At 50.3% G+C, this 136,851-nt stretch overlaps 37 protein-coding genes across 37 annotated transcripts; 22 read left to right on the top strand and 15 right to left on the bottom strand.

Moving 5' to 3' along the window:
- Positions 1-57,506: 57,506 nt before the first annotated feature.
- CLAFUR5_04864 (uncharacterized protein) lies at positions 57,507-58,520 on the bottom strand (the record flags this gene model as incomplete). Its single annotated transcript, XM_047904012.1, has 2 exons — positions 57,507-57,652; positions 57,704-58,520. 2 exons carry the CDS (start codon positions 58,518-58,520, stop codon positions 57,507-57,509), a joined length of 963 nt encoding a protein of 320 aa, XP_047761416.1.
- Positions 58,521-60,489: 1,969 nt separating this feature from the next.
- On the bottom strand, positions 60,490-62,928 carry CLAFUR5_04863 (E3 ubiquitin-protein ligase hel2; the record flags this gene model as incomplete). The annotated part of the gene is made up of 1 exon (XM_047904011.1): positions 60,490-62,928. One exon carries the CDS (start codon positions 62,926-62,928, stop codon positions 60,490-60,492), a length of 2,439 nt encoding a protein of 812 aa, XP_047761415.1.
- Positions 62,929-65,072: 2,144 nt separating this feature from the next.
- CLAFUR5_04862 (O-methyltransferase asqD) lies at positions 65,073-66,330 on the top strand (the record flags this gene model as incomplete). Its single annotated transcript, XM_047904010.1, has 2 exons — positions 65,073-65,210; positions 65,263-66,330. 2 exons carry the CDS (start codon positions 65,073-65,075, stop codon positions 66,328-66,330), a joined length of 1,206 nt encoding a protein of 401 aa, XP_047761414.1.
- A 211-nt stretch (positions 66,331-66,541) lies between these two features.
- Positions 66,542-67,408, top strand: CLAFUR5_04861 (Short-chain dehydrogenase/reductase eupG; the record flags this gene model as incomplete). Its single annotated transcript, XM_047904009.1, has 2 exons — positions 66,542-67,178; positions 67,239-67,408. The coding sequence occupies 2 exons, from the start codon at positions 66,542-66,544 to the stop codon at positions 67,406-67,408; spliced, it is 807 nt and encodes a 268-aa protein (XP_047761413.1).
- A 2,545-nt stretch (positions 67,409-69,953) lies between these two features.
- On the top strand, positions 69,954-71,981 carry CLAFUR5_04860 (C2H2 finger domain transcription factor crzA; the record flags this gene model as incomplete). Its single annotated transcript, XM_047904008.1, has 1 exon — positions 69,954-71,981. The coding sequence occupies one exon, from the start codon at positions 69,954-69,956 to the stop codon at positions 71,979-71,981; it is 2,028 nt and encodes a 675-aa protein (XP_047761412.1).
- A 596-nt stretch (positions 71,982-72,577) lies between these two features.
- On the top strand, positions 72,578-73,700 carry CLAFUR5_04859 (uncharacterized protein; the record flags this gene model as incomplete). Its single annotated transcript, XM_047904007.1, has 2 exons — positions 72,578-73,439; positions 73,495-73,700. 2 exons carry the CDS (start codon positions 72,578-72,580, stop codon positions 73,698-73,700), a joined length of 1,068 nt encoding a protein of 355 aa, XP_047760600.1.
- Positions 73,701-74,875: 1,175 nt separating this feature from the next.
- Positions 74,876-76,411, bottom strand: CLAFUR5_04858 (uncharacterized protein; the record flags this gene model as incomplete). Its single annotated transcript, XM_047904006.1, has 1 exon — positions 74,876-76,411. The coding sequence occupies one exon, from the start codon at positions 76,409-76,411 to the stop codon at positions 74,876-74,878; it is 1,536 nt and encodes a 511-aa protein (XP_047760601.1).
- A 475-nt stretch (positions 76,412-76,886) lies between these two features.
- On the top strand, positions 76,887-78,484 carry CLAFUR5_04857 (uncharacterized protein; the record flags this gene model as incomplete). The annotated part of the gene is made up of 3 exons (XM_047904005.1): positions 76,887-77,165; positions 77,216-77,562; positions 77,848-78,484. 3 exons carry the CDS (start codon positions 76,887-76,889, stop codon positions 78,482-78,484), a joined length of 1,263 nt encoding a protein of 420 aa, XP_047760598.1.
- A 122-nt stretch (positions 78,485-78,606) lies between these two features.
- On the bottom strand, positions 78,607-80,139 carry CLAFUR5_04856 (uncharacterized protein; the record flags this gene model as incomplete). Its single annotated transcript, XM_047904004.1, has 1 exon — positions 78,607-80,139. The coding sequence occupies one exon, from the start codon at positions 80,137-80,139 to the stop codon at positions 78,607-78,609; it is 1,533 nt and encodes a 510-aa protein (XP_047760599.1).
- Positions 80,140-81,119: 980 nt separating this feature from the next.
- CLAFUR5_04855 (uncharacterized protein) lies at positions 81,120-81,416 on the top strand (the record flags this gene model as incomplete). Its single annotated transcript, XM_047904003.1, has 1 exon — positions 81,120-81,416. One exon carries the CDS (start codon positions 81,120-81,122, stop codon positions 81,414-81,416), a length of 297 nt encoding a protein of 98 aa, XP_047760596.1.
- Positions 81,417-82,137: 721 nt separating this feature from the next.
- CLAFUR5_04854 (uncharacterized protein) lies at positions 82,138-82,563 on the top strand (the record flags this gene model as incomplete). Its single annotated transcript, XM_047904002.1, has 1 exon — positions 82,138-82,563. One exon carries the CDS (start codon positions 82,138-82,140, stop codon positions 82,561-82,563), a length of 426 nt encoding a protein of 141 aa, XP_047760515.1.
- Positions 82,564-83,008: 445 nt separating this feature from the next.
- On the bottom strand, positions 83,009-83,742 carry CLAFUR5_04853 (Peptidyl-prolyl cis-trans isomerase B; the record flags this gene model as incomplete). Its single annotated transcript, XM_047904001.1, has 3 exons — positions 83,009-83,098; positions 83,150-83,290; positions 83,347-83,742. 3 exons carry the CDS (start codon positions 83,740-83,742, stop codon positions 83,009-83,011), a joined length of 627 nt encoding a protein of 208 aa, XP_047760512.1.
- Positions 83,743-83,985: 243 nt separating this feature from the next.
- On the top strand, positions 83,986-84,400 carry CLAFUR5_04852 (37S ribosomal protein SWS2, mitochondrial; the record flags this gene model as incomplete). Its single annotated transcript, XM_047904000.1, has 2 exons — positions 83,986-84,300; positions 84,356-84,400. 2 exons carry the CDS (start codon positions 83,986-83,988, stop codon positions 84,398-84,400), a joined length of 360 nt encoding a protein of 119 aa, XP_047760595.1.
- Positions 84,401-85,299: 899 nt separating this feature from the next.
- Positions 85,300-87,138, top strand: CLAFUR5_04851 (uncharacterized protein; the record flags this gene model as incomplete). The annotated part of the gene is made up of 2 exons (XM_047903999.1): positions 85,300-85,863; positions 86,008-87,138. The coding sequence occupies 2 exons, from the start codon at positions 85,300-85,302 to the stop codon at positions 87,136-87,138; spliced, it is 1,695 nt and encodes a 564-aa protein (XP_047760592.1).
- An 812-nt stretch (positions 87,139-87,950) lies between these two features.
- On the top strand, positions 87,951-89,918 carry CLAFUR5_04850 (Alpha-amylase A type-3; the record flags this gene model as incomplete). Its single annotated transcript, XM_047903998.1, has 1 exon — positions 87,951-89,918. One exon carries the CDS (start codon positions 87,951-87,953, stop codon positions 89,916-89,918), a length of 1,968 nt encoding a protein of 655 aa, XP_047760593.1.
- Positions 89,919-90,503: 585 nt separating this feature from the next.
- On the top strand, positions 90,504-91,705 carry CLAFUR5_04849 (uncharacterized protein; the record flags this gene model as incomplete). Its single annotated transcript, XM_047903997.1, has 2 exons — positions 90,504-90,961; positions 91,015-91,705. 2 exons carry the CDS (start codon positions 90,504-90,506, stop codon positions 91,703-91,705), a joined length of 1,149 nt encoding a protein of 382 aa, XP_047761368.1.
- Positions 91,706-91,879: 174 nt separating this feature from the next.
- On the top strand, positions 91,880-92,380 carry CLAFUR5_04848 (uncharacterized protein; the record flags this gene model as incomplete). The annotated part of the gene is made up of 2 exons (XM_047903996.1): positions 91,880-92,066; positions 92,136-92,380. The coding sequence occupies 2 exons, from the start codon at positions 91,880-91,882 to the stop codon at positions 92,378-92,380; spliced, it is 432 nt and encodes a 143-aa protein (XP_047761367.1).
- Positions 92,381-92,640: 260 nt separating this feature from the next.
- CLAFUR5_04847 (uncharacterized protein) lies at positions 92,641-93,917 on the top strand (the record flags this gene model as incomplete). Its single annotated transcript, XM_047903995.1, has 3 exons — positions 92,641-93,141; positions 93,178-93,398; positions 93,461-93,917. The coding sequence occupies 3 exons, from the start codon at positions 92,641-92,643 to the stop codon at positions 93,915-93,917; spliced, it is 1,179 nt and encodes a 392-aa protein (XP_047761364.1).
- Positions 93,918-96,323: 2,406 nt separating this feature from the next.
- On the top strand, positions 96,324-97,646 carry CLAFUR5_04846 (3-keto-steroid reductase; the record flags this gene model as incomplete). The annotated part of the gene is made up of 3 exons (XM_047903994.1): positions 96,324-96,361; positions 96,417-96,751; positions 96,784-97,646. 3 exons carry the CDS (start codon positions 96,324-96,326, stop codon positions 97,644-97,646), a joined length of 1,236 nt encoding a protein of 411 aa, XP_047761363.1.
- A 670-nt stretch (positions 97,647-98,316) lies between these two features.
- CLAFUR5_04845 (uncharacterized protein) lies at positions 98,317-100,294 on the bottom strand (the record flags this gene model as incomplete). Its single annotated transcript, XM_047903993.1, has 5 exons — positions 98,317-98,518; positions 98,569-99,183; positions 99,239-99,815; positions 99,865-100,120; positions 100,175-100,294. The coding sequence occupies 5 exons, from the start codon at positions 100,292-100,294 to the stop codon at positions 98,317-98,319; spliced, it is 1,770 nt and encodes a 589-aa protein (XP_047761366.1).
- Positions 100,295-101,526: 1,232 nt separating this feature from the next.
- Positions 101,527-107,240, top strand: CLAFUR5_04844 (uncharacterized protein; the record flags this gene model as incomplete). Its single annotated transcript, XM_047903992.1, has 5 exons — positions 101,527-104,848; positions 105,042-105,291; positions 105,834-106,309; positions 106,375-106,472; positions 106,521-107,240. The coding sequence occupies 5 exons, from the start codon at positions 101,527-101,529 to the stop codon at positions 107,238-107,240; spliced, it is 4,866 nt and encodes a 1,621-aa protein (XP_047761365.1).
- Positions 107,241-108,039: 799 nt separating this feature from the next.
- Positions 108,040-108,240, top strand: CLAFUR5_20091 (uncharacterized protein; the record flags this gene model as incomplete). Its single annotated transcript, XM_059462933.1, has 1 exon — positions 108,040-108,240. The coding sequence occupies one exon, from the start codon at positions 108,040-108,042 to the stop codon at positions 108,238-108,240; it is 201 nt and encodes a 66-aa protein (XP_059318978.1).
- A 9-nt stretch (positions 108,241-108,249) lies between these two features.
- CLAFUR5_04843 (uncharacterized protein) lies at positions 108,250-108,762 on the bottom strand (the record flags this gene model as incomplete). Its single annotated transcript, XM_047903991.1, has 1 exon — positions 108,250-108,762. The coding sequence occupies one exon, from the start codon at positions 108,760-108,762 to the stop codon at positions 108,250-108,252; it is 513 nt and encodes a 170-aa protein (XP_047761360.1).
- A 22-nt stretch (positions 108,763-108,784) lies between these two features.
- CLAFUR5_04842 (Norsolorinic acid reductase B) lies at positions 108,785-109,945 on the bottom strand (the record flags this gene model as incomplete). The annotated part of the gene is made up of 2 exons (XM_047903990.1): positions 108,785-108,949; positions 108,995-109,945. The coding sequence occupies 2 exons, from the start codon at positions 109,943-109,945 to the stop codon at positions 108,785-108,787; spliced, it is 1,116 nt and encodes a 371-aa protein (XP_047761359.1).
- Positions 109,946-111,392: 1,447 nt separating this feature from the next.
- Positions 111,393-113,495, top strand: CLAFUR5_04841 (ATP-dependent RNA helicase DED1; the record flags this gene model as incomplete). Its single annotated transcript, XM_047903989.1, has 2 exons — positions 111,393-111,610; positions 111,665-113,495. The coding sequence occupies 2 exons, from the start codon at positions 111,393-111,395 to the stop codon at positions 113,493-113,495; spliced, it is 2,049 nt and encodes a 682-aa protein (XP_047761362.1).
- A 921-nt stretch (positions 113,496-114,416) lies between these two features.
- Positions 114,417-115,032, bottom strand: CLAFUR5_04840 (uncharacterized protein; the record flags this gene model as incomplete). Its single annotated transcript, XM_047903988.1, has 2 exons — positions 114,417-114,646; positions 114,759-115,032. The coding sequence occupies 2 exons, from the start codon at positions 115,030-115,032 to the stop codon at positions 114,417-114,419; spliced, it is 504 nt and encodes a 167-aa protein (XP_047761361.1).
- Positions 115,033-115,910: 878 nt separating this feature from the next.
- CLAFUR5_04839 (Centromere/kinetochore protein zw10) lies at positions 115,911-118,391 on the top strand (the record flags this gene model as incomplete). The annotated part of the gene is made up of 1 exon (XM_047903987.1): positions 115,911-118,391. The coding sequence occupies one exon, from the start codon at positions 115,911-115,913 to the stop codon at positions 118,389-118,391; it is 2,481 nt and encodes an 826-aa protein (XP_047760546.1).
- A 488-nt stretch (positions 118,392-118,879) lies between these two features.
- On the top strand, positions 118,880-120,082 carry CLAFUR5_04838 (uncharacterized protein; the record flags this gene model as incomplete). The annotated part of the gene is made up of 1 exon (XM_047903986.1): positions 118,880-120,082. One exon carries the CDS (start codon positions 118,880-118,882, stop codon positions 120,080-120,082), a length of 1,203 nt encoding a protein of 400 aa, XP_047760547.1.
- Positions 120,083-120,928: 846 nt separating this feature from the next.
- On the top strand, positions 120,929-121,816 carry CLAFUR5_04837 (uncharacterized protein; the record flags this gene model as incomplete). Its single annotated transcript, XM_047903985.1, has 1 exon — positions 120,929-121,816. One exon carries the CDS (start codon positions 120,929-120,931, stop codon positions 121,814-121,816), a length of 888 nt encoding a protein of 295 aa, XP_047760181.1.
- A 707-nt stretch (positions 121,817-122,523) lies between these two features.
- Positions 122,524-123,744, bottom strand: CLAFUR5_04836 (Serine/threonine-protein kinase crk1; the record flags this gene model as incomplete). Its single annotated transcript, XM_047903984.1, has 1 exon — positions 122,524-123,744. One exon carries the CDS (start codon positions 123,742-123,744, stop codon positions 122,524-122,526), a length of 1,221 nt encoding a protein of 406 aa, XP_047760552.1.
- Positions 123,745-124,050: 306 nt separating this feature from the next.
- CLAFUR5_04835 (uncharacterized protein) lies at positions 124,051-124,891 on the top strand (the record flags this gene model as incomplete). Its single annotated transcript, XM_047903983.1, has 2 exons — positions 124,051-124,171; positions 124,224-124,891. 2 exons carry the CDS (start codon positions 124,051-124,053, stop codon positions 124,889-124,891), a joined length of 789 nt encoding a protein of 262 aa, XP_047760553.1.
- Positions 124,892-125,448: 557 nt separating this feature from the next.
- On the top strand, positions 125,449-125,892 carry CLAFUR5_04834 (uncharacterized protein; the record flags this gene model as incomplete). Its single annotated transcript, XM_047903982.1, has 1 exon — positions 125,449-125,892. The coding sequence occupies one exon, from the start codon at positions 125,449-125,451 to the stop codon at positions 125,890-125,892; it is 444 nt and encodes a 147-aa protein (XP_047760554.1).
- A 2,653-nt stretch (positions 125,893-128,545) lies between these two features.
- CLAFUR5_04833 (uncharacterized protein) lies at positions 128,546-128,800 on the bottom strand (the record flags this gene model as incomplete). Its single annotated transcript, XM_047903981.1, has 1 exon — positions 128,546-128,800. The coding sequence occupies one exon, from the start codon at positions 128,798-128,800 to the stop codon at positions 128,546-128,548; it is 255 nt and encodes an 84-aa protein (XP_047760548.1).
- Positions 128,801-129,200: 400 nt separating this feature from the next.
- CLAFUR5_04832 (uncharacterized protein) lies at positions 129,201-130,093 on the bottom strand (the record flags this gene model as incomplete). The annotated part of the gene is given in 2 exon segments (XM_047903980.1): positions 129,201-129,970; positions 129,985-130,093. The coding sequence occupies 2 exon segments, from the start codon at positions 130,091-130,093 to the stop codon at positions 129,201-129,203; spliced, it is 879 nt and encodes a 292-aa protein (XP_047760549.1).
- A 62-nt stretch (positions 130,094-130,155) lies between these two features.
- CLAFUR5_04831 (uncharacterized protein) lies at positions 130,156-130,709 on the bottom strand (the record flags this gene model as incomplete). Its single annotated transcript, XM_047903979.1, has 2 exons — positions 130,156-130,625; positions 130,682-130,709. The coding sequence occupies 2 exons, from the start codon at positions 130,707-130,709 to the stop codon at positions 130,156-130,158; spliced, it is 498 nt and encodes a 165-aa protein (XP_047760550.1).
- A 456-nt stretch (positions 130,710-131,165) lies between these two features.
- On the bottom strand, positions 131,166-131,962 carry CLAFUR5_04830 (uncharacterized protein; the record flags this gene model as incomplete). Its single annotated transcript, XM_047903978.1, has 2 exons — positions 131,166-131,824; positions 131,884-131,962. 2 exons carry the CDS (start codon positions 131,960-131,962, stop codon positions 131,166-131,168), a joined length of 738 nt encoding a protein of 245 aa, XP_047760551.1.
- A 2,825-nt stretch (positions 131,963-134,787) lies between these two features.
- Positions 134,788-136,615, bottom strand: CLAFUR5_04829 (uncharacterized protein; the record flags this gene model as incomplete). Its single annotated transcript, XM_047903977.1, has 7 exons — positions 134,788-135,212; positions 135,263-135,581; positions 135,639-135,830; positions 135,882-135,949; positions 136,002-136,241; positions 136,297-136,438; positions 136,496-136,615. The coding sequence occupies 7 exons, from the start codon at positions 136,613-136,615 to the stop codon at positions 134,788-134,790; spliced, it is 1,506 nt and encodes a 501-aa protein (XP_047761295.1).
- Positions 136,616-136,851: the final 236 nt, after the last annotated feature.

Genomic DNA, 136,851 nt, shown 5'->3' with positions numbered 1-136,851 from the left:
GCTCCTAGATTATAAGGACGTAGTGGACGCGCGGGTCCGCCTCGTATAGGAAATGGTTCTAGACTATATCCTTGCTATAGTTAACGTTATACTAGAGGATGCTAAGCGTGTCGAGGCTAGTTATCGGCATCGACAATCATTTCCTCTATATCGTCCTATATCCTACTACCCTATACGTCCTAGTCTACGCCTATCGGCTATATACTAAAGGGGAGCCGGGCCTAGTTAGATTCCCTCGCCGTAGCTAGTAGAGCACGTGGCCTCCCGTACGCCCTAGGTTACGTATCCTTTATATCGTTCTCGGCCCTAGGGCGCTTATACCCGACCGCCGCTAGTTAGTTCCGGTATAGGCTAGCCTTACGGTCGCCGTAGAATCTTAGGGCGACGGTTCTGTTTGTGATTGCCTTGTTTTTCGCTAGTTTCCGCTATAGGCATTCCGCGCTATACGATAGGTAGTACCCCGGATAGTTTGCGTACCGTCTCGTAGCCAATATATAGTCCCTAGACATATAGTCTCCTATATAGTTCGAGTAGGCCTACTTGTTTATACACGTATAGGTTTAGTGTCTATACTATTAGCATTTGAAGCATTGGAGGACACGAAAGGATAAGGAGTGCTTTTCTACTGTCTTGAGGCTATATTGCTAGACTAGGCCTTATTCTATCGCTAGATCCGCCGCTTTCGCGTCTTATAGCTATACTATTAGCGCCGAGGCCTTCTTACCTTCTAGCCATTTCCTATAGAGCCAAGTCGCCTTCTAGATTAGAGAGTTAAGAGTGACCGGGTTGTCCTCTTAGAGAGCGCGTAGGTGACCCTAGTTAGTTAGGTTAAACTCCTTAGGCATATCGTAGACTAGGATCGTGAATTGTTTCGTTAAGACCTTCGCTAATGCCGTAACCTTAGATGCCTACTATAGCTATACCTCTAGGTGCCTCCTAGTAGTAGCAGAGCTAGTATAGATCTATAGAGTGCCGTTAGACTATTAGTTCACTACGACCACCCCTAGTTAGTTAATTTGTTAGGTGAGCTCCTTGTTCGATAGCTTCGTAACTTCGGCCTAGTCTTCCTTTACTATAATACGGATCGTAACTATATCGTACGTTAGGCGGGGGCCTAGTATCGATGCCGCGACCGATACCTAGCTATAGGGGTTATTAAATAGGTACGGGTGGATAGTAGCGGAGTAGAGTAAGAGATTAATCTTCAACTAACTAATAGTACGAGCATATAGCAATATATTAGGAACTAATATGTTGATTGTGTTAGATGTCTATCTAAGCTAAAGGGGAGAGAAGGTATCTCCCTACAAGCTAAGTCATCGTGGATGCCTTAGGCTACTAGATCACTTCCTGATTGTTGACTCCCTTTAAGATACTACATCTTAACACTCCCACTTATCTCGTATAGGAGGTTATAGTCTACTCACTTCCTATTAATAGTACTTAGACCTTTTTATAACAGGTTCAGCTAGCTTACAAACCTCTAGAAGTGTAGACTAGTCTTTAGTTTTGTAAACCCGTCTACAACTATCTCAGAGGTTAGGGTGTACTTAATAGCAATAAGCCTCCTCCACTAAAGTTTCCTAACAGCGTTATAGGCAATGTCAATGTGCTTCGACTTGTCATAAACATGTACATCTTTTACTAGGGTAAGGGCAGCTTGATTGTCACCTCTTAATTAGACTAGTCTTAAATTTGATACAGTCTCCTAGTTTCTAGTGATTCTTAGTTGATAGGAACAGTCTCCTACTAACTCTAGACAATCCATTTCCCTTAGTAGTGAAGCTAGGAATTGGGACTGCTTCGTATATATATTTATAGCTATATATTCAGCCTCTATTGTGGATGTTGCTACAGACTTTTGCTTCTTGCTCATCTAAGAAACTGGTGCCCTATAGAGGAAGAAGACATACCTAAGGATTGAGACTCTGTCTGCTTTGTCTATTATACAATCAGAATCACAGTATCTAATAAGGTGTCCTTTTCTAGACTTTGAGAACTGAAGTCCTAGATCAGGGTATGATCTTAGGTACCTAGTGATCTTCTTCAAAGCCTTTATATAGTAGGTGGATAGGTCACTCACAAATGAGCTCATCCTTCCTAGGGCAAAAGCAATGTCTGGCCTTGTGATTGTTACTAGCTACATCTAAGTACTATTGATACTCTAGTACTCTGCCTTGTCACACCTCTCATCTATATGGCTTGAAGGTTTGAGGGCCTCATAGCTGTCTATAGGTGAGTGTGTAGGTGCTGCCTTCTTATAGTTCATTCCTATCTTAGCTAGGCTGTCCCTAACAAAGTGTCCTTAGTCAAGTTTCAGGATTCCTCTCTTCCTATCCCTTGTGACTCTCATACTAAGGATCTTTTTAGGTTCACCTAGATCTTTGATCTTGAAGATCTTGCTAAGCTCTCTTTTGAACTAGAGAACATCTGTCAACTTTGGTGTAGCAATTAGAATGTCATCCACATATATAAGGATTATGATCTCCCTCTTCTTATAGATAAGTAGGCATAGATCCACTTCTGACTGTATGAATCCAATCTCTCTGAGCTTTGACACATAGAGTTGATTCTAATCTCTAGCTACTTACTTAAGTCTATATAAGCTTTTAAGGATTTTAAACACTATGTTTAGTAGAAGCTCAACTCCTAGTAGTAGTAACATAAAGATGTCTTCATAGAGGGTGCTTTCTATGAATGCATTGTTCACATCTACTTAGTGAAGATGAAGATCCTTCTTATATACAATAGCTATAAGCACCCTAAGGGTGTCCTGTCTTACTGTAGGTGTAAATGTCTCTATAAAGTCAACACCAAACTTCTATAAGAAGCCCCTTGTAACTAGTCTAGCCTTGAACTTTTCGATAGCTCCACTAATGCTTCTCTTAATATCAAAGACCTATCTTGATATAACTAGATTTGCTCCTTTTGGTAGAACAGAATTTTCCTAGGTGTTGTTACTCTGTAGAGCATCTAGTTCCTTTTGGATTGCTTCTTTCTAAAGATGTCCCCATTTCTTATTATTCACAGCATCCTTATAGGATTTTGGAATTAGGACCTCTTGCTTGTATATAATAGCTTCTACAGTTGCTATAAAGGCCATTTCCTCAACTTCTTCTAGGAATTCGCTATCCTATAGTATTGAACTGTCTACTGATTACATAGCTATAAAGAAAGCTTAGTGAAAAGCAGCAAGGTTCTCTAAGAGGTCCATTACTTCTCCTACTTTAGTAGTTAGTTCGGGCTTAGGGACTATAGATTTTAGGGCTTTCTATTTCATGTCATAGCCCTCAACATCATAGTCAGCCTTTCTCTTTCTAAGGGATGATTTAGGGACCGTCACTTATGACCTAGTAACGTCTATTTCCTAGGGATCTAGGGAGCTTCTCTTAATTAGCTGATCGATTTTCTGAAATTCCCCTACGTTCTCCGGAGGTTAGAGAAGTTATATAAACAGCTTTCTCGGCTGAGCGACTTTAGGGCTCTTAATTAGCTGATCTATTTCGGGGGGGCTCTAATAGACGCCTGAATAGTAGGTAGATTGTCCTAAGGATACGTTCTTCCTCGGCCTTCCTAAGGTCTTCCTAGCTAGTACACTACTTAGTAGATTCAATATTAGAACATTGAGACCTATATCACCTCTAGGCTAGTCCTTAAAGAAGTCTATATGTGTGTGTTGTTTAACAGCTCTTATATCTAGTTCCTAAAAGAGCTAGGCTTTAGCTATATTTTCAACATACCTAATAAACACTGCTTCTTTACCCCTATTTATTAGCTTGTCACTTCTTGCCTATTAGGGTTGGGATCTTGTGTCTATATAGACAACAGCTTTGCATCCCTAAACTTTCAAATAGTTGATAGTCGGTTTGATACTATCAAAAGCCTCATCTAGTAAAACCTTGAACATATCGTAATCTAGGCCATTTGGCAGTTTGTTCCTTATATAAGTTTGGGCCTCTAGTGCTTTAGGCCAAAATTCAACCGGCATTTTAGCCTCTTTAAGCATTGCCCTTATAGAGTCCTCTAAGGTTTATATTGACCTCTTAACAGGTCCATTCTGTAGAGAGTTATATGCCTTAGTCGGCTCGAGCCCAATCCCTAAATCCTTCTCCCACTGCTTCACTAATGCAATAAGTTCTTTTGTATTGTTAAGTCTTACTGCTTTTAGCTACGCTAATGATTTCCTCTCTACTTTGATCTTCTAGTTCTAGAGAGCAACTGGAGCATCTTCTCTTTTCCTAAGAGGAAAGGTCCACTTCTTCCTAGAGAAGTTGTTAACAATCTTAAGCTAGTATTTGAATCCTAGTCTTAAGATTAGTAGTAGGCCACATATGTCAATAGATATAAGGGCAAGTCTTTCAGGTCTTCTCTCTATAACTTTGCCTTTGTACTTCTTCATCTTTGCTATTAAGCATACTCTGCACTAGTGAAAGCCATCCCTAGGGATAGGAATAGGTTCTTTCAAGTCTGTTACCTTATAAAGATTCTAGAGCAAATTCTTCCTAAAGTGTATAAATCTTCTATACTAAAGCTCCTACTGCTTCAGGTCGGTCTCTAATTGAGCAGTCACAAAAGTAGGCCACTGCCCCTAGGACTAAGGGAGTTCTACCTTATTTAATCTAGATAGCTTAAAGCTCTCTTCACCCTATTTCTTTAGCTCTAAACGCCGCGGAGGTGCCTAGCTACATTAGGCAACTCCTAGGCAATAGTAGCCTAGGCTACGGTACTAACGGCGCCTACGGCCCTATAGGCGAAGCCCCCCTAAGACAACTAGTAGCAACTTATAGAGGACGTAAAAAGTATAGAAACTAATAATTAGCTCCCTTACCGGTCTCTATAGGTAATGATCACTTAGCTACGTACGGCGCTTATACTATCGTATTACCGAGGGTAATAAGAAATAAGGACGACGTCCTAGGCGATTAGTAAGGCTACCCGGAATTAACACCCCTATAGCTAGGCATCGGTCGCGGCATCGATACTAGGCCCCCGCCTAACGTACGATATAGTTACGATCCGTATTATAGTAAAGGAAGACTAGGCCGAAGTTACGAAGCTATCGAACAAGGAGCTCGCCTAACGAATCAACTAACTAGGGGTGGTCGTAGTGAACTAATAGTCTAACGGCACTCTATAGATCTATAATAGCTCTGCTACTACTAGGAGGCACCTAGAGGTATAGCTATAGTAGGTATCTAAGGTTACGGCATTAGCGAAGGTCTTAACGAAACAATTCACGATCCTAGTCTACGATATGCCTAAGGAGTTTAACCTAACTAACTAGGGTCACCTACGCGCTCTCTAAGAGGACAACCCGGTCACTCTTAACTCTCTAATCTAGAAGGCGACTTGGCTCTATAGGAAATGGCTAGAAGGCAAGAAGGCCTCGGCGCTAATAGTATAGCTATAAGACGCGAAAGCGGCGGATCTAGCGATAGAATAAGGCCTAGTCTAGTAATATAGCCTCAAGACAGTAGAAAAGCACTCCTTATCCTTTCGTGTCCTCTAATGCTTCAAATGCTAACAGTATAGACACTAAACCTACACCTACATAAACAAGTAGGCCTGCTCGAACTATATAGGAGACTATATGTCTAGGGACTATACATCGACTACGAGACGGTACGCGAACTGTCCGGGGCACTACCTATCGTATAGTACGGAATGCCTATAGCGGAAACTAGCGAAAAACAAGGCAATTACAAATAGAACCGTCGCCCTAAGATTCTACGGCGACCGTAAGGCTAGCCTATACCGGAACTAACTAGCGGCGGTCGGGCATAAGCGCCCTAGGGCCGAGAACGATATAAAGGATACGTAACCTAGGGCGTACGGGAGGCCACGTGCTCTACTAGCTACGGCGAGGGAATCTAACTAGGCCCGGCTCCCCTTTAGTATATAGCCGATAGGCGTAGACTAGGACGTATAGGGTAGTAGGATATAGGACGATATAGAGGAAATGATTGTCGATGCCGATAACTAGCCTCGACACGCTTAGCATCCTCTAGTATAACGTTAACTATAGCAAGGATATAGTCTAGAACCATTTCCTATACGAGGCGGACCCGCGCGTCCACTACGTCCTTATAATCTAGGAGCTATAGATTAACCCGTACTATAAGAGACTAACGACCTATAAGTCACTAGGCTATACGACATACCTACGAGGCGACGGTAGACCCCGTACGTGCTTCTATGTTAGTAAGGACATACTAGAATCCGACTAGGAGGTAGTGTACTACGTAGACGAAGAAGGCGGGGGCGATATTACCTCCCTCTACGTAGGTAGCACCTAGATATACAACCTATATATATAACCGCTAGCCTCGAGGTCTAGCCGCGACCTAGGGGTCTATAGACACCTAGACAGTGCGCTTAAGAGACAAGGGTGCCACATCGTAGTAGGAGACTTTAATATATACTACCCTTCCTAGGAAAGCCTTATATAGCCGTACCCTATAGCCGACGAAGTACTCGACTTAATGGCGAGCAACGCAATTGCCCTTAATACCCCGAAGGACCTAGGCACCTAGAAGAGAGGGGGACTCTAAGGCACGATCGACCTCTCCTAGATCTTAGATAGCTACTACTATACGGTAACCTACTATAGGATCGAATATAAACTCGAGGCGTCGTTAGACTATATGCTAGTCAGGACCTCTATTACGATATAGATATAACGTATACTAGCGAGAACCCCTAAGCTAAACTAGGGAAAGGCCTACTAGGCTAACATCTAGGCGTACCTCGATAACTCTAAGAGGCTAGTCTAGATCGCGTAGTAGTAATACAATAGTAAAGACGAGATAGACGAAGTAGTCTAGGGGTTAATAGACGAAATAAGAAAAGCGACCTTACTTTACGTTCCGCTTACCTAACTAACGATATAGTCTAAACTATACTAGACGCCGGAGTACACTACGGTAGTAAGAGAAGCAAGGAGAGCCCGCCGGGTATAGACGAGCAGCTATAGCGAGGAGGCCTAGAACGTATATAGGGAGGTATACTAATAGAAGAAAGCTATAATACGAAGGGAGAAAGCAGTTGGCTAGAGGGCTATAGTAGAAGAAATCGCCGGCAAGCTAGAAAGGATGTAGAAGCTAGCGAAATGGGCCCGACAGGACCCTATACAGGGCCCCTCCTTCTCTATCCTAGCGCTACAATCGCCTAGTAGCCCGGTTAGCGACCCCGAGGCTAAGGCGCGTCTACTAGCTAGCAAGTTCTTCCCGCCCCTAGTCGAGGCTAATCTAAGCGATATAAATAGCTCTACTCCCCTAGCCCCTAGTATCGCGGTCTAATAGGAGGTGTCCGAGGGAGAAGTTGCCGCTATACTAAGGAAGTTACCGGCGAAGAAAGCCCCGGGGCCGGATAGGATCCTAAACGAGCTACTAAAGAAGTGTAGAGATCAACTAGCCCTAGTAGTTATAGCGATCTTTAACGCCTATCTATAGACCGGGTACTACCCGATAGCTTTTAAATAATCGACGATAGTGGTCCTACGTAAGCCGTAGAAGGAAGACTATACGTAGGTAAAGTCGTACCGCCTAATTGCGCTCCTTAACACTCTTAGGAAGGCGCTTAAGAAGCTAGTTATAACGAGACTCTCCGAGGCGGTAGAGGAACACTCCCTACTCCCGGACACCTAGATAGGTACGCGCCTATAGCGATCGACGCTATCCGCGATAGAACTTATTACCTCTTAGGTAAAGGCTATCTAGTATAAGAATAGGGACAAGGTGGCTTCCTTACTTAGCCTAGACATATCGGGAGCCTTCGACTACGTGTTATACCCGCGGCTAGTCTATATCCTAAGGTCGAAAGGACTCCCTAAGTAGCTTGTTAACTTCGTACGGTCCTACCTCTAAAACCGTAGTACGTCGATCCTAGTCGGCTAGTATAGAAGCCCATTTCAAGTAGTCTATACTAGAATCCCGTAAGGCTTAACGCTAGTACCTATTCTGTTCCTCTTCTTTATAGCGACGCTACTCCTAGCCCTAGAATCCCAGAACACCGCTACGAGCGGCTTCGTAGACGACATAAACATCCTAGCGTAGTCTTCCTCGACTAAGGAGAACTGTAGGCTACTAGAAGAGAAGCACAAGATCTACGAGGACTAGGCTAGGAGGCACGGGGCTCGGTTTGCCCTAGAAAAGGAAAATCTAATACACTTTACGCGCCGGCTACGGTTCCACAATATATAAGCTTCTATCTAGATATAGGGGTATACGACTAACCCGGCAAATCAGCTTAGGATCCTCGGACTATAGGTGGACCCGGCGCTACGGTAGAGGAAGCACGTATAGGCAATATTACGGAAAGCTAAACAGAATATAGCATTATACTAGAGGCTTACTACGTCTATATAGGGGGCGGACTTCCGGCAGTTACGACTTCTATATACGGCTATTATACGGCCAGTCCTTACCTATAGTAGCTAAGTATAGTCCTTAGGCGAGAGGGCCTGCCTATCGAAGGGACTCGTCGCGCCGCTAGCGAAGATCGAAAACTAATGCCTAAGGAAGGTCACCGGGGTATATAAGTCGATACTAACGAGGATACTTAAGTACGAGACCGCTATACCGCCGATCGACCTATATATCTAGGGACTACGGACCTCCTACTTAGGCAAGTCGGCACAGTACCTAGTATAGAAGGTCATCGCTAGTGTAGTCGTAAGGGCCCGCGAATCAGTACTAGCGTATAGGGGCATTCGACCCGGAAACGAGCCGAACTACTAGGTAAGGGACGAATAGCTAGCAATATAATAGGAAGGTAAGAAATCGTTTATAGAGCAACTATAGAAAGAGAGGTGGAATAACTAGGTTGTAGGGCATAGTAGACGCCCTTAGCTAGCGGGATAACCTAAGGAATAGTTAGCTACAAAATCCGCGGTTAAGCACCCCCCGAAGCTTATCTACTACCGCCTTACGAGGGTATAGAGTAGTATAGTAACCTAACTACAAAGCGAACATATCGGCCTCTAGGGGTACCTATTATAGAGGAAGGTTCTAGGATACACGAATACTAGCTACCCCTACGGCTATCGCTCCTAGAACGTACGGTACGTACTCCTCGTCTGTCCGAGGTGGTCGCTAGGAAGGGGGGAGTAGATAGTAAAGGCGAGGAACCGGACGATTAGGGCACTTCTTAATAACGCTAAGGACCTACGGCGTATTACGAACTAGATACTAGAGAAGGGCTAGCTAGAACAGTACCGCCTAGTAGGAGTAGTATAGGAAGAGAGGACACGACGTAGCGCGACGAGACCGGCTAGGAGCGGGGGCTAACGGGGTAGTGATATAGACTACGTATGTTCAGAGGGAAAGCTAAACTAGATAAGGAGTAGTCGGGGGCGGGAAGGGCTTTTACCTATTCGGGTTTCCCTTTGTATATAACAATAGATATATACCTATATAGGCCGGATAGAGTCCTAGAATAGGGGAATGACAAATCTATCTCTATATATTAACTTTCTATACCTTATACTCCTCCTAGATACCCTATCTAACAACTTCGTTATTTATCCTATATTAAGAACGGCTCCCTTATACTTTATTAGACCTCCTTTACTAACCGTAGAATACGTACTACGAAGGACCTATAAAGTAATAGGTTAAAGATATAGAAACTACGCTATTACGGGTGGCCCGCGACCCCCTACTATAGCTACGTCGGCCCGGGTAAACCGCGGACCTTCCGTATTAGGTCAGTACGGCTTAGCTTCACTTTATAACTTCGCCGCGCCTCGCGCTCCTCTTTCGTAGCTTCGTAGAATAACAACTCTCTTATTTAGACTCTATAGTACGCGCGCCCTTATAGTTTGTTCTACTACCCTACCTAGATCGCGGATCTAGGTAAGGGACGCGTAATAATAGGAATAGATAGAACTATAGAACTCGAAGAACGCGTAGAGTCGCATTAGAATATAGAATACGGTAAGGCCTATAGCGCGTAAATACCTAGAGAACGTAACGCGGCGACATTATTAGTAGGTAGTTACGCGCTCGTATATAGTTAGGAGATAGGTATCGTTACGCCTCCCCTAAACCTAGACAATATAACTTTATAGACAAACGGCGGTATACTACCGCTACTAAAGCCTAAGGGTAAAGGTAAGTAGCGTATATCTCTTTTCCCCGACCTCTCCTCTTTTCCTCGGAGTTAGATATAGGACGATAACCGGCGGGTTATAGTAGACACCGGTATTACGCTATAATAGGAAATTGATAAAGCTTACTAGAAAGCCTTCGAGTAAGAAGAAGGTAGTAAGATTGACTTTATAGAACTGTTTAAGTTTAAGCTCGAAGAGAACCTAGGCGGCGACCTAGACGAGGTGTACCTATTACTCGACGAGGTAGAGTATATTCTCGTATCCGAATACTAGAATGTTATACTAGACAAACGTACGACCCTCGTATCCTAGTACCCGAAGACTACCTACGACTTCGTACTATAGATAGTAAATATAGCGATTACTAAAGGTAGATAACTCGATATAATAGAGCGAGCTAATAACCTCTAGAACACCTAGTATACTACGCTATATACTAAGTATAATCGTATCTATAAGATACTATAAAGCGAGGAGGCTATAATATAGAAGATGGCCGTAGACCTAAAGAGTAAGAAGGATTATAACCTAGTAAAGTTATAAGAGGAGAAGAAGAAGGTATAGGATACCGAAGCTAAGAACTAGGCTCTATAGAAGGAGGTTAACGATCTAAAGACTCGACTCTAAGCTACTAAAGACACTATATAGAATAGAGGTAAGGGCCGCTCTAGTCGCCGACCCTCCTATTTACCTCCGCGCGAGACTTTACTCGAGTAGCTAATACGTAAGTATCGTAAAGCTACTAGTAGAGGCGGCGGCGGCGGAGGTAGTAGTAACGATAATAATGACGGTAATAGTAATAGCGACTAAGGACGTAATAGAAACCGTCTACGACCTAATAATAATAACGGTCGCGACTCTCGAGCGCGTAATACCCGTATATAGACTCCCCTAACCGAACTTTTAGAACGCCTATTTACTATTAACCGTACTCTAATACGCGGTATCGAGGATAGTAAGGGCGTGCCTAACCCGAAGTACTTTAAGAACGATAACGACCCTAACTTCGACAGTTAGTATAGTAGCGTACTTCTTAAGCTAACTATAACTACCTTCCGCTCCGAGGTAGACGGCCTACATTTTATATATAGATAGATATAGGGTGACCCTTAGAGAAGTATTAAGCCGAATATCCCCGTGCCTAGATAACAATTATTTAACGAGTTTAAGACTAGTAAAGAACTACTAGATTAGATAACGCGCTAGTACGGTACCCGTAACGAAGGAACTAAGGCTATAGTTAATATCGCTACTTATAAGTAGGAGTAGGGCGAGACCTTTATTACCTTCTACGCTCGCTACTCGAAGCTTCGTACTTAGATAGAGTAGACCGACGAGACTAAGCTAATACTATTTCGTAACCGCCTAAACCGTAAGTACTTTATTAAGACTTTCGGCGATAGGGAAGTAGATAGACGCTTTTACGATATATAGGATATTATTAAGGAATATACGGTATTAGATAAGAGCTTCTACGAGACCGACCGACTATATCTATAGAAGGAGCGCCTACGAAGTAAACCTAATTCGAACAATAACGGCGTATAGGGCGGTAGTAATACCGTAGGCGCCGTAGCTACTAGTACGACCGCTATAATTGTCTAGCGACTACTATAATACGTAGGTACGAAGAAGAAGGAGGACCTACCGGTTCACTTATAGAACCTACCTTTATTAAACCGTAAGTAGCGGGAGGACCTTAAGAAGTAGGGTAAGTACTACCGCTACTATATAGGCTCGTACGTGTTAACGAACCCCGAATACCCGATATCTAGTTACGACGGCGACTACCGCTCTCTACGCCTACGAAATAACGCGAACGCTAACCCGAACCTTAGCTCCCTTACTACCGACCTATAGTAGTAGAGAAATAGCACGACCGCTACCTAAGCGTAGTAGATAGCGGTTAGTAACCGAACTTTCTAAGATAGAAAGAGTATAAGATTAAGAGATATAGAATGTAAGAGACGGACTATAGTAAGGAGCTTAAGATATTGGTATATATACTAGATAAACAACAACTAGCTATATACCCTTATATAGTGTTACCCGTAATAATATAATATAAAAAGGCTCGCGGCCTTATAGATTCTACCTCTACCTCTCTCTTTCTTAATTAGAAATTTATACGTAAATATATAACCCCCTTAATCCCTTTAACGAAGAACAGACGATTAATACTAGGAGATAGATCGGCTATAGCGCGTTAGATTATATATTTAGGCCTTATAGACGTAGTTATCGGCGGTTATTACGAGTAAATACTATACTACGTTACCGACCTCGAATATAATATCGTCTTTAGACTACCGTAGCTCTCCGCGTATAACCCGAATATCTTCTAGGAAACTAGCGAGGTAGCGTTTAGATCTAACTACTACTTCGGTTACTATCTATATAACAAGACATCGACAATAGTATAATCTCTAAACTATATCGGTAGAACCTAGTAAACGAAATATAGACTAAAGCCCTTTACTAGCCAATTAGTAGGATTTATAGCCGGAGGGGCGGAGCTAAATATATCCGCTCTAGAGGTAGATAAAGAGGTAGATTACTAGGAAGTCTCGTAGCGCGTATAGGAGATATACGCGTACCGGCCTAGGGCCGAGTACTTCTATATTATACCTACGGGGCGCGAGGATGACGATAATAACAATAATAGCCTTAAACTAAGCGCGATAGTAGCTAATGACCTAGATTAGTTCTTAAATAAGCAGTTTAACTACAATCCTAAAGAGAAGCTCCCGCCTATATACTACGATATTATAGATACTTTCTTAGTAAAGGACTACGAGGGACTCCTACCTTACCGACTAGGTATCGACTACGAGATTTATATTAAACCCGGTAGACCTTTAGAACCGCTATATCGAAAGCTATACGGACTAGCCGAGAAGGAGAATAAAGCCGTTAAGAAATAGTTACTCGAATAGACTTTAGAAGGTAAGGTACGTAAGGCCGGTTAGAAAACAAGCTAGTTACCGGCACTAGTATTAGTAGTAAGAAAGCCTAGAGGAGGGCTACGAGTATATATTAACTACCGTAGACTAAACGCTATTACTATTCAGAACCGCTATCCTATTCTATTAATATAGGAAACGCTTCACCGTATATACGGAAAGAAGTACTTTACGAAATTAGATATTATAGTAGCCTTTAATAAGTTACGTATCGCGGAAGGGCACGAGTAGCTAATAGCTTTCTTAATACGCTACGGTATATACAAATGCCTCGTATTGCCGTTCGGCCTCTATAACGGACCCGTAACCTTTTAGTTGTACATTAATAAGGTTCTATAGGAACATCTAGATGACTTTATATTAGTATATCTAGATGACGTCCTTATCTTTAGCGATACTCTAGAGGAATACGTCGAATACGTACGAAAGGTATTAATTAAGCTACGAGATACCGTGCTTACTATTAAGATCGATAAGTCCGAGTTCTACTAGGGACGTATAAAATATCTAGTATAGACGGCTAACCACCCTAGTAAGTAAGGGCGCGCCTAGTGACCTTAGGATAGCTTACGCGTAGGTGTATAAACTTGCCGGTCCGCGGGCCGTAAAATATATATAGATAGATAGATATTTCATTAAGCTGTTGTAGTGCCCTTTGGCCTATGCAGCTATGCTATCTTGTTTTTTGTATATATAGAGGGGAAACCGTGTTAGTGAAAACCCCTCCTCCTTCCCGCCTGTCTTTTCCTCCTCGTTGTCGTCTTAAATTTCCCTTGTTAGGGGTACGCTAGTGTCATAGGCCTGCCCTGATGACTACCCTATCTACAACCCCCCTCGCTTCCGCCTCTTGTCTATCTACTCCTCCGTCTCGCTCGCGAGGCTAAACTGCTAGAGGTATCCCTACTATAGTATCCACCGAGAGATTCGGCGAATGTTGCCTTTGTCCCTAATAATTGACTTGTAGTCTCTCCTTCCCGCTTAGTGCCTCCAATTTCCCCTACCTCTCGCCCACTGCGGGCATCGTAGTAGCATATGTTCTAGGTTTTGCGATAGGTAGCCACACTAGCAGGCTGGGCTATAGATGTCTAGTGCGCGTCTCCTGAACAGGTAGGCCCTTAATCCAATATGTTCGGACCTGATTTGGATCGCTATGCTTGCTTCGGCCCTTGTCAGGTCCCTATATAGCTAGTAATTGTGTCTCTAGAAGGCTCGGAGCGCTATCGGGCCTGTTGTCTTAGGGGGCTTCCTTTTCCAGTCCTGCTCCTATAGGTAGCTCGCTATCTATTCCGCTAGGTTTTGGGTCTTAGCCTTGCTCCCGCCGGCCTGGCGAGTCCTACGCTCCTCCTCCTTTCGTGCTAGCCATTCGGTGCTTGTCTATACGGCCGTAAAGGTAGTAAGGTCATCCTCTTTTTGGCTTGTCCTATATCCTGCCCCTCTCCGGTAGCGGCTTTCTATCTTATTCTTTGCCTCCTAGATCGTGGTTTGTACTAGGTAACCTGTCGTCTTTACCGCGTATTGAATTCTTATTCCCCGGATATACTAGCCGATTAGTAGTATTCCTGTCTCCATTTCTACCGTGCTTGTTGACGTTGTCTTGTATACGCCTAGTACCCTACGTAGGTTCCCTGCCTGTGTCCTGTTTAGGGGTTGCTCTATCCGTTTCGGGATCGGCTTGCCTGCGCCTCCTGTTCCCCAAATCTGTGCCCCGTATAACATAGCTGGTCTGACGATCGCCTTATACATTACTCTTGCCTTGTCGAATGTTGCTCCCTATGTAGATGCCGTAAGCCTCTTTATCGAGGCTTCATTGACTTGCGCTCGACTCTGGGCTTTCTTAATCTATACATTCTAGCTTAGCTTCGGGTCGAGCCAGATCCCTAGTACTCGTAGCTCCGCTGATAGCTTGGTCTCGTAGCCTTAGATTCTTACCGCCGCCTTCATATTATAGTGTGTTCTCGCTTTACTAAAGTGTATAAGTTGGTACTTTTCAGGGGCGAACCGGGCACTATGCTTCTTTGCCCACTCCTCGCATTTCTTGTGCCTATCTTTAAGGAGGCGACAGTTCTCTTCTGTCGAGTCTAACTAGGCTAGGATGTTTGTATCGTCTACGAACCCCGATGCTGAGGTTTGCGGAGAGGTGAGTAGGGGGATTAGATCCGACATAAATATCAGAAACAGGATAGGGGAGAGAGTAGATCCCTAAGGTATTCCAGTCTCTGCCTTTACCGGGTCGGACGTATACCTTCCTAGGACTAGGTATGTCGTCCGTTCCTAGAGAAAGGAGAAGACGAACGACGTTACCTACTAGGGGATGCCTTTCTGCTATAGGATATATATTAGCCTTTGGTGTGAGACGTTGTCGAAGGCCCCTACGATGTCGAGGGATAGTAAGGACGCCGCTCGGTTCCTACCGTAGTGCTAGAGGGTCTGAATTTGCTCCGTAATTAGCTCCATTGCTATTAGTGTCGATCGCTAGCTTCTTCCCCCCATCTGTGTTGCTAGGAGTACGTGGTTGTCCTCGGTAAGCTACGTAAGTCTCTAGGCTACTATCTTTTCTAGGACCTTCCCTATCGTATTTAGAAGTGCTATTGGTCTATACGACTTGGGCTAAGTATAGTCTTCCTTCTATAGCTTGCGTAGCACTACTGTTATAGACTCTCTATACGGCTTCGGGTGATACCCTAGCCGTAGGCACGCGGTAAATAGGTTTGTAAGGCTCGGCGCGATCTCTTCTCTACACTCTTTTAGCAGTACGTTTAGTATCCTGTCTAGGCCTAGGGCTTTTCGTCCCTTTAGCTTACTTATGACTCCTGTTACTATGTTAGAGCTAACCGCCCAATCTATGTCCAGGGGTTCCGGGTATGTGCTCGGGTCGATGTCCGTAAGGTCTGCCTCTACTTACGTCGAAAAGAAATGGTCGGCTAACGCTTTTGCCTTGCCCCGGGGCGTAGCCTAGGCAATCCCTTCGCGGTCTACGATTAGGGGGAAGTGAGGGGCTTGTTGCTCTTTAGGTAGTCGTGCCCATTTAGCAAGTCTCTACATCTGTTCCGGGTTTTCTATAACGAGCCCGATCGTCGCTCTCCAGTCCTGCAGCTTATCGCGTCTTATCTGTGCCTTCTTCTCTTATGTCGCGTGGCAGTATTGCTCCCACGTCTCTTAGGTGTGCTCCTTCGTCCACTGTCGCCTTGCCCTTCTAGCCTCCCTTACCTTCGTAGAGCATTCAGGGGTCCAGAAGGCCTTCTACTACGTTAAGGGCCGGAGTAACGGCGTGTATTGTTCCGCTGCTTGCCATATGACCGAGGTAATCTGTTCCGCTGCTTGATCTAGCTGAGCTGTCGTCTCGAGTTCTCTATGCTATAGTAGGTTCGCTATCAGGAAGCCTCTTATGTCGTCCTAGCGTGCCTTCTTCTAGTTACGGCGTGGTTCGTTTGCTAGCTCCTCTATCGCCTTCACCCCTAGCGTCCTTTAGATAGGGATATGGTCTAAGGAGGCTTCTAGCGCGTAGTTCGGTCGGCATTGGACTAGTCTCTCTTCAAGTTCTCGTGATAGAAAGTATAGGTCGATCGTGCTTGCACTAGTACGGGCCTTCTACGTCTCTGTTCCCTTTGGTGTTACTAAGGCCATTCCGTAGCGTGCGGTTATGTCCAGTAGCTTCCCCCCTAGAAATGCGTACGGGGGAGTGAATTCGAGTCCCCACTGTGGGTGGTGGAGGTTGAAGTCGCCGAGGAGTACTTACTTCGTGTCTTGGCTTAGGGTCCGCTCTAGGTGGGCGAGGGTTCCTAGTTCCCTACTCGTCCGACCCCGCGGTGGCGGGTTATAAACGTTATGGATCTGGATAGGGCCTTGTGTCGTGTCGATCTGGATTGATGTTATGTCTCCTAGGTTGCCCTGCTACGGTAGTATAACCTTCCACGACTCAAGGTCTATAGTCTTGCTTACGTATATACATGTCCTCGGGATGACGCCTCGTTAGCCCGCGATTACGGTGTGGTATCTCCGGTCATTACAAGTGGCTAGGAGTCCTACGTAGGGGTTGATCTATAGTTCCTATACCGTAATAACGTAGTGCCGTAGCGGGTCTAGCTCTTGTAGAAAGTGGCGCTGGACCTTGTCCCTACTTTTGTTTACGTTGTACTATACGATAGTGATGTCGTCGTATAGTATCATTCGTTATCCGTGAGGTCCATTTCCGTGCTAACCTGCTATGTCTCCTGAGCCTATATCTCGCTGTCCGGCTGGCCCTAGGGCCGCTAGGGCGCCCCAAAGATTCGCATTTGGCCTAGTTCGTTAGTAGCCCGGTTAAGGTGTCGAGGCCTACCGGGAGGTAGATACGTTTGCGGTTGGGTTCCCTTGTTCGTCTCTTCTGCCCTCTTCCTTTTGCTCGGCTCGAAGCCCTTGTACACGGTAGGTCCCTCCTGCTGTCGTTAGGGGTACCTAGCTAGTGTAGAGATCCTTGCTTGTCTCGCTCGTTCTTATGCTGCTATTCTAGCCGGGCATTGGCTTAAATACGCTAGGTGCCTTCTGCCGTAGCATGCGCACCTGCTCTCCTTTTTTGGGCATTCCCTTCCCTAGTGTGGGCCTGCGCAGTGAGGACACCTTGGGGTCTTCTCCCCGTATTTTGAGGCTATGTGACCGTACTGTTGGCATTGGAAGCATTGTAGTACCCTATGGCTGCTCTGATGGATCTCCGTATCCATTCTCTCGTAGTTCCAGAATAGCCTATTGTCTAATATCTGGTTAGCTTGTTCCGCTGTCTCTACCCAAATAATAAGCGATGAATGCGTCTTTTCTCGGTCTACTGTCTTGTATAGCCATGCCGCCTTCGTTAGTCGTACTCCTAGGGAGGTGTTCTAGTTCTGTACTTGGAGGTGGGGAAGGTCTTCGACCTTGAATGTCCTAGGGACCCCGTGGGCGATGACGGTATACTGTTAGTAGGAGACTCGTGCCGACTTCGCGACTTTAGTAGTCCACTCCTTATAGGTCTCTAGCTTTCGTCTATTAGACTCTTGTGCGGTAAAGAGTCTTACTACGCCTGTTGCCTCTACCCTCGCCCTAACTACCTCCTTTTGGCCGATTCTGTCGACAATCTCCTTGCTTATTAGGGCTGCGATTTCTTGTTTCTCCGCCGGATCAGTAATGTATAGGCGTACCGCCTTACTTGCCTTCGGAGGGGGTTGATTCTTGCCTACTGCTACTGTTGCCTATGTAGTTGGTTTCTGGGCTGCCTTCTGTGTTACTTGTTGGATTGTCTTCGGGATTTGGTATGATAGCGCTTTTAGCGCTCCTAGTAGCTGTGCTATAGTGTTCTTATATGCCCGGGCTAGGTGTTCGTCATCCCCTAGTAAGTTCTCCGCCTCCGTATATAGGGTCGTCCACGCTGTGTTGTTTGTCGTTGGCCTCTGCTTTCTGTATAGTGGGCCTTGGCTTGTGTCCTAGGTTTTTTCTTGGTTTGTTCCCCGGTTTGACTCTTGGTGCAGAATGTTCGCAAGGCTGTGGCTCTCGTTGGTTGCCATCCTTCGCTAGTACTCGGGGTCGCGCTTCCTAATTAGGCAGTTGTCCTCCGTAACTCCGCAATTCTAGGGTCTGCCTTCAGGGGAAGGGGACCTCGGTTTTGGGGTTTTTTTGTATCACAATTGCGCCGCCGCCAGCGCAGGCGGGTCGCTACTGCTTGAGTAGATTGCTCGTCTTAATAAGGGCTATCGATTGAATGGTCCTCGTCCTAGTACCCGAGATGGGTCGTTTTTCGTCTTAGGTTATAAAATATATATAGTGATCCTAAAAGATAATAAATCTGAAATTTTTAGATTCCCGTATTTTTGCCTTATAGAGAGATTCTTCGTAAATCCTCCTTCCTACTAAGGTCGCCTCCTAACTATATATATCTTAGCAGTACCCCTATATACCCCTACTACGTAATTAACCGTTAAAGGTTAACGAGATTCGACGCGCAAATTTTAGGGTCTAAAGGGGCCCTTAGCTCGTTAATACTAGGCCTTATTATTATACCCTAGGGTATCGAGATAGACCCGGAGAAATTGGAATGTATATAGACCTAGGAAGCACTAACTAATCTTAAGGATATCTAAGCCTTCCTAGGATTCGCGAACTTCTACCGTAGGTTTATCGAGGCCTTCTCTCGTATTATATCCCTATTAACTAACCTAACGAAGTTAGATAGGCCTAGTAATTATAAGAACCGTAGAATCAACTAGACTAATAATTACTAGAGGGCATTTAAGGCGTTAAAAGTAGCATTTAGTAAGGCGGGTATACTAGTATACTATATACCGGGTAGGTAGACCGTCGTCGAGACTAACTCCTTAGACTTTATTAATATAGGTGTGCTCTTATAATACGACGAGTAGGGAGTATTACATCCTATAGCTTTCTCTTCGAAGAAGCTAAGTCCCTAGGAGTATAATTACGAAATCTATAATAAGGAACTCCTCGCGATTATTAAAGTATTCGAAGAGTAGCGCCCGGAGCTTACTTACGAAGTAGACGAGGACGACGATCTAGTCAAAGTGTTTATAGACTATAAGAACCTCGAATATTTTATGACTACAAAGTAGCTAAATCGCCGATAAGCGCGATAGGTAGAATTTCTATTATAATTTAACTTCTAGATTATATACCGCCTAGGTATATAAGGAACGAAGCTAGATAGCCTAACCAGACGTAGCTAGGACCTTCCGTAGGGGGTAGACGATCCGAGAAATTAGTACTAGTATTAGATATTGCTTCCGCTAGAGCGATTCCTTAAGATCGACTCTATACGAGCTACTATTAAAGATACGCCTAAAGAAGAAGAGACGACTCCTCTAAATCCTAAAGTAATCGAGTTTATTCTAGAACTAGAACAGGTACTATAAACATAGCTAGTACTAGTTTAGGAAGTATAGACTATAATTAAAGCCGAAGTCGAAGCTAAACTCGAGTACTATATAACGACTACTTACGCCCTAGACTAAGAACTTAAGGCGGTAATTAAGATACTACGGAAAGATAGTACTATCCCTCTACTCTTATAGAAGGCGAAGATACACCCTACGTACTATAAGGTAGATAGTAACATATTATATATACGAAACTACTACGATAGTTAGAGCCTATAGGTACCTAATAACTAGGCCCTACGGACTCGGCTTATTAGAATAAATCATAACGCTCTAGTAGTAGGATATCTAGGACGAGCTCGAACCTATAAACTCGTAGCACGAGAATTCTATTAGCCTAGTTTAGTAAGATTAGTACGTAGATATACCGCGAATTGCCGTATATACCGTACGATAAGATCTCTATACTCCTAGCCACCTAGATTATTATACCTACTTTTAGTACCGGACCGACCTTAGAGGTATATCGCGGTAGACTTTGTAGTTGGACTTCCTAATAGCACCCTCGATAGTATAACCTATAACAATATTATGACCGTAATAGATAGGCTAACGAAGGAAGTCGAGCTAATTCCGATCGGAGCGATAACTATATAGAATACGGCAAGACTTTTCCTTAAGTATATATTCTCCCGACGCGGATTTCCTAATACTATTACTTTAGACCGCGGCAAGTAATAGGTTACTACCTTCTAGAAGAAACTTTATAGATTACTTCGTATAAGTCGTAAGCTAAGTTCTTTATACTACCTAGAAACTAATAGACAGTCGGAAAGTACTAACTAAGCAATAGAATAGTATCTCCGTATATTTACTAACGAGGTACAAGATGACTAGGTAGAATAGCTTTGTCTAGCTTAGTTTGCGATCAATAACTACCTTTCTAAAACTACTAGTATATCGCTATTCTACGCTACTTTAGGCTATAACCCTAAGTTTATAGAGCGCGTAGACCTAAGCGCTAGAAAAGAGGGAGGACTAACTACTCTCTAGCGACTAGATACGCGATCGGCTAAAGCCTTCGTACGCCGGATTTACGACCTTTATAAGTACCTTTAAGAAAATATACGGATGTTATAAGCTCTCTAAGCTAAAGTAGTAAACCGCTACTAAAGTATCCCGCTAGACTATAAAGTAGGCGACTAGGTATACCTAAGTACTAAGAATATCCGTACGACTCGACTATCTAAGAAGCTCGACAGAAGATACGCTAGCCCGTACTAGATTATAGAAGTTATACTAGCTAAGCTCTTATATAAACTAAGATTGTCGGACGCTATAGTAGGACTCGATAACTACTTTTATACCTCGTTACTTTAGCGAGCCGATTATCCCGACTTTCTACTACTCGAAGGCTAGTATCTAGTACTACTACTACTAATAACTATCGAGCCCGATACTACCGAAGCCGATATAGTCGCTAATATAGTAGTAACACCTATATATATATATATATAAGGTAGAGAAGATCTTAGATATATATACCCGTAAGCGAGTAGGCAAAGTGAAGAAGGGGTAGAAGCGCAAAGTAGACACTTAGTATAAGGTGAAATAGCTTAGTTATTAGAATAAGGAGTATAGTAAGACCTAGTAACCGGCTAAGAATATGTTTAAACACGCGGCCGCCGCTATTATAGACTTTTACTATAACCGGCCGGAGTTATCTATACCTATAGGCTTCGTAGCTCTATCTAATTAGGTCCTCTTAAGTAATAAGGTGCTCGGGCTCAATACGATTAGGGTTAATAGTAACACCGTTACGAATAAGTTGTCTCGAGCTATACCTCTAATAGAATCTACTTAGTATATATTTACTACGTACCGCTATACTAGCTAGGTTACGGGAAAGCCTACTATCTTAACTAAGGACTCCGGTATTACCTACTACCCTTAGCTCTACGATAGTACCGGTAGTTATACCGATACTTAAGTAAAACCTATAGAGCCTATAATAATACCTAACCTTAGCTATAAGGATTATACGCGAGTACTAGCCGAAGATAGACTTAGATCTAGGGTAAGCTAGCTAACTAGGTAGTATATTTCTCGAAGGGAGCCGGTCGCGGATAGGCTAGTTATAGATAGACTAGATATAGATATATTACTAGACAATAATAAGGTATTAGAGGATAATTAGACTTTCGTACGGTTATAGAGTAGTACGGGTAAGTGGCCGTATAAGATAGATAACGCTTAGAGGACTAAGACACGTTTTGAGATAGAGGGTACTATTACGGGTAGCCCGCGACCCCTTACTATAGCTACGTTGGCCTAGGTAAACCGCGGACCTTCCGTATCGGGTTAGCGCGGCTTAGCTTTACTTTATAACTCCGCTACGCCTCGCGCTCCTCTTTCGTAGCTTCGTAGAATAACAACTCTCTTATTCGGACCCTATAGTACGCGCGCCCTTATAAGAGCGATATCCGCGCGGCGTACTAGGTAATTATAATACGCCTTCGACCGGTAGCGCGTAGAGGGAGGATACGACTATAGCTATAGCTATAGCGACGGCCCGAAGCGTAATAGACCCCTAGAATAAAGTTCTAGGTATAGGCTCTAGCTAGTAGTATACCCGTAATAGGAGCGGGATAGGGACGTAAGAATCGGAAAGCTACGGTAGACGTGGTCCGCGGATATATATAGAGAATCTAGAACGAGCGCTAGGAAGAAGGCGAAAGGTACCTAAACGGGTAACTACTACGGCGACGAACGTATCGAAGAGAGGACGAGGTAGTAGCGAAGATAGGACCTATTAGCTAAAATCGAGTAATACTCTTCCGAGCCCTTACCCGCCCGTAGGCTATAGTCGCGATACTACTCCGCTTAGAATATATTGGCTTTAAGGACGACCTATACCGCCGTAAGGTACTAGGTATTAATAGTAATCTATATAAGTACGGACGCGTCTAAACGCTAAAATATGTCGTACTATTCTACCCGCGCCTCGTAGAAGCCCGGTAGGTAATACGCCTCGAAACCGGGGTAACGAACTTCTAGTATATAATAAATATAGCGAACGGGATATAAGCGGTAGCGAGGATAGTAATACGGACTAGCCTACTCTAATAGTTCTTAATAGCGAATAAGATAGTAGTTAGGGCGGGAGAGGTAGCCTAGGAGGAAGAACTCTAGGAAGCCTACGAGGGCGTCCGGCCTACTAATTTAGTAGGGCGCCGACGATAGTACTAACGACCCCGCGAGAGAGTAGACTATAGCCCGCGGCGACCCCGACCGCGATAGTAGCTATAAAAGGAGGACTAACCTAGACCGACTAACGAGTTAGCGGTTTAGTAACTTAAGCTCCGCCTAATAGGCGACCGGCTAATAGTAGGTAAGTTAGTTAGCTACTAATACTTTCTCTTAGGTACTAGGTAGATTAGTACTCTAGGGCGGCTAACCTCTTAAGAGCTTACCGCTTCTAGTATAATAGATCGACCGATAAGCGATAGAGAGAACTTACTAACTCCCGAAGAGGGTTTTACTCCGTACGACGGTTTTCTCCTCTCCCTTCCTTAATAGCCCCTAGCCTCGTAGACTATTTAGGAGCTAGATAGGTATTATTATTATTATTATTATTATTATTATTATTATTATTATTATTATTATTATTATTATTATTATTATTATTATTATTATTATTATTATTATTATTATTATTATTATTATTATTATTATTATTATTATTATTATTATTATTATTATTATTATTATTATTATTATTATTATTATTATTATTATTATTATTATTATTATTATTATTATTATTATTATTATTATTATTATTATTATTATTATTATTATTATTATTATTATTATTATTATTATTATTATTATTATTATTATTATTATTATTATTATTATTATTATTATTATTATTATTATTATTATTATTATTATTATTATTATTATTATTATTATTATTATTATTATTATTATTATTATTATTATTATTATTATTATTATTATTATTATTATTATTATTATTATTATTATTATTATTATTATTATTATTATTATTATTATTATTATTATTATTATTATTATTATTATTATTATTATTATTATTATTATTATTATTATTATTATTATTATATATTCTACTTAGATTTCCTTAAATATTATATAAACGGGCTCTTTTAGCTCGACTATCTCTTAATAGGGATCTAGGTACTTCTAGATATTTAGAGACTCGGCGTAGAGCTCTAGCTAACGGTTAAACTTGTCCTATTAGTTATAGCTCTTTAGAACTATAGTACCCTAAGGTAGGGTACTAGTAGTTACCGCGGTCTCGGTAGTAGCTATAACTACGAATATATTAGAGGCTAGTAAAAGTTCTACGCGGGTTTACTAGGCCTAGGGGGTACTACTATACTAGCTATAGCGGTAGTATTATAACGATATAAACTCTACTTTAGGGCTTCCTTATTATAGTAAATATTAGTAAGCGCTAATCGGGCTTAGTTATAACTATTACGTTATTTATATAGATAGATAGATTATTCATTTGCCTGTTTTGTTGCCTCTTAGCCTATGCAGGTCTCTCGCTATAGAGTATATTTATGTAGGTAGGAAACCCGAGTAACGGGTGAAAACCTCCTCTCCCTCTCCTTGGATTTGTCCTTCTCTTGTTCTTCCCGTTTTCCCCCCTTTAGGGTGCGCTAGTGTTATGGTTGTTACCCTGTGACTACCTTGCCTGCGGCCCTAGTTCTGTCCTCCTCTTCATTCCCTGTTCCTCTATCCTCCTCCTTATCTCCTCCTCCTTTCTCTCTTCCTCCCTCTTCTCAATCCATCTCTCTGTTTCCACTGCAAGAGAGAACTGTTCAAGGTAGTTCTCCGACAGGATCCACCTTGTTACCCTTTGTATGTCTCGTTTGTTCTTGATAATGGCTTGGTACTGCCTATCTCTTGCCTTTGCTCTCCATAGACTCCTCCCTCTGACCCACTCCTTGCAGACTAGGGCCATGTGCTCCGGGTTCTGGGACAGGTAGCCACATGGGCAGCTCTTGGATTCATGTCCTGGGACTCTTCTTTGATGCAAGTATGCCCTAAGCCCAATGTGCTCAGAACGGATCTGGATGGCTATACTTGCTTCTGCCCTCTTCAGGTCCTTGTAGATGTGGTAGTTGTACCTTCCAAATGTTCTTGCTGCTAGTGGGGCCCCTGGTCTTACGTGCTGTTGGCTCCAGTTTTTTTCCCAGAGGTATCCTGCAATTTGCTCAGCTTGGCTTTGTTTCTTCTTGTCTTTGTCTCTTGAGCTGGCTTGGCCTCTGTGGGCCTCCCCTTGTTCAAGGGCTGCCGTGATCTCTTGAAATGTTGCAAGGTCTCTTTCCTTTTGTGGGATCATGTGTGGCCTGTTGGGTCTCCTCTTCCTTGTACATTGGGTTCTGATCTTCAGTGTGGCTGCTTGGATGGCTCCCTGTACTTGGTATGCAGATGTCCTGCCTGCATATTGGCTCCTTAGGCCTTGGAGGTATTCTTTGATAGGAGCAGTTCCTGACTCCATTTCCAATGTCTTGTAGGGAGTTGACTTGTAGGCCCCAAGTACTCTCTTCAGGCAGGCTGCTTGGGCTCTGTTAAGGGGTTCCTCAATCCTCTTTGGGGTGTGCTTTGCTGCTGCCCAGACTGCTGCTCTATACATCATTGCAGGTTTGACAATAGCCTTGTACATGATCCTTGCCTTAGAGAAGGTTGCGCCCTATGTGGAGGCTGTAAGCCTTTCTATAGACTGTCTGTTTGTGTCTGCTCTTGCCTGAGCCTTCTTCACCTGTGGACCCCAGCTAAGCTTTGGGTCCAGCCATATCCCTAGGACCCTGAGTTCCTGTATAGGGTGAGTTTCAAAGCCCTGGATCTGTACTGTTGCCTGTAAATTGTGTTTTGTCTTTGCCCTGCTGAAGTGGATAAGCTGGTACTTGTCTGGTGCAAATTTTGCCCCGTGTTCCCTTGCCCATTTCTCGCACTGTTTATGTCTTTCCTCGAGGAGGTTGCAGTTGTGTTCTGTGGAGTCTTACTATGCTAGGATGTTTGTGTCATCTACAAATCCTGATGCTGTAGTGTTTGTTGTCTCCAGGAGTGGCATTAGGTCTCCTACAAAGAGGAGGAAGAGGATTGGCGAGAGTGTGGATCCTTGTGGGATCCCTGTGCGTGCTATTGGTATCTGTGGGGCCTTGTAGGTTCTAAGGAGGATTTGGGTTGTTCTGTTTTGGAGGAATGATTGCACAAATGTGACGATCTATGTTAGGATAGCCTTCTGTTTTAGGATGTGGATGAGCCTAGTGTAGGAGACGTTGTCGAAGGCTCCTGATATGTCAAGTGAGAGCAGTGATGCTACTCTATTGTTACTATAGTGCTAGATGTGTCTGATCTGTTCTGTAACTAGCTCCACTGCTGTAAGGGTGGATCTCTTTCTCCTGCCCCCCATCTGTGTTGCTGGGAGGAGGTTATGTTCCTCCACAATCTCTGTAAGCCTCTGAGCAATGATCTTTTCAAGGAGCTTTCCTATTGTGTTCAGCAATGCAATTGGCCTATATGACTTTAGTTTGGTGTAGTCCTCTTTCTGGGGTTTCCTTAGGACACATGTGAGGGATTGTTTGAAGATCCCTGGGCAATAGCCTTGTGCCATACATTGGGTGAAGATTGGTGCCAGTACTGGGGTGATAAGGTCTCTACATGCCTTCAGGTAGCAGTTAGGGATCTTGTCCGGGCCTGGGGCCTTGTTTCCCTTGAGTTTCTTAATGACTCCCTCAATCTCCTTAGCATCTACATGCCAGCTAGCCTCTCTTGGTTGTGGGATGTGAGCTCCTGGGATGTTGCTGAGGTCTGCCTCCACCTGGGTCCCAAAGGTTTGGCTTGCAAATGCCTCTGCCTTCCCCTTAAGAGTGGTTTGCACCTGTCCTCTCTGGTCTTGTATTGGGGGAAACTGGGGTAGGGAGTTCTTCTCATCTTCGGGCTTCCTTGCCCACTTGGCTAGCCTCCAGATTTGTTCTGGATGTTCTGTGATCATCCCAACAGTGGACCTCCATTCTTGCTGTTTGTCCCTCCTAATCTGTGCTTTCTTGGCTTGGCAGGCATTGTTATAGGTCTCCCAATTGGCCTGGGTACGTTGTTGCTCCCATCTTCTCCTTGCCCTTCTTGCGTCCTTGACCTTGGTTGTGCAATCATGTGTCCAGTATGTCTTCTGGTATGGTGACCACCTCTTCTTGGGTATGTGGGCTTGGGCTGCTCTCTCTATGGCTGTCACCAGTTGTGTGGCAGCCTGGTCAATCCCCTCTGTTGTGTACAAGTTGTCTATGTTCACCCATTCAAGTTCACCCTCTAGCTGTTCCTGCACTAGTGACCAGTTGGCCTTTTTCTAGTTGAGCTTCTCTTCTGGCTCCCTCTCTTCCTCAACCGTGAGCTGGATGTCCGTCTGGATTGGGAGGTGATCCGATGAGGACTCAAGGTGGCTGCTCACTTTGCAACTCTCCACCTTCTGTGTCAGGGCATGGGACATAAAACACAGGTCTAGTGTGCTAGAGCTGTTGTTTCTTGCCCATGTTTCTGTTCCCTTTGGTGTGACTAGGCCTAGCTAGGCTGTCTCCATCTGGCTAATAAGCCTGCCTGCTAGGAAGTGGTGTGCTGGGGAGAAGTCTGATCCCCATGTTTGGTGATGGAGGTTGAAGTCCCCAACCACTATGTTCTGGGCTTGTTGACTCATTGCCTCTGGAAGTCTTTCCAATGTGTGTAGCTGTATGCTACTCCTAGACTCTGGGGGTGGGTTATACACACTGTGGACCAGGATCTGGCCATGTGATGTCGTTAGTTGTATTGTGGTAATGTCCCTGTCAGCCCTTGGCAAGGCTTGCCAGTCCTCAGTTGACACCTTCTTGCTGATGTAGATGCAGGACCTTGGGACTCCCTCTGTTCTGTTGACCACTGAGTGATACTCTGGGCTCTTCACTGTTGAGGGGATTCTGGTATTTGGGCTGATCCATGGTTCTTGTATTGCCACAATGTGGTGTACCTCTGGGTCCAGGGCTTACAGGAAGCTCCTCTGGACCTTGTCCTTGCTTTTATTGACATTGTACTGAATGATGGTTAGCTTGTTGGTGTGAGGCATTAGGACATGGGTGTGTCTGGCTGGTCATGTGGTTGGTTGTAGGGCTGGTTCTCCTGGCTTTGTTGCTCTATTTGTTCCGACTCCTCCCGCTGGCTCCTTATCATCTGGTGTATCTTCATCTGTCCATTGCTTTGTCCTGCTCTGAACAGGTGTGTTGGCCTCCCTATTGCAGGTATTAGCTCATCTTGCGGCCTTGGTCTCTTGTTTGGGTGAAAGGTCCTTGCTGGCTGGTCTTTTTCCCCACTAAGAATCTTGCAGGAGTTGTTACTCTTGCTGCCCTCGCCTTCCACTGGGCTGCAAGTCTAGCTGGACATTGGTTTGACCATGCTGGATGTTTCCTTCCGCAAGCTGCACATCTCGTGTCTTCCTTCTTCTTCTGGCACTCCTGGGTTACGTGATCACCAGCACAGTGGGAGCAGACTGGTGTAGGTCTGTTACACTTGAGGGCAATATGGCCATACTGTTAACACTTAAAACATTGGAGGACTCTGTGGTTACTCTGATGTATCTCTGCTTCAAGTCTCTCGTAGTCCTAGAATAGTCCTTGGTCTAGAACCTTGTTTGCCTAGGCTGCAGTTCCTACCCATAAGATGAGAGATGAGGCCTTCTTAGTCTCTTCAATCTTCTTCCTAACCCATGCCCCTTTTGTGATCTGTAGTCCTGGGACTGTTGCTTGGTTCTGTCTCTGAAGGCTTGGCATGTCTTCTTATATGTTGAAGGATCTTGGGACTCTATGTGCAATGACTATGTATTGCTGATGGGAGACCTTTGCTGTCTTGCCAATCTTTAGTGTCCATTCCTTGTTCATCTCTAGGGTCTTCTTGTCCTGTGTGTGGGCTGTAAACAGTCTTACCCCTCTATTGTCTGCCTTTGCTCCTACTACCTCCTTCATCCCAAGCTTTTCTACTATCTCCCTTCCTGTCATCTTGCCTACCTCTTCCTTCTCCTGCTGGTCTGTGATGTGTATGCGGACTACCGTGCTTTGGGGGGCTAGTGGGGGGCTCGTTGCTGCTGCAGCATATGTCTTTAGGCCTTGGGCCTGCCTTGGGTCTTTCTGGAAGGTGTTTCTTGTCGCTTCGATTGCTCTATTAATCGTAGTTCCTGTTTGTTGTTTGAGTGCTTTCAGTCCCCCGAGGAGCTCACTTATTACCCCTTTTAGTGCTCTTTCTGGGAATTGTCCCTCTTCTGCCATTACCATCTCCTCTGCCTTTCTACAAAGCATTCCCCATTCATCTCCTCCTCGTTCTCTGTCTCTTTCCGTCGCCGTCGTCGCCATTCCGAGTCCTCCCGTAGTCACGTTATTTATATAGGAAGTTATTATACGGGCTTATAAAGGGTATTTGAAAAGCAGGTTATATATTATATATATCTATCTAGAATAGACTAGTATTACTCTTAAAGAGGCTATAGGTAACTAATTAGTTACCCAATTCTTAGCGTACGTAGCCTTAAGTTTTAATAATAAGCTATTACCTATATATACGCTCGGATCGTAACATCCCGTATATTATAAGCCTTACTATTCTATATACTACCTTTAGGCTCTATTAACTATAATTACTTTTCAAAATATCTTTAATCCTAACCTATCCCTTCTTAGGGAAGATTCTTCCTAGCTAATCCCTCGGTACTATATCTATAACGTAAAGTACTAGTAAGCTAGGAACACTAGTAAGCTAGAAATTTTGTCTTAGTACGACTAACTTCTTAATTATCGTACTATATCTTAATAACATAATATATAATTGTCTAATAAAGAAGGTAGAATTGCTCTTACCCTCTCTACCTATCGTTAGGGCTAATTTCCGAGTCTCCTACGCGTAGCTATAGTATATTACTGTCATGGTCTCCCCACAGAGTGTACAGAAGGTGGGGACAGAAGAGCCTCAGAGCGCTCAGAAGTCGTCAAGAAGTGACAGTCCAGCTTGGTGTGTGAGCGCCAAGAATCACATGCCCCGCAACATTCACTACGGGACCCAGCCCTCCAAATTCACCCCTCTACCAAACCTTGAAGCACGTGGAAGACTCGGAACGTAGGGCAGGTTGGAATAAGGTTTTGAGCAAAGCTGCTGAGCGCGGCTTCGCACGGGTTAGCCCTGTTGATGCGGGGACACGTACTCGCGAGGGTCGCGTATAAATATCTGGCCTTCCCCAGGCCTCTCTTGCTTTCTTCGTCCTTTGTTTTGTGTAGCAATCACACCATGCCCTTTTGCATCTGCACTTCGCACCTGCATTCTCGCTTTCACCCTTACATCTCACAGGCCAGGCTCTCGCCCTGACATCACAAAAGACCAACAAACCGTCAACCACTCGAGTCATCCTCATGGGTGACCACGCCACCGATAGAGGTGTCAACCTCGACAACCAAGACACTCCATTCCACTTCAGTGAGTGGACTGACATCCCCTTCTCGAACGCCGCTGCCTTCGGTGCCTGGGCAAACGCCAACCCCGACACCGCCTACGCTCTCATCAACCGCACCGTCTCCTCTTTCCGCGAGACCGCCCAGCAGGTCGAGCAAGCAAACAACCAAGCAACATACCTTCAAGGTATTGTGAACACCTTCCAGAACCTCGCCCCGCACGCCGACGACAACCGCCGCCAGCACTTCTCCAAGAAGGTCAACGACCCAGACGAGTTCGACGGCAACAAGAGCAAGTTTGAGGCATTTGAGACACAGCTCACCATCAAGCTGTTGGCTAATGCCGACCACTTTCCGCAAGAGAAGGACAAAGTCACGTACGTCTTCTCCCTCCTTCGGGGAGACGCCGCGGCTCAGGTACAACACTACATCGACAACGCCACGCAGACTATCGGCTGCCCGGACGTCCTCACCTTGATGCAGGACCTCCGTGCTGCCTTTGGTGATCCAGACCGTAGAGCCACCGCCCAGAACGCCATCCACAACCTCCTCCAGAAGAACAAGAGCTTCGCCGAGTACCTCGCGGCCTTCAACCGCGACATCGGGTTCACCGGCTACAACGAAGAGACCAAGAAGAGCACTCTCCGCCGTGGTTTGTCAGCAGAGCTTCTTCGAGCCCTCGAGGACAAGGACGTTGGTGCTATGAGCTTCCGTGAGCTCGTCGAGACCTGCCAGCGCCTCGACTCCAACATGAAACACACCGCCTCTCTCCTCGCTTCCCGTTCTCAAGGTCGTCAGCCTCGTGGTCCCGGAAGCCACTTCGCTGCTCCACTAGGCGCCGCCGCTCCTACGGCTCTCCCTCCCGTCTCTGTAGGTGACGCTATGGATCTCAGCGCTGGTGCCGCCGTCCCTCGAGTCCAGGGCCTCGTTAACGGTAAGCTTACTCCCGAAGAGAAGCTTCGCCGTCGCCAGGCCGGACTCTGCACCTACTGCGGCGGTCCAGGCCACATCGCAGCTAACTGTCCGCAGCTCGCTGCCCGTAACGCCCGCAACCCGGTTCGCGGCGCTGTCGGCGCTATCGAGCCTGCTACTGCTGCTCCCGCTGAGCAGGAAAAAGCCTAGGTCTTCCTCATCGACGCGATGAAGACCAAGAACAACGTTTACCGAAAGTGAAGAGAGGAAAGAAGTTGAGGATCAATACAGCACAGCTAGACCTGTACGACGAGACGGGCAAGGACCACGCTTGCAAACCGTTCGTCACGAATGTAAATATCGGCTCAAAGAAACTCTCTTCTTCCAATCTCACTCTCATGGACACTGGCGCACTAGGCGAGTCTTTTATGGACTATAAACTCGCGACCTCTCTCAACCTCGAACCCCAGGAACTTAAGTACCCTCGCACCCTTGAACTCTTTGACGGCACGGAGACTACCACTGGTAAGATTACTCATGTTGTACACACGTCAATCACCCTCGGAGGCAAGCGTATGTCGATCACCAGCTTCCTTACGTCCCTACCGCATCAGAAGTTTATCCTCGGCCTCCCCTGGTTCAGACGACACCGACCTATCATCGACTGGACTTCCCTTACTGTCAGCTTCCCTCCAGAAGTTCCTCCGGCACCTCCGCCTTCTCCGCCGCCTCAGCGCGGTCCTGAGTATACCAAGATCTTCCAGGTGAACGCCGCTGCCTTCATCACTGCTACTAAGCAGCCCAAAGCTCAAGTCTTCGCCGCCTCTCTCCGCGATATCGACATCGCCCTCGAGAAGCTCGACAAGAAGCGTACACCTACCGACCCTGCTACGAAGGTCCCTCCTTGGGCACACCACATCCTCCACGTATTCGATGCTAAAGCCGCAGACGAGCTGCCTCCTCATCGCCCTCACGACCACAAGATTGAGCTAGAAGAAGGTGCAGAGACACCGTTCGGACCGTTATATTCCATGTCCCGAGAAGAGCTTATCGTCCTCAAGAGATACCTCGAAGAGAACCTAAAGAAGGGGTTCATTCGAGCGAGCCGTTCCAGCGCTGGCAGTCCCGTCATGTTCGTCAAGAAGCCCGGCGGTGGTCTACGCTTCTGCGTAGACTACCGAGGCTTGAACGCTGTTACAAAGAAGAACCGCTACCCAATACCGTTGATTCAGGAGACGCTCGAGCGCCTCTCTAAGGCCAAGTACTTCACCAAGCTCGATGTCATCGCTGCGTTCAACAAGTTACGAATGGCAGAAGGACACGAGTATCTCACAGCCTTCCGTACTCGCTTCGGGCTGTTCGAGTCGCTCGTTATGCCCTTCGGCGTTTGTAACGGGCCTAGTACCTTCCAGAACTTCATTAACGACATCCTTCAGGAGTTCCTCGATCAGTTCTGTACTGCCTACATCGACGACATCCTAGTCTATAGCGAGACCAAGGAGGAGCACCGCGAGCACGTCTGTAAGGTCCTTCAGAAGCTCGCAGACGCCGGCTTGCAGCTCGACATCGACAAGTGCGAGTTTGAGAAGACCGAAGTCAAGTTCCTTGGTTTGATCATTACCGCAGACGGCATCAAGATGGACCAAGAGAAGATCGACGCTATCGTCGAATGGGATGCTCCTACGAACGTCAAAGAGGTCCAGGGTTTCCTAGGCTTTGCCAACTTCTACCGCCGCTTCATCCACGCATTTTCGGGCGTGGTACGCCCTTTGACGAAGCTCACGCGCAAGGGTGAGAAGTTCGCCTGGACCGACGAATGCCAGGAGGCTTTTGACTTGCTCAAAGCGAAGTTTGTTAAGAACCCGCTTCTACGGCACTTCGATTTCGAACTGGAGACCCGTGTAGAGACCGACGCATCCGACGGCGTGGTGGGCGGTGTCCTGCTACAACGCCGCTCGCCTGAATCCCCCTGGTTACCTGTCGCCTTCCTCTCCAAGAAGATGACCGCTACGGAGTGTAACTACGAGATCTACGACAAGGAGCTTCTCGCCATCGTCAAGGCTTTCGAAGAGTGGCGCCCCGAGCTCGAAGGCTCTGCTATGCCCGTCCAAGTAAGCTCCGACCATAAGAACCTCGTCTACTTTATGAAGAGCAAGCTGCTCAATCGTCGCCAGGCCCGCTGGAGCGAGTTCCTCTCCCGGTTCAACTTCGTGATCTCGTACACGCCCGGCAAGGCCAACTCGATGGCCGACGCCCTTACCCGCCGCCCTGGTGACTCTCCAGTTGATCGAAGAGGGGGCCGGCAAATCGCAGGGCAACAAGTCATCAAAGAGCACAACCTCTCTTCCGAGCTTCGAGAGTACCTATCGAACGGCCAGCCTACGCTCGCCGCTTCCTTTGCTACTCTCGTGCTCGCTCCTGCCTACCTTGACGAGAGTGACGATGAATCCGAGCCTGAAGAATACGCCTCGGACGCTGAGGACTTGAACGACGATGAAGAGGGCTCAGTAACGACCGACGGCTCATCCGAATCAGACTTTGAGGGGTTTGATAATGAGGAGCAGCCCGAAGGCATTATGGCACGAGTACGAACAGCGTACGATGCCGACATAGACGCCCAAGAGTTAGTTCAGGCCCTTGGATCTGGCGCGAGGACATTCCCGGGCTTCTCGCTGTCCGAGTGCGAGCTCCAGGAAGGTGTCGTCTACTTCCGTAAGAAGCTTTACGTACCGCAGCCCGAAGGCTCTAATATCCGAGCTGAGATTCTTCAAATCATCCACGACTCCGCCTCTGGGGGTCACCCAGGCGTAGCCAAGACCCACAAGCTCCTCGCTAGGTGTTACTGGTGGCCGCATTCCTGGAAGGACGTCCGCCGCTACGTGCTGAACTGCGCTACTTGCCGAAGAGCCAAAGCTAACCGCCACCGTCCCCACGGTCTCTTGCACCCTCTCCCGGCTCCTGATCGTCCGTGGAAGCACATCACTATGGACTTTATCACCGATCTTCCTCACGGCAAGACCTTCAGCGGCGTGAAAGCAAAGGCCCTTCTAGTGATCGTGGACCGTCACTCCAAGGACCGGTACATGATCCCGTGCTGGAGCATGACCGCAAAGGAGACTGCTCGCTTGTTCTACGAATTCGTCTGGCGCTTTCAAGGCCTCCCGGATAGCATCACCTCTGACAGAGGCACCCAGTTCATCTCGCACTTCTGGAAGCGTCTGTGTGCTATCCTGGGCATCAAGCATAACCTCTCGACCAGTTTTCAGCCACAGACCGACGGCCAGACCGAAATTACGAACGCTATCCTCGAGCAGGTCCTTCGTTGCTTCGTCGACTACCACCAGAAGGATTGGCCTCAGCATATCCCTGCGGTGGAGTTCGCTACTCGTAACTGGGACTCGGAGACTACTGGCTACTCTCCCTTCTATACTACGAGAGGTTACCACCCTCGTACAGGCATGGAACCAGAAGAACCTCTCCCGCCTACCGAAGACGCAAACGAGCAAGCAGCAGACGCGTTCGCTACTATGCTCTCACAGATCCATGAAGAAGTTCACGACGAGATGGTGTACGCACAAGCAATCTACGAGGATCAAGCCAATCGTCGTCGCCAGCCAGCTCCCGACTACCAAGTAGGCGATATGGTCTACCTCAACTCTAAGAACATCAAGACGGACCGCCCCTCCAAGAAGCTGAACTGGAAGAACCTAGGTCCTTTTGAGATCACCGAGCGTATCAGTTCACACGCCTACCGTCTAGCTCTTCCTGCGAACATGAAGATCCACGACGTCTTCCATCCCGTACGCCTTCGGCCGTCGGCTGAGGACCCATTCCCGAACCAAAACCAAGACATGCCAGGTCCTCCCGATGAAGTAGAAGTCGACGAGCCTATTAACCTACCTTCTGACGACTATGCCGTCCGCAAGATCCGGGGAATCCGCGCAGAGCCTAACGACGTTGAAGGACTACCGCCGATCAAGTATGAAGTCGAATGGCAAGGTTGCCCTGAGTGGGATACCTCATGGGAACCTATCCAACATATCATCTTCAATCGTCAAGCAATCGAAGAATACCACGCCCGCGCAGACGGCCCAGAAGTCAACATCGGCAGGCCCTTCGAATCTGAGCTCTTCGACGGGGCTTACCAATGGTGTATCGACCATGACATCAGGCCTAGGCCTGGTACTGAAGCTGAACATCCTCGATATGTGGAACTACTACGGCTTCGTAGGAACTCAGCTTTGTTCGGGGGGGCTACTGTCATGGTCTCCCCACAGAGTGTACAGAAGGTGGGGACAGAAGAGCCTCAGAGCGCTCAGAAGTCGTCAAGAAGTGACAGTCCAGCTTGGTGTGTGAGCGCCAAGAATCACATGCCCCGCAACATTCACTACGGGACCCAGCCCTCCAAATTCACCCCTCTACCAAACCTTAACAGATTCACTTCGGCTCGTAACTATATGACTCACGGCACTCCCGCGAGCACCCGCGACTACGCTAGACCCTAGAAGAAGCACGTAGAAGACTCGGAACGTAGGGCAGGTTGGAATAAGGTTTTAAGCAAAGCTACTAAGCGCGGCTTCGTACGGGTTAGCCCTGTTAATACGGGGACACGTACTCGCGAGGGTCGCGTATAAATATCTGGCCTTCCCCAGGCCTCTCTTGCTTTCTTCGTCCTTTGTTTTGTGTAGCAATCATACTATGCCCTTTTGCATCTGCACTTCGCACCTGCATTCTCGCTTTCACCCTTACATCTCACAGGCCAGGCTCTCGCCCTGACAATTACGTACCTTATTCGACGCTAACTAGCCGGTACTACGGAATTACTCCTCGCGTTAATACTCGCCCTATCTAGTATAAACTTACGTTAACTAAAGAATAGACGATTATTCGATATAGATAGATTTGTTATTCCCCTATTCTAGGACCCTATCCGGCCTATATAGGTATATATCTATTGTTATATATAAAGGGAAACCCGAATAGGTGAATGTCATAGTCTCCCTATAGAGTATATAAAAGGTGGGGACAGAAGAGCCTTAGAGTGCTTAGAAGTCGTCAAGAAGTGATAGTCTAGCTTAGTATATAAGCGCTAAGAATTATATGCCCCGTAACATTTACTACGGAACCTAGCCCTCCAAATTCACCCCTCTACCAAACCTTAACAGATTCACTTCGGCTCGTAACTATATGACTCACGGCACTCCCGCGAGCACCCGCGACTACGCTAGACCCTAGAAGAAGCACGTAGAAGACTCGGAACGTAGGGCAGGTTGGAATAAGGTTTTAAGCAAAGCTACTAAGCGCGGCTTTGTACGGGTTAGCCCTGTTAATACGGGGACACGTACTCGCGAGGGTCGCGTATAAATATCTAGCCTTCCCTAGGCCGCTCTTACTTCGGTTTGTATAGCAATTATACTATACCCTTTTGTATCTATACTTCGTACCTATATTCTCGCTTTCACCCTTATATCTTATAGGCTAGGCTCTCGCCCTAATATTACGAAAGACTAACAAACCGTTAATTACTCGAGTTATCCTTATAGGTAACTACGCTACCGATAGAGGTGTTAACCTCGATAACTAAGACACTCTATTCCACTTTAGTAAGTAGACTAACATCCCCTTCTCAAACGCCGCTACCTTCGGTACCTAGGTAAACGCTAATCCCGACACCGCCTACGCTCTTATTAACCGTACCGTCTCCTCTTTCCGCGAGACCGCCTAGTAGGTCGAGCAAGTAAACAACTAAGCAACATACCTTTAAGGTATTATAAACACCTTCTAGAACCTCGCCCCGTACGCCGACGATAACCGCCGCTAGTACTTCTCTAAGAAGGTTAACGACCTAGACGAGTTCGACGGTAATAAGAGTAAGTTTGAGGCATTTAAGACATAGCTTACTATCAAGCTATTAGCTAATGCCGACCACTTTCTATAAGAGAAGGACAAAGTCACGTACGTCTTCTCCCTCCTTCGGGGAGACGCCGCGGCTTAGGTATAACACTATATCGATAACGCTACGTAGACTATCGGCTACCCGGACGTCCTCACCTTGATATAGGACCTCCGTACTACCTTTAGTGATCTAGACCGTAGAGCTACCGCCTAGAACGCTATCTATAACCTCCTCTAGAAGAACAAGAGCTTCGCCGAGTACCTCGCGGCCTTTAACCGCGATATTGGGTTTACCGGCTATAACTATTAAGAATATATAGGTTATAGGGTCAACATTGAGTACTTAGGGGGATTAGTAATTAGGGCTTACTAGTCAAGTCCTAAGTATAGCTGTCCCTCCTAAAACACCTATACTAATACCGGCGATACTATATATAGATATACGCTATCCTATTAGGTCCTTCTTCGTCTTTTGTATAATCCGCCGTCTTCTACTACTACGTAACTCGTACCTATTTAACAATAACGAAGAGACTAAGAAGAGCACTCTCTGCCGTAGTTTATTAGTAGAGCTTCTTTGAGCCCTCGAGGACAAGGACGTCGGTACTATAAGCTTCCGTAAGCTCGTCGAGACCTACTAGCGCCTCGACTCTAACATAAAACACACCGCCTCTCTCCTCGCTTCCCGTTCTTAAGGTCGTTAGCCTCGTAGTCCCGGAAGCCACTTCGCTACTCTACTAGGCGCCGCCGCTCCTACGGCTCTCCCTCCCGTCTCTATAGGTAACGCTATAGATCTTAGCGCTAGTACCGCCGTCCCTCGAGTCTAGGGCCTCGTTAACGGTAAGCTTACTCCCGAAGAGAAGCTTCGCCGTCGCTAGGCCGGACTCTATACCTACTACGGCGGTCTAGGCTATATCGTAGCTAACTATCCGTAGCTCGCTACCCGTAACGCCCGTAACCCGGTTCGCGGCGCTATCGGCGCTATCGAGCCTACTCCTACTACTCCCGCTAAGTAGGAAAAAGCCTAGGTCTTCCTTATCGACGCGATAAAGACTAAGAATAACGTTTACCGAAAGTAAAGAGAGGAAAGAAGTTAAGGATCAATATAGCATAGCTAGACCTATACGACGAGACGGGCAAGGACTACGCTTATAAACCGTTCGTTACGAATGTAAATATCGGCTCAAAGAAACTCTCTTCTTCCAATCTCACTCTTATAGACACTGGCGTACTAGGCGAGTCTTTTATAGACTATAAACTCGCGACCTCTCTTAACCTCGAACCCTAGGAACTAAAGTACCCTCGTACCCTTAAACTCTTTGACGGCACGGAGACTACTACTAGTAAGATTACTTATGTTATATATACGTTAATCACCCTCGGAGGCAAGCGTATATCGATTACTAGCTTCCTTACGTCCCTACCGTATTAGAAGTTTATCCTCGGCCTCCCCTAGTTTAGACGATACCGACCTATTATCGACTAGACTTCCCTTACTATTAGCTTCCCTCTAGAAGTTCCTCCGGTACCTCCGCCTTCTCCGCCGCCTTAGCGCGGTCCTAAGTATACTAAGATCTTCTAGGTGAACGCCGCTACCTTCACTACTACTACTAAGTAGCCTAAAGCTTAAGTCTTCGCCGCCTCTCTCCGTAATATCGACGACATCCTAGTCTATAGCGAGACTAAGGAGGAGCACCGCGAGCACGTCTATAAGGTCCTTTAGAAGCTCGTAGACGCCGGCTTATAGCTCGATATCGACAAGTACGAGTTTAAGAAGACCGAAGTTAAGTTCCTTAGTTTGATTATTACCGTAGACGGCATTAAGATAGACTAAGAGAAGATCGACGCTATCGTCGAATAGGATACTCCTACGAACGTTAAAGAGGTCTAGGGTTTCCTAGGCTTTACTAACTTCTACCGCCGCTTTATCTACGTATTTTCGGGCGTAGTACGCCCTTTAACGAAGCTTACGCGTAAGGGTAAGAAGTTCGCCTAGACCGACGAATACTAGGAGGCTTTTGACTTGCTTAAAGCGAAGTTTATTAAGAACCCGCTTCTATAGCACTTCGATTTCGAACTGGAGACCCGTATAGAGACCGACGTATCCGACGGCGTAGTAGGCGGTGTCCTACTATAACGCCGCTCGCCTAAGTCCCCCTAGTTACCTATCGCCTTCCTCTCTAAGAAGATGACCGCTACGGAGTATAACTACGAGATCTACGATAAGGAGCTTCTCGCTATCGTTAAAGCTTTCGAAGAGTAGCGCCCCGAGCTCGAAGGCTCTACTATACCCGTCTAAGTAAGCTCCGACTATAAGAACCTCGTCTACTTTATAAAGAGCAAGCTACTTAATCGTCGCTAGGCCCGCTAGAGCGAGTTCCTCTCCCGGTTCAACTTTGTGATCTCGTACACGCCCGGTAAGGCCAAGTCGATAGCCGACGCCCTTACCCGCCGCCCTAGTGACTCTCTAGTTAATCGAAGAGGGGGCCGGCAAATCGTAGAGCAACAAGTCATTAAAGAGCACAACCTCTCTTCCGAGCTTCGAGAGTACCTATCGAACGGCTAGCCTACGCTCGCCGCTTCCCTTACTACTCTCGTGCTCGCTCCTACCTACCTTGACGAGAGTGACGATGAATCTAAGCCTAAAGAATACGCCTCGGACGCTAAGGACTTGAACGACGATAAAGAGGGCTTAGTAACGACCGACGGCTTATCCGAATTAGACTTTAAGGGGTTTAATAATAAGGAGTAGCCCGAAGGCATTATAGCACGAGTACGAATAGCGTACGATGCCGACATAGACGCCTAAGAGTTAGTTTAGGCCCTTAAATCTAGCGCGAGGACATTCCCGGGCTTCTCGCTATCCGAGTACGAGCTCTAGGAAGGTGTCGTCTACTTCCGTAAGAAGCTTTACGTACCGTAGCCCGAAGGCTCTAATATCCGAGCTAAGATTCTTTAAATTATCTACGACTCCGCCTCTAGGGGTTACCTAGGCGTAGCTAAGACCTATAAGCTCCTCGCTAGGTATTACTAGTGGCCGTATTCCTAGAAGGACGTCCGCCGCTACGTACTAAACTACGCTACTTACCGAAGAGCTAAAGCTAACCGCTACCGTCCCTACGGTCTCTTATACCCTCTCCCGGCTCCTGATCGTCCGTAGAAGCATATCACTATAGACTTTATTACCGATCTTCCTTACGGTAAGACCTTTAGCGGCGTAAAAGTAAAGGCCCTTCTAGTGATCGTAGACCGTTACTCTAAGGACCGGTATATAATCCCGTACTAGAGTATGACCGTAAAGGAGACTACTCGCTTGTTCTACGAATTCGTCTAGCGCTTTTAAGGCCTCCCGGATAGTATTACCTCTAACAGAGGCACCTAGTTCATCTCGTACTTCTAGAAGCGTCTATGTACTATCCTAGGCATTAAGCATAACCTCTCGACCAGTTTTTAGCTATAGACCGACGGCTAGACCGAAATTACGAACGCTATCCTCGAGTAGGTCCTTCGTTACTTCGTCGACTACTACTAGAAGGATTGGCCTTAGTATATCCCTACGGTAGAGTTCGCTACTCGTAACTAGGACTCGGAGACTACTAGCTACTCTCCCTTCTATACTACGAGAGGTTACTACCCTTGTATAGGTATAGAACTAGAAGAACCTCTCCCGCCTACCGAAGACGTAAACGAGTAAGTAGTAGACGAGTTCGCTACTATACTCTTATAGATCTATAAAGAAGTTCACGACGAGATAGTGTACGTATAAGCAATCTACGAGGATCAAGCTAATCGTCGTCGCTAGCTAGCTCCCGACTACTAAGTAGGCGATATAGTCTACCTTAACTCTAAGAACATTAAGACGGACCGCCCCTCTAAGAAGCTAAACTAGAAGAACCTAGGTCCTTTTAAGATCACCGAGCGTATTAGTTTATACGCCTACCGTCTAGCTCTTCCTACGAACATAAAGATCTACGACGTCTTCTATCCCGTACGCCTTCGGCCGTCGGCTAAGGACCTATTCCCGAACTAAAACTAAGATATACTAGGTCCTCCCGATAAAGTAGAAGTCGACGAGCCTATTAACCTACCTTCTAACGACTATACCGTCCGTAAGATCCGGGGAATCCGCGTAGAGCCTAACGACATTAAAGGACTACCGCCGATTAAGTATAAAGTCGAATAGTAAGGTTGCCCTAAGTAGGATACCTTATAGGAACCTATCTAATATATTATCTTCAATCGTTAAGCAATCGAAGAATACTACGCCCGCGTAGACGGCCTAGAAGTCAATATCGGTAGGCTCTTCGAATCCGAGCTCTTCGACGGGGCTTACTAATAGTATATCGACTATGACATTAGGCCTAGGCCTAGTACTAAAGCTGAACATCCTCGATATATAGAACTACTACGGCTTCGTAGGAACTTAGCTTTGTTCGGGGGGGCTACTATTATAGTCTCCCTATAGTATATATAGAAGGTAGGGACAGAAGAGCCTTAGAGTGCTTAGAAGTCGTTAAGAAGTGACAGTCTAGCTTAGTATATAAGCGCTAAGAATTATATACCCCGTAATATTTACTACGGGACCTAGCCCTCCAAATTTACCCCTCTACTAAACCTTAATAGATTTACTTCGGCTCGTAACTATATAACTTACGGCACTCCCGCGAGTACCCGCGACTACGCTAGACCCTAGAAGAAGCACGTAGAAGACTCGGAACGTAGGGCAGGTTAGAATAAGGTTTTGAGTAAAGCTACTAAGCGCGGCTTTGTACGGGTTAGCCCTATTAATACGGGGACACGTACTCGTAAGGGTCGAGTATAAATATCTAGCCTTCCCTAGGCCTCTCTTACTTTCTTCGTCTTTCGTTTTGTGTAGCAATTATACTATACCCTTTTATATCTATACTTCGTACCTATATTCTCGCTTTCACCCTTACATCTTATAGGCTAGGCTCTCGCCCTAATAGTGAAAACCCTTCCCGCCCCCGACTACTCCTTATCTATATTAGCTTTCCCTCTAAACGTACGTAGTCTATATTACCACCCCGTTAGCCCCCGCTCCTAGCCGGTCTCGTCGCGCTATATCGTGTCCTCTCTTCCTATACTACTCCTACTAGGCGGTACTATTCTAGCCAGCCCTTCTCTAGTATCTAGTTCGTAATACGCCGTAGGTCCTTAGCGTTATTAAGAAGTGCCCTAATCGTCCGGTTCCTCGCCTTTACTATCTACTCTCCCCTTCCTAGCGACTACCTCGGATAGACGAGGAGTACGTACCGTACGTTCTAGGAGCGATAGCCGTAGGGGTAGCTAGTATTCGTGTATCCTAGAACCTTCCTCTATAATAGGTACCCCTAGAGGCCGATATGTTCGCTTCGTAGTTAGGTTACTATACTACTCTATACCCTCGTAAGGCGGTAGTAGATAAGCTTCGGGGGGTACTTAACCGCGGATTTCGTAGCTAACTATTCCTTAGGTTGTCCCGCTAGCTAAGGGCGTCTACTATGCCCTACACCCTAGTTGTTCTACCTCTCTTTCTATAGTTGCTCTATAAACGACTTCTTACCTTCCTATCGTGTTACTAGCTATTCGTCCCTTACCTAATAGTTCGGCTCGTTTCCGGGTCGAATGCCCTTATACGCTAGTACTAATTTGCGGGCCCTTACGACTATACTAGCGATGACCTTCTATACTAGGTACTATACCGACTTGCCTAAGTAGGAGGTCCGTAGTCCCTAGATATATAGGTCGATCGGCGGTATAGCGGTCTCGTACTTAAGTATCCTTATTAGTATCGACTTATATACCCCGGTGACCTTCCTTAGGCATTGGTTTTAGATCTTCGCTAGCGGCGCGACGAGTCCCTTCGATAGGTAGGCCCTCTCGCCTAAGGACTACACTTGGCTACTATAGGTAAGGACTGGCCGTATAATAGCCGTATATAGAAGTCGTAACTACCGGAAGTCCGCCCCCTATATAGACGTAGTGAGCCTCTAGTATAATGCTATATTCTATTTAGCTTTCCGTAATATTACCTATACGTACTTCCTCTACCGTAGCGCCGGGTCTACCTATAGTCTAAGGATCCTAAGCTAACTTACCGGGTTAGTCGTATACCCCTATATCTAGATAGAAGCTTATATATTATAGAACCGTAGCCGGCGCGTAAAGTGTATTAGATTGTACTTTTCTAGGGCAAACCGAGCCCCGTACCTCCTAGCCTAGTCCTCGTAGATCTTATGCTTCTCTTCTAGTAGCCTATAGTTCTTCTTAGTCGAGGAAGACTACGCTAGGATGTTCGTGTCGTCTACGAAGCCGCTCGTAGCGGTATTCTAGGATTCTAGGGCTAGGAGTAGCGTCGCTATAAAGAAGAGGAATAGGATAGGTACTAGCGTTAAGCCTTACGGGATTCTAGTATAGACTACTTAAAATAGGCTTCTATACTAGCCGACTAGGATCGACGTGCTACGGTTTTAGAGGTAGGACCGTACGAAGTTAATAAGCTACTTAGGGAGTCCTTTCGACCTTAGGATATAGAGTAGCCGCGGGTATAATACGTAGTCGAAGGCTCCCGATATGTCTAGACTAAGTAAGGAAGCTACCTTGTCCCTATTCTTATACTAGATAGCCTTTACCTAAGAGGTAATAAGTTCTATTACGGATAGCGTCGATCGCTATAGGCGCGTACCTATCTAGGTGTCCGGGAGTAGGGAGTATTCCTCTACCGCCTCGGAGAGTCTCGTTATAACTAGCTTCTTAAGCGCCTTCCTAAGAGTATTAAGGAGCGTATTTAGGCGGTACGACTTTACCTACGTATAGTCTTCCTTTTACGGCTTACGTAGGACTACTATCGTCGATTATTTAAATGCTATCGGGTAGTATCCGGTCTATAGGTAGGCGTTAAAGATCGCTATAGCTACTAGGGCTAGTTGATCTCTATACTTCTTTAGTAGCTCGTTTAGGATCCTATTCGGCCCCGGGGCTTTCTTCGCCGGCAACTTCCTAAGTATAGCGGCAACTTCTCCCTCGGACACCTCCTATTAGACCGCGATACTAGAGGCTAGGGGAGTAGAGCTGTTTATATCGCTTAGATTAGCCTCGACTAGGGGCGGGAAGAACTTACTAGCTAGTAGACGTGCCTTGGCCTCGGGGTCGCTAACCGGGCTACTAGGCGATTATAGCGCTAGGATAGAGAAGGAGGGGCCCTGTGTAGGGTCCTATTAGGCCCATTTTGCTAGCTTCTATATCCTCGCTAGCTTGCCGGCGATTTCTTCTACTATAGCCCTCTAGCCGACTACTTTCTCCCTCCGTATTATAGCTTTCTTCTATTAGTATACCTCCCTATATACGTTCTAGGCCTCCTCGCTATAGCTACTCGTCTATACCCGGCGGGCTCTTCTTACTTCTCTTACTACCGTAGTGTACTTCGACGTCTAGTATAGTTTAGACTATGTCGTTAGTTAGGTAAGCGGAACGTGAAGTAAGGTCGCTTTTCTTATTTCGTCTATTAACCCTTAGACTGCCTCGTCTATCTCGTCTTTACTATTGTATTGCTACTACGCGATCTAGACTAGCCTCTCGGAGTTACCGAGGTACGCCTAGATATTAGCCTAGTAGGCCTTTCCCTAGTTTAGCTTAGGGGTTCTCGCTAGTATACGTTATATCTATGTCGTAATAGAGGTCCTGACTAGTATATAGTCTAACGACGCCTCGAGTTTATATTCGATCCTATAGTAGGTTACCGTATAGTAGTAGCTATCTAAGATCTAGGAGAGGTCGATCGTGCCTTAGAGTCCCCCTCTCTTCTAGGTGCCTAGGTCCTTCGGGGTATTAAGGGCAATTACGTTACTCGCTATTAAGTCGAGTACTTCGTCGGCTATAGGGTACGGCTATATAAGGCTTTCCTAGGAAGGGTAGTATATATTAAAGTCTCCTACTACGATATAGCACCCTTATCTCTTAAGCGTACTGTCTAGGTATCTATAGACCCCTAGGTCGCGGCTAGACCTTAAGGCTAGCGGTTATATATATAGATTGTATATCTAGGTGCTACCTACGTAGAGGGAGGTAATATCGCCCCCGCCTTCTTCGTCTACGTAGTATACTACCTCCTAGTCGGATTCTAGTATGTCCTTACTAATATAGAAGCACGTACGGGGTCTGCCGTCGCCTCGTAGGTATGTCGTATAGCCTAGTGACTTATAGGTCGTTAGTCTCTTATAGTACGGGTTAATCTATAGCTCCTAGATTACTAGGACGTAGTAGACGTACGGGTCCGCCTCGTATAGGAAATGGTTCTAGACTATGTCCTTGCTATAGTTAACGTTATACTAGATAATACTAAGCGTGTCGAGGCTAGTTATTAGTATCGATAATCATTTCCTCTATATCGTCCTATGTCCTACTACCCTATACGTCCTAGTCTACGCCTATCGGCTATATACTAAAGGGGAGCCGGGCCTAGTTAGATTCCCTCGCCGTAGCTAGTAGAGTACGTAGCCTCCCGTACGCCCTAGGTTACGCATCCTTTATATCGTTCTCGGCCCTAGGGCGCTTATACCCGACCGCCGCTAGCTAGTTCCGGTATAGGCTAGCCTTACGGTCGCCGTAGAATCTTAGGGCGACGGTTCTGTTTATGATTACCTTGTTTTTCGCTAGTTTCCGCTATAGGCATTCCGCGCTATACGATAGGTAGTACCCCGGATAGTTTGCGTACCGTCTCGTAGCCAATATATAGTCCCTAGACATATAGTCTCCTATATAGTTCGAGTAGGCCTACTTGTTTATACACGTATAGGTTTAGTGTCTATACTATTAGCATTTGAAGCATTGGAGGACACGAAAGGATAAGGAGTGCTTTTCTACTGTCTTGAGGCTATATTGCTAGACTAGGCCTTATTCTATCGCTAGATCCGCCGCTTTCGCGTCTTATAGCTATACTATTAGCGCCGAGGCCTTCTTACCTTCTAGCCATTTCCTATAGAGCCAAGTCGCCTTCTAGATTAGAGAGTTAAGAGTGACCGGGTTGTCCTCTTAGAGAGCGCGTAGGTGACCCTAGTTAGTTAGGTTAAACTCCTTAGGCATATCGTAGACTAGGATCGTGAATTGTTTCGTTAAGACCTTCGCTAATGCCGTAACCTTAGATGCCTACTATAGCTATACCTCTAGGTGCCTCCTAGTAGTAGCAGAGCTAGTATAGATCTATAGAGTGCCGTTAGACTATTAGTTCACTACGACCACCCCTAGTTAGTTAATTTGTTAGGTGAGCTCCTTGTTCGATAGCTTCGTAACTTCGGCCTAGTCTTCCTTTACTATAATACGGATCGTAACTATATCGTACGTTAGGCGGGGGCCTAGTATCGATGCCGCGACCGATACCTAGCTATAGGGGTTATTAAATAGGTACGGGTGGATAGTAGCGGAGTAGAGTAAGAGATTAATCTTCAACTAACTAATAGTACGAGTATATAGCAATATATTAGGAACTAATATGTTGATTGTGTTGGATGTCTATCTAAGCTAAAGGGGAGAGAAGGTATCTCCCTATAAGCTAAGTCATCGTGGATGCCTTAGGCTACTAGATCACTTCCTGATTGTTGACTCCCTTTAAGATACTACATCTTAACACTCCCACTTATCTCGTATAGGAGGTTATAGTCTACTCACTTCCTATTAATAGTACTTAGACCTTTTTATAACAGGTTCAGCTAGCTTACAAACCTCTAGAAGTGTAGACTAGTCTTTAGTTTTGTAAACCCGTCTACAACTATCTCAGAGGTTAGGGTGTACTTAATAGCAATAAGCCTCCTCTACTAAAGTTTCCTAACAGCGTTATAGGCAATGTCAATGTGCTTCGACTTGTTATAAACATGTACATCTTTTACTAGGGTAAGGGCAGCTTGATTGTCACCTCTTAATTAGACTAGTCTTAAATTTGATACAGTCTCCTAGTTTCTAGTGATTCTTAGTTGATAGGAACAGTCTCCTACTAACTCTAGACAATCCATTTCCCTTAGCAGTGAAGCTAGGAATTGGGACTGCTTCGTATATATATTTATGGCTATATATTCAGCCTCTATTATGGATGTTGCTACAGACTTTTGCTTCTTGCTCATCTAAGAAACTGGTGCCCTATAGAGGAAGAAGACATACCTAAGGATTGAGACTCTGTCTGCTTTGTCTATTATATAATCAGAATCACAGTATCTAATAAGGTGTCCTTTTCTAGACTTTGAGAACTGAAGTCCTAGATCAGGGTATGATCTTAGGTACCTAGTGATCTTCTTCAAAGCCTTTATATAGTAGGTGGATAGGTCACTCACAAATGAGCTCATCCTTCCTAGGGCAAAAGCAATGTCTGGCCTTGTGATTGTTACTAGCTATATCTAAGTACTATTGATACTCTAGTACTCTGCCTTGTCACACCTCTCATCTATATGGCTTGAAGGTTTGAGGGCCTCATAGCTGTCTATAGGTGAGTGTGTAGGTGCTGCCTTCTTATAGTTCATTCCTATCTTAGCTAGGCTGTCCCTAACAAAGTGTCCTTAGTCAAGTTTCAGGATTCCTCTCTTCCTATCCCTTGTGACTCTCATACTAAGGATCTTTTTAGGTTCACCTAGATCTTTGATCTTGAAGATCTTGCTAAGCTCTCTTTTGAACTAGAGAACATCTGTCAACTTTGGTGTAGCAATTAGAATGTCATCCACATATATAAGGATTATGATCTCCCTCTTCTTATAGATAAGTAGGCATAGATCCACTTCTGACTGTATGAATCCAATCTCTCTGAGCTTTGACACACAGAGTTGATTCTAATCTCTAGCTACTTGCTTAAGTCTATATAAGCTTTTAAGGATTTTAAACACTATGTTTAGTAGAAGCTCAACTCCTAGTAGTAGTAACATAAAGATGTCTTCATAGAGGGTGCTTTCTATGAATGCATTGTTCACATCTACTTAGTGAAGATGAAGATCCTTCTTACATACAATAGCTATAAGCACCCTAAGGGTGTCCTGTCTTACTGTAGGTGTAAATGTCTCTATAAAGTCAACACCAAACTTCTATAAGAAGCCCCTTGTAACTAGTCTAGCCTTGAACTTTTCGATAGCTCCACTAATGCTTCTCTTAATATCAAAGACCTATCTTGATATAACTAGATTTGCTCCTTTTAGTAGAACAGAATTTTCCTAGGTGTTGTTACTCTGTAGAGCATCTAGTTCCTTTTGGATTGCTTCTTTCTAAAGATGTCCCCATTTCTTATTATTCACAGCATCCTTATAGGACTTTGGAATTAGGACCTCTTGCTTGTATATAATAGCTTCTACAGTTGCTATAAAGGCCATTTCCTCAACTTCTTCTAGGAATTCGCTATCCTATAGTATTGAACTGTCTACTGATTACATAGCTATAAAGAAAGCTTAGTGAAAAGCAGCAAGGTTCTCTAAGAGGTCCATTACTTCTCCTACTTTAGTAGTTAGTTCGGGCTTAGGGACTATAGATTTTAGGGCTTTCTATTTCATGTCATAGCCCTCAACATCATAGTCAGCCTTTCTCTTTCTAAGGGATGATTTAGGGACCGTCACTTATGACCTAGTAACGTCTATTTCCTAGGGATCTAGGGAGCTTCTCTTAATTAGCTGATCGATTTTCTGAAATTCCCCTACGTTCTCCGGAGGTTAGAGAAGTTATATAAACAGCTTTCTCGGCTGAGCGACTTTAGGGCTCTTAATTAGCTGATCTATTTCGGGGGGGCTCTAATAGACGCCTGAATAGTAGGTAGATTGTCCTAAGGATACGTTCTTCCTCGGCCTTCCTAAGGTCTTCCTAGCTAGTGCACTACTTAGTAGATTCAATATTAGAACATTGAGACCTATATCACCTCTAGGCTAGTCCTTAAAGAAGTCTATATGTGTGTGTTGTTTAACAGCTCTTATATCTAGTTCCTAAAAGAGCTAGGCTTTAGCTATATTTTCAACATACCTAGTAAACACTGCTTCTTTACCCCTATTTATTAGCTTGTCACTTCTTGCCTATTAGGGTTAGGATCTTGTGTCTATATAGACAACAGCTTTGCATCCCTAAACTTTCAAATAGTTGATAGTCGGTTTGATACTATCAAAAGCCTCATCTAGTAAAACCTTGAACCTATCGTAATCTAGGCCATTTGGCAGTTTGTTCCTTATATAAGTTTGGGCCTCTAGTGCTTTAGGCCAAAATTCAACCGGCATTTTAGCCTCTTTAAGCATTGCCCTTATAGAGTCCTCTAAGGTTTATATTGACCTCTCAACAGGTCCATTCTGTAGAGAGTTATATGCCTTAGTCGGCTCGAGCCCAATCCCTAAATCCTTCTCCCACTGCTTCACTAATGCAATAAGTTCTTTTGTATTGTTAAGTCTTACTGCTTTTAGCTACGCTAATGATTTCCTCTCTACTTTGATCTTCTAGTTCTAGAGAGCAACTGGAGCATCTTCTCTTTTCCTAAGAGGAAAGGTCCACTTCTTCCTAGAGAAGTTGTTAACAATCTTAAGCTAGTATTTGAATCCTAGTCTTAAGATTAGTAGTAGGCCACATATGTCAATAGATATAAGGGCAAGTCTTTCAGGTCTTCTCTCTATAACTTTGCCTTTGTACTTCTTCATCTTTGCTATTAAGCATACTCTGCACTAGTGAAAGCCATCCCTAGGGATAGGAATAGGTTCTTTCAAGTCTGTTACCTTATAACGATTCTGGAGCAAATTCTTCCTAAAGTGTACAAATCTTCTATACTAAAGCTCCCACTGCTTCAGGTCGGTCTCTAATTGAGTAGTCACAAAGGCATTCTCTATTAGTGGTGCACATAATGAGTAATGTGCCCGTTCTTATAGGAGAGGAGAAATCTTATTAATAAATAGAACCCCCCTAAGGAGCTTTGTCTAGACAACAGTCTCACTAGAGGGGGAAACAAGAGAAAATGATAGAGGTTGTACACTAAACTGCTTGCTAAACTAGTTCTATAAAACCAGGTTCACTCCTAGCTTAGGTATAAGTAGGACATCTTCCAAAACAACTTTTCTGCTAGCTCTCCTACTCATCTCTGCATTCCCAATATGAGTGGCTAATAAAAACCCACCTCCTACTTTGATCCATTTCTTCCTTATCAAGGGAGTCATAGATCTAAAGAGGTAGCTTTGGTCAGTTATATAGGATGAAGCACAGGAGTTAAGTAACTACTCTAACGAGGGGAACTTGCCTTAGACTTCTACAGTTGAGTGAGCCACTTCATCATACTCATTATCATCAGACATAGTCTCTAGGGATGAGCTATATAGTGACTCTTAGGCGGAGAAACCTTTTCTAGTCTTCTTTGCTTTAGAGGTATAAGACTAGGCCTAGTTCTTCTAGAGTGACAGCATGTTAGAGCTGAGTTTCTTCACCATTTTCTTAAGTTCTTCTATAGAGGACTTCTCTCTTAGTGTCCTCCTTGAAGTGGGTGGTAGAGTTCTCTTCTTCTTGACATATGTTATATTCTAGGAAGATAGTGGTTAGGAATGAGATCTAAGGACCTTTCTTGCCTTAGGCAAACTAGGGCAGTCCTTGATCAGATGATCCTTCTTATAGAGAAGGCAGGAGAGTGGTCTTGCTAGACCTAAGGGCTTGACCTAGGTGGCTGCTATGCTATACTTAGCCTTAGAGGGATCTAACCTAGCTTCTTAAGCTTCAAGGATCTTTAAGGTCCTTTTATGATCTATCTTTAGCTGAGCTATGATAGTATCCCTAGCTATATAGTAGTCAGGTAGCAGTGAGCTTAAGAGCTAGGTCATCCTCACATCAGCTTTCCTATAATACTGACCCTCTAGGTCAACATTAGCAATCCTTTTTCTAAGAGAAACTAGGTGTGTCTATATAGATCTGATAGTGAACTCTTTACTCATCTCAAAGGTCACAAATTGCTTTGTGAGCTCATATACATAGGTTGGTAGCACCTGGCTATACTTGTTCTAGAGATACACCCACTTCTTAGCAGCTCTTCCAGATTCATATAGGCCCTTAAGCTCAAATTCATCTTCTTCTATAATCCTACTAAGGATACTGAAGTTGTATACTACATTGTGTCTTATCTATATTGGCGTATTGAGGATCTCTTTAGTTATAGCCTCTTCTTAGAGTTTCAGAGTCTTGCCCTTGATGTTGTCAAAAGACACTTCTATTAGGTCATCAATTGTAAAGAATACTAATTGGCTCTCTATCTTGTATCTCTAAAGGTTGAACCATCTCTTCTAATTGTCCCTCCTAAGAATTGGGATTTTGCCTCCCTTCTCCTCTGTCTTCTCTTAGTATAGATCTATAATAAATTAGATGTAATGAAACAAGGTGTGTATGTTCTAAAGTGGTGGCTCAGATCCTGCTAAGGCTTCTAGTGTAGAATAGGAAAGTTCGTAGGTGTAGATACTAAGGCCTACTTAATAAAGTAAAGGAGCGGTGTAAGGTCTCGGGGCTAGGACACAGGTCTGTCTCTCCTAGCAGAGCTTCAAATGACTTACTTAAAGTCCTTCTTAATAGTATCTCGATGCAGTTCTGCCTATAGAGTATCTTCAAGGTATTGGCTTTAAGTAAGCCGTACAGAGTCCTTGTCTAGGTTACCTATTACTTAGTATCGAACTAAGCTCCTTAATAGGATAGACGGGGTAGACTTCTGATTCCTAGATGTTTTCTGCTACGATAGTAAGGGATATAAGTAACCTGTACTGATATAGGTTGCTCTTATTCCTATATAAACCCGGGCTTATAACCTGTTAAATAGGTACGGGTAGATAGTAGCGGAGTGGAGTAAGAGATCAATCTTCAACTAACTAATAGTACGAGCATGTAGCAATATATTAGGAACCAATATATTGATTGTGTTAGATGTCTATCTAAGCTAAAGGGGAGAGAAGGTATCTCCCTATAAGCTAAGTCATTGTAGATACCTTAGGCTACTAGATCACTTCCTAATTATTGACTCCCTTTGAGATGCTATATCTTAACAGGGGTGTTGATTCCGGGTAGCCTTACTAATCGCCTAGGACGTCGTCCTTATTTCTTATTGCCCTCGGTAATACGATAGTATAAGCGCCGTACGTAGCTAAGTGATCATTACCTATAGAGACCGGTATAGGAGCTAATCGTTACTTTCTATACTTTTTGCGTCCTCTATAAGTTGCTACTAGTTGTCTTAGGGGAGCTTTGCCTATAGAGCCGTAGGCGCCGTTAGTACCGTAGCCTAGGCTACTATTACCTAGGAGTTGCCTAATATAGCTAGGCACCTCCGCGGCGTTTAGAGCTAAAGAAACAGGGTGAAGAGAACTTCAAGCTATCTAGATTGAATAAGGTAGAACTCCCTTAATTCTAGGGGTAGTGGCCTGCTTTATATATCGTTAGAATAGCCTTAATAAGAGCTTTCGAATGTGTCGTATTTTAGGGCCACTTTTATTAATAGTCGTGTTCTCTCTTTGCCTCACGATTATTCGATATATCCTCGACCTCGATTCGCGAGGATTCGCGCTTACCCTTAGCGAGGTAGTAGATATAGCGGATAAGCTACTCGGTAAACGCGACGCGGATCCGGTAGGTAAGAACTAGGTAGAGAGATTTGTTTCGCGCTCTACCGAGTATAAAAAGGCCTTTAACCGAGCGAAGGACCGTTAGAGAATACTCTAGGAAGATCTAGAAGTTATAAGCGCCTAGTTTAAGCTTATATAAGAGACGACTACTAGGTATAGCGTATATAACGAGGATATCTATAACTTCGATAAGACGGGCTTTTAAATAGGCGTAATTAGCTCTATAAAAGTCGTTACTAGCTTAGAACGACGCTCTCGCCCTATAGCTACTTAGCCTAGTAATAGAGAGTAGGTTATAGTTATTTAGAGTATCTATACCGCTACTACTCGACCCCGCCCTTTATTATCTATAAAGGGCGCGTCTACATTTTAGTATAGTACGAAGAGGTAGATATACCGCGGAATTAGAACCTTACGGTCTCTAAGAATAGATAGGCAAATAACGTGGTTAGCCTCGAGTAGTTAAAGCACTTTAACGCGTATATAGAGGCGCGTTCTATAGGTAGCTATAGGTTGCTTATTTTAGACGGCTATAAGAGCTATTTGAACTAGGGTTTTAAGGACTACTATCTAGACTATAAGATCCTTACGCTCTATATACCGGCGTATTCGTCGTATATTCTATAACTAGCCTCTTAATATAGTTTGTTTTACGCCGTTAAAGCTAAAGTACTTATAACGCGTATAGGACTTAGCGCGTTAGCGCGTCTTCTATATTAATAAAGAAACCTTCCTTCCGGCGTTTAAAGACGCGTTTTTCGACGTATTTACCGCGTCAAACTATAAGAAGGCCTTTAAGGCTATAGGGTTAGTTCCTATTAACGCGTAAGTAGTACTTTATCGCCTTAATATACGCCTACGAACCCCGCTAGGACTACCCCCGCCTTAGACGACATTATAGTAGTCTTAAACTCTAAGTAATTCGAAGGAGTTTACGTCGTAATCTAAGCTTATATACGACGCTATACTAAGTAACTCCAAAATAGCTTATAATAGCTTCTCTTAGCTTATAAAAGGCGGCGAAGTAATGCTATAAGAGAATGCGCTTCTTAGAGCTCGTAACTCTAAGCTTAAACGATAAGTTAAGACTCTTATAAAGCGCCGATCTCGTAAACAAAAGCGTCTCTAGTACGGCGGGGTCTTAAAATATAGAGTTAGCTCGTTATAGGTAGTCGTCGAGTCGTTTAAGGCTATAGAATAGTTAAAGAAGAGTCGTAGGTTAGAGGGTACGAAAGAGGACTAGCTAAGTAGACGGCGGTATAGTAACTATAGTCGGACTAGCTATAACGTACAAACGTACTAGGAAGACAAAGAGAACAATTATAAATCGAATAAGAGTATTAAGTTCACTAGTTTTCTATTTAATAGTAGTGAAAACGATTAATAAAGAATACGAGTTAGTCGTACTAAGACAAAATTCCTAGCTTACTAGTGTTTATAGCTTACTAGTACTTTACGTTATATAATTAACGTTCTCGGTAGTTATCTCTTAAGTATTTTATGTTATACTACGATAAGGCTATTACTATATATCGATACTATTATAAAATCTTACGATAATATAGATAGATAGATAGATAGATTTGTTATTCCCCTATTCTAGGACCCTATCTAGCCTATATAGGTATATATCTATTGTTATATATAAAGGAAAACCCGAATAGGTGAAAACCCTTCCCGCCGCCGACTACTCCTTGTCTAGTTTAGCTTTCCCTCTGAAAGTACGTAGTCTATGTCACTACCCCGTTAGCCCCCGCTCCTAGCCGGTCTCGTCGCGCTACGTCGTGTCCTCTCTTCCTACACTACTCCTACTAGGCGGTACTGTTCTAGCTAGCCCTTCTCTAGTATCTAGTTCGTAATGCGCCGTAGGTCCTTAGCGTTATTAAGAAGTGCCCTAATCGTCCGGTTCCTCGCCTTTACTATCTACTCCCCCCTTCCTAGCGACTACCTCGGATAGACGAGGAGTACGTACCGAACGTTCTAGGAGCGATAGCCGTAGAGGTAGCTAGTATTCGTGTATCCTAGAACCTTCCTCTATAATAGGTACCCCTAGAGGCCGATGTGTTCGTTTCGTAGTTAGGTTACTATACTACTCTATACCCTCGTAAGGCGGTAGTAGATAAGCTTCGGGGGGTGCTTAACCGCGGATTTTGTAGCTAACTATTCCTTAGGTTGTCCCGCTAGCTAAGGGCGTCTACTATGCCCTACACCCTAGTTATTCCACCTCTCTTTCTATAGTTGCTCTATAAACGACTTCTTACCTTCCTATTGTATTACTAGCTATTCGTCCCTTACCCGATAGTTCGGCTCGTTTCCGGGTCGAATGCCCTTATACGCTAGTACTAATTTGCGGGCCCTTACGACTATACTAGCGATAACCTTCTATACTAGGTACTATACCGACTTGCCTAAGTAGGAGGTCTATAGTCCCTAGATATATAGGTCGATCGGCGGTATAGCGGTCTCGTACTTAAGTATCCTTATTAGTATCGACTTATATACCCCGGTGACCTTCCTTAGGCATTGGTTTTAGATCTTCGCTAGCGGCGCGACGAGTCCCTTCGATAGGTAGGCCCTCTCGCCTAAGGACTACACTTGGCTACTATAGGTAAGGACTGGCCGTATAATAGCCGTATATAGAAGTCGTAACTACCGGAAGTCCGCCCCCTATATAGACGTAGTGAGCCTCTAGTATAATGCTATATTCTATTCAGCTTTCCGTAATATTGCCTATACGTACTTCCTCTACCGTAGCGCCGGGCTTACGATAATATATAAGTCTTCTATAATAGACGGTGATATTGACACCCGCGTAAATTAGACGTATAATACGTATTAACGTGCTTCACTACCGAGCGGGCTATACTACCGAGCGCGCTACTTTTACTAAGAACTGTACTACTTCTACTTTAATTACGACGGTATCTTAACACGACGACATCCTATAGAATCGTTACTAGGAGGACAATGCCTCTTTAGATTCTTCGCTATCTAGCGAGTCTACTTGATAGGTACGTACGTTATGCCCCGACTCGCTATATCGCTTATAGCGTCGTAGCCTTAGTACTAGCCGAACACTATCTAGCGACTCTCTACTTACTTCCTACCTCCTAGTTTCCTCTAGAGGTATTAATTGCGATACCTTATCGAAGGTTAGAGACCCTCTAGACTAAATGTACTTGCGCTTTCGTGCTTTCCGCTATATAAGGGCCTCGTTAGACTTGCGTAGCTTACTAATCTCGCTTCGTATAAGAGCTATCTAATACGCTATCTCTCTACTCCCTCTCTATTGCCCTATTGAACGACCTTCCTCTTTCTACTACGCCTTTCTGAACCCGTAACGACGCTCTAAGACGTAATGACACCTATTATAAACTCTGTCTCGTCGAAGTTGTAGGTGTCCTAGTTAAGGATACTATACTTCTCCTTTATATTACGTATAAGCAAGAACTACTTCTCGATAACGTCTAGATCTTCTATTAGGGCTCGCTAACGATCGTATCTACGTGTTATGCGAACCTTTAGCTCACGATGCCGCCTAATGAACCTGTCTGTCTAATTGAGACTAGCGGGCTTGAGACCCTTCTCTTATAGTAATGAATCGGCTATTGCTCGTACACTAGCCTTTAATGGCGGGAAACCTCTAAGATCCAGCTCGAGTATGTACTCAAGTATCACCCTCTCTTCTAGCTCTGTAAGCTTCTTCGAATTGGGCTCGTAGTCACCCCGAGGAGGTCGTCCATTCAATCGATACCCTAGTGTAGTTCGAGACGCGTCGTATACCTTTGTAGCAAGTCGATTCGTGATTGTCGCGTCGCGTTTCGTGGCCTGGACAGCTAAGGTCAGTTTGGCCTCGTTTGAAGACAATACACGCTGTAATGGTAGTTGTATAGCTATATCTGTGGAAGTGGTACAGTTCTTGGCAAAAGTGGCCCGCTCGGTGGTGTGGCCCGCTCGGTGGTGAAGCACGTTAAGCGTGTTATAATTAAAAAAAGAAGCGAGGTCCCTTATAGAACGCGAAATTGCTCTGGCTGTTTCTATTTCGAGTTGTTGCACAGAAGTCGTTAACGGTCGCCCGTATGCGCGGAGAATTCGCTGGTGCGACGATTCAAGGGCCAGTCTCTCGGCGAGTAAGCATCTGTCTATACCATGCCAGCGAAGATGCGGAGGGTAGGTCACGTGGCCGCCGCAATGCTTTTTCGAAGCAGTGATATACTCGCGCCTGTACTACATACGGCGTTAGCGTGGCTCGCGTGAAGAAGGCGGCGGTCACTCAGAGAGAATCTTTACTGCTTCACCTTGGTTCTATATAAGACGTGCATAGTACCCGACCGTGCCGAGTCAGCACTGTCAAGTCAGTATTTGCATAATCTTCTGGTGTCAGTCAGATGTGGAAGGTGCGATGGTGAGCACGAACAAGTGACATTATGGGGACAAAGAACTCATTGATACGCTGCAGAAGCCTTTGGTCTTCCAGCAGCTGCTAGGTACTGTCGCCTTGACAGAAGCGCTGAGAAGGCTGGCGATCGGTGAAGCGTCGGCAAAGATGTGGTACAAAAGTCTACGTGGGCATGTTATGCAATACAATGTCCTGTTACAAAGTTAGTCTTCTTAGTCCTAGTCATACACCGGCAAATTTCAAAAACGATACTGAATACATACCTCCCACGACGATCTTTCAAGCCATTCCCCAACGCCTAAACAGTAGGAGCCGGCGTGACCGAAGACTCCAGCGTAGTAGGCGTGACAGTAATGCCACCCAGAGGTGCTGACGTCGAATCTGCTGAGCCGGAGCTCGTCACAGAATCTGCACCATTGGTAGTAACCGTAGCATCCGTCGCAGCTGTTGAAGTGTTATTGCTAATCGTCAGAGTGTGCGTGGAGTGCTACTAACTGTCGGTAGGCGCAGGCGCGTCGATAGTGACTGTGGTGGAAGTCGTGGGTCGTGGTGGATCGACGGTGATGAGCTTGACACTGGTGACAGTGGGTCTGACGGCAGATACTGTTGTGAGCTCAAGGCTGCCAAAGATGCCTGCGATGTTTGAAGCCGCCTCGCCAGCGCCGTCAGTTGTTGTTGAAGAGGTTGTAGAGCTTGACGTGGTGCTGGCAGAAGTTGAGGTCTCGCTTGTGGACGTGCTTGAACTGGTGGACGATGTCGACGTCGGGATTGAAGTCGAAGGAGTGATCGTGATGAGATCAGTAAGAGGCTGCCCAGCTTGCGGCATGATGAAGTTGGGCGCAATGTTGACAGCCGGCTGTTGTGGACCAAAGTTGCACGCCGCGGCTACAGCACCGCTCTGGCCAGCCCAGAGAAAGAGCTTGGCCGGAGCATTGTTGTACAGGCCGATGACCGTGTAGGCAAAGAGGATGGTGCTCTCAATAAAGAGAATGGCCGCGAAGACGATGAAGAGTGGCATTGGGAGGAATACGCCTGACTTCTTCTGTGGTTCAGGGTAGTCCACCCGAATGTACTCTCGCTGTGGTGGAGGAGGCGGTGGAGGAGCAGGTGCTGCGCTGAAGAGTGTTGAGAATCGTGGCGGGTACTCGTTCTTAGAGTGAGCCTTCTCATCGATGGGGTAGCCGGGAGACGGGAGGCCCTTCTTCATGGCCATGTCTGCATCCTCAGCCTCTGGAGGTGCACGGCCAGGCTGACCGTCGTCCTGCATGTCGTTGTTGACGTTGCGCTCGAAGCTGGTATGGAACGATGACATATTTCTGGTCGATGTGTGAGGGTTGGTAGTTGCTCGAATGGTGATGTTGGTTGTAGATAGTTGGACTGCTCGCTGCAGAAAAAGACCGTCGCGTTCGTTGACGTCGTTTGCAATCGCCAGCGATTACGTGCAGTGGTGATGTGAGCGGAAATATGCGAGCAAACGCACGAGTGAAGGTTAGGCGGGTTGTGTGCTATTATGCATTAGAGGTGCAGTCGACAAAGGCGGTATCGAACAAAGAGGGTGCTTCGCCAGCAAAGCATGAAGAGAAAGGGATTGTGTGGATGTACAAAGGAAAGAGGCAATAGACGTCTTTGTCGTGTGAGGCGACGCGTGGGAGGTGAGGTTGACGGTCGTGAAGGAAGGCAGAAACTGCAGTCTGAGGCGAATTGGCCCTGGTCGAGGCCTCGTCGCTGGTGGACCTGTTGTTCGCATGTCCGGCCGGGGATATGCGTCGACTACAGTGTTCGTAGGAGATGGACCACTGCTTCGCGCTCGCTTGGCGATACAGGCGCATAGCTCGCGTCAAAGGGGAAGATGTCGGCGGCAGCGCTTCGCTGAGCATCGTCGGCAGAGGTGAAGTCGTGTTTCAGGATATTTTGAGACATGCTCCACGTGAAACATCGACATCGGCGTTGCAGCAGTGCATACGGACGCGTGCCGGTAGATGACAAAGATACAGTAGTCTAGACTTCGGCTTCATCTTCATGACCGACGCCGACATCGCCTGGGCATTCACCTCCATGTATCTTTATCAACAACGGCCATAAGCAAGAGCAGTTGAAAAGGCTTATGTGGAGCGAGCCAGCTGTCTCGCAGGTTCCTATAAGTAAGGGATTGCAGGAGGAAAGCAGCGATGCTGGTGATGCGCTGGACGCCATCTTCCGACACTTGGGCATGGCGAGGACGTTGAAAGAGATGGATATTGGGAGGGATATATAGGTTTGAGGTACTGGCGGAGAATAGTGTGAAGGATTCATGTTGTCATATGAACCCCATTCCGTTGGAGATGGCGGAACAGGTACTTGACATTTTGGAAATGTGTGCAGGTTAAGTCGGTGTCTCTGGCCGGTTGATGTGATCTGAGGGGATGGAAGGAGGGCTTGGGACTCAACGCGATGCATTGTGTCTGTGATGCCGCTACACAAGACCTTCATCACAACAGAGCCAGCTATACAACTTTTCATCCCCAGTTAAAACAAGACCTGCTTTGTGTAAACTGAGGAACATAGTTTGCTAGCCCATACCGAGTAGACTACCACTCTCGCCAGGCTGGCCTCCGCCCTCACCACACCACGTAACGACCCGGACATCTCTACAACACATAAGCTTATCCACTGCAGGCCCTCCATATAGACAGGCTGCCCACATCACCACTCGAACCCTCTCTCGACCCCTCCATCTACCTCCCATCTCTTCCAAACAGAAGAAACAGCACCCTCCTCCAACCTCCTCAAGCCCGCTCCCACTCACAAACCACAACCCATCTCATCCTCGCCCCAATCACTTCGAACTCACTACATCATGAAGCTCACCCTCACCCTCCTCCTCGCCCTACTCCTCAGCTTGGCATTCGCAGCCATCGCAGCGCCAGGATCAAATTGGAAACCTTGCGATCCAGGCTGCCACAAGAAATGCGGGTTTGGTGTTAACCCATGGGCTATGTGCGGTTGCATTTTGCCCGGGGAGGACGCGAACCATCATCTTCCAGACCATCCAAGCGGTAGCAAGGATGATGGCGATTAGAATGGGAGTGAGTGGTGGGGATGTTGTGTGGGTTCCCGTTCTTTCTGACTGGACTGGGTGTGAGCGTGACTTGCGAAAATATTAGGACTTGGCAGTAGAGGCAGCGCAGTCGAATGGACTAACGACGTGCAGGACAGTAATTATGCCTGTTGGGGCTGTGCAAACGTTTTACATGTATCAGTATCGCTACATAAAGAGCCCCATCAAGCTACACCAATTCATCCTAACCCCAATTAAACAACACCTGCTTCTTCCCTTTCCCTTTCTTCCCCTTCCCAGCCCCATCGTCTTCAGCCTGTAGGACTGGAGTGCTCGCGCCATTGCTGGCACTTCCGCCCCCACCCCAGGCGTTAGCACCAGCGTAGTTGGAGTCACTTCTAATGACGCCTCTACCAGTGTAACCGGGTGTGAAGACGGTACTCGTGGGTTTCTTAGCGGCTGGCAAAGATGGAAAGGCGCTCTTGTTGGACAAGTTCGCCGATGAGACGTTCCTGCTTGGTTGTGGTGAAGGGCGGGCTGATGAGGAGGTTGATGAACCGGCGGGACGCATGGCGAGCCAATTGGGTGTGGGTGCTGGAGGCGCTTGTCCGCGTGCTGTTGAGGGGCCGCCGTTGGTTGGTGGCAACGATGGGAAAGGGTTGGATCGCGTTGTGCCGGAGGCTGTACCCCATGAGGCCTGTCGGCCAACGGAGGAACGTGAACTTTGTGCTGTTGAGCTCTTCAGCTTCAGTACTCGTGATGCACCAACGCCTTGTCCAAGGATTCCAGCTGCGGTAGTATTGGCACCAGCAGGACCCGGCAATGAAGGGTAGTCTTCGTTGATAGCCTTCCAGTCTGACCACGCTTTCAGCAAGCCATCACGCTTCGAGCTGAGCTCGAAGATGTCTGCGAGCTCTTTAATGAGCTTACCAAGCTGGTCTGAAGAGGTGTCAAACAGTGCGAAAAAGGCGTCGATGAGATCGCCAGCGCTGATTCGATCGTTTCGATATGCCGAGATGCGTTCACGGAATTCATCGAGCTTCACCTTGTCGTTGCGAAGTAGATTACCAGCACGTTCCGTCACAGTAGCATGTCGTAGAGCTCTTGCTTGTTCTTGTGGAGTTTGTGCTTGCGCTGGTCTCGGTGAGATAGGCTGTACTGCAGGTGCTGCAGGTTGGGCGTTGTTGACCTGAGGACTTGCTAGCGCTCGGGATTGCGCCGGACCTCTCGCTTGTGCCGGCGTTGGATCGGGAGCGCTGAGCTGCCCACCGAAAGACCGACTTGTTACAGACTGTGCGCTCTGAATCTCTCGCTCCCTTTGGTGAGCAAGCTCGGCACGGCTCATTTGCCCAGCAGAAGCTGCAGGCATGGCTTCAGCGTTCGGGTCGCGACCTCTACCAGGTCTTCGTCCTCCTCGACGTGGTTCCTGGTATTGTGGTCGGTAGTCAAAAGATGAGATGTCAACACGCCTAGCATCTCGTCGTGCATCCTTTGACAGTCCATTGGGATGCTCTTGCAGCTGATGTGCCTTGAGGTCCATCTCTGAATCGAAGACTACAAACTTCTTCTCCTGACACTCTTGGTCGAGACAAGGGAAGTGATCCTTGTTGAAGTGCGCCTCAAGAGCATCGTAATTCTGGAAGTACTGCGGACTGTTTGGATTCCTCCTTTCACAAAGATGGCACTTCTCGTGCCGTTCTCTGCAATGAGTGAAAAGTTCGTCTTCGCCGTAGAAGCGCTGTCGACAGAACCCACACTCAGGATGCCCTTTGAAGCCACTCTGATCGATGGCTCCAGGATTATCGTCACCATACTTCTCGTGCTTCCTCAGTTCTTGGTGTGTAAAGAGTTCGTGTTCGTGCGTGAAGACCTTCTTGTTCCTTGTGCAAAGATCACACATGACCTTCTGGTGTACACTTCTGACATGACGATGCAAGTCCGGCCATCCAAGACATGCGACATCGCAGTCTTCGTCCGGGCAGTTGTACCTCAACAAGAGTACAGTATCCTCGAAGATCTCTAGCTTCTCATAGCTGATGCCCAGATTCGGATCGTCCTTGAAGATGTCCCCCGTCTTGAAGTCCTCATACCTCTTCTCAGCATCATCCGTGAAGATGACATTTGCAGCCTCCGTTCTGCAGTGCGCACAAGCCTTGCTTTTGTACAGCGCACGCATACGGAGGGAGCAGATGTGACAGGTGCGGTGATTACATGGAGCAACACAATTATGAGAGACTGGCGATGCGCAAATAAAACACACCTCAGCCTCGACATCGTCTCCTGCAATCTCCGCACCCTCGTTCTCGCCTTTTGGATTTCCATTGGCGTCTTTGGTAAGGCGAGCACCAAAGACGCCAGTTCCACCGGGCTGAGGGGGTATTTGTGCTTGTGTTGGGTCTTGTCCGCTGGATTGTGCAGTTGACTGGCTGTTTTCTCGATCTCTATTGCCTCTGCCGCGACCTCCTCCGCCTCCTCTTCCTCTTCCTCGACCGCGAGATCTTCCTCCGCCATCTCCTCGTGCTGAATCACCGCCGTTGAACGTAGAGCCTTCTGCGAAGCCTCCTCCTCCTCCTCTTGGACCCACTCTTCCTCTGCCGCGTCCTCTATGTCCTCCTCTGTTCTGTGGTCCTGCTGATCCTGCGTTGCTGTCTCCCGCTGGAGCTGAAGGTGCTGCGGTCGCCATTGCTGGGTATATCCTGGTCGATCTTTGCCAAGAGATTGTGGTATGGACTGTGATGGTTACAGATCAAGATGTGTCCAAGTAGCGCGCTTTGCTGCAGCAAGTTCAGCAGATCACGGTCGAATTTGTCCTTAAAGCAGATACATGTGAAGATTGTGGGAGATTGTTGACGATCGTGCCTGCCCCACGGTTCATGCTCTGCCAAGCCATTTGTCAGCCCTCTGCTCCTTTTCTTTCCCCGTTCCAGACACCGACTTCCAAGTTGTCTCCTACAACATTCACCTCAGCGACATCACGAACACTGCAAGTTTATCTTCGTGACTCACCACGGTATCGACCAGCATCTGCATTCAAAGCGTTGGTCACACGCGTAGCGACATGTTCGTCGCCACCTAAGGAGACGCGAGGTTGCAACTCAGGTAGGTCGTGACCTCAATCACGAGCACTCTCACAAGCAAACTTGTCTTCCTTCATCATCGTCCGTTGCCGTGATGACACATACGAGCTCACATTGTTTAGCATCCAATCAAAAATGGCGCAAGCACACAGTCCGATCTCTGAGGTTGCCACCGAGCTCCTGGAGCACATTCTGCTGCATCTGGACGCGGAAGACCTGCTGGCCGCGTCCCGTGTGTGCCAGCAATGGGCCTCGCTTATCCTCGACAGTCGCAATATACAGAAGCGCGTATACCTTCTCGCTGAAGACTTGACGGATGGATACAGCGTCTGTCCGCATAAGAGTCACAAGTGCCTTTGGTTGCCGCGCTCGGAGCACAAACCAATTCGCTGCGATCCTGGATTTGTCTGGGATGTTCGGCAACGCTTGTGACTCTTATGCGGACAGACGCTGTACAAGTGCGAAGAGTTTTCATCAGGCCACAAGGTGGTTAATATGCACTTCGAGCCAGTCATATTGCAAGACGGGCGAGAGCCCTCTCCGGACGGGTACTTAAGAATGCCGTCACCGCAGCCTCATCCGCGATATCCAACACTTCTGTACCGAACGGCAACTCGCGTTCTTGGCCGCCTGAACTCGTTTGTCGTCAAACAAACAACTCCTGATGGTAACATCTGGGCGAAGATAAAGTATGGAAGCGGCACAAGCTTCACAACAGTCAAACCCATGACAGAGGCCGTGCCTGAAAAATATCGACGAATGTTTCTCTCCCAGCCTCCGATTCGGAAAGTGGCTTACGTCCTGCAGGTGATACCACCCCGCAACATCTCGTACAAGTTCAAAATTCGACCCAATGATCAATATTCAAACCTTGGAGAGCAAAAAGGCACTCTTACTCGCGATGCAGGGATCACGGTGCGGGATCTTGTGGACAAAGTAACACAAGTGGAGAAGGAATCTGGAGCAATGGTGAACTGGCATGGCTCTTACTTCCACGGCACGCATCGCTTGTGCCCTTCCACCTTCCAAGAAGAACATATGTCACGGGGACCAGTTTTTTACCGGGCGGACTTCGACCTCGAGTATATGAAACGGAAAGCGGCAGGCGAGGTTTAGGGGCTGGTGTGTACCGTTCGCCGATAATTAAGACCACGGTTGCTCGAGAAGAAGGCCGTAGCTCAAGTGTACGATGAAGGAACATAGCTAAAGAATCTGCAGACATAATCAGTAGGTCTCTGGATGAGGCAAATGGTAGCCTTGCTTGCAAACCATTGAACTTCATCGCCGTAGCGGAACTAGGTAAGCCTGGACACATTGCTATCGCTGCAGGGTATTGTTTGGAGACTCTCAATTGACTACTGAAACAGACAAGATCGTGAACGCGACGAAAGGCTCGACTTTGCGCTGTCCCGACCCTAGCATGCGAGCTGCACGCCCACTCCACAGATGCGGGCACTGCCCACGGCCTCTCCTCTTCGCGACCTGTTCTTCCGGCTGGGCAAAATTGGTGGCCACACTCGGCAAGAGTGCCAGGTTACAATACACGTTCGCTTCTAGACCTGCATCCGATAGGTGTGCATGTGAGCAATCAGGGAGATGCTAACCTCGTGTGCATGATGCCGGGCCTGCACACTCATATATAGCCCGGGCGTAGCAACTCGAGTATTGCTATGCTGTCTAACTCAGGAGTTTTCTGCTCAAGCCTCCCCAACTTCGATGGATCTCTCTACGCGATTGCAACACCTGCGTGATGTGGGCGCTGAGCTGGCATCCGCAGCCAAGAATGACGGCGCAGCGCGGGACGCCATTCTACGGGAGATACACGCACGACCTCAGACAGAAGATCGAGACACCAATGCACACTATACAGAGGGTCACGGCTCTCAACGTGAGTGTACACGACTTCTTGCCTCGCGCTCACCTGGCTCACCTGCGAGTAGTTGTGGGAAGCCATCGCCATCCGCATCGCCATCAACATGACTCTGCTACGGGTTGTTACTGAAGCTGCAGGGCCACTGTCCGCGACTCAGATCTCTCAGAGGTGCCACGCCGAACTACACTTCACTCAGCGTCTTCTACGAACCCTGAACTCTTTCGGCGTGCTGGAGCGGTCTATTTCCACAGACGGCACGCCCACCTACTCACCCACTTCGATCTGCCACACCTTCGCCGGCCAAACCGGTGCAGCATCAATGCGCTGCTGGTTCGACTTCTTCACCCCGGGCTTCATGCTGATGCCCTCCCAGCTCAAAGCCAACGGCCACAAATCCTTCAACAGCCCCGATGATAATGTCTACAGCAGAGCTAACGGCCAGCCTGGCAGAACGACATGGGATGTCTTGGCTGAGTCGCCATATCAGCAGGACTGGGGCACGCTGGTGGCAGAGTATACACAGAACCACAAAGACTGGCTGGACTTCTATCCCGTTGAGGACCATTTGATCCACGGCGCACGCGAAGACTTCGATGCGACATCCATGGTCGATGTAGGAGGCTGCACAGGCTCGCAAGCTCTTGCCTTCCTGCAACGATTCCCTTCAGCGCCAGGCCGGACCATCATCCTCGATCTCCCAGACGTACTCCCACCACCTCACGCTCGCGTCGACAACCTCGAATACCATCCCCACGACTTCTTCACACCCCTCCCTTCCCACCTCGACGGTGCGCGCTTCTACTATCTCCGCTACATCGGCCACGACTGGCCGCAAGGCAGCTGGGTCAAGATCTTGCAGAACGTCAGAGTAGCGATGACGCCTGGATATAGCAAGCTGATAATTCATGATTTGATTCTGCCCGAGGAACCTAGCCAAACCGTTGCGGTGCAGGATCTTTTGTTGATGGGACATGGTGGTGGCGAGGACAGGGATGAGGCGAGGCATAGGAGTGCTATTGAGGCTGCGGACTTGAGGGTGTGTGGAATTTGGGATCCGAGGGATGGGGTTAGTGAGGTGATTCTTGAGTGTGAGGTCGCGGAGGAGGCGAAGGATTCGAATATGAATGAAGTGTGATGGGATTGGCTTTGCTCCCTCGGCGTCCGCGACGAGTATAGTCGTTGTTTTGCTCCCAGTGAGATGTAGAGGCGCTCTCCAGCATATCTCGGCTTTTAGTGGATCCTTTCACTTAACTCCAGCTCCTACAGCTCTGCTCCACCTTTCATGAGTCAAGCTATATCACATCGTCCACCACATATCAGCACCATCAAGAAGACTTTCACTCACCATGTCAACGGATAGCACAATCATCCTCGTCACCGGTGCCAACACCGGCATAGGCTATGAAACTGTCAAAGCACTCCTCCGCTCAGACAGAAAGTACACGATCCTCCTCGGTGGCCGCGATATCTCCAAAGCGGGAGCCGCGGCCAAGTACGCACAAGATGAAGTGAAGTCGAGCGCTGGAAGCACGGTCTCGCCGCTGCAGATCGATGTTACAGACGACTCCTCCATCACCGCCGCGTTCCACACCGTACAATCGAAACACACTGACATCGACGTCCTGATCAACAACGCCGGCGCCTCCTTCGACTCCAACCTCCTCTCCAAAGAACTAAGTGTTCGCGAAGTGTGGAACAGATCCTGGGACACGAACGTCACGGGCGCGCACATTGTTACTGAGGCTTTCTTACCCCTTCTGCTCAAGTCTTGGGCGCCGAGGCTGTTGTTCAATACCTCCGGCCTATCGTCTTTAGAAGACGCATCAAACCCCAAGAGTCCCTTCTACAAAGAAGCACCAGCCGGTTTGCCAAAGCCGTTCAGCCCCATTGCGTATCAGTGCAGTAAGACGGGGCTGAACATGTTGATTGTGAACTGGACGAGGCTGGTGAAGGATGGGGTGAAAGTTTTTGGGGTGGCGCCTGGTATGTCTTGCGTTCTGTCATGATCTGTAGATATCGTTCGTCTTGCTAATTATTTTGCAGGCTTCCTGACGACAGGACTTGGTGGCAATCCCGAGATGTTGAAGAAAGCTGGCGCGGGAGATCCGAGTAAGGGTGGTGCGGCTTTGGTTGCGGTGGTGGAGGGCAAGCATGATGAGAATGCTGGGAGAGTGGTGAGAGAGTATGGTGATAGTGCGGTGCAGAACTGGTGAGGAGTGGTCAGTCATACGGATGCCTTCTGCTTGTGGTATCAATCCTCGACCATTGGATTGTCAACTTTACGAAGCGCAGTACTGTAGTCTGGAGTCCATCCGTTGTGTTATTTTGAGCACAAGTTGAGCCTGTCACTGTTGCCAGTGGACGTGAACACTGCCACGCGTCCAGTTCGATCCGCAGTGCAAGCCGATACAGCCGTCAGGAGTCGATGTCAAGCTGCCGAGGCTGCCTCAGGCTCCAACACTCGAACGCTCGAACATCTGTTACAAATCGCTCAACGGCCCAATAGCAAACGGTTGTGTTTCATCTTGTCACGGGGTGCTCACACGCACGCGACAACAACGAGGCGCCAGGATACTCGTCATCATGCGTGGAGGGTTCCTGCGTAGCGGCCGCGGCACGATTATTTTACGAGTCGCCCAACGACAACGTGACTACCGCTGGTTGTGGCGGTGGTGATGATAACTTCGCGCAGCGTGACGTACACTCTTGGTTCGAGAAGCCTCTCAAGTTGCCTGATTCGGTCGCTGCAAATGCACAAGCCGGTGGTAAGTTTCGTGTCTAGATTCTGTCAGGTTAGCTCAGCCCTCCGGAGAGTCGTCGATGCGTGCGCCACGAAGCATGAACTTTTGTTGTGCTGGGCGTTCTGCAGATGAACAGCCAAACAATATGGTTAAGTTTCTTGGCGGAATGTGTGCAATAAAGCTTGTGAGATGATGCGGTCCGACTATTCATCCTGTCCAAGGTTCGACAGGTATGTCCTTGCTGGGAACGAAGAATGGGCTGCAGGAGCACATGTTTCCAGAAAATGTTGTTGCAGAGGCTGCTGGGATCATGCCTTGAATAAGTTGGACGATCAAGTTGTACATACCTCAGTCTTCGAGCTGTTGGAGACGTGATGTTGAGGTAGACATGACATGCCTGTAGGTGGCCATCTTGATCTCGGGTACATGTATTCGAGCTTTGAAGCCTGTTTTATGCGCGGCAGCATGGCGCTGATCCCACACGAGCTAGCAAGAAAGCAGCAGCTTTTCATTGCCGAACAGATCGCCTTTCGCGTTGGAGATCTGTGCTATGGTACTGCGACGCATGCCATTGGTCGTCTGTATCTTGATGTCCTTGTTGGCGAAACATCGGGACATCTGAACGACGGTTGAGCCTCGTGTACGGTAGTTCCGTAACAAGTGCCAGGACGACGGTTCTTGGAGGTCTCAGCCACGCAGACATGTGCCCACCATAGCTAGAGCCACAGGTTGTAGCTGACGTACACGCACGACACGGTACGCTTTGCCGTGGTCGTGATCAGACGCCACAGTGTTGAACAGATGCGGACGTCAGCCAATTGAGCTGCAGGATTACCGCATTGGCGGTATTACACATCGAAGTGCGCTCTGGTGCGAAAGGCAAAGCAGATGCACCGAAGCTGAGATTCAAATGCACGATCGATTGAGAGCGTATAGTATTATTGGTAGACATGCACAGCTGAGAAGTGAAAGAACTGCCGGATGATAACAGCAGTCGCGCATGTACCCTTGCAGATTGCAGTGAATGGGCGATGATCGTGCCCTGCCCGATGCCGACATGGGTTTGGCGTTTGGTGGTGCCTGTCGCCACTGTGCCAGCCTCGAGCAACGGCTGGGTGCGCTTGCCCATCATGACGCGAGGGCCTTGGCTGTGGCGCTGACCATCGACCACTTTTCGTTGGCAGCCACGGGTACACCTTGAGCCTCATCCTGGCGTGCCTGGAAGCCCGCATAGTGTACGAACGATTGTCTCGACGAAACTGTGGCTACTGTCTGTGCTAGTTCTGCATCACCCTCACTGTGCGCGCGACAGTCCTGCACGTCCTGGATCCGCGCCACCGCCCACCGGCCAACACACCGGGCGACTCGGGATTTGCGAGGCGCCACCCCAAGGCTTACCACGACAAGCAGCAGCTGCGCTTTCGCGGGCTGTGCAGCGCAGAGACAGCGTCGGTCGGCAGGCCTGCTGGCTGACGGGCGTTCGAATATCTGCACACCAGCAGCCGCCGCGCTGCGCGGTGACTACACCTACTCCTACTCCGACAGAGGCCACATTCTTGACCTGTTTCCCTCCTTTCGCCTCTCACCACCCGCAATCCTCAAGTGGGGGGAGATAATTCGGTGTTGCGAGCCCACACTTCTAGAACCACCGCCACAGCGCGACACAACGGGATCGTAGTCATTGGACCTGGCGATTTGTGAAATGCGCTCGCGGGCACTGGAATTGCATTGGAGTATCACGCTTGGGGCGCAATTGGGGCATTTGCTGGGCATCTAGACTTTGGTGCGTCACATCTGCTATAGTACTTCGTGCTGCGACCCACCCGCGCGGTCAACATTCACTCGCCCTGCCCTGCGCCACGACTGCGGGTCTTGCTTCGCGATCACATGCGCGTCGGGGTTGAGTTGATGGAAGACCGTTGAGCACGTTGGAACATGGCGACAGCGTACTGACCAGTGCGCTCAGACTTCTCGAACCGTAATCTGTTTCGAACGTTAATAATACCGACTGAGCCTCATGGCAGCGACCACGCGAGCGACCACGCCCTCCTACCCTGCTGAGCCCTTCGTCTCCCTCGAGGGCGCGCCGCGCACACCGACGTCTCTATCGTCAACCGCCGGGCCGACCTCGACGAGTGCCGGACCTGAGATCCCCAACCTGCTACGCGCACAATCGCAGCAACAGGCAGATCCGACGAGACTCAGCCTGTCGCCAAAGTCGTTAGACAAGACGCGACTGTCGCCGGGCAGGCTTGCGTCCTTGCCTTTGACCGGAGCTGCCGCGATGGCTGAGATGAAGCGCAGGAAACAGCAGGCACACGCACATGCACAACAGCAGGCAGAGCAGAATTCGCGACAGACAAGCCCAAATCCTGCAGCACAAGCGTTGCATTCACTGATAGGTGCTGGAGGCATGAGTCGAGCAGCAGATGCGCCTGCTCCGAAGCTTAGCGAGCCCTTGCGGACAGTGGCCGAACACATTCAACTACCCGACAACAACGCGCAAACTGGCAGTGACGACCAAATCAGTCCCGTCAGTTTGGGCAGCTTCGGCACGTTGGAGAGCTCGGCAGGCGCGAATGCGGGCAACAGCAACGCCGCGATGGCAGCCACAGCGAACAATCAAAATGCCGCCTCAGGTCAACAATTTGTGGCTGAGCCCGACGAAATGAACGATGCCAACAACTACCAGGACAGCAACCGCAATCTCGCGGTACCTGATCAACAGGGCGACAAGGCAATATCATTTTCCTATCCAGGGCCGCCGCCTCAACAGGACGACAACCAGCAGGGAGGACCATCGCGCGGCATGAGCCTTCCGGGATACGGCCAAGGTAGTCCAAAATCACCCGCCTCAAACAAGCGACACAAGTGCCCGTACTGCTCCACGGATTTTACTCGCCACCACAACCTCAAAAGCCACCTGCTGACCCACAGTCAAGAAAAGCCGTACGTTTGTCAGACCTGCCAAGCGCGGTTTCGCCGACTGCACGACCTCAAACGCCACACAAAGCTTCACACAGGCGAACGGCCACACACGTGCGACAAGTGTGGACGGCGTTTTGCACGTGGAGACGCGCTCGCCAGACATAATAAAGGACCTGGTGGATGTGCTGGCCGACGGTCTAGCTTCGGCGGCGACGACGAATTTGGCGACGACGGCGGCATGGAAGGCATCGAGTATGACGATGATGAAGGGAACGACGAACAAGGTCGACGCGTAAGCGAACCAAATCGTAAACGCCAGCATCTTGAAACGCCCCAAGACCCCAACAGGCAGATCTATCGCCAACATTCAACGACATACCCGCCAGCGCATACGCAAGCCATGAGAGGTAGCATGGGACCTCCGCAGGTTGTCCACCCAGGCTCCAACAGTACCACATCGCCGCGAGAGATGTCAGGTCAGCCAAGTCCTGCTGGTGGCTCGTCCATTGGTTCATATTATGGATCTGGACAAGTGTTCGCAGAGCCAGGCGTTATGACACAGTCGCCGAAGCCCCTATCACCTGGTCAGCCACCTGATCAACAGCGGCTTAGCGTTGGCGAGCAAGGCGGGATGCGCAATCGTTCTACAAGCTTGACCACGCAGTTTCAACAAGCCCACTTTGGCCGTCAACCAGGTAGTGGCGGTGGCAGAACGCCACCCATGCAGAATGCCCAGTTCCCACCAGGTCATGCACCACCCTCTAACATCTTGCCTCCACTTGGCGCGGGCAATCCACAGCGTCAGCCGTCGTCCATGCCCGGGGCGCCTAATATGCACGGACATCAGCAAGCGCCTACTGCCGCCATCAACTCCAATCCTGGAAGCCATTCCAGCCATGGCCGATCTTCTGGGAGTAGCATGCGGGACATGATGCAGAACCCCGAAGACATTTGGGGTTACGTTCGCCAGCTCGAATCACGCTTTAGTAGAATGCAAGACGAGTACGAGCTTCGAATCAGCCGCATGCAAGACGAACTGATCTCGCTCAAGGGGCAGGTCAGTCAAATGTCCAACGCTGGCAGTTATACCAGCAACATGGACCGGCCTTACCCGTGACTAGAAGGCCCTCAGCCTCCTACCACTGTACATTATCCTCACCATGAGTTACCGCTCAGGCTGCCCTCGGCCCACGATCAAGCAACATTCACGGATCAGGTCAGGGCAGCGTGATTTCGCATTATGATGGTTGCTACGCAAAGGATACCCTGAAGATTTCATCGAAGACATGACCCGGAGTTTTGATTGTTTTAGAAGGCGGGCATACGGGGAGGGGAGGAGCGCGCACGCACGTGGAAGATTGAAACGCTTCCGTGTACCACCACTACTTTTGTTGCTGGATGCAAAGCGTTGGAGCTTAGAGATTGGATTCGGGTCATGTGAGGACTGATTGTTCGCATGGGACAGAAAAGCAAGCAACGTTCGCTTCCTCTCGCTCTTGTCACTACAGCCTTCTCGAAGTATGTAGCTCTATCAAAGAGACTGCAGACTGGCCTTTATCCAGGCATGGTATCACGTCGGCTACTCGTGCATGTGCGTCGCGAGTATGCCAGAGGCGGCACGGTGGTGCATTCTGTTCATATGCATCTACGCGCACCTGGCCACTCCAAGCATTTAATCTGCAACACCAGTGTACCACCATAGAGGCATCTCCCATGTTACCACTGAGGAATACCCATCATACCACCGCCATAATGCCATCCTACAACCTCCGCCGCGCAAACCTGGTCATCACCATCCTAGCCGGCCTCCTCGTAATCGCCATCTCCACCATCACATGCGCCTTCCACAGCACCTCCCTCACAACCTCAATCATCGCAAGAGATGCCACTTCCCAGTTTGACGATGCCGACCTCTACGAGAACTCCACATCACTCCCGCATCTCAACGCCAAGCCTGTCTGGCCACCCTGGTCCAAGTCCCCGTACGAGATCTACTATGGCAAAGGCTGCAAACTCTGGATGATGCTTCAAGAGGGTACCGCGCCGGCGGCGAAGTATAATGCTGTGGATGATCTTGCTGAGTGGGGGTGGAAGAATTCGATGGATTGGAGTGACGCTACCGTCAAGAGGGTGGTCGGAAGCATCGAGGCTCCTCTCGCAGATCAGGGCGTTACTCTAGGCGGTGGTATTAACGTCAACGTCCAGTCTGATCACTCGGAGCCGTATGGAGAAGAGAATGGAGGGAAGCCGACGAAGGGGAAGTATTACGAAGTCTACAATCCTGCGCAGGGCGCGATCATTGCGTATCGGAATTATGGTCCGGGGTATGTTGTGGAGAATAATGCTGCTTGGGGCGATGCGGCTCTTCCTGATTTGAAGAATTGGAGCGACGTCGTCTTTCTGACGTGGCTATCCCTTACGGTTGGGAACGAAGCTCAGAGGAAAGGGCTGAAGATTGTGGTGAGGGTAAACGTCATGAACGAAGATACTCGCGACGTGATCGAGGAGGCATTGAGGAAGGAGGGTGTGGCGAGTGGGAATGCGCCTGTGTGGCCTGGGCATGTTTTTGAGCCTGGTAAGTCTCCTTCTCGTCTCTTTCCCCAGTCCACTAATCCGCTGGTGACTTCTAGGCAAGATTAGCGGCAAAGGCCTCAAGCCCTTCCAGGCCGTTCTGGGAACGCCGAATGTCGGTGGTATCGTGTGGATGCTGGCGCAACATATTGATGAGCTGGACAAGAAGACGATCACGGGCATTCGAGTATGGGATAAGAGTGGTCTGGATAATCAGGATGCTGGAGTGTTGCCGTGTATTATGGTGCATATTGGGCCAGCTTGAGGTCGCCAGCGAATGTGCCATCGAGGGCGAACGTTCACGCTACAGGGAGTCACGAGGCTGGGAGCCAATGGAAATCACTTCCGCGGGGAGCTCTTCTGCGAACATTTCTTAGCTGCGATACTTCAAGGACCAATGCACGAGCTTCGGTAGGTAGTGCAAGCTGGGGGAGATGTCTGTGTCGCAATAGAGAAGAGAGCTGGCAGTTGCTGACTGTGGGACACATGCTGATCCGGCAGCCAATCACAGTACTAAGCGCGATGCAGCTGTTAAGCTAGGAACCTTCGATAGCCGTGCTCCTTTCAAGGCCAATACGCCAGTCTGACTACCAAGCCAATCTCCATGTCCATGGACTACGGCCACACAGTGGCGCGGGGTTCAGTCTGCGATACTAACGTATTGGCTGTTATGGAATCCGCCGTACGTCGACATTCATTAGCTGCCCTACTCGATCAGGCTATAGGAGAACTTATGCTAGCGAGAGAGTAGCTACATCCACATGTTGGAACTGGAAGCTGTTTGTGATATCAACTTATTGGCTGTTATGGAATCCGCCGTGCGTCGACATTCATTAGCTGCCCTACTCGGTCAGGCCATAGGAGAGCCTCTGCTGGCGCCACAGTCACTTCAACTTGAGGGGTGAAATAGGAGCCTCCAGACTCACGACATCATAGTATACATCGACAAGAGAGATGAAGAGTGTGGAGACTCTGGCGAGCACAGTCACTCTTTCGTGCTACGCTGGTAACCAAATATACATACACATCTGAAATCTGTCTTTGGCTCTTCCTTGACCTCGTCTTGGTGTTCAGAATTAGGGTGTAAATCATGCAGAACGCTCAGACAGATCCATCATCGACTTGTCGTGTGATCCACCCGCCACGTTGAGTCCTCGTCGTGCACAGGATAGATGCCAACACTCAACTCGGGAAACCCTCCATCAATCTGTCTCAAAGTGGCCGTAGTGTTCCGCTTTCTCTCTTCTCTATCACAACATCAGGATCGCAAAAAGGAAGTTGAGTCGGGAATCCTCCGCCAGTCTGCCTCATCGTGGTTATAGCAATTTGGAACCACATCAGTATCCAGAAAACCGCCAAAGGAATATCCTTTCCTCGCACACTGACTTGTTGCTCGTTCCAAAGATACCGTTATGTGTCGCGAGAGTCGACGTAGTATACTCAGACTGACTCCTCGTCATCAGAGGGTGGAGGACGTGGCGCGCCTGGATCCACGTACAATACGTCGTCTTGAGCTGCACCCTTGCCCTTGCCCTCATACGTCTGCACAGCTCCTCCTGCAGGTTGCGCTGGTACGAGCGCAAATTTGGGGTTTTTCCATTGCTCTGATTTAGAGCTTGAGCCCTGGGAAGGTGCGCTGTTGCCACCTGCGCTGCCACCAGCGGGGAATGGTTGCGGCCTGAGCGGATGTGGCCAAAGTGGGCCCTTCTTCGCGGCCAAGGGCTGCTGCTCTTTGTGAGGGCTATACCCGACGCCGCCTCTCTTTTCAAACTCTCTGTTGGCTCTCATGGCCTGGTCGAGCAGCTTTGTCTTCCTCCGTACGTTGAACAGGAAGACTGGTCTCTTCCCGAACTTGTCATTCTTGTCCACGTTCTTCGTTACAGACTCAGAGTCATCGTTGACCCGTTCATCGCCACCATTCCATACCGTAATGGAGCTTATAATAAGATCGGGGCCATACTTCTCCCTTTTGGTAATCAAGAACATACCGACGCTTCGGCCAATGGGGGTGCCAAGCAGCAACTCGTAGGCCACCGACCCGATCGGGAACGTGACGAAGGCAGGCAAAGGCGGAAAGTCGTTGATTCCATGCACGCTCAAGCACATGCTGACTGCGGCTACCACACTGTCCGCCAGATTGGGGTGGTCCACATGAAACCATCTTGGGAAGAGCCTTTGGGCCTTGTCCTTTCTGATCCTATTCGGCTGGGTGTATTCGACCGCGGCGATATCGTACCAGTCACGGATCGCAGGGTATATCGGTGCGGGCAACCCAGCAGGGAAGTCTCCTCTGGATCCTCGGGGTGGTGTTTGCAAGAATTGGGGCCAGGGAGCGTCGTTAAGTTGCCATGATATGATGCGCTGCGGCAAGCTGTACACTACAGTGTAAGAACCACACACTAGGCCAGTGTTGAAGGACCTGTAGGCACGATAATCGTTACTTGGAGACAACGAGGTGTCCAGTGGTTCGTGCTGGCTAGTCGAACCTGGTCCACCACCTCTCCCAGCAGATTTAGCCTCCTTCTCCATACCTTCGACTCCTGTCAAGCCTTGTAGGACTTGCAAAGGTGCCATATGAGGAGGTGTAGGGAGCACCTCACGCGTCCAACCCTCTGCGTCGGCGATATCACGTATAGTGTAGTCACGCTCTGCCGGTGCAGCCGGGACAGGTGCACCAGACCAGTCAGTCGCCGCCCCAATCATCCATGCTACAAGATTGACACCCGATCTCTTGAATGTCGCCATATATTCCTTCCAAATGACCACATTCTGGGTTCTATCTCCCCACCGCTTTGAAAGCTCCAGCGAATCGAATGGCTCATCGAACGCTGTGCCATTGATGTTGGTTGTGGCAGTCTCGAGGTCTTGGCCCAATTGCTGGGATGACGAAGCGATTCCAAGGAGGTCGTGCCCGGGCAAAGCCACGGCAGCGACCAAGCCAACAAGCGGCATCGGAACGAAGTAGATGAAGCGCATCTTGTAGTATGCGAAGCACTTCGTGAATGGTAAGGTGGAGGAGGCTGAGAGTATGAGTAGGCTTGGTGGACGTATTTGTGACTTGGGTTTGTGAAGGTGATATCCTTTGCCGAAGCTAGAGGTTGATACTGTTCCTGGATGTTGGATGTGGAGGATTGGGGAGCAGGTTTGGGGCTGGAGTGAGAGGCCTTTTTGACTCTTCTGTACAGCGCATCAGTGCCCTGTGCGTGTGAGCATGTCATCGCCATCGAGACAACGCATTGGAGGGTATGATCGGATGATCATGACACTGGAGAACGTCAGCCGTAGTGTGATGCGATTGCCTGCCGTTGAAGACGCATCAAGTATGACCACGGCAAGCGAGTAATGACGGGTCGACTGCCAACACAGACGATGGTGCTATAGACCACGCTTCGCATGCGCTGTACTCCATGCAGTGAATGACCTGCCTCGCTGTCGATGCTCTTGCGTCGAAATGTCCGCCATCAGGGGCGTTGAGGCGCAGCACGATTCCTTGAAACACTCCTGCAATCAGAACCTCCCTTTTAGTGAAGCCCGCCACAAAGACCTCAGCATAGTCAGCAAAATACCTTCAAAAGGCAAAGTAAGTGAGCGCAACCTTACCACATTCACTATCATGAAGAATCCATGCCGACTCTCAACAGGCGATTATGCCCCCAGTAAACTCTACACCAGCCCAGCTGATCTTCAAGATGTCAATACCAGCATCCTCTTCGCAAAGCCAGGGCTACCAGTACGTCCTCCCCCCTCACAGAGGCCAACACACGATACTGACATCACCAGGTCATAACCATCACATACCCTCTCTCACCTCAGGAGCCTACCACTCGCGTACAACGAAAGTGGGAGCGACTTCAAGATAAAAATCACCTTTGCGTTCCAGAAAGGAATCTCAAGAGAAGAGCTAGGCGCAAACCTAGAGCTCCGCCGGATAAGCTTGGCGCTCGTTCGCAGCAATGGAAGACGTGCAGAAAGCGACTTGCTGGTTGTATAGCGGAATGCGAGAGTGTAGCCTTTTGCGATAAGGAGAGGGAGGACGCTGAGCTTTCGATGATGGAGTTGAAGAAAGCGCTCGAGCATGAGAATCGGCAGACCGGATTTCGGGGCGATAGAGAGTGGATGGTTGGCAGGTATACAGTGGGTTCTTGGTAGTTGATGATGTCGGTAGCGGTACGATTCGTTGTGTGTTTCTTCGAATTTGAGGGTCATGTGCGTAAACTTCGAAGCTCGGGCCTTTGTTCCGAAGCTAGTTGGTGAATTGTCCTCAGGCTTCTAGCACAATTTAGCGTCATCTCAAAGCGCACACCCAACTCTTGCATCTTCCTCAATCAAAATCTGAGATAAACTGGGAACTGAGCCAAGAAAGGTTTTCCCTTCCGGATCCAGTACGCACTGCACAACGAATATATCGCCAGCAACGACATGCATCCCAGCCAGTTCGCACCCAAGCAACAAGCGACAACTCCATCGCGCGATACACCGCAGGTCTCACACGAGCTCCCACAAGCCATGTCGCGCCTAAATGCCACACTCGACGGCTCTATGGCAAAGATGCAGAAAATCATCGACGAGACCAAAGCCCAACTTCCCGAGCAACCTCGACTTCCGGACGTACCACAGATTGCGAACAAGAAAGATGCATCACCTCCATGGGACTGCGGATGTGAAGACGAGTTGTATACTCGAGACGGCTGTCAGTGCTACCAAGTCACCACGAGCGCGATCGCCGATCTTGAGGCTGGGCTGAAGAGAGGTCTGAAGCGGAAGGAGTTAGAAGAGGGTGGTGAGATGATGGAAGTCGACTCGGTGTGTGATGAGATGGTTCGAGAAGATGCGTCGCCGCTAGCTGATAGCAGGACCGCAAGCTATATGCTGCGAAGACATCCAGATGACAAGGCAACGTCGATGGCTGCTAACGCCGAGCCTTTGATGTTGCAAAGACAACCGGATGACGTGTCGCAGGGCAACAGAAAGATCATGGCTCTACCGGTGAGGAGTGAGCAACAGCTGGCTAAGGCAGGAGGACAGGCAGAAGAGCAAAGCCAATGGTAGCTGCTGATCGGGGCAAGGGACGACAGTGCCATCTTGCGCTGTCAACAGACGTCATGGCGACGCTGAGGTCTGCTATCAGAGACGGCCAATATCGGAGCCTGCCAGCGACATATCAAGCGTCATCATTCAGCTCTCCGTTGCATTGATCGCAAAGTCATGGCCTCGATGTAGTCACGAAAGCTAGCGTACGCAGTCATGCAAGCAGAGCCTCCCGCCGCCCAAGTCACACAGCACCAGTGCAATTGCTCAAAAGCCCCTTTGCTGCCAGCGAAGGACTCCATAGCCAGCAAGATCCGTTTTCTTTGCTTCTTGTTGGCGTTTCTGTACATCTCGTGATACGCATTGCGACACTGCTCAACCAACATCGGGTGGACGAGCCAGATGTTATAAATGTCAAGAGTTCCCAGCTCCAGCACACGATCGAAGATAGGTAGAGCTCCTTCCCAATCGAGGTAACCATTCGGTCGTGTGCTTCGTTGTTTCCAGTGAGATGTGGCTAGTTGTTCCAGTTCACGCGGGAGTTGTAGAAGCTCCACGGGTAGCTGTAAGTACTCCTCTTCGTCCCACTTGACATCGACAGTAGCATGAAGCGCCGGGCTTGGGAAGTAGCCGTTGTAGATGCCAGATTCGCCTACGCCAAAGCCGTTCGTAATTTGAAGGAACTCTCTGTAGTCGTCAGGAAGGACGGTTTGGAGGCGACCCTCAAGGGCTTCGATCTCTTCTTCCGATGCTCCTGCTTTAAAGAACATCCTACTGCTTTCTGGGTGGCCATCTTCTGTCATGCGATCGAAGCTGCTTTTCGCCGCGAGGTCGAGGAGCTCTTTCATCGACTTTCCCGCCAGTATAGACGGAACGAAGCCATGATCGAGCCTCGATTTGAATGTTTCGACCAATGCTTGTCCCTTGGCTGTCAAATCATCTCGGTCAAGCGAAAGAGCATCGGCAAGTAGGCCCGCGAGCCAGTATGGCCATAGACTCTCTGCTTCTGCCAGGTAGCGTATCTGCTGATATGCCCTCCAGCGTACGGCGATCATGCCAACTACTTCAGCGCTTTGAGCATCCAAGTCTGCAACGGCAACACCACCTGGTCGTGCTGAGGTGGTAGAGACCGTCTCCGGTGACTGATCGGCAGCACTATCTGACAGCGATGCTATCCGTGCAGATCTTCGCACTTGTGAGCCTGGATCCAATGGGCCACCGGAATAATGCAACTTCAACGAGATGTCCAATGCCTGCACCAGCCGCACTCCCTTGCCCATGGCCGAACTACCGGTAGTGCTGTCAGCTCCACAGACATCCTTCGCTTCAAGACATGCCTTCAGACCAGACTCGTCGTAGACGTTTCCACCGATAGGGAAGCCATGCGAACTGTCTCTTTTACATCGCTGGCGAAGTTTTGATAGGGCGTCTTGCGATTTCGCCTCCTCCGAAGTTCCCACTGGCCACTGACCTGTCGCTCGCGATGCGAAGCTGAGACCGGCCTGGAAGAGGCTGACTGGTTCTCCCGTAGCGGATGCAAGAAGACTGAGCAGATCTCTCGCAGAGTCGACTTCGCCAAGCACAGCCAGTTCGAGGGCGGTCTCGCAGAGTAGTCCTTTGACATGATCTATGTCGCGTTCTTGCGTCACCTTTTCAGGTGTTGTTCGGAGAGCCATGGCAAAGAGTGTCGTGACGATATTTCTCGATGCTCAGCATCTCAAGACTGACGTATATGAGTCTCTGGTGGCGGATCAGCTCATTCGTGCGTGGTGTTCTATGGCCTCGCTGCCTGAGCGAAGGATGCAGGCGCCTTGCCACGCAACAGGACGCTTTGAGTCGACATCTCCTGGATCGATGGTGCATCAATCGACGCGATTCCGCCTGGGTAGTAATCAGTGTTAAGCTCTACCAAAAGATCAAATCGGCAAGAGTGGCTGAATGGAGAAGGTGGGAGAACAAAGGAAGTCTTCATGTGTGCGGCGGTGCAGTTTCCAAGCTCAGACCTGTCAGTCATGGATGCCGGGAGTTTCCGACGCTACACCACATGCGAGCCATCGGTGGTCTGAGGTTAGTTCTGCTTCCCACACATCATTTCCTCCATCTGCGGTTTCACCTTCCCATCACCTTGCAACATGCGACAACCCGCGCAGGTGAACATCGGACCGCAACCATGAATCTGTAGCAGCAGTCTCAATCGACGGTGTTGTCGTATTACGATATCTCACCTTCCCCTGACGAGGAGGCTTCACAACTGTTCTCGATACCAGCCAACCATACTTTGAACCATGCGAGGTGGTATGCCGTTATCAGATCAGCCTGCCCGATATTTCAGGCTATTCCACTCAAGATCGGACGGCAGTGCGGCGTGATTGTGCGACGCCATGCTTCAATATCTGCCTTTGAGGACCAGAGAAACATCCTGCCAATCAACAATAGCGATGAGCTTGCTACAGCCTCGTGTTGAGGACAGCGAGCGTGGGTGGAAAGGTACGTATACGTCCGTCATCTTCGTACATTCTCTACCTCTTTCTCCCATACGACATAACCACTGCAAAACTTCTGAAGATCACAAAACTTCAACAAAGCACTTGCAAACCACGCCACACTACACATCAACAGTTACCACACTTCCTACACCTCCAAGGCATCCTCCAAAATGTCTCTCAGGTGGCTCTCATACATAGCCCTGCCATTCGACTGGCTTGCACGAGCATCAGGTCTCGAGGCCGCCAGAGAGACTGATGCGGCCTTTGCTGCTATGGCTGCTGCCGAACTTGGCAACTCCATCCAGCCGACTCCTATTGAAACCGAGCAAGAGCTTGACGAGATGTCGACATCTACTGAATCCGGTCATGAAATTGAGGCCTCCACAACAAGCACAACGACCTTGGCAAGCAAATCAGATCTTGTGCAGGCAAGACTTCGACGCAAAGGAATGGGTGGCGAGCAGTAAGGGGCAACGGCAATCTATCGAGACAGCAACGATGGGACGTCAATCGAGCAGCTCGCGATGTATTGCTGAAGTCGGCAAGCAGAGTGACGGTATATCTGCTCTGGGCGTCAAAAGGCTGCGAAGATAGATACTATTCAGCAACGCAATCAAAATAAAATTTCACCACGATCACATGCCATAGTAAATTCATCGAACGTCTACCATGCACAAGAGCTACTTGGACTGCCTATCTTCACTGATCCCAATTGCAAGAGCCTTAAGTCACCAGAATCGTCGCTTGTTTGCGGCAAGCGGCTGTGGAGAATGCTCCTCAAACACCCCATCCACACCCTTCGCCCCAAGTGTAAGATAGTCATCCATAGTCCTCGTCCTCAAAATTCTAAATTCACGCAACACCACAACACCTGACACATCTCTCACAATCTTTTCCCTCCCATTTTACACCGCAACAACAGATGAACCCAACAATCTTCACACCAGACCTCAAGAATAACCGCCACACAACTCAATCAACCCAACCATGCCAGCAACACAACACATCACCCGCATCCTGGGCAGCCGCGCGCAACGCTCGATGCCTCTCACTCCAGCACTACCTTTTGCACTGCAGAAGAGGTCGTTTTCTTGCTACAAGGCGTGGTGCACATTCACAACACAAGAGCAGCACCCTCTCCTGAAAACTCTCCCGAGCACCTCAGCGACAAGGCTTTCGAGATTAGAGATGCCGACGTCCGCGCCACCCAGCAGACTCAGAGAAGCAGGGATGGAGAGACCCTTAGCCCAAAGACTTCGCAGCCGCTTCGTCGAACAGAACGGAGAAGTCTGCGTTGCAAAGGATGTCAGTGGGCATATTGCCTGGCAGGCCCACGACGTTCCATGCCGACCAGAGGGACTGTTGGTGACGCTGCAAGAAGGGTTCGTAGCGCTGAAGGAGGAGTTCAGGAAGGACGGGGGACTTGATGAACGAGTTGAGAAGTGGATGGAAGAGGTAGAGGAGCCGGTTGGCGACGAGGTCGAAAGCAGGGAAGCTGCTCAGCCTGAGACTACGGGATCGACGGAAGAACAGCCACCGGGGGAAGAAGAAGCAGTGGCCGCCAAGACGTGCGATGATGTGGACATGTCGTTCGCAAGCTGGACGATGTGGTGATCGAGGAAGTCTTAAAGGAAGCTTAGTACACTCAAGAATCGTGCAAATTCACACTGCCTCATCTCTTTGTCTATGCTAAGCTCTTCTCATAAGCGCCGTGTCGTCCTGCAGTCGTACTTCGTGTGCCGCCTCGCCTCTGCTGATGAGCCCTGACGAACATGAAGCAAGCCGTAGCAATGCACGCGATCAAGAAACACTTCATAGTCCAGCTGAGGCCCTCAGACTTGGGAAAAGCGAGAGTCGAGCCAGTTGCATAGAGGGTGTCCTTTGCGGTGCCTGCAGCCTCTTTGATCGTGTCCTTGGCCGTGTCGATGACTTCATCAGGGTCGGGAGTGGAGGCGAACTCGGCGGAGCCAGCGTAGCCTAGAAATGGGGTGTCAGCGATGAGGGAAGAAAAGGGCTAGACAGCACGCCATCCGACTGGGACGAGAATGGACGTACTGGCCTAGAGCTCTGCTCTGATACCTTCATCTGGGACTTCAAGTTCGCCGGACTTGGCGATCTTGACGGTTGCCTTGGGCTTGTCTCCAGCGCCCTATTACTACATCAGTATCATTGTAAGTCTGTGCTCCTTGTTATATCTCACTTTGGGTGTGTTCTCAATCTTCTCCACAACGTCATAGCCCTCGAGGACTTCGCCGAAGACAACGTGACGGCCATCGAGCCACGAAGTGATGGCAGTGGTGATGAAGAACTGCGAGCCGTTGGTGTCTTTGCCGGAGTTTGCCTGTCCACATCAATCAGTATGCTGCCCATCTCTCACTCATTGACCTGCACACTAACCATCGACAGTTGTCCCTTCTTGCTGTGCTTCAACTTGAAGTTCTCATCCGGGAACTTGTCACCGTAAATACTCTTTCCGCCCGTTCCATCACCCTTGGTAAAGTCACCACCCTGGCACATAAAGTCCTTGATGACACGGTGGAAAGCGGAGCCCTCATATCCAAAGCCCTTCTCACCCGTGGCGAGAGCGCGGAAGTTCTCGGCGGTCTTGGGAACGGTCTTGCCGTATAGACCCATTACGATGCGGCCGGCATCTTCATCACCAATCTTGATGTCGAAGAAGACCTTGTGTGTGATCTTGGGGCCCTTTTGGGCTTCGGCGGTCTGGGCGAGGAAGAGGGAGGAGATGGCGCAGATGACCAGCAGGCTGGCGAGGAGGCGTTGGAGGGAGAGCATGGTTGCGGTATGTCACCAATGTGTGTGTGGTATTGGTGGTGTTCAGGTGGGAGTCCAATGGCCAAGTTGCCAGCTGTGTGATTACTACTGCAAGGTCCAGCTATGTACCTATCCCCGCATATGTGTGCTAACAAGGGTTCATTCGCAGTGTCACGTGTCGTCGCGTTCGGCAGTGACCTTTGAATCGCCATCAACGTTGTGCGCCCATCCACCTCCCTCCCGTCATCACTCTCCACCGCAACCATGGTCTTCATCTTCGGCAATAACTTCCTCGACACAACCCTCGTCACCCGCTCTCTTACGAAGTTCTACGGCATCGGCCCCAAAGTCTGCTCGCAACTCATGGCCAAGTTCCACATCCACAAGACCGCCAGAGTAGGAGGCTTGAAGGTGTCGCAGATCGACAGCTTGTCCGACGAACTATCGACGATGGTATTGGAGAATGACCTGCGGCGACAGTTGCAAGATAATATCAAGAGATTGCGAGAAATGGGTACTTATAGGGGACGACGACATGCTACGAGTCTGCCTGTGAGAGGACAGAGGACGAGGAGTCAGGTATGGTTTGATATATCGTGCATGAGAGGATGGAGTGGCTGATGTGTTGATGCAGATTATGACGGCGAGGAGATTGAATAGGGTAGAGAGGAGAGGGTAGACACATCGCGAGTGCGGATAGGGAATGATAAGGAAACAGCCACGTTTTGGGCACCGCGGTCATTATGACTGTGCTACAATACCGGACGGACATGGCGGCTGCATGGTCGAAAGTATCGACGCTGTGTGCTACGATGTCGAAGAGGCTATGAAAGCGTCGAGGCATTCAAGAAGTAAACAGAGAATCAAGCTCATCGCGAGACTGTGCATAGCCACATTTGGGGTATGTGAAAGATGCCTGACTAGCGCTGGGAGTCTGGTCATCGTGGAGATCAAAAGCAACAGCGAGGATGCAGGTGCAGGGTGATGGCCGGGACGAAAGTGTTATGTAGAGACCACATCACGACAACGGCGAGTGGTACCTTGTATACCGTATGTACAAACAGAAAGAACATTTCTATGAAGGACCCTCCACAGGGTGTCTGGCTTCACCTTTGGTCAGATGAAAAGACTGCCTTGGACACATCACAGCTCCGACCTTCCCATCGAATCACCACACAGGACTAGCGATGAGCTGTCGAAATGGTCCCTGGCCACATTCAATCCCTGGCACCTCTCACTGCTGACCACCTGCTTTGTCACCGCTGCCCACCTCATGAAAGCGGTGGTCTGATTTCTATGCGAATGGCTTGCAGCTCTACGCTTGGCGACAAGGTAGGTCAACCACAACAGCTTCGCTTCGTGTGACACTTCCCGACCACCATAGGACGGGGCAGACGGACCGATACGATGGACTTTTCTGGCCATCGCTGCTGATGCTGGGATCATCAAGCCATAGACCTGCCCTTTGAACCAAGAGTCATCGCTGAGCATATATGATGAGTGACAGGAGGGTGGTCGAGCCCATGTGCTGACCCGACTTGTCATCAGCTTCAGACTGTGCAGGCGGCAATATCATTCATGGCTTCACAAGGTGGCGACCGTAGTGATGCTGTCGGCTCAGAGCCTCCATACATCCGCTTGTCTCAGGGCTACAACATACGTCTGGTGGAACTTCTGCCCGGCAAGCCCAATGCTGCATTGGAAACAAGGCTGCGGGTCCACGATTTGGAGCAAGCTCCGTCCTACGATGCACTATCGTATGTATGGGGCACTCAGAAGGACAAGAAGGCCATCGTATGCAGCGGGAAAACGCTACAGATCACCAGGAATCTCGAAGCTGCTTTGCGACGAATGCGGCACTTGGACCGATCAAAGCTTTTGTGGACGGACGCAATCTGTATGTGCCAGGATGATGTAGTTGAGAAGACACATCATGTCGGCTTCATGGACAAGGTGTATCGTCGCGCGGACCGTGTGCTGGTCCACATGCCAGCGAGCAGCGATGCCAGACCACGCGATGTTGCGTCGCTAGTCAACGAGCACGATGTTCGCCTTGCTAGTCGACGACTTCAAGACATGCCCGCAATCGCCGACGACGAAGGGCTACTTGATGACGAACGATGGTCAAGTCTCGCCGGCTTAGTGCGTTCGGACTGGTTTTCGCGTACCTGGGTGCTTCAGGAAACCGGCGTGGCCCGCAATCCTGTCGTGTTGTATGGTGAAGAAGAGTTCGGCTACCGCGGACTCATGCGGCTGTTTCGCTGAATCACCAAATGTGCGTCGCAGCTGCTGAGACGCTACGGAATCTCCTACACATCCACCCACACCGATTGGGAAGACTGGACGCCAGATTGGAAGGCTAATTCAGATTATGACTATTCCGCTATCGATCTGTTGAGCCATGCGAAAGGCCTTGGCTGTACTGATGCGAGGGACCGTATCTACGCGTTTTTGGGTCATCCGCTGTTGCGAAGTGCCGATGACAATGCCCCTATCATCTTGCCAAACTACGCGAAAGACTACACCGAGCACAGACTGTACACAGACTTCACCGTAAGCTTACTGTCCTCTGCCACTGGGATCAAGGCTCTGTCGGCTGTCGAGCACGACGAAAAGACGATTTTGGATGATGACAGTCCGTCCAGGGCGATCCACTGGACTATGGATATCATCTGGAACTCTATGGGTTACTACAGCCTATTCTCCTATCGCGTCTCCGGAATAGCCGAATTGCTCGGCCGACTTCACGTCGACACGCCATCGGGCACTTTGCTGCTCGAAGGAGTCTTCGTATATACTGTCGACCGCGTGTATCAATTCTCTGAGGAGGAGGAGAAGTGGCCGATTGCCGGAGCAGCGAATGCTTTGGCATCGAATCATGACCTCAGCTCATTGTTAAGTCGGATTGCCGGAGCAGTTCTGGCAGCTCGGGTTGAACAGCTCGTGTATGACAGAGACGCCTGCTGGGATGCGATGAACATGAGTCTCTGCACTGGTTTGACCAATTACGAATGTGCAGAGGACGACCTGCAACAGCACCGAGCTAACGTTGCCGCGTTCTGGCACCTTCTTCTGGAGGTTGACAGAGCGCATGATTTTGAATTGGCATCGCTGCAAGACATGAATGCACCAGCTCATCCTGAAGGAAGTGCTGATCGCTTCTACGACGACATCTTATTGGCATGCAAAGGCCGCAGCTTCTTCATCACCAAGCAAGGCGACCTAGGACTTGGACCGTGGATAGCAAAGCCTGGAGATCAATGTTTTGTACTTCGGAGCGCCAGAGTGCCGTTCGTGTTGCGCACAGTCCGTGAAGGATGTTGGAAACTAGTAGGCGAGTGCTATGTCCACGGCATCATGAATGGTGGCTTTGTCGATGGGTCAGACGTTCAGTGGCAGAATCTGAGCATCAATTGAACGTGCCGGTGCTCTCGTGTCGCTCAATCCCGGCCGCATCGTGTGTGGTAGGCTCGAGTCGAAATGACTGCATCACGGGTGTCTTTGCACAACTTCCGGCTTCGCGATCAGAAAGCTGTTTGCATTCCGACTTAAAGATCGAGCCTGCTTACCCCATCATGCCCAGAGCCAGCCCGAGGTATTTGTCAGTTCCTTGAGGGCGCATGAACGCCTGCAATATGTTTCACATATTCAAGGCTGCGAACGTCCATGCGGGACGAGACGCCTCATGACGCGGTACCTGCACTAGATAGGACGTCTTCGGCTCTCTTGGGCTGAACTGCCGCATCTCAGACCAGTCTGCACACCTTGTTCGGGATGCCGATCTCGCCTGCCGACCCATCAATCTGGCAGATACCGCGCTCTCGGGTTGGTGGCGGCCAGCCCATGCAGGTGTCAGTGTTTCGGTATCCTTGGCCCGCGCCAAACAATTCTGGGCCTACGAAGATGGATTCCAGTGATAAGCTCGGCATCCCTTCCATGAGTCGGAAGACGGAGAACGTCGCTTTTACTGCTTCAAGAATGTGGCTTTGTTGACGTGAGCCCATTGTTTGGCTCGAGTCAGGCAGTCATGCGTCTAGACTTTCATGCGTACATCTGGCCCGGTGAAGAAACAAAGAATCAACGACCACCCTTCAAGCAGCCCTGGCAGAATATGGAAACTCGTAACGCAGTGCGTGTGGATGCATCCCGCGTCATGAAATAATGAAAGAAAAAGTTACAGCATACTTAGACGAAGGCAGAGCTCGAGGAGACTTTGGCAAATCGTCAGCATGTGGTCGCTTCAAGCTATACCGTTGCTCTTTGGAGCTGCACTAGCTCTATCGTCGGCTGAATGGCGATCGCAGTCTATCTACCAGGTTGTTACAGATCGTTTCGCGAGATCAGATGGCTCAACTTCAGCGCCGTGTAATTGGGGCAGCTACTGCGGCGGGAATTGGCAGGGAATCATCAGCAGGCTCGACTATATACAAGGAATGGGCTTCACAGCAGTCTGGATCTCACCGGTGGTCAAGAACATCGCATCGACACCTTACGGCGACCCATATCATGGCTACTGGGCATCCGATCTATACTCCTTGAACCCGGCGTTCGGCACAGCAGATGATCTCAAAGCTCTGGCGGCAGCTTTGCATGCGAGGGGAATGTATCTCATGGTGGATGTAGTTGCCAACCACATGGCGTTCAACGGAGCTCCAGAAAGGATCGATTATAGCACCATCGTGCCTTTCAACAGCCAGTCTCAGTATCACCCATACTGCGCCATCGATTGGAGCAACAAGACCAGTGTCCAATATTGTTGGGCGGGCGATAAGATCGTCTCGCTGCCAGACCTCAGGACAGAGGATCAGGCAGTGCAGGAGACTCTTAATACTTGGATCAAGCAACTGGTGTCCAACTACAGCATCGATGGACTGCGACTGGACAGCGCCATGTCTGTCAACCCGAGCTTTTGGCCCACCTTCGTGGCATCATCTGGCGTATATGCAGTGGGGGAAGTGCTCGATGGAAACCCGACCACGATGTGTGCATGGCAAGGCTATATGCCTGGTACAATCAACTACGCCGCATACTATTGGATCGTGCGAGCTTTCCAGTCCACCACGGCCACCATGAGTGAGCTTGCGAACAACATACAATGGCAGAACTACACATGTAAGGACACAACCCTACTCGGCAACTTCATCGAGAATCATGACAACCCACGATTTCCGTCCATAACACAAGACCCCGTCCTGCTGGTCAATGCGCTTTCTTTTGCCATGCTGAACGATGGCATCCCCATCATATACTACGGCCAAGAGCAAGGTTTCGACGGCAAGACAGATCCTTACAACCGCGAGCCGCTGTGGCCATCGAACTACAACACGGGCACGTCACAGTACACTTACATCAAGAGTCTGAACGCAGCCCGCCACCTCGCACAAGCCAAAGACATCGGCTACGCCACATCGAAATCAACTGTCGTATACTCCGACACAAAAACCCTCGCCACCCTCAAAGGCAGCATCAAAGGTGCCGGCCTCCTATCAATCTTCAGCAACCTCGGCGCATCCGCCGATAGCAAATCCGTCACCATTAAAGGCGGCTCCACCGGCTTCGCAGCGAACACTCAATTCACCGACCTCCTCAGCTGCAAAGTCTTCACAACAGACGGAAATGGAGACCTCGCTGTCACCATCTCCAGCGGTCTGCCACGTACGTTGTACCGCACGAGCGCGTTAGCAGGCAGCGATCCCTGCGTCAGCTCCAATGTAAGAACATCAATAAACGCAGCACAGATTCTAGCAGCGACTACAAGCAGACTTACCACTTCCACAGGCTCGACGCTCAGTACAGCTACTAGTAGTCTCTTAGCCGCGACATCGACATCTACAACAGAACCGAAGGCATCAGCAGCGGCAGCGGGATCACCACAACCAATCTGCAACATCGCCGTCACCTTCAACGCCAGCGTTCCCTCTTGGGCGCTGACCATCAGAGTCGTCGGCTCCATCCCACAACTAGGGAGCTGGAGTCCTGCACAGGGTGTTACGTTAACGTCGTCAGGTTCAACGACGTCTGGGGCGGTGAGGAGTGCGATTGTAAATATTCCAGCGGGCACGACTTTCCAGTATAAATTTGTTAGTGTGGGCTCGGATGGGTATGTTACGTGGGAGAAGGATCCTAATCGGAGTTTTGCGGTGACGAGTGATTGTGGGAGGAGTACGGCGGTTGTTAGTGGGAGTTGGCAAAGTTAGTCGTGAGGAAGGGGGAGGGGGAGGTAATGGGCGATGATGTATATAATGTGTAACTTATAGGACTTGTGTACGTTATAATGACCTTGATGATATTATTTGGAGCGTCTTGGACGAAGTTCGGGCTATCGGAAAAGGCTCGGTGGTTGATCTTGGCACTTCGCACCAGCTCTCTTCTAATCTCAGCCTATCAGAACCCCTGACGCAAGCTCGCTTCGTTGCCCAATAGGAGCAAGTCCAGGCTGCCAAAGCGTGCGTGCAGCTTCGCGCCCGCTTGCGATATAGCGTGGAAGCTGAGGCCACGTAGGCTGAGTACCTGAGCTTAGCTCTCTTCTGTTTCGGGGACAACAGTTCCCATATCCACCCACCACCCACCCACCATCCACCAACCACCCTGCCTCCACCCCTCGAGCCGCCATCATGGCCGACCCTCCTCCCATCGGGTATAATTCCCGCGAATATCGAATGCAGTTTTTAAAAGCTGTACAGAAAGCCACCGCAGCAGCGTTGCCCGAAGTGGCACGCCACTGGATTCAGCAAGAGACACCAGGTCTCAGCGAGCAGCATTAAGCAGTCAGAGTTGACGACATGCTCAATCTGCTCCAGAAGCACCGCACGGTCGCTGGCAGCGCCGATGCCGTCCCACAGGATTTGATCGCCCTACGCGACAACTACCGCAGCAAACACATGGACGAAGTGGAAGCATTGCGAGCCAAGGCCAAGGCCGTGGCTAAGAAGGCTGAGGACGAGTTCAATGCCGCAGCTATGAAGGCCCAGGATGCGGCTACCGAGGCCGCAGCTAAGGAGGCTGAGGACGAGAAGGCCAAGGCCAAGGCCAGTGAAGAGCAGGCTGGTACAACCAAGGATACGCGGAAGAATCCGTTCGACGGCATGTCGGCGGAGAACCGCAAAGCACGGGACGACAAGGATTTGCAGGTCCGCAACCTCGCTATGGCAGGTGTTGGCAAACTTGTCCGCCCTGGAAACACCCAGCAGGACATGAATGACACTACCGAGAAGTACGAGATGCTGGCTTCTTCGAAGAAGTGAAATCCTTGCCAACGTCGGATGAGCCTAAGCGGCCTGCACTGGTCACAAGCGGCCCATATATCCGCCGGCCCAGGACCGACGCCAGAGCAGCAGCACCAGCCAAATTCACGCCGAAGCGCCGGGATGATTTGGGCAACGAGGTTGTGCATCGAACAGCAATCGACTGGGTCAAGTTCAAGCAGAGCTTCGAGGCCTGGCTGAAGGAGCCGGGCAACGTGAACGTCCAAGCAGCGATCCGCGAGGTCCTCGAGAGTCTTGGCATCATGGTCGAATGCGGTTCCTGCAGAGCATATGGCCGCAAATGTGATCGTATGATCTGGCCGTTCGGTTGTGGCCACTGCCGCGCCTTGAACCAGGCTCGTGCTTGCACGCTGAAGCTTGACTTCAACAGATTGTGCTCAAAAGGCTCTTCGAAGTGCGATGGGCTACATACTGACGTAGCCATCCTGTTTCTCGGTATCGCCCAGCGCCTCCAGCTCAAAATCGGACCGTATTCCGGTTTCGAAGTACCATACAACCATGGCGCCATCATGGTGGATTATACCATACCGGACATCGTTGCTGAGCACGACAAGCTCATACTCTCGTTTGAGAAGTTCACTCATTGCGTGCAACCTATACCAGATGGCTGCACGCATGGAGCACAGCTCCCCAAGCGTGGCTTAATGCTGAAGTTCCGCCATCAGTTCAGCACAGATGGCAAGGATCAGGAGAAACTGTTCGCGCACACGAATCATTAACTCGCGTTCAATCCCCGGTTTCTTGGGCCCACAGACTACCAGACCCACAAGAGGTCAGTCCGAGAATCACAGCAGGCCAATGCTGATAGCAAGGCCAACAAGAAGGGCGGTGGCCGTTATCTCGAGCCAGAAACCCCGCCGCAATGCTATCGTTGCCGTCAGTTCGGCCATATCATGAAGGATTGCGACTATCCCGAGGCAGGTCTATCGGATCCTGTATCAGTGGATGAAGAAGACGCTGCTTTTGCCGGCACGTCTAATGCTGACGGCATACTTGGTTTGATGCCAATCGCCCCCACTCCCCGACGCGCACAAGGCTCACATCGGCGAACGAGTGAGAAACCCGCGGTCCCAGCAACTGGTAGGCGCTAGCAAGGCATTCGAAATCCCGCCACTGCTCAGGGTAGCAAGTCGGTTGAGACAACGACAGTCTCTCATCAGCATCAGCAGACTCAGCAGCCTCCGCGGCCTCAACAGACTGTGTCTCAGCAGACTCAGCAGTCTCAGCGGTCTCAGCAGTCTCAGCGGTCTCAGCAGACTCAGCCGCCTCAGCCTACTCAACAGACTAAGCAGCCTATGCGGCAGACTCAGCAGCCTGCGCAGGTTCAGCCTCCCGATTTACGAGGCGAGAAGAAAGCGCCTCGTCTCCAACTGTCTGATGACGAGGAAGATTAAGTTTCGTCACGTGCATGTCGGTCTGAGTTTCCCGTCTTCTTCGTACATCTCACTGGTCTCGCGGCTGGTGTCGTACCTGAGCGTATTTCCCTTTGTAAATCTTGCTGGCCTCACGGCTGGTGTTGTACCTGAGCTTCTTCCTCTCTGTGCATCTCGCTGGCCTCACGGCTGGTGTTGTACTGGAGTGTTCACTTGGCGATGCATGCGCCAGCCAGCAATTGCAGAGCAATGACAGCAATGCGTCGGCGTCCAGACAGCCCATGCAACAGCAGCAGAACCAGCAGTCGAACGGCCAGTACCAGATGCCATTCGCCAACCAGCACATTCAGCAGCATCAGCAGCATCAGCAGCATCAGCAGCATCAGCAGCATCAGCAGCATCAGCAGCATCAGCAGCATCAGCAGCATCAGCAGCAACAGCAACCTCAGTGGTACGGTCCACCGATGCCTTTCGGTTCGGGACAGATGCAGCAGCAGGGGTTCAATCCCATGATGCAACACCCAGTCCGCTTCATGAGCGCGGACGAGATCGCGGCGATGCTCAATGTCCCGCACTTCCAGACGCAACGTGGTTCTCGCGGCCAAGGACGCTTTCAAGGACAAGAGCAAAGCTTCCAAGGAAGATCTCGAGAATCCCAAGGATACCGAGGATCCTGGGCACAGCGAGGCGCTCGCGGAGGTCGACGAGGCCGACGGCTGATTCCTCGATATGATCCCGCCGACGATCCGCACAATCAGCCCGGCGAGAACAACGCCAAGAACGTATTGAAGAGGTAGAAGAAAAAGCTGAACCTCCAGATCAAGAATGAAAACGCCTGGAGAGAGGCTTGGAATAGGGAGCAAGAGCTTCTCGAGCAGATCCAAGACCGGGACGAGAAAGTAGATCTCCTTGAGTATGACGTCCAGGACCTGCAACGTCAGGTCGACGAATGGCAACGTAGTGCTGACAAGGTCGGTGATGATGCCGTGCTTGGTGAGCAGGCCATCCGGAGAGACCCAAAGCTTCTTCAGCAATACAAGTTGCTCATGCGAAGCTGTCGGTTGAAGAATAAGATCCCCAAAGCCAACGGACTTACCAAAGCGGTGGAGACCTGAAGCGCAGGAGGCAGGCGTCGAAGCGCAAGAGCAAGAGCAAGAGCAAGAGCAAGAGTAGTAAAGACAACGAGCGCACAGCCTCTGATGCTGAGTTGAGCGACATCGACAACGTGTCAGAAAGTGAACTTGGGCGTCTCGGAATCAATGAGGTGCTGGACGAGATGCTCGCCAACGACGTCAAAAATCTCCCGGTCAGCGAACTTGCGGGCATTCAAGGCCAGGGCAGCAGGCAAGCACCGGCATATGGTGACAGCGATAGTGAGCTCGATGTTGAAGAAAGCGAGCTTGCAGGCATCCAATTCGCCAGTCCAGCAGAATCAGAAGCAGGGAACGACGATCTCAGCGAGCTCGGCGATTTCCCTCAAAGCGCCCTTGGAGAAGCTCCATTGCCTGATGATCAGGCCTATGAACCTGAGACAGAGCTCGGTAAACGGGGCACTTAGTGCTCCAGTGCACTTTGGGCACGATTCGGTTGTGTTGGTCGTGCTGGTCTTTCCGGACTGGTGCGATTGCCTTCAGTTCAGTCGGTGAGTGCTGGTCTTCCCAGACTGGTGCCACGGTGTTTAAAGCTCCGCCGAGGATGTGTGCTGGCCTTCCCAGGCTGGTGCCCGGTGTGTTGACGCTTCATCTAGTGTGTGCTGGTCTTACCAGGCTGGTACTGCTTCGTATACGTGTGCTTGGGTTCCTGGCTGGTGCCCATTTGATGATCAGAAGGGGTGCATTTGTATTTTAGGTGCATTGAGGTGATATATAGTAGCATCAACAGATTCACGTCCACGCAGTCATTGAGCACGTGACCGTAACGCACGGCGGTTTTATTAAGCGTAGCGACCGAGCGCTAGCCACACCGGAGTACGAGCTTGCGAGTACGTAGGTGAGGCGTCAGCGAGGGGGTGAAGCTCTATACCAGCCCTCAACTAGCCTTGGCGCCCGCTCTGATTAGTCAACTTTCAAGTTTTCGGGTCACGTGACCTACCGCACTGTGCCTGTTGGCGAACTCGCAAACATATACTCGTCGCTAACGCCTATGTCGTCGTATAATAAGCACTGTACGTCGGGTAGCGGTAGCGTGGATTGCACGCTACTTTGCAGTCTAGAAGGGTTGGTAGAGAGCTCCACTCCGCTACGCTTACCTTTGGAGGTTCACAACCGCCAACAGCACATTTTTTCCGTCCCTTCCCCAACTTCACATGGACGGGACACCATGCTATAGCCTTCTATGAAATCCAGTCTTGTTTTGACTCAGAGCTCTGTCGCTGGGTTTTCGACCGTTCGGCTGATTGTTGCCGTCCAAAGTGTTTGGATGGAATCCACATGACCGGGGCTCATGTATCTCGAAAGCACACTGAAGGAACACTTGAGGGTCTTGGTGGTTGCACCCAGTCGCGAGCTGCGTCAATGCCTTTCGATGGCGTGCACAGCTTCGCGGTGGTATCGGTGATTCTCAACAACCGTGCCATGCTGGGCAATCCTCCTACTCAGAAACACTGCAAAGAGACTCTTAGGACCGCATTTTGGGGACATCACCTTCGCACTTTGCCGTCGATCTTGGCCAAAATGACTGATGACGGGTGTTTCCAGATTGGCGCTTTTCGCTTGGTGACTTGTGCGAGAGCTGAAACCTGCTTACGGCTATGCTCTTGAAAAGCTTCCGACGGCCTCGCCCAAGCTCAAGCGCATATTGTCGCTGCCACGGGTCTTTGCACAGTAACACCACTGAGTGTAGATAGAGATCCCCATTCCGCACTCACACGACTGCACTGCGTCAAGTCACAGGCTCCACAACTGTAGTATTATCTGGAGCCCTCCCGTATTCTCCGAATATTTTGAGATTGGAAATGCCATGAAATGCTGATTCCAATTGTCTGATCGTGCCAAGGCCTCTTGGCATGTACCGACGCTAACCGTATCGGTGAGCTATTCATTCACTTACATCCTTACCGTCGCCACTCTCGACCTCGGTCCCTGCCAGTTGTACGCCACGCAGACGGGGATTATCAGATATGGTGTAATGGTATGCTGTCCATATCAATTGTCCAATTTGGGACCCCAACCTGGGCTCGTGACTCATGGCGATCTCTCGAAAAAGTCGACACATGAACGAACTGATTGCCACAGGTATCGCTGAACTTCTACAAGCTCAAATCAGAGCTTACTAGAGGAATGTTTGCGAAATACCATGTTATCCAAGATCCCCTACGCAATCAGCATGCTTGCGTGCGGCATGCGGTGGCAAAATAATTTCTCGTATCCTCCTTGACCATCAGGTTCGAGGACCTTCGCAGTGACTAGAAGCCGCGACGCTGCTCGAAGTCTACTCATATGATACATCAAGCGCTGGTAAGCAAACGTGGAAACGCATCACAGGAGTGAATCTCTGGTGGACACCATGTGGCTAAACTTCGGCATGCTGGTGTCTACGTACATATGCGAGCATCTCGAGCTTGTCCTCGTCCTCTGGGTGGCTTAGGGGAGTCCGTGTGGCTCCATGTCACGTGGAGACGAGAGGAGCAATAAGGTTCTGCCACGAGTATTCCTCAGCCTTTGACGAAGCCAATGGAGCGCTAAACCAACAAGATCCAGCTAGGACAGAGCTGGTAATGATAGAACTACTGTGAATGGGAGGTCAGCGCAAAGATCTGCTTGCGCTGAAATCTTGTGTCAGGAACAATTGCTTGGCAGTGAAGCAAGAGACAATTCCACACAATGCTTCAATACGAGCAGGACCCCTACCCAGATCTTATCCTCTGGTTGTGATATTGAAGAAGCCGAGACCGCGGCCTCCTAAGTACTGAGGCCTCCCGGGGCAAAGTTCTGCGCGGTTGGAAAGAGCTCTGGTCTAGGCAGTAATGGACTCGGTCACGATTCTAGCCACCGGCACAAACAGGTAAGTCAGAAGAGCAATGACATCGAACAGTAGTCGGCCATCTGACCGGCTGAAGTGGCTTGGGCTTTGCAGTCTGCTGTCGTCTTATAGACGAGTTCCTACATACAGCATCACCGACCAAGAAGCTTAGCCTCTTGTTCTCCACTCGAGACACTCAGAAGCGGAAGACTACAACGGACAAGCTTAGCAAACATCTGGACAATACGATTGGAACAATACATCGCAATGATAGTGCCACGGCTGCTACAGTAAGATCGCGAGTTGTTCTACGAGGAGTTCTCCTTGATCTCTCGCGGCTCGTATCTGTCAAAGCCCTGGCAGACATGCTTCTTACAGAAGGGAATCCTCTCGATGTTGTGATCTGGAACGCTGGAATGACTGGCTGGTCAGGTCAGAAGTATATGCGTGCTAATTGGACTCAGCAAAGGATGTCGTATACCACACGACCCATCCTCACTCAGCGAAAGTGCCAATCGGGCAACTGGCCAAGCCGCAGCTCCCATCCTCGCCCATAGATAGGAGCCCATCGACCGAGCCAGCACCGGGGCAAGTCTATTTGGCAAATGTGTTTGGTCATTACATGTTGACACACTGGTTGTCGCCGCTCTTCGACTCTCAAACACGCATAAATTGGGTCGGAAGTATCTGCGCTACAGCCGATGCCTTACACCTTGATGATATACAGGGCCTCAAGACGAACCTAGTATACGAAGGCTCCAAGAGGCTCATTGAACTCCTGGTGCTAACGTCCGAGCTTCCTTCCACAGCATCGAGTGTCAAGGACTTTCTGGCTGCCTCAGATTCACGACCGAAGATATATATCACGCATCCCGGTGTCTGCCCGACCTCTATTGCAGCTCTAGGCTGGCCTTTAACGATCATGATGGGCCTCATGCTCTACGCGTCCAGGCTACTAGGGTCACGGTGGCACGTCGTTGGAGCATACAAAGGCGCTGTCAGTATTGTACACTGTGCAATAGCACCATTCGATCAACTTGACGAGAGGGAGCGTGTAGACGGCAAGGGAAAATGGAGGAGCGTAGTGTCGGCTAGAGGTCACGGAGAAGTCTTAAGGGCGGATACCGAAGGCTGGGGATACTGCGGAAAGGTCGATGTCATAAAGGAGGATAGCATGACCAGCACAGTTGGGAAATATCGGTTGCACCAGCCTCTAACGCTAGAGACGCAGAGTCAATTTGGCCGCGATGGAGAGAGAGCTTGGAAAGTGCTCGAGCAGATAAAAAACGAGTGGAATACCCTCCTTAGATCTAACAGCCGATTGTAAAGAGACTGTATCCAATAGCTATAGCGTGATGCGGTGTGCACCACCGAAGTATCGATTTATGATTAGTCTAGCGGCAGTGGCTGCATACAATCACATGCTTCATGAAGTGAATGAAACAAGCAAACGCTAGACGAAAGAACCACGGCTGTAAGTGCTCAGTAATGCTCAGCACGATATCATTCAGTAGTATAATTGTATCGATATACTTGAAACGCGGTCCTGCATGAGTGATGTGCTGTAGTAAGTCGCTTCGCCGTCAAGGTGATCAGTCAAGCAAAATAACATGAAGCAAAAGAACAGCCACACATGACTTGTAACGAGAGCGAACCAGCGAACCGCAGTAGCACGAGAATGTTTCAGCAGCCTTCACATCCGCTTCCTTCTTCAGACATGGCAACCACTTGCGCCATACCGATGAGCCACCAAGCCATGTACACTGTCCGAGATCAGCACAATCTTGAGTTGTTATCTAGGCAAAGCCGGCAGGCCTAGCATGTGATCAAGCCTGGACAGAGTTGGGAAGTCGTACAGGATCAATCTTCTGGTGCAGGATAAAGAACTCTACCTTAGACTTACAATGCCATGCGCTTCCACAATGGAGCTGCTGACATACACTGCTGTACAGCTGGACTGACAACTATGTCCTGCGCTATAGGCTTGGACCAAGCCATCATTGCTTGACCTTCCACTCGACGTACCGCTCCTGACCGGTATGAGACGACGAAAGAAGCAGATCGAATTCTTCCTTGGCACCCTTCTGTCCTGGCTTCAGCTTCAGCTTCATCGGCCACTTCTCGATGATCGTGTTCTCCTTCTTCACTTCCAGGCGGCCAGACTGCTCCACTTCCTTGAAGTTGGTCCACTTCATGTACCTGTCTACTGTCAGTAACGTGATATGGGTATAACCAATCTAGGCACTCACTGCTCGAAGTCCTGGTCGACATTCTTGACGAGCTCCTGCGCCATCATCATCTTGATCACCGGGGGTCCGCAGGGGCTGTGCAAGTCCATGGGGCCAAAGGTCATGTACTTCGCGATGCGACGGGTCTGCAGTGTCATGAGAGCTCGAGCTTCATGATCGGAGCGCTGTGCGTTGATCTCGTGGGTGGCGTTCATGAAGAGCGTGATGAGGGTGGCATGAGGGTTCTTCTTGGGGTGTTGAAGCATCGGACCGAACTTTTCGACGGTGCGCTTGATACCGAGGTAGCCACCGTCCGAGATGTTGGAGACCTTTGAGTCGTTAGTAGAGTCGCTATAAGGGTACGAGGAGCGCTGTACCTCAATGCGTGCGTATGAATTGCCGCCTGATGCGTCCGAGAGCTCGATAGCGTTGACGTTGGTAAGGCGGAAGTCGAAGACCTGAGTTGCAAGCTTCTGGCGGAAGGCGTACAGCTTCTGTGAAATCAGCACGAAGAGCTTCCCGTAGAAATCGTTCTTGGCAGGGCCTGCAGAGGTGTTGATGATGTCTTCGAGGTCCCAGCCAGCGGTGGGCTCGGCATCGTCCTTCATGGGCCATGACGTGGACTGGCAGAAAGTCCTGTCAAATGTCAGTCATGATTACCAGGACACTGCTTCAAGTGGTAAGCACTTACGGGTTGGGGACGCTGTACCGATCCCTCGATTTTCCGAAAGGCAACAAGATACCATCTTCTCGGAACTTGGCGAAGCATAGACGGTGTGATGGCTGCAGCATGACCATGTGTCGCTCTCTGTAGTCGAGTCGACTAGGTGCTGAAACGACGGCATCCCGAGCTTGTTTAGCTAAGGCTGGGGTCAAGCCCGGTGGTATGTCGAAGAAAAGAAGTAGAGCATCCCATTGCTGCTTGGTAAGCTCGACTCGGATGGTGTGGGAACCGAGTGTCCATGTCTTTCCGAGGAGGCTTCCAGCTGGCTTTGAAGCAACCTTCTGGGTCACGTCCTCAATAAATGGTCGAATTCGAAGTGTGAGTATGTCCAGATGCGCTTGGCGAAGGGCAGCGGAATACCAGATGTGGAGCATGCAGTCGACGGCTGTTCCGTCATCCTCAACGATGAGGGCGATGAGCAGAATGATGATGTTGCGCGCCACAACATCGAAGTCGAGGTCGTTGCTGGTGACGTGGATGGATCGCTTGTAAGTCGATGGTAAAGATGAGATGGACGTGATGATGTTGCGCACATCGCCAGACGCTGCTCAATTGTCAGTGACATGCGAGGAACGTGGAATGCAAGGACTTGCCTGCAAACAAGAGCTGAAGCTTGCCCTGATACATCGCGGCCTCATTTCGCTCGAGCTTCACCACATCGTACGCTGGGACATTGCCCCAGAAGTACTTCTTACCGCCAAATGCTACAAGACCATCTGAATTGCCAGTGAAGGCCGGAGATCGGTTCTGAACAACCCAAGATAGCTGCCAGTCATCTTTGGAAAGTGGACAGCGGCAGTCCGACTTGTGGATAGCCCAGTGGGCCTTTTGGCATTCTGTGCCGCAGTACTACAGGTCGATGTCAGTATCCAGCGGATGGCGGATAGTTGGTGTTGGTCTTACAGTGACGAGTAGACAACCCTTGCAAGCCAAATTTGCTGGTGATTGACACGTTGCACAGACAGGAACCTGTGTTGTCTCCTTTCCGAGACTGAGTGCTGAGAGCTCTTCGTCAATGGCCATTCTGATGACGGGGCGTTTGTGCGGGAAGTTGGTGCGCGAATCTGAAAAGTTTGGCGTTGGGAATCATTTGAGTCAGATGCAGTGTTTGCTCCCGTTCGGGTCGGGAAGCCTGCGGAAGTGGGTGGTACGTGCATAATCGTGTCCCGCTCTAGCATGTGAAAGAGGCTTCTAGCAGTTGTTGCACATAGAGTGGAGTGGCTTGAAACCCGACTGCGAAGATGTCTGTCCTTCAGCGCATCGAGCTCATCTCACGTGCTTGGACTGTCGGTATCACTGGAGACCTCAATAGACGTAGCGGTCAAACAGCCTGCCATGATGCAACGCATTGTTGCTGTACGACGCTGCGCAATGGCTGTCGTAGTTGTTGGGAGCGGGCAAGGTTGATATCCTCCATCGAATGACCAACGGATCGTGATTTCAGCTCATGTCATAGAGATGCTCGTGGACGATGTTCCGTGTAGTGCACTGAGGATCGCGTTGTTGGTATTGCCATCTCTGCGGTGCTGTTGGTCCACGCGGCACGTGACAACTCGGTAGTATGGACGAGCCTGTGCATACCAATCTTCCGCCGGTCGTGTGTTTGCTCCTAGCTCAGTCGATTGAGGGGCATACATCTTGAAGTGGGAGGTATAGTAAAGAAGCATACTAATCAAACGTCGAAAGGAGAATGCCAGGGTCCACTTTTGTGAAAGCCTCAGGCACGATGCTTCTCCACCAAAGTGCGCAATATCCTCGTCAAGTACACTGTCACAGCGACGAGGTTCATGAACGTGATCGTATGGGCAACCAACAGAACTGCGACCTCTTCTGCGACCTCCTGTCTCCATCTTCGAGGTCACGTGGCCAAGAAATGCAGGCGCTTCGAGCAGCCAATGAGTGCAACATGTCCATGTCCCAGGATCCACGTCGCTCTGCAGACAACCTGTAAGCGCGCATGCTCGAGAGTCGAGAGGTCGCTACGCCGTCACTTTTGGGCCTCGACGCGCGAGCTTGTGTAAGATACCTGCTGGTATAGCGTAGGTAGGTAGTATCGCAGCCGTCAACATCTTGCACGGCGCCTCCAGCCTCGGAAACACGATCGCAGCGATCGACAGCACATGCAAGGCAGGGAAGCAGCCCTGGAGGTCAGAGACTCAGAGCAGGGAAGGCGCAGTTATACAGCACATCGTGCGCGTGGCCGCAGTCACCCCCGCCGACAACGTTGACCGCGTCGCAGCAGCGGCGACGACATCATGGCTTCGCACAGCAGGGAGGAGCTGTTCCTGCAACCAGACGCTGCGCCTGCCGAACGTGAGACACCGCAGCCTCTCCGCATGAACAAGCAGGCCTCGCCAGAACCCCCTCAGCAATGGGCACAGTATCGAGTACCGCCGAGCTCCTATGGTGCACCCACATCACCGCCGCCGAGTGGACCCCTCCCATACCCAGACGAGCGTTCGCGACGCCAGCCAATGCCAAGCGCTGCACCGCTAGCCAAGCCACCGAGTAGAACGGGCACACCGCAAGAGCTAGCAGAGGAGGGGAGAGGCAGTGGTCCTCCGTCACAGCGAGCTGGCAGCATGTCTTCGGACGGGAGTGGGACGACTGGGCGACCCCGCTTTGCGCCAGGCGATCCAAATCGACCAACGGCAGGAGGATATGGAGGCTCGCCCGTGTCTTCGTCGAGATTGGCTGAGAGGAGAGGCACTCCAGCTATGAACATTCTGCCACCAGATTCACCAGGAGGACCGGAGCCGCCGCACAAGAGCGACGACGATGATGGCCTCTTCCAGGTCAAGCCACAGCGAAAGGCCAGTGCGCCGTCGACTGAAGACTACCAAAAGCAATTCTACCCGCCTCCCCTTGGTGCAGCGCCTCCAGCAGCTAGCTCAAGTGCGGCAGTGGCAGCAGCGCAGAACAGAATGCACATCCCAGATCCAGCAGGCGTCAACAGACTCAGCAGTACAGCTTCCAACGCAACGACAAGAGCTTCAAGAGGCTCTCCTCCACCACCTGAGACCCCGGTCGATGCACCAGGCTCTGGATTGAGTGGGATCGAGGCACGGTACGCAGCGTCGGGCATACCTGGCACGAACACGTTGAACGAGATGCAGGCGCAGAGCGCGGCAGCTGCAGCTAGGAGAGCGCACTATGCAGCGCCTCGGCCTCGCCAGGGGACGTTGAATGCGCCAGCGCAATCACAACAGCAATCTGGAAGATGGAGTCCGACTGAACGTGATCCAGCACCACATGGGCCGCCGATTGCTTTCCAGGGAGTGGAAGAAGTCGCGTCAAGGGGGGACGCAGTACCCACACAACAGCAGCCCAGAAACCGACAGCCTAGCTACCCAAGACCTCCTCAGCCATCTTCAAGTCCCTCAAATCTGGAAGGCGGGATGAACAGCATGAATCTTAATGAAGAGCCACCCCCAGCTTATTCTCCGCCTACAGCTGGCACTGTGCATTCACCATATCCCAACGAAAAGGGCAAATATCCCAGTCCCGCGGGTGCTACAGTCGCTGGAGCTGCAGCAAGCGACTCAGGAAGGCGACCTACTGACCCCAACGTTCGAGGACATCCAGCTTTTGCCAATGATCCACGAAGCCAATCTCACTCTCCACCATCACCTCAGCCAGGAGCTTCGCAGCAAAACGGTGCCTCCTCAGCATCTTCAGGACTGGCCAACATCAATATAGCAGCCGCAAACCAATCTACGTCGCCACAACCTGGAGCTTCGAATCAAGGTCCAGTCAGCCCGCCTCCCCTGCCAGAAGGCTGGATAGCGCATCTGGACAACAACTCTGGCCAGTACTACTACATTCATCTTCCGACACAATCAACGCAGTGGGAATTCCCAAAGGGACCGACTCCACTCAACCTCCAGGAGCCCACAAGTCCGGGAGCCGGCATAGCAAGTCCTGTTGGGTCGGTCTTCAAGCAGCCACTAGCATCGCCGGGATTTCCTGTTCACCAGACAGCCACCTATGATCGTCAAAGTATGCTTTCGATGAACTCGCTAGCAAGCCCGACCACGGCAGGCTTCACAGGGCCACCTCCCAGTGCAGGCGTGGACATGTATAAGATTCAGCCCTCAAATGCAGTGTACTTTGGTCCATATCTCCGATACACGAATATGGATCTCGAGCGAGGTCTCTGGCTTGGCAGCATACTAGTAATCTGCGACACTGGAACTCAGCCTCCTACCATCCACATACACCAAACGACAGATCTGAGCCCGAATCCGCGACAGCTCAAAGCGCACCCCATTCATTCGCACCAGAGATGGATCTTCTATCGATATGATGTAGACTTGCGAATGGACGAGAATGGACCTTCGAAATGGACATATGCCATCACATCACATCTTGGATGCACAAGATACGAGTTCTTGGTTGCTGGAAGACAAGAAGCTAGCTGGCGCTTCATCGCACATTCTGGCAATGACTTCGCCCTCAACGTGTCGGCTAACGAGCGATCGAAACTAGGAGGAGCGCCATTGATGTGGAAAGACGTGCTTCTGAAGCATCAAGAATGTGGTGGATTCCACGCACAGGTCGGACTTGGAGGGCAGATCTACGCCGATCGATTGTGGAAAGACATCCCTGCGCTGAAGCAGTGGACACAGATCAGTGGCAAGGAGAATCGAAAGACTGCCCAATGGACCGCCAAGATGGAGGAAGATGTGACACACGCCTACTTCCACTACTACACATCGCATTTCGACCAGCCAGCGATCAAGGAAGCTTTCGCACAGATACCTCACGTCAGCTGTTTGGATGATCACGACATCTTTGACGGCTATGGCTCCTACCCAGAACATATGCAAGAGAGCCACGTCTTCAAGAACCTTGGCCGGATTGGTATTGAAATGTACCTGCTCTTCCAACACCACACCACACATGAGATTCTGCGGAATGTAAACAACGACATCGATCTCTTCACCATCACAGGCAAGGGTTGGCACTTCTTGAAGTACTTCGGCCCCAGTGTGGTCATTGTTGGACCTGATACTCGCAGCGAACGCGGAGAACGAACAGTCATGGCCGGACCTACTTACCAAGGACTCTTTCCCAAGGTGGCGACGCTACCGCCAAGCGTCCAGCACTGCATCTGGCTACTACCAGTACCAATCATCTACCCCCGATTAGAAGCAGTCGAGCAAGTCGCAAGCACCGTGGCCACAGGTAAGAAGGTCGTCACAGGTGGCTTCAACATGCTCGGCAAAGTGACAGGCGGAGTCGCCGGTATCGTCGGCGCTAAGGGAGCCGTCAACTCAGGCTTCGACGGCATTAAGAAGGCCGTTGGCAAGTCAGGTCTGATGCAAGGCGTGCTGTCACCATTTGGTGACATCGCTGGCATGGACGAGCTCCGAGATCTCTGGACACACGAATCAAAAGACCTCGAAAGGACGTACATGATCCGAACTCTTCAAGGCATATCGCACAACAAGTCCATGCGCATGACATTCCTGTCAGGATCCGTCAACGCTTGTGGTGCGGGTCTGGTGCATGATCCCAGCCATCCGCAGGATCACAAGACGATGTATCAGTTGATCACTGCATCGATTGTTAATGGTATGTTCATCATCCATCATGACTGACAACATAACCCCAGACCTCCTACTGACCACGATAACAGCACCCACCCCCTCCTACGTCCTCCGCCTCCTCCACAACAACAAACAACTCTACATCCCCGCCAACGGCCACCGGTCCCAAATCGGCGTGGCCTCGGATACGAAAGAAGACATGATGGAAATCTTCGCAGCTGACGTCGACGGTCGACCCCGTGAACATCGTCGCCTTATGGGCCGACGGAACTACCTCGCATGCGTAGCATACGACCCTGAAGTCGTCCAGGGGGCCTTCAGTGCCCAAAATGGTCAGAATGGCGGAATGGGGGGCAATAGTCCCAAAGGGGCGGGGAGATTAAGCTTGGCGGCGGATTTCATGGTACAGAATGAGGGCGCGTTTGGACAGCCGATGAAGTATGGGCCGGTTATTATTCCCAGTCTGGAGTATGGGAGGTAGGATCACCGTGCTTGGAAGGGGGATAGGAGAGTGGGTCGGGCATAACGACAGATTCTTGCATAGCGGAATGAATATGAGATGAATGAGGTGTGACAGCATCAGCGCGTCGTGTCATACTTGTTGCTGAGGTGGGGGTTGGAGAAGCCGGTGAGTCGGTTGTTGGCGTGGTCATATCGACGGAACGGAGGCACAGCGCGTGTGCGCTTCTAATTTCCAGCTCATATCTGTGTTTGCTGGCCCGCCAACAGAGCTACCGCCTACGTCGCCGGCATGGTCGTACCCTCGATGATGAGAGTATGCCAACTCAGCGCCCCGAGCAGTGGCAGCATGATCCAGCTCCCAGCGAGCATAAAACTTCCCCCTGCTCCTGGGTGGAACTGTCTTGTCTTTCCTAATATTCAAACGCGACTTTGGTATCCAGCTCAGCCTTCTGGACTTCAGGATACCTTGATCTTACTCAAGGCACGTATACTGCTTCTAAATCTTACTCAAGGCGCGTGTATCACTTCAATATCTCCATGCCTTCCAGGCTCTTGCTGACTGCGCCAGAACCTTGGACATACATCATCAGTGACGATGGTGCACCTTCGCGCTGTTGTGGCGCTTCAGGCATTGGCCGCGCTTGGCTATGCCACTCCGGTCTACCGTCAGGACCACGGTGGCGCAATGCTACCGCCCTGGATGTCTCTTCTTCTGGACTGGATTCCGACATCGCTGGCGGGCTCGAGCGTCGCGCGGACCCGCCTGCTGATGATGCGCTCATCCGCCGCTACGAGGTCAAAGGCCGTACCTTGTACACGGATCTCATGCTTGCTAATATTGCACAGCATGACCAGCTGGTCACTGCTGGCCATGGCGGTGCCCCAGATCCCTACGGTGCCCAGTGGCAGCGCGGATTCGATGACAACACCCCCAATAATTGGGCGGCTGCGCAAGCGATCGGCAAGTCAGTTGCAAAGGACTGGTCAATCCGCGATGTAATGCCCTCTGTCAACGCACTGGACGGTATTGCCGACGACATCCACTGCCTCTTGGTTGGGGATGTTGAACGAGACTCAAGATGCGGCAAGTCGACAGTGCCATGTGGCCCGCCGGCCTCAACTACCGCGTCGAGCTGCGCCAAGACAAGAAGTATTTCCCGACCGTTGGCCCAAAGGTCCAAAGCCCTGTGAGTAACGTTTCCCGATGGTAATACCCTTTACTGACGCGGTTTCAGCCTACCGGTGCCCTCTACGACGCCGTCCTGAACGTCGTCGACGGCGTGATCGTCACCGAAAAGAGCGTCAGCACCGCAGGCGCGACTGGAGGTGACGAACAAGCTGCGCCTCTCGCCAATTCATGGTCTGACATGATGTGGTGGGCATGGCAAGACTTGAGAAAGCCGACCCACAAGAGGAAAATCTGGAATAACGACCACCGGAGAGGCAAGGGACTATTTGAAGTGAATGACCAGTACTCCTGGGCCACTGGGGCATTCATCGGCGGACAGGAGAAATTCCTCAATTATATCATGGTCGATACTATCGAGACGCCGGATACGAAGCGCATCGTTGAGAGATGCCGCAAGGTGTATCCCAACCATGAGGCGCCCATGTTCGCTATTGGTCATTGGCGCTATTATGCCCTTCTGGCAACTCCCGAGGTGCAGGATATCGTGCAGTTCCTCTGCCAGCACAAGAGGCCGGACACACTGGGACACAAAATCCTTCACATTGTGACGATCACTGTCAACACCGCCACCAACGGGCCCGGTCTTTTGTGGACAGTCGGCGACATGAGCCTTGATGTCTTGACGGGTATTGTGCAGGAGGAAACGAGTTGGCTGCCGAAGAAATTGCAGAATATGCACTTGCACACCGTCTGGGCACAGCAGGCTCCGGCACAGCAGGCTCCAGCTGTCGGAGCCGCAGGTCCCAGCGGTACGCCGGGCACATAGGCGGCAGGATCGAGCGATAGTCCGCCAGACTGGAGTGACATGATGGACTGGCAGAGTGATTCGCCTCCGGCGGACTACAGCTATCCTGTTGGACCTGCTGGAGCCCAAGATAATCCTTAGTGTCTCATGGGAGGGCTTTTCATGCTCGCGGAGTTGAGGAAGATTCTGGTGCTGATGCTTCTTGGTCTTGGCTTTCAGTTTGGATTCTTCTTGAAGCTGTGAAGGGCAAGTAATGGGGCGGTGGTCTGAATTTGCATTCTGTTTTGGATTTCCAGCACTCTGGTACTCGTGGGGGGGGGGGGGGGGGGCAGGGTTTGTCAAGATGTGTACGGGCTAGGGTACTAATGGGATCATCTGGTTGCTCTTGTTCATGAGTTGGTATGTATTGCGTGCCGCGTTCCACAACTTCCGTCCCTCTATTGCAATTCCGGGGCATGTTTTTCCTCGAAAAGCTACTCACCCGCTAGTGGTACCTCGAAGCACTCCATTCAGCAACAAGCTCGCCCCATTAGACGCCCATCACTGGTAGTATACAATGTCACAGCCGAGCCAAACAAGCACCGTGCGACTGTCGTTGTCGGCTATAAGACTCTCACCCACTAGTCGTATTTCCAAGCAGTCCACTCAGCATCAAGCTCCTCTTTGGGAGCACAAACGTCCCTCACTGTACACAAGGTCACAGCCAAGCCAAATAACCGTGGTGTGACCATGGTGTGACGTACTCAGCTAGCGGTACAACATCACCACCCAACCCAGACTCAGCACCAGCACCCCAACGACCCCAAGCCCCAATCTATGAATGTTCCCCCAAGCCCTCGTCCCCGTTTACCTCGCCTTCTCGGCCCTCGCCTGCAACTCCTCCGGCTCATTGCCCCTGGGGAATGGCTGCAGTGGCACATCCTTCCCAAGAAACTTATACAGAGGCTCCAACCCATGTTCAACCCTCCACTCCAACATCCTCTCCTCTTGCCCGACCAAAGCCCCTCTGATCATGTCATAATGCTCTGCATTAATACGTTTGCCAATTCGCAGCATCGAGCTTTGGGAGTACCCTTTTCTCGTACATCAGGAAGACTTGCTTAAACCAGTAGAGCGACGTGGAGAAAGAGGGGAAGTAGGGATATGACGCGCTACGGAAGTAGACACCAAAGGTAGCAGATATGGAACAGGCACAAGTCTGATCCGTCACAGCCTCACAATGTCCCAGCAAAGCATCGAAATTTTCCAGACGAATCTCTCTGCCATCTATCGCGGCACCAGGACCCCATTTCCTTCGACCCAAGAGCGTCCAGGCCTTTTGGACTGAGGGTAAGGCATTGGCGACTTCGAGGCCGTGGTAGATGTTCTCGTAGCCGAGGATTGAGAGGGCGCGGCAGAGGGAGTATGTGAAGTGAGCTTTGAAGCTGTAGTATAGAGTTAAAGTTGACCCTTCAGCGTGGAGACGTTGTGCATGCCGACCAAACAAGACCCCACGAGCGAGGTTCGGCGACGTGACCGCACCTTCCATCATCATCCTCGTCATGGCCATCACCTCATCGAGCTTCTCACTGCCCACTTGGCTTAATCGGCCTCGGCCTCTCCACCCAATCAATCTCACCCTGCCACTTCGTCAAGAACACATCTTCCGGTCCCTGCGCCGCGACTGGTTTCTGACTGTCATCGAAAAGCGTACCGCTGAGGAACGTGTGTGGAAACCCAGCATCGAAAGGCTAAGCAGCCTCGATCTCCTCCGCTTCCTTCTCCGTCAACGCCACCTTGAGTGCGGCAACATTGCCCTGAATGTGCTCCAGTTTCCTCCCGCCGACAATCGGGAACATGTACGGCGTCTTCTGCAGAACGTATGCTAGAGCGATGTCCGCGATGGGTCTTTTCTTCGCCTTTGCTAGCTTTTCGAGCACTTTCGAGACTTCAGCGTACGGGACTGCTTTGGCGCTGAATTTTCTACCCTCGTTGTCTTTCTCGCGCTGCTTGCGGCCCTCCTCGGTTTGAAAGGAGCCTTGACCGAGAGTGCCGTAGGGGGCTAGTGCCATGCCTTCGTCTCGGCACATAGGGATGATGTCGCGCTCGAAGTCGCGCATGGCGGCGTTCCACATGCCTTGGTAGATGACAAATTGGCGAAGTCCGTGGTCGCGGGCGTATTGGTTCGCTTTGGATACGACCCAGGCTGGGGTGTCCGACACGCCCAGGTAGAGGACTTGGCCAGAGACGACGAGGTCATTTAAACTGTGCATGAGTTCTGGGATTGAGGTTGAGTAGTCCCACCAGTGGATGTAGAGAATGTCGATGTAGCTTGTCTGAAGCTTTCTCAAAGAAGCTGCGACCGAGACTTTCATACTCTTCGTCGAATTGCCGCCATAGTTGGCCTGGATCTTGTCTTTCTCGTGGTTCATGTAGCCGGTGGAGTACTTCGTTGCACGCACGATCTCGTTCCTGTTGTCTCTCGATTTCATCCATTCGCCGACCCATTGCTCGGACTCTCCCGCTTGGTACCCATTTGCCGTATCAAGGAAGTTGCCACCTTGCGAATAAAAGTAGTCCATGATGGAGAATGCGGTCTCTTTGCTGCATTCGCCATAGCGAGCTTTGTGGGCTTCGCCAAAGTTCATGGCTCCCAGGCACAGCGGGGAGACACGCACTGATGCTGTCGGGGCGAGTTGTCGGTAGTGCATCTTTGTGTCTGAGGATGAGGTCTGGTCAGAGTCCATCCCTTGCCTGAGGGATGCCATTGTACTGAGATTGTTGATGAGGCTTAGATATTGTGAGTTGATGGTAGCAGAGAATGAAGGACACTAGGAGCGAAGATATATATCAGCAGCGTCTGTCGATGTCATGCTAAAGTCCGACGGAATTAGCTGGACTTTAGCCTTCGATATGTCGCTTTTCTGATACATCTTGTTACATCATGTGGATCTGCAACGCAGGCCAGGCGCTTATTGGACGGTAACGCGCTTGAATAGCGGCCGCGCGCGGAGCTTCTGTCAACGACGATGCCTTTCGGCTTCATTCTCATACCGAAGGAGGAAGTTGTTCTTCCAGGTGGTCGCACTTGACCCGAGATCTGACCCGGCATCGTAGGGCGTGCTGTACTCTTCACCTCCAGCGTATCCTGCGCACATGTGATCGTGCTTGGAAGCATCAGGCTCGGGTCAAGCGCGACCACATGGAAACACGACTGCCTCCTTGCACACGATACCAGGATCGCATGTGATTGACAATAATTCCTGCGGTGACCGGGCTCATCCCCACTGCGCTGCAAGGCTTCCTTATTCGAGCAGATCATTGGTATGGACTGAGTTGAACAACCTTTCTCGTTGTATATAGCGCCGGCGTCCTGCAGTGAAGCCGTATCTGGATCGACCATAGTATCGTTCGTAACCTGACCATATCACAGAAAGCAGATTCCCATCTACAAAGGGAGCTCGTCACAGGCTTTGGATGACTTCCTGCACATGTAACGAGTCAATGCACTCACAGGACACACACGGTCAACATACGCATCTCCTTCCCATCTCCCCTTTCTGTAGATTTTGCAGCCTTCATACTAGCATAGCAGGGCCATATCGGAGCAGTCATCGGGACACGCCGGCGGTGTGAGCGAGCTTTGTCAGTGGCGTTTGTCGGGAGCTTGCAGCAAGCAGGTCGATCTGGAGAGGCAGCCTGCCGCCAAAGGCTGCGTACTCACGTGCTTCCAATCGGGAGCCCAGATGCTGCCACTGGCTGACAATGTCACAGTAAGGAGAAGTGATGCAGGTGAGGTGATATGGAAGTGAAAGGAGGAGCAAAGAACATTGAAGTGTGAGGTGGCAGAGTCACGACCAGGATGCTGATTCGCCACTAGCTGATGAAGTTTGGGGGCGGCCCGCGAGTGGAACAAGTCCCTTCCGTCAGAAATTCTTCAGCAGTTTGTCTCGCCTTCACGCAACATCCTCCTCTCAAACACCATCACCACCACCACAGTGTGCCCTTACATCTCCCCGTTCGACACCAAAAGTACTCGTCGCTTCTTTCTTTGGTCTCTTTTTGCAGGTTGTTTCTTGCATCTGAGGCTTCGACATTGCTAGCGATACACACGCGCTCTCACCGACCGACTTTCACTCACTACCACAACCTCACCACCACATACCACCAGACCAGTACAGACGGAAGTTCAATATGGCCGATCAACTGAACATGAACGGTCTGTCCCTCCAGGACTCCCAGCACGCCCCACAGAATGGCCCAGGCCCACAGCAGAACGGCTTTGGCGCTGGTCGCTCCGCCTACATCCCACCACACATGAGAGGCTCAGCTCGTGGTCCAGCACCAGGACCGGGCCCAGCTCCCAACGGCCTTGACGGCGCAAACGGCTACCCAACTCCAGGCCAGGCAAAGTAAGTTGACATCACCCTCGCTCACCGTCATCGCACCTGCTGACATTACTACAGCGGCTACGGAGGTCCACCACCACCAGGCGGTCGTGGCGCTGGCGGCCCACCAGGCGCCAACTGGGGCGCTACACAGTCCTTCACCCCTCGCGGCAACTGGGACAACTCTCCCCAACTTCCTCGCGGCTTCGATCGTAACGCATACGGCGCACCAGGCGGCGGCAGCGGAGGTGCCAGCGGCGGCGGTCGTGGCCACAGCGGCGCAGGAGACGGACAGTGGAGGGACGGCAAGCATGTGCCAGGTCCAGCCAACCAGCGTCTCGAGCGCGAGTTGTTTGGTGTCGTCAACGACCCAAGCAAGCAACAGACGGGCATCAACTTTGAGAAATACGACGACATCCCAGTCGAGGCATCCGGTCAGGGTGTGCCAGAGCCCGTCACCACCTTCACCAACCCACCTCTCGACGACCACCTCATCAGCAACATCGAGCTTGCCGGCTACAAGCAGCCAACACCTGTGCAGAAGTACTCCATTCCAATCGTCATGGGCGGTCGCGATCTCATGGCTTGTGCTCAGACCGGTTCAGGAAAGACTGGTGGTTTCCTCTTCCCAATCCTCTCTCAGGCATACCAGAACGGCCCAAGCGGCAACGCCCCAGCGCAGTCTGGCTTCGGTCGTCAACGCAAGGCTTACCCAACCTCGCTCATCCTCGCACCAACCCGTGAGCTTGTTTCTCAGATCTACGACGAGGCACGCAAGTTCTCCTACCGTTCATGGGTGCGCCCATGTGTCGTCTACGGTGGTGCCGACATCGGCTCCCAGCTTCGCCAGATCGAGCGCGGCTGCGACTTGCTCGTCGCTACTCCTGGCCGTCTTGTCGACCTGATCGAGCGAGGCAGAATCTCACTTGCTAACATCAAGTACCTTGTTCTCGATGAGGCTGACCGCATGCTTGACATGGGTTTCGAGCCACAGATCCGCCGCATCGTCGAGGGTGAGGACATGCCACCCACTGACGGCCGCCAGACACTCATGTTTTCGGCCACCTTCCCACGCGATATCCAGATGCTCGCTCGCGACTTCCTTCGAGAGTATATCTTCCTTTCGGTTGGACGTGTCGGTTCGACCTCTGAGAACATCACCCAGAAGATCGAGTATGTCGAGGACATCGACAAGCGCAGCGTGCTTCTCGATATTTTGCACACCCACGGCGCTGGTCTTACCCTGATCTTCGTCGAGACCAAGCGTATGGCTGACTCGCTCTCCGACTATCTTATCAACCAGGGCTTCCCAGCCACCTCCATCCACGGTGACCGCACCCAGCGTGAGCGTGAGCGTGCTCTGGAGATGTTCCGCACTGGTCGCTGCCCGATCCTTGTCGCCACTGCTGTCGCGGCTCGTGGTCTCGATATTCCCAACGTCAAGCACGTTGTGAACTACGATCTGCCAACCGACATTGACGACTACGTCCACCGTATCGGTCGTACTGGTCGTGCTGGAAACACTGGTGTCTCCACCGCCTTCTTCAACCGTGGCAACCGCGGTGTTGTTCGTGACCTCATCGACTTGCTCAAGGAGGCCAACCAGGAAGTGCCCGGCTTCCTCGAGTCCATCGCTCGCGAGGGCTCAGGATTCGGCGGAGGAGGCCGTGGTGGAGGTCGCTCAGGTGGCGGTCGTGGCCGTGGCTCATCTGCCATGAAGGATGTCCGTACCTATGGTGGCGGTCAGCGTCCAGCCTACGGCGGCGGCATGATGGGTGGCGGCGGCATGGGTGGTGGTGGAGGCTACGGCATGGGTGGTGGAGGCTACGGCGGCGGTATGGGTGGTGGCATGGGCGGCGGCAGCTACGGCAACCCAAGCGGACCATCTGGACCAAACAGCTGGTGGTAAACGCTCTCACCTCGAGCGACATACCACGGCCCACCCCGACTCGACTTCTCTTTACCTGTTCATTGGCGTGACTAATTGCTTTCGTCGGCGGATCGAAACGAGTGCGACGTAACATCGATACCCAACAGCATGATAGACAGCGTTGATCTTCCACAGCATTGCATGGGTGTGGGAGGCGGCGCTCTGACGATCCCGTGGTAACGTTTGACTATGGGGTCTGCTTATCTTGCTCTCAGGCTTTGAGCGACACGAGCGGACCCCCAGACGACGTCGAACAACGGCCCACGGTACATGATAACGACTATCCGGCTCTCTTCCGCTGCTTGGGCAGCGGTGGTCGTCTCTTCAGATCAACGACTTTTTTCCTGCATGGCGTTCACACTAGATGGTACTGGAGCTGGACTGGACCCAAGGCAAAGAGGCACTTTTGCTGGCGGTCTTCTGGGCGATAGAACGAAAAGCGGGCGATCCTTTCTTCGATGGCGTTACACACAACTGCGACTTTACGTGGGCTCTGGGAGCGAGTCTCTTCGATGATCTTCCCAGCTGGAACAGCTGGCAAAGGTCACCACATCGGAAGAGAGAAACTTTCTTCTTTCATGGGCTGCATGTGAGGGCGTGGAGTTCTTGCTTTTCAGATGATACCTCGATAGATTTCTGTTAGATGATGCATCTGGGAGCTGGAGCTGGCAAGACTCGCCGACGAAGCTGCTTGAGTCACGAGCGTTGCACTTGCGCTCTGTGACCTGGGCGCTGTGGGATCAGCCCACTACGTACTCCGTAGCACAACAACCTTAGTGATTAGATTGCGAGGAATGATTGTGAAAATGCGTTCCAAAAGTCTCTGACGCTTCCATTGGCTGTCCTTTTGGGTATCTGTCGTTGTTGATCATGCTTCTCGTCACTTGACATCTTTGACGCTCAACGAATCACACCGTCTCCCTTTCCACCATCTCTCGACATCACACTCGGATCGGTCACGACAGAATGATCATCATCCGGCGACGTCCCCTTGGTCAGATCAGTCTTACTATCCGCGTCGCTTCCATTCCGTGCCTTCTCGCCCTTCAGACCCCCGCCCATCTTCTGCTTTAATCGTTTCAGAAATCCATCATGACCCTTGGGATGCTCTTTGGACATGAGTTTATCGGCTGTGACGGGTGAGGGTCAGCTTTGAGTGTCTGGTAAGTGAACACAACAGTGCATAGCAGCGTCTTCAGTGAACGTCTCTCGCGGAAGATGTGGCCAGGCTTTGTAACGTACCTGCACCTGGCTCCCCAGACCGTAATGCCTCCATGACTTCGGACGATGTCGTGCGGGCCATGGATGCGTTTGGGGAGGGCATATTGGAGGCATCGGGCATGTTGGTGTTGCCGCCGCCGTAGATTGTTTCGCCGCCGGTGCTGCCGATGCCGTTCATGTTGGAGGTTGGTGGAGTTGAGGATGGTGCAGTGGACTTGTTGTAACCTTCTTCTTGGTGTTTGAATTGAGGGTGGTATTGAGGCCTGTTGAGGGCGAAGGCGGCGTCCGTGAACATAGAGAATAAGGATAACTTTTAGAATGCAGGTGGATCGAGGAACTTATGCTGGTGTGTCAAGGTTGAGGCTATGAAACTTTGGAATGCTGGAGTGACAGTGTATTTAAAAGGTGACGTGCCTACCGAGTGGAGCTGAAGTGGTGCTGAATAACGACAGCATGTGACCATACTTGCCGTTTGCTGTGCTGAAGGATCGGGGTCCCGGACAGCTCCGCGGGAAGACGTGGGCAGTTGATGCTGCGCCATGGTGATACCGTGTGCCTCAGTAGATCTTTGGAATGGTGGCACTGCAGGTTCGGGAACTCGACTCGGGCTGTGCAATTGTTGCCACGAGCTCGTGACCAAGCGCTGTTCATCGTACCGTTGCTCCGTCCAACCATGCGAGCCATGCTTGCCAGTCCGTAGCTTGGCTTGCAGTGATGTCTTGGAGGTGCTGCAACATGACGGCTGGAGTCCAGGATCAAGGGGGAGCGAGGTGCGCCGCGGACAGAAGCTGTCTGACTTGCCCACGCAGAAGCATAAGATCTTACTTCCGTAGGCGAGAGCGATGCTGTAACATGGAGAGCCTGATTCTCACAGGATCATCATCGATGGAGGTAGCCTTTTGACATGCCAGTAGCGAGCGTTTCTAGACTTGGCTGCTTCCAAGCCCATATCATTCCATAGGGTAGATTCGTGAGGCAGCGTGGCGTAGAAGTAGGCCATTTCGCGGAGTCACTGCGACGCGCCGGCCGCATCGCAGTTGCCAATTGGCACAGATGTAATGACAAGTTGCGTTGTTCGAAGTGAGCGCGTCGCGTACCTCCTAACTCGAAGAAGGAGCCAACTTCCAAGCTGCCGAGTCGCTCCGCTGGCTCAAAACATTGCCCTGACTTTGCATGACCTCAACCTTGCTCTCGAGAGATACCACACAACATCAACCAGACCTCGCCGCTGCGATGGCCTCCGCCGTACTTGCCTCCATCGACAATGGCGCCTACCCTATTTCCGAAGAAGATGCAGCAGCAGACCTCACACCCGCTTCACTCGAATCACTTTCACGCGCACTTCAAGAACAGCAGAATGACGTCAAATCGTCAATCAAGAGCATCAGCAAGGACGCTAGCAGCGATATCGATACATGGATAACACGAGCGAAAGAGCTACAGGCAGATATACTGCGAAGTCGAGAGACGGCGCGACAAATCGTCGCCGAAGCTGAGGCAGGGAAAGAGCTACGGGCAAGGGCAGACGACCGAAAGAAGAAGGTACAACTACTGGAGAAGGAAGTAGCGTTCCAGGAGACCGTAGCTGCCAGATTGGATCACATTCGCCATGCCAACGGGGTGCTACGAGATGTGCAGGACAGCATTGTGGCTGGTGACCTTTCCGGAGGCTTGCAAAAGCTTGAAGCAGCAGAAGAGAGCATTGGTGGCCTAGGCGCGAGCAACGAGAGCGGAGTGGGCGCGTTATTGGGTAAAAGAGTCGAAGGTCTGAGAGAGCGACTGAAAGAGGCCGTCACACTAGGGTGGCAGGAGCGACTTTCAATCGATGTCGAGGGCCGGAAGGTGCAGATAAATGATGGCATCGTAGGCCTCGTACGACCAGCGCAAGGGTTGGGCATATTGGACGAATTGGTAAAGAAAGCCGCCAAGGACTTCGACAGAGCCATTCTACGACCGCGCATGATCCCCAATCGCGAGGGCAAAGTCCCTACCACCGAAGCGTCAGGCCGCATTATCTCCTGCCGAATCGCCAGCGAAGAAGCGAATGCATCAGATGTGATCGGAAGCTTGTGGGCGATCTCAATAGTATTGGCCAGCAATCTACCAGAGTCTGTCACGGGACCGCTCTCTGAACACCTCATGCCAATCCTTACCACCAGGCTGGAAGAGCGATGGTTAGAGCCGGCAGTTCCGATAGAGATCGGCGAGATGGCTGGCTTCCAGGCGCTTTTGAAAGAGGTGAATTACTTTGCGGACGCTATCGACAGGCATAGATGGCACGGCAGCAAGCCACTACGAGACTGGACACAAAGTGCACCACGAATATGGCTTACGAAGAGGAGGGAGGCACTGCTTGGAGATGTGCGCAACCTTGTGTTCACAGGTCTCAAAGAACAGAAGATTGTTGAGAGAGTCGAGACGCAGATGGTGAGCAAGGATGATGCCATGCACGGGGGGGATGGTGCAGATGATGAGTGGGACACTGCTTGGGACGAGCCAGAAGAGCCAGCTACACAAGCAGAGAAGTCTGAAGGGATTGATGAGGCTAGCGCGTGGGACCTTCCAGATGACGATGAGGTACCGAAGGAAGAAGAGGACGGCGCAGATGATGCGTGGGGATGGGGAGACGTAGACGGAGGCGCGCCAGACAGTCCCCAAGCGACTCGATCTGCACCACCACCGGTGAACGGCGAGAAGAGCACAGCACAATCGACTGAGTGCGAGATGACCCTTCGTGAGACTTTCACGGTGACCGCTGTTCCTGATGGCCTACTCGAGCTGGTCCAGCAGGTCATCACAGCTGCACAGACACTCGCCGGACCTGAATATGCCAAATCACCTATCGTGCCAGCATCAGTCGCGCTCTACACCCTACCGACTCTTGCGCTCGCCATCTACCGTGCTACGGCCTCGACGGCGTACTCGCGCCTCGAGAATGGCAACATGCTCATCTACAACGATACCGGTCGCCTCTCAGATCAGCTGCGGGCATGGCAGGCAGCACAGCCGACCTCGTCGCGCTTGAGATTGGACAACGATGTCAAAGCGCTCGACCAATTCGCCAAGAAAGCTTATGGCGCTGAGATGGAGTCGCAGAAGACGATCCTACGCGACTTTCTTGATGGCGCGCAGGGATTCAGCAACTGTACGACGCAGCCCTTTAAGGATGAGTGCGAAAGTGCCATCGATCAGACAATCTACCGCCTCAATGCGGTCTATGCACAATGGAAGCCTATCCTGTCGCAAAGCGCTCTGCTGCAGTCTGTCGGACAACTTCTTGCCACCGTAACAGGCAAAATGATCACCGAGATCGAGGATCTTCCAGATATCAGCGAGGCAGACTCAAAAGAACTGAAGAGTCTATGCGACCGGATCTCCTCTCTTCGCGATATCTTCACCCAGCAAGACGGGGATCGCCCTGACGCGCAGCCCCGAGACATGACCTTCATCTACTGCCCCAATTGGCTCAAGTTCCAGTATCTAGCCGAGATACTGGAAAGTAGCTTGGTGGATATCAAGTATCTCTGGACAGAGGGCGAGCTTAGCTTGGAATTTGTTCCTGACGAGGTAGAGGGTCTTATCGAGGCGCTTTTTGCGGAGAGTCAGTTGAGGCGTCAGGCTATTCAGGAGATCAGGAGGGGTGGGAGGAGGTGATGTGGGCACGAAGCGGTATTTCTATGGAGGGTAGCTCTGGGGAAATGATGTAGCTTCCTGTGGTATGGGATGTGAGTTGTGCGCGGTGTTTTGCGAGGCGCTCACGGCGCTTGTTGTCGTCTAAAGGGCGAGCTGGTTAGGATTTCTCACCTGGTGTTCTCGTCATTCCGCGGCCCCCTGTGGAGTTATTGATCATACTTGAGGCTTGTGGTTTATGTCTCACGCCCCTGGTTTAGCTTGTCGAAGCATACGATACCGCACCTGCCTTTTGTCCTCGCCCGCAACGGTGGCAGCTCTTGGCGATGCAGTATGCACGTCGCTTAGGAAGCGACTGCGCATGTGCTGCTGTGCGACCTGGCGTTTGGGCTGTGCATTGGCGCGGCGACGAAGTAGTACATCTCAACATCTTCACCGGATATCTTCCTGCTTTATCATTTGGGACTCTCTCCTACCCGCAAGAAATCGAGCTGGTACTCCGATGGCATCCAATGGCTCTGGATGGTATCAGTGCGGCAGCTGGCATCCTTGGCATAGCACAAATCGGCATACAATTGGCAGCTTCCATATCGCAATTCGTGTCCACGGTCAAAGCCGCCGACAAGGACCTCAAAGCAATACAACCGGACGTCAAGTCAATAGGATTTGTAATCAAGCAGACGAGAGACTACTTCCAAAAGCATGCCAATTCTGACACATCCGAATCAGTCTCGGAGCTGGAGACCACGCTCAAGGACACCAACGTATCTCTTAATGGAGTCAAAGATCTGTTGATGAAGCTATCTGGAGGCTCCTTTCGGGGTCGTGCGCCGTTTGCAAGTCGGGTCGATGGTGCCTTCAGTAAGAAAGAGAAGATGAAGATGCTACTAGCAGATCTCGAACGAAGGAAAGCTACATTGACGCTGATGCTCGGCGTGTCAGCTCTTGGTAGGCGGATAGGCACTGTAGCTGATGACGACATGATTAGCATTGAGAAGCTGACAGTCCTCACTCTCATGAAGGCGAACGACGAGGCAGGAAAGAAGCATGATGACTTGGTGGTCTCGTTTACGCGACTGCAGACCACGATAGAATCGGTCTCACTGGCCAACCCGAGCCATACACTGGTCACAAAGCCCAGTGCTCCAGCAACAGCTTCAGTATCACTGCAAGCTTCCGGCTCGGCGAATCTTGATGGCGATCCAGCTCACCTCGCCTATGGACCAGACCTTGCTCAGGGACTACACCCAGGACCCGATGGTCGCGAACACAATGTAAACTTGACCGTCCCGGCTCCGGCTGAACAAAGCGACGTTGCATCCATGACGAGCTGCGCACCGAGTTCAGGGGTTCCTGACCACGTAAAGTCTGGCTTAGCAGATTGTGAAGCAGCGGCGGAATATCTGAGCGATAGCATCTATGCTGCCGGCAAGCGTTGGCGACGCGAGCACATCATCGACGAACGAGAAATCGTTCTGTCACATGAAGCAACAACTCGAGCTGCCTTGGCTCTTCAATCACACATTAGTGCTGGTAAGCATACAAAGCTTCCAGAGGCAAAACAAGTCTTGCCTCCGGGAGGTGGAAGAAAGCGTTCGGCGGACGTGCAAAGACCAAAAGCACCAAGACTGGAGCAGGTCCTGGTCCTGTCCGACTCGGAGCATCAGCACCGACCGGACTCGGAATATCCACCGGAGAACCTGTTTGACTGTTGAAGCGAAAACGAGGCATATGTAAGTCGTGCGGTGCTCTCGAATCGCCAGAGTGGAGAAATGGATCTGATGGACGGAGGGCGTTGTGCAACGGCTATGATGTAAACTGGAAGAAACGCAAGAACATCAGCGGCAATGGCGTTGGCACAACTAGCGAACACGCCGTCAATCAAAGTCAAGCGGCTAATGCCAGCGAAGAAGGACAGTGGCAAGCGAGTCAGTCGACAAATGCGTTAGGCTGCTCAGCAGAGCAGAAGCATGAGCAAAAGAACAGAGCAACCGCAGCAGTAAGAGGAAACCCCAAGGACCCAGATGAGTCCGCAGAAGCCTTCAACGGTGTCATCGGAAATGCTCATGGCGATGTTGATCAAAAGTCGGGAGAATCATCACTCATGCGACGGCCGCGCAAGTTTCGGCTATTCCAGCCTGCTGCTCTTTGGGAGCGAAAAGATGCACTGCCACATGTATACACAGCGAGTATTGCTGAGCGTGAACCGCACTGCAGGCCAAACGCAGTGCCAATCGTGATAGAGCAAATGGACGATAATGCCGAGTGCGACGAAGAGCAAGAATTTGGCAGTGGTGACCATGGTGAAGAGGATTGGTTTGACAGTCCCTTCGACCAGGTAGATCAGTTGCTGAGGAAGTGGACAACATCAGAGGTGCAGGCCACCGCGTGAGCCCGCCTGAAGATTGTATGAGATTGTGGTAACGGCTCCGGGTCGTGGCGTACTGCTCCGCCACCACTTGTGCAACATTGCCAATGGGGCGAAGCAACGGAGGAGCTCAGCTCGATATTAAAGCCTTCAATGCGCACGTCAACCTCATTTGTAGCAATACTCATACACAATGGCGCTTGACGGCATCAGTGCTACAGCCGGCGTGCTGCAGGTGGCAGAAATGGGATTCTCTCTGGCCAAGTCGATACACAACTTCGTCCTCACAGCAAAAGATGCGCCGAAAGACTTGCGAGTTGTTGCACAGGACATTCGACTTCTGTCGATAGTGCTGAAACGAGCACATACCCAGATACAGTCGACAGACAATCTGAAGCAGCACGAGATGGATGCAGACTTCCAAGATATACTAGACGGGACGAAAGATGCTTTCAATGATGTTCGCGAATCGGTTGCAAGCATGCATAGCAAGGGACAGACTGTTGCCCGGCTCCAGTATGCTTTCAACAAGAAGGAGAAGATCGAACTCCTTGGAGCGAACCTCGAGAAGCGGAAGACGACGCTTCTAGTGATGATCGGAATCGTTGGTCTGGCGGCCAACACCACCAACGCTGGAGCAAATGGAGATCAAGAAGCCATGGCGGTTGCAAAACTCGAGGTTCAGACCATGATTCGGGCCAAAACGGATGCTGAGAAGAAGTATGAGGTACTAGCAGCTGCATTCAGTCAACTACAGCCGAAGACGGAGAGTGCATCGCAAGGTATGCAGGGGCTGTCACTTGTTGCGATGCCAAGAAATCCGACCAATCCGGCCAAGTCATGTCAGTCAGGCTCTGATGCAGATACGATGCATGATCTGGATCTGCCGCGGCCCTTGTACGCAAAGCGTGCGACGAGCAGTGGCAATCACGACCTAAGAGAGACATGCCGAGGGATCAGAGAACACGATTTCAAGCAGCCGTACAGCATGAACGCCATCAAGCCCTCCTTACCGAGGCTTCGTGATGAGAGAGCATGGCGACGAGCCTCAGTCGATGTGCAGGAGCAATTGCGGCCCTGAGTAGCAGCGTACAGTACACCCAAGAGGAGTGGAAGCGCGGGTCCAGCATTGACGAGTACGGTATTGTCTTTGGCTTCGAACAAACATCAGACGCGGTCTCGCGCCTCCGCCACAGCATATCTGTGTATAGGTCGCAAACATACAGAGTCGAGTCTTATCTCTGGGATGACGGCTCCGAACCCACAGCTATTCGTCGCCACCTGCATGCCTCGCTGATCAGGAGGATAATGAGATATCTGTTCATGCGGTTTTCGAGTGAGCGCTTTTATCGGGAGGAAGACCAGGAAACTCCACATCGCCCTCCACAGTTGACAGGTGTAGAAGCAGCAAGGCCTGTTTCAGGAGGGGTCCTCTATGATGAAACGATGGCAGGCGCCGAAGGCGTCATGATGCCAGGAGGCCCGTGGGATTTCCGGTCGATCTCTACTCAGGGGAAGTCACGCATGCACAATGGCCACGCAGGACATGCCGATTCTCGATCTCCGTCTACGATGGTTGAGCGTGACCCGTCGTCTGATTGGTCGGACGATCATTTCGACGATGTTGACCTGCTTATGCAGCGATGGACAAAGGCCGGACCCCAAGAGTCTCCAGCGGTCCGTTAGGGTGCGTATCCAACTCTGTGGCTCAGTTCACAATTCGCGGAGTAGTGGCGCTGGTCATCGCAGTAATCGTAGCATTCGTCAACTCGTGTGCCCATAATCTCATCACTTCATAGCACCAAAGTCAATCCTTCTTGCCACCTTGTCACCTCTGCTCTCATCTTTACTCGGCTGCTCTCCGCCTCTCCTCTCCAGGTCCTCGCCCATCTGCTCCAGTCCACCTCCCTTCTTCGGCAGATCTGCCAGCTTACTCGGCTTCGGCGCGGCAGTCCAAAACTCATGCCTCAAGACCTGCTCTGCATCCAGTCTCACCCTCGGATCCAGCGTCAACATCTTCATCAGAAGATCCACCCCGACCTCCCCAATAGCCCTGAATTGCCCAAGCCAGTGGTCTTTACTCTTCAGCGGTATGATATCAGATGGCGTGACGTATCCTTTCAGTCTGCTTACGCCAGGCCAGTTTTCCTCAGTCGGCGTTCCGACCTTTTCGCATATCATCTTCACCATGTTGATCTCGCTTTCTGGCCACGCTTTGAACATAACTTCGCGAGTGATCAATTCTGCGAAGACCGCGCCGCAGGACCAGATGTCTACCGCTCCGCCGTAGTATGGTGCCTGGAAGAAGAGCTCGGGAGGTCGATACCAGATCGTGATGGTGTTGTAGGTCATGGGTTGGTATGGGTCGGCAAAACTCCGTGCCAGACCAAAATCGGCGAGTTTGATCTCACCGTTAGCAGCTATCAGCAAGTTGTTGGGCTTGATGTCGCGGTGGAGAATGAAGTTCGCGTGGCAGAAATGGACTGCGCGCATCAACATCAACATCCAGCTCTTGATGTCCGCGGCTGTGTATGAGATGTTTCCGAAGTCTTGAATCAATTTCAATAGATCGCCTTGGGGTAGTTGCTCCAATACCAAGTTCAAGTTCTGGTTCTTCGTGCTGAAGACGGCGAACAGCTTGATGATGTTGGGATGGTCTAACTCTTGCAGGAACTTGATCTCGCGCAGACTGTCGTAGGAGATGCCCATCTCTTTCGCTTCTGCACCAATTTTGATCTTTTTGATGGCGACCAGCTTGCTCGGATCATGCACGCGGTGGGCGCTGAAGACGTCGGCATATTGACCGGAACCAAGCAGCTTGCCTTTGATGTAACTGTTGCGCTCTTCCCGGTCGAGGTGCTCTGCCAAGTCTGCCACTACTGGTCCATTTGAAGGTGAGGATCGCGCACTCGAGTCAGGTGGTTGGGGTGAGAGCTTGATGCGTGTGAAGGGAGGTTCGGGTGGAACATCGAGAGCCGGTGATTTGGGGGATTTGGGTGGGACTGCCATGGTTGTCGTCGTCGGTGGTGGTGGTGTTGCAGGACGGTCGGTACTCGGAGTCGCTGTTATCGTGCCATAATTGGAAGCCTCTGTGCTCACTTCTATCGGCTAGATCGAGAAGAGCAGTGCTGTGAATGAGGATGTGTCGGCATTGGCATGTGTCTACAACCAGAGGCGGAGTCCGTGTGGGCCTGAACTGTTGCCTCCCATGCGGCAAAGCCATCACCTCCGCGTGCACATCGACGCCAGTGCCGTGCGGAGTGCTCCTTGTCCCTCACGACCATCGGATGCGGCATACATCCCATCACCGCCAACATGGCCACGAAACGAGCATCGTCCCTCCTGTCCCTCCCCTCACCTCTGCGCCAAAGCACATGTCTACCATCTCAGGCACAGCAACAGACGCGGAGCATGCACAAAGGCCTCCCGCCAGCACGCAAGTACCTACGGCATTGCATACGCTGTGCTGCCATCCTGACGACGTATAGGCATACCGAAACCAACTCCATTTGTCCCCGACCCCGCCGCCTTCCTCACCCTAATCGGCCGCAACACCTCCGCTCACGCCGCCAAATTTCCCACCTGGGACTCCCTCTTCACCATGTCCTCCGCACAGATGAAGGACGCCGGCATCGAGCCACCTCGCGCCCGGCGATACATCCTCTGGTGGCGCGAGCGCTTCCGTCACGGGATCACCGGAATAGGCGGGGACCTCCAAAAAGTTCAGGGCGGAATAGCAGAACTGCGCGTGGTAGAAGTGCCCACAAACAAGCCAGCACCTGCGACAGTATCAAGAGACGCGGGCGTGAAGAAGGTGGTCGTAAATGTAGAACCCACGGTGGTGCTACCGGAAGATCCAGCGAATCCTAAGCCGAAAGAGGAGAAGGTGAAAGGGAGTGTCTTGACAGCGATGAGGCCGGCGCAGAGGATGAGAAAGGAGGAGGCGAAGGCTGTGAATGGTGTCAAGACTGTGCAGGGCAACGTAATTGGTGGCACGGGGGTCGAGTATGTCAAGGGGCACACAGGCGTGGCGAGGTTAAGGGTTAAGGAAGGGCTGTGGGAGCAGAGACGCGGTCACAAGGTCGATGGTGGTGAGAGACGGCGCGCCGAGGTCAGAGCAAAGAGGCGGGCGGCTGAGAGGAAGAATGCCAGGTAGGCGTGCTGAGGAGGTGATGATGATGCTGTACAGTACCAGACTATGTACATTGAAGTACCACTTGTGTCGTCTGGCCACCCTCCGGTGCGATGGGAGTTCTCTGGGAAAGCGCTTCTGTGCACGATCGCCAATTGGGTGCTTTCAAACGGGACATGCTTTGAGCAACAGCGACGACCCTTCTGGCAACCGATGGCCATGTCACTGGGGAGATCCAAATATTGCGGACCGGTTCAACACGTGTCTGAATCTGCTGAGCGCTAGTGTAGCATCTGGACTTTTGCGCCATAACGCCTTCGGTCAGGCCAATCAGACAGTGGAGTTGCGGCTTTGTTCAAGCTGAGACACTACTAACCCTGGAGAAATGAAACCCCTATAGACGGGCTCATGATAGATATCGATATCGACTGCCGCGCGGCTGTCTCTCGAACTGCAAGTGCCGCCATATCGCTGAAATCAGACCGTCCTAGCCACGTTTATGACACACATGTCTGTGTATAATCTGGCGTTTAAAACTAGGTCGACATCTCTTTCCGAGAACACCACACGATCTCACCATCATGGCAGAACCTTTCAGCGCTCTGACTGGCGCCTTACAAGTCGCCGATTCCGGCGCGAGTCTCTGCAGCACTCTCTACAAACATGCTCAAGATGTCAAGTCTGTCAAAGGCGACATATACGCATTAACCGAAGACATCAAGCTGGTAGAATCCCCCCTCAAACAGACTGCTGAGTTCCTCGAGCTTGAGGCAGCATCCACAATTTTCGACGACGAAGGCCGAGCTGTAGCGTATCGAGCAGTCGACCAATGCCGCAACATCTTCATCCAGATTCGAGACACGATCCAGGCATATTACAAGACAGATGCCAATGGACAGACAGTCTTCTCGACATTGGAGCAGTTCAGGCATCCATTCGAAGCTGACAGGCTACTGGCATTGAGGCAGCGTCTGGAGTGGCCCAAGAACACATTACGCGAAGAATCGAGGAAGCAAAAGATCTGAGCTCTGGTAGAACCACAGCCTTCAGGAACAACATCATAAAACTGCTTCAAAACTGTGGGGACCGATTGGCTGTTCTCGCCAGAGCTTCCATGAGTGCCTTGAATACTTGGCATTCAACATTAGCGCTAAGCATGGAGATGGTTACGCAAGAGCTTACACTGACCGGCTCCGCTGTACATGCTCTACAATTCGAGCACGGGATTTTGTTCGGTCCAGCGAGAGCCAATCAGAAGACGAACGCCCCTCGAGAACGCGCAGGCCCCCAGCCGACGTACGGCTAGATTACCTTGCTCAGCTCCGTGCCGATGGTCAGCGGCCAATGTTTTCCAAACTCTCAATGAGTACACGTGCGATTCGTCGGACAGATTCATGGACTCTTACGACAGATCCAGACCCAACCGTTCCTCGCGCACCAGCAGTGGTACCCTCACCACAACTAGCAGAGGAGATTCTAGCTCGCTCCTGGTCCAGTGCTCGGCAGCAGTCGAGCATGCCGGGTGGCAGGTGTCATGGGTTTCAGCACACCGCATCGATGTCGGACAAAGAGTGCATTGGAAGTGAAGATAAGCCCGCACCCCTGATCGATACTGCGAAGACACTTGAATTGGACGTGGTTGACTTCTTACTTCAGCAATGGGCAAATTGAAGGTCAGATCAACAGCTTGAGCGAGCGCTTGTGCAAGATTAGTGTAGAAGCCATTCGATCGCAATACTCGCGTTTCATGCCACGACGACATCTCCAAGATTCGCTCCACCTCGATCTGCCACAGCCTGAGACGGTCACCTCAAAACTCTGCTTCAGACCATACGCGAACTCGGAGAGCTATCCCTCACGCCCCAGCAGCCGTTGAAGGGCGGGGCACGAATCCAGATCTTCACATGAAGCGCGGCACCACTCCGGCCCCGTCACCCCAAACCTTGCTTACTCATGGAAGTAAACTAGGTCCCTTCACGGTCCGCGGGAAGCTCCGCGCAAACAAGTTCAGTGCATTTCAACACCCAAGAGTCGCAGGTTCAAGGTTGTGAAGACGGTTAGCTCGGTCCGCTCCAATGCTTGATTTGTGAAATTGTGGTGATGATCGTGGATACCGAAGTTTCTTGGCCCGCTTCATGGCTTTGCTGTGGCGGGAGTTCTTTTGCTGGGTGAGTAGAGGATCTGGTCGAGGCGGCCTGGGGATGAATGGTGGCAGTATGGCTGACGGAGGTTGAGGTCGGCACGTCGCTACTGGGCATGGCTACGCCAGTTGATGCATAGTGTCGACAGATCTACGATGATAAGCTGGCATACTATAGGCGATCGCACTCATCCTCGTGGAGACGTCAGGCGAAAGTTCTGGCATCATACTACACTTGGAACTCCACTTGGAACCTTGTGCACGTCTATGCCGAAAATCTACAAGACGAGGCTTGAACATATGACGAACGATGCACGCATTCCCTCCCGCGAAACATACCTAGTAGCCAGGAGATTTGGCATATTTCACACTACCTGACAACAATGGCGCCTCAAGAACTAAGCATTTCACTTCATTCACGGCACCTCACTTCGCCTGCAAATCCGCTCTTGTTGGACGTCTCCGTGCGGACGACAGTCATCGCAGCTGCAGCTTCGGGCTTTGATATAGGCGAGATCGCAAAATTCTGAGAACATCGTCGTGCTACACCGCGGGGCTCGAACTCACGAAAGTCGTACGACCGGAAAACGACCGTTGCGCTAGCGAGACATCCTTGCCAAACTCACATGCAAAAATGCGTTATAATATCCTCTCTGCTGCTGCTACAGCTCGTTTTGTCTTTTATCAAAAATTCTTCCACGGTCGTCACCCTGTTCCTTTGTGGTACAATAGCCGGCCCATCAACCTGAGCTTGTTGGGCCTGTCCCTGTGGTGGGTCAACATCTGGTTGTTCGACCGGACCTTCGTTGAGTATTGCTTGTAGCAGTGGGCCGACTAGCTGAGCCGCATGACCATGATTGCCTTGCCCTCGAATGTGCGCAGCGAAAGGGTTGTTCGCATCGTCAGCGCGGCCATACAGTGGACAAGGACCGCCATCCCAGTGACCGCCTCGACAATGGACAGCTTCTATACCACACAGAAAGCAGAAATGTGTCGAGCACCAGCCCATGAGACATGTGATGTGGTTGCAGCCATCTCGAAGCTCAAACGCTGTCCTGCATGACGGACACCGCTAGTTCAGTATTAGCAATACTGATCCCAACGAGCAAGGTATTTATGTCTTGGTGACTTGACGCGACCTAGACGAGTGGTAAACCTGATCTTACCTGATCGTGCTTGCCGCTTTCCAGGCCTTCGAAGGGATTTGCAGCCATTGCCCTGAATCCTGCCTCGCAGCTATGCTTGTCGAAGTTACCGATGTCTGTTGTCACGGTCTCACATATCCAGCAAGTGGAGCAACCGCATTCTCCGCATCCCTTCAAAGAGTTGTATCTATGTCTCGACCCAAGAAATTTACCACATGAGGGCATCATCGAGTTGGAGCCACCACAGTAGAGGCGCTCACCTGTCTGATCAGCGATGTTCTGGACTTTTAAATCATGCAGTGAGTGTTCCAACACTGGTCACAGTCACTAACCTACTGGCATGTTGTACTCTCGCTGCCTTGCATCCCACTTCTTCAAGAAGGATCTAGGAACCTACAACCGATAAGGTGTGAGCTTGACTTCTTTGCCGCCCCATTTGACGGGATACTGCGATTCAGTCCGTTCAGCAGTGTGGAACTGCGGTATGATCTCCTCGACGAAGCAGGGCGTGCAGACCTGATCCTCGAGTATGCTGATGCCGGTGGAGCAGTCTGAGGTCTCTAGGCAGACAGCACACTCAAAAGTAGCGTATTGAACCAGCTCTCGTTTCGCACGCTCTCGGCGTTTTTGTTTTCTTGATTTCGCCATCGTGATGATAGACAGCGGCGGCAGTCTTCTGTAGATCAAAGCGAATCAGGTGGGAAAGTCTTTAAGACACAAGAAGTGAGTGTTTTAGGTCCACTTGATTCATAATACTCAAGCAGCTCGCCGATTGGCCCGTGATTCGCACGTGAACGTACCCCTCGTCCAGAATCACATGCCAGGAGAAACAATTCACTGACATCTAACTCGGTCACTGGGCTAGATTATGATACGGGTAGCTGGAAGCGCTGACATGACTTTGAGTGCGTAGCATGTGCTCTATCGGCAACACTCTACAGATCTACCAAGCTTCTATACTGTCCCGAGTCCCATAGATATGTCTGGGTGTGTGCATCATAGTCGTCGTTCACGCGTCACGTATCCTTGCTCGCCGGACACTCCGACCTCAAGCGTCAAGCTCCATCATCTCTCCTTCACTACGCTCAGCCGCCATCTTCCTAAACATACTCACGCCCACAAACTCGAGACCCTCCATAGCATCGTCAAGTAGCTCGTGGCCCTCCATTCTGTCGGCAATCCCGTCTCTTCTCGCAAAATTCATCTCGGTTTCTGCCTCAAGCCTTGCTTCCCTGCATGCCTCAATGTCTGTCTTGACAGTATCACGCAGGACAGACACGTGGCGGGCGAAGAACTCCAACGGCTGACGATCTTTGACTCGGGCGAGATGCCGGCGCAGCTCCTTGACCCACGGCGGAACGATGACTACGAGGTCTTCGCCGACCGGGTGAGGGTTTGCCGTGGCGTCAGCTTGAGAAGCGGCCCCTTCACCACCTGCAACAGTGACGGTAGTCTCGCCGTTCATGAAGAGAGTGGCAAGCTTGCCTAAGCCGACGGTAAATCTTAGATCAATGTACAACGCGGCGAGTGTGTCTATGAGCTCTTTGCGCTTCTCGGGGTCCTCGGGGCCTGCGTATGTCCTGTTCGACTCCTTAAATGCGTCGATCTCATCTCGTAAGGACTCTGCACGAGCGATGGCTCGGGCGCGGAGTACTTCGAATGTTCGTGATTCTTTGTGGTTCTTCAAACCTCTGTTGAACAGGGAAGCGATATCTTCTGCGAAGTCGGAGCTGTTATGGGCGTCAGCAGTGGATGCGTCGCCAGTGGTAGAGTTCGCAGTGGTCTGCACATCCTCGCCATCCGGAAGGCGGGCGAGAGCTGCTCAAAGATACTTGCAGCTCGACTGGTATTCCATAAGCTGCTCCATAAAGCGAGAATATGTGTAGTCAGTGACGAAGCCGGGCAGCTTTCGCAGCGTTTCATCCAGGTCCTGAATGGCATCGAGTTCGGTCTCGAAATCCTGTTTTGTCCTTACTGTTACTTCCCCCTCTAGTAGTAGGAAGTCACTGTCCGGGTAGGCGTCTCCGAACAGCTGCTGCGCACGCTCGCTCGCTCATGTTCTGTACCATCGTGTCCTGCTCTTGAGTACGTTGGCCCCTTGTGCTGCCTTCATGAATTGGCGCGATATCATCATCCATCGTCTCGTCTTCTGATGTTACAGCTCCTTCTGCTGCCTCTTGATCATATGTCTGTGTCTGTCGAAGCGGCGCGTCTGGTATGGCGAGTCTGCCCGCCTGCGTGGCTGGTGCCGAAGCTGGTCGTCGCTCTGCACCGTCACGTCTCAACCTCTGCGGCCGCCTTGCTGGTGATGTCGGGTTGAGCTGGTCATGAGTCCGCTTTGGAGGTGGGGGCCTTGGCCTCTCCGGGCTGTCGATCCAGTGAGTGCGGCGAGCTACAATAGGCCCGTCTCGTGCGTAATCGTCGTCGGGCTCTGGCTCGTTAGGCTGGTACAAGATCAAGTTGAAGGGCTCGACTAGGAAGAGTATCAGTGTCTCAAGTCTTTGTTCAATGTTTGGTGGTCTGACTCACGGTCGTGGAGTGCTGTGTTCTTCGCCATTGCCGGCGGGTCGAGTAGTGGATGATGTACGTGTTGTTGTGCGGTAGTCAGGCGACGGTGGAAGTGTGGGTCGAAAGTCCATGAAGTTCAGTTTGGCCGTTGTCTTATAAGGCACGGGAATCATCCGTGCCACGCGCTAATGATCAGTGACGTAAGCAGAAGTGAATGAACTCAATTCCGAGAAGTTTTGCTGGGGGTCGCGTGCTGGTGACCTGAGATTGTCTGCACGAGAACATTGCTCATCAATCGAGCCGTAAATGTAGACAATGAGGAGCACAGAGTGGAATCGAAGCTTTAATCTACATCATGTACGTCCAGGCTCATCACGAACATACTGGCTTCCGCTCAGGGTTGTGACTTTGTTGAAAGCGGCAGCGCATGTACATGCTGCTCGATTGTACATAAGCCACATTTTTACGACCGGCAAGTTCGCTAGCCACCATCGGTGCGGGAAGCTCACGTACTGTAAGACAACCCCTCGAGCTTCGCCGGGCAAGATTCTGCCAAGGCGACTATGCCGCGTGAGAAGCTTCTCTCAACCTTGAGAGCCTCCATCTCGTCCGTGAGTCTGCTGATACTAACCACATCCTCCACTCCTCCAGTCTCTGTTTCCCAACTCTCGGTGCGTGCTGTTGTCTCCGCTGACTTCGCTGCAATATCCTGGGTAAGTGTGACTCTGCGAGCCTCTGTGTTGGTACGAATGAGTTTCAACACCTCTGGTCTCTTCAACATTGCAAGGTCTTGATGCATCTTCTCTAGGATTGCCGAGTCTCCGTTGGCGAGAGCTTCATTCGGTGCAGTAGTAGAAGTCGATGTAGGCGCCACGTTGTCCAGAAGGCTCATGATAACCTCGAGGGACTTGATGTACTCTTTCAAGCCTGGCATGTATTTGCTGTGTCGCGCAATCCGCCCTGCAAGACGATCTTTGGCGATCCTCAAGATACTGAGCTGTTCGCTGACAGCAGTCTTGTCACTGATCGCAACAAACTCGGTGGTGAAGGGCAGCTTGTGGTTGACAGAAAGCACTAGAGCGTCGGCTCGCTGCTCTAAGACAGCTTGCGTTTGCTGCGTGTCGGCCGTGAGTGGTCTCGAGTTGCCCGGAGAAGTTTCCAGAGCTGAGATAGTGTGCAATGTTAGCTAATCGGGTCCGGGCTGATCGTCAGCGCAGTCTTACCTCCAGCATCTGTAGTTGGTCGAAGGTCTCCGTTAACGTCATTCTCCTCGGCGGGTCTGTCCTCCATGTCGCCAGGCATTTGGTTGATCAATCGCGTGAGGTGACGCAGGGGATCGAGGTGGTATGGGCAGTCGCAGTACAGCTACTGATGGCCGTGTACGAGATGACAGTGGGCTGAACTTCTCTGAGAGCTTGGCCGAGTGGGCGATGCAGCATGAACACGGTGTCAAGCGCGTTGGAACTTTATGCAGTCCGTATTTGGCACATGAGGAATTACAGAAATCGGGAATCGCAGTGAACGGATCATGTAGACTCCTGTGGTGGCGCAGCTCGAAGTCTCCTTACGTTTGCGACACGTGGTCGCGATGCTGGAAATGGCGCTAATGAACCGATTGTGGCCGCCACGAAAGTGCCGGAAGGTTCCGCAGTTAGCGCTTCTGCGATCACATAAGTATTTCTCATATCTCGACCTCTCGCTTCCTCCTTTCTCAACACCACTCTCATCCTACAACTGTGCTCAACTGCTGGACTGGCGACAGTCGCAGCGGCACGGTACATTGAAGTAGATCTACACCAAGGTCCAAAAGATGTCGGATCCAGCATCCAGACCTGGTAGATCAGTCTCGGCTGGTTGATGGTTGCCTGGTAGATCAGTCTCGGCTGGTCGATGGTTTGCTCGTCTCACAGCGGCAAATCATTTTGGGTGGTTGCGGCGGTGTCTCATCATCGCGGCACCTCGGCAGACTCGTACCGGTTTTGACACGAGTATCACCGGGGTGCGGTCCTGTGGCCTACCCCATTCGCGGGATGGAAAACCCGAGGGAGTGTCGGCAGGAAGAGTCGTGAAAAGGTGACCCAAGAGAACAAGAGGCCAAGAGCCACCACACCTCGAGAAGTTGTCCCAAACCGCTCACGATATGCTAACATTTGACGCTTTAGGCCATCAGTGCTCGAGCATACGTTGCTTGATCATGGAGGCTGCCCATCGTCTTATCTCTATTTGCTACCTCCTGAGGTACAATAGCCTTCTGTCCAGCTATGCCATCATCCACCGAGCTCGGGCTGGCGAGGTCGCGCTGCGATACGGTAAGGCAGCACGACGACATGTTCTCGGTGTTAAACGTTCGATTGCAACACGAAGTATTTGATGAGGTTGGGCATATCCTACTGACAAAGAGCGTATGACAATGAACAATGCAAGTGAATGTGCTGTTACTTTCGCGTGGAGGACGTGAAGTGTGAAAGTGGGGCGGACGTGCGGGTCGCGCCGACCAATCAGCATCGACTAAGAGTTTGTTGCGCGTTGTGCACAGTCGCACGTCGTGCACACCTCCACTAAACTTAGGCCTACTCAATCAAGTATCGACTAATGTCACCTAGGCAACAGTTGACTTTCATTGGGCTGTGCACGACGTGCGACTGTGCACGACGCGCAACAAACTCTTACTGCTCTCACCAAGGGCACCTCCCCATCACCTCAACTGTCAAGAGAAGGGAGCATCCGGTCAATCACATGTTGAAACACTCAGCATGAAAGTCAGGCGCAGCAGAGCGAGCAGTACGTGGATGTTCCCGTACATTGATAACACTGTCACTCCAGCATGTACTCCTCGAATGCTCATCTCCACGTTCCTCCTTCAAGCCTCACGTATGCCGGACGTCGCCTTCCCACTGGTTCTATCGTTCGCCACTGAGATGACTGCTGCGAATAGCTTCGACAGCTAGCCAGTACCCACAAGCCTCATGCTGTTGGATTCTGTACCGAGCATGACTTGCTTGTCTCATAGACGCCGTGGTTCGTGGCACAGCAAATATGAGGTTTCCGAGTGCCTTCTGGACTCTTCTCGTTGGAAGCATGTTTGCATCACCAGATTTCCTTTCAATCCGTTCTCCCGTGCGTCCCAAGTGGCTGTCAAGCATCTGATTCTCTTATTTCTTATCATCAATCGCCAACAGGTCACAATGCATCCAGTTTAAACCTCTGAGTGTATGCAAGCACTATTTCGTGAGTAATATAAGAGCAGCGATGGTCCAATGAGTGCAAGCGATGCTCCAAGTGGTCGGAACCCGGTGACAAGTACCTCTAACCGGACTGATCGAGGTTGCGTGGTGGGATATGTCGATGACCGTTCGCACTCGCAGGTGCCATTACTGCCAGCGCCGAGAGCGCATCCGCGCTGCTTGACAGCAGCTCAACCATATGCAGCATGCTCACAAGTTGCGCCGCAGCAGGATCAGATCGCGACTGTAAGACAATCCAGTTCCTCGAGAACAAGCGCGCGGGCGCGCACCCGGGTGGCTTTCCTTTCCAGGCACCATATGCAACTCTATAGCCATAGACACTGTTGCGTCGAGGAGATTACGATTCGTGTTTTGGATACCTTGCTGACACGAAGAAGGAACGGCGAGCTTCTGAAGGCGTGATGCTAGCTACTGCTTCTTGTCGGTATATTCGTGGCTGTATACGGGTGGCCTGCAAGTGGTCACTATCACTTCGTGCTAGGACTAGGCCGGCCAGGGGGTCGCGGCAGGCTTGCGTGGGTCCAGGTCTAGAGATACCGATGCCAGGGATCCCACGCAGATCGTCATTTGGAGCCGATGATTGTTGAGAAACATTAGCCTGACCTACGCGCGTGTGCGCGTACCGTAGTGTCCTCTCCGGACCTCGTACGCGTACGGAATAATCCTCAATCGAGTAGCATCGGTCATGTCGTATGTAGAATCTCGCGTCCAGTTCCAGGCCACGCCGCGAATGAGTTGTATGAAGCTGAAATTGCATTTCCGTGTAATCGTCTCTGTGTATATGATGCTGCGTCTGGCGATACGTCTTGCTCACTCCTGTTGACTCTCGAGCTGTCACTTGGTTCGGTTGTATCGTCCGTGCCACTGGAGCCCATGGACTCATTAGACTGGTGAAAGTGGCCTCCACGCAGACTGCGGTGGCGAGCTCGGGTGCGAGAAGTTTCTGGTATGGTGGTTGGGGTTGATGGTGCAGTCGGCTGCTTCGTGGGTACTGTAGGCATCCTCAGGCTCATGGCTGAGGTTCTGGCTGCTGACATTCTGGAGCGGAATGAAGTGGCCATCGTCGCTGTGCCTAGGACGAACAAAGACGTCAACGCTTTTTACTTTATCCAGAGCACTGCCGACTGCGGTACGCCCGGACAGCCCTGACAGTCCTGGCGTAACAGCGCGGCTTGAGGCTCCCATGGACTGACCCATTAATTTTGGGAATGCTTTGCGCACAAGATTGCGAATCCCAGGCATGCAGGCGCAGCAAAGGGCTGTATCGAGCTCAATGATCGTCCAATATCCAACTTGCTTGTAGTCATCTGTGTATCGTATCAGCTTCAATCTGTCACAGATGACCGAGAATGCTTACAAGTGAGATTTTGCGAGTCACCAAATCTGACAAGCAGACGTAGTCGCAAGATACTGACAAATGTGACGAAGAAGCCGACCCCTTGGAGAGAAATGGTGTTAGCACAGGGCAGTCTCGTCACAAAGACATTCGAGTTCTCACCAAACATGAGCATGACCAACACCTTCTTGCGGGTATTTAGATTCATGCTCCACAGCATTGGCATGGGGAGGCCGACTACAATCACATCGAGGATGATGTTGAATGCGGCTGAGGCCCAAGATTGGGCGTTTATGTTGTTGCATCTTCCTTCGTGTGCTTGGTCCCAGTGTGTCCATGCCTGCAATACAGCGTTAGCCATGATGTTCTGCCCGTGATTACATCACCGAGAACTTACTAGTCGAACCGGCGTGCATTGGAAGACAGTGATCAGGATGAAGGTGATGGCATATGCAACATTGAGTGCGAGAGCACCATAGACAAGCTGTCGAAAAGCCTTCTGCTGGAAGATCCGCAGGTAAGTGCATAGGATGGCGATCTTGATGACCGGCAATGCTGCAAGGTACATGATCTCATCGGCGTAGTAGACCTCGAACACCGTCAGCCAGGCAGATAACCTACACAGTGAGCACAGACTCACCCTCAAGATTTCAGTCAGGTTTTCGAAAGGCACCGTCCACACGTCCCTACCCACGCCCAGTCCTGCCACTGTGTTGTAATTAGCAGATGGAAGACTGCAGGTCGTCAATCGGCCACTCACAAATGTTCGACAGAACGGTAATGGGTATAATGAGCAGTATAGCAAAGCTTATCGTGGCATCATCCCACCAAAGGTCGGCATCGATACGAGCCCCTCTTTCACAAGGGAACGATATCTTGGAGAGCATGCGCAGAATGTAACACACAAGCGCTAACGCGCCGCCGACTATACTGGCAACAGATATCGTTGGAGCCTCTCGCGTAGGTCGTTGACATAGCGTCTCTGTGATATTCTTCGATGCTAAAGTTCAAAGTGTCAGTGACAGACGCAGTATTTAGGGATTTCGAAATCGTACTCAGTTGTTCGCGGATCGTGCAGCTCGATCGTGCACATGCTTTAATGCTCGCAGTAGCTGTCGTATCACTACAACTGGACGCAATATCAAGGTTTGCTCCAGAGATTCCTGCCGCGGCCACGGCCTCTAGGAGACAGGCTTTCTGCACCCTTGAATTAGCTACATCATACAATGCCGCCCGCAATCTCTCATGACCTACCGAGCACTCTGGCATCGTTTGCAACAGCGCCAAGGCACGAGCCAGTTCCTCCTGTTGTGTAGCATTCTGACACACCACACAGACCACAAAAAGCCCTACTAGAGTCCAGAGCAGTTTCATGACGTCCACTGACCAAGAATTCGACCCCGAAAGAACATGAAGCGTGGCAGAGGTGAACGCAAAACGTAACTCAACGAGGAACGATCCAGCAAAGGTAGGAACTGGCTCCAGATGTGCAGCTGTCTTCCAGAAGGCGCAATTGAGGGCATGGTCGATCTGGCCGGGCACCTTGCCTGGCTACCGATTGGGAAAGTTGTAGCTGAGACATTGATCGCAGCCGGCATATCGAAGAGACG

The sequence above is a fragment of the Fulvia fulva genome, chromosome 4 (genome assembly GCF_020509005.1).
Source record: "Fulvia fulva chromosome 4, complete sequence".
In the NCBI taxonomy this organism is placed as follows: Eukaryota; Fungi; Ascomycota; class Dothideomycetes; order Mycosphaerellales; family Mycosphaerellaceae; genus Fulvia; species Fulvia fulva.
Note: the sequence above shows the minus strand (reverse complement) of the source record. Positions and strands in the feature narration are given on the sequence as shown.